Raw genomic sequence first — 137,473 nt, 5'->3', positions numbered from 1 at the left:
TATGAAGTTGCCTTCCCTTGTTTTGTGTGTTTTTTTAAATTTTGCTTTAGATTTCATGCTTTACGTTGTTACGATTTTTGGGGTGTGCGGCTTTACCGAGTGAAGGCTTTATAGATCTCTGCTGAATGTGTTTCCTCCTCTATTACAAAATCTTGAACTTCGAGCAGAACCACGAGTTATCTTTTGTACCTTTAGTAGCATTTTTAGCTACAAAGTACTTCTGAAGTCATTTTGAAGATAGTGTGTGTGGAATTTTGAGGGATATGCGCAGCAAACTTTCAAAAATAGTTGCCCAAAAACAGCAAAAGTTGGTGCATTTCAGCATTATTATTGATTCAAACAAATTTCTGTTATCACCACCATTGCTACCATTACGGCTCGTTCTCCATCGTGCAGATTGTTTACTATTGATGCTCAGCATTGAGCTCTTTGCCTTTTTTGTACACAATTAGCACGATGGGCTACAGTTGTCCGGCTATACTGCGAGCAAGCGAGTCCTTGTCTTTGAACGGTTGAAGGATGGAGGAGACATTCTGGGGCAAGTTGTTTTAGTGTAACGCTGAGACATCGATTTTGATCGGACAAAGCATGCGAGAGAAACTGACAGACGAATCCCCAGTAACTTGAGTGAAATAAAGATGCAGACGTTTTTGTGTCTGACGTCTGCGTGGTAAAACTCCACGTTATTGGATGTTGGGGGTTTTCCTTATTTAATTTTTTTCCTTTTCAGATTTTTCTCCCACACTTCAAGCCTGTGGCTGCTCCTCGCTGCATTTATTTGTTTAGGTACACAATTCACTTATACATATGAGTATGTATACATACATTAATATACTAAAGCACTATTAATGTGCCACCTTTTTATTTTACTCGTTCAGCATTTATATTAAATGATCTCTACTTAGAATCAGCAAATTTTTTGTTTTATTTTTTATTTGTTCTCTGTCCACTGGTTGCCAACACAGACTTTATCCTTTCCCAGACGAAGGACTTCTGTGTGCATTGACGCGTGTTCACTTAATCTTTTGTGTTCAAACAAAGATGTTCTTTATAGACTATGCTTCCGAAGAAGACAAAATTCTGTAACTTTGGGGAAATTTATGCTAGACTGTATTGTAGGAAATGTACCCTCATTTTTTTTCCTTCCTCAAAGTGTGCTGTACTGGGTGATAGTGTTGCAGTATTAGAAAGTGTTGGGGCCTTTTCTTGCCCCCCTCCCTACAAGAGGAGATTCAGGAGACCTCTGATAGGTTGGCTTTAAATCCTCCTCCAGAATCTTGGAAGTAAATATTGAATTGGCTTGAGTCAAAAACAAAAGGTGGATTCTGGAAGACCTCGCCATTTGAAAATGGCATAGAAAACAGAAAGAATGCTAATCTCAAGATCTTGACACAAAATGTAATTTTTCGGAAATGTATCAATCTAGCTTTTGATTTTTTTCCGCAATAGTTGAGTGAATTTACTGACCCCCAAAGTCTTAAACCAAAATTATACTTCCTGTGTCCGTGAGCGAACAAGGATCTGCGTAATATCATTTTTTTGTATTTTTTTAAACAAGCAGAGACTCTGAGCTTTTGGGTAAGTTTTGTCCCTAACCTTATAAATGAGCTACAGAATGAGCTGCGGACTCTGGAAAGGAATGGAAGTAATACGAATCCATTTGGGAATGTTTGAGTCAATCAACACACGTTTCAATTCCATCAGTCGGTCGCTTCCATTGCTGTTAATCTTCACTATAGTCTTTGCTCAAGCAAAAATGATCACACTGCGATTCTTCTACCTGATTGGTCCCTGCTGATCTGAATTGGCCTACAAAATGCCTCCAGCTTAGCAGACTGACATACAACGATGTGTGGGGTGGTTTACTGTATAGGAAGTAGCAACGATTGTCATTTCAATCTCCTGTGTGCGTATGTTTCTGAGTGGAACTGCTGCGTCTAGCCCTCATCTCCACCACCAGTTAACCCCTCCACTCCCCACCCTTGACCACTGAGCTCTGTTACTGCTGTTTGAGGCTCACATTTTATTCCCTGACTTTTTTGGGGGGGAACTTGCAAATGGATATTTTATATGATTACTCCCTTGTAAAATATCTCTTAAATTAAGGTACAGGTTTGATTTCAGAGAGAGAGAGAGAGAAAAAAACAAGTTTTTATATGTATATTATACTCCATTAAGGAATGTCTAGAATTATCTTCCTCCAATGTGGATGTAGCCATTATTACGCCATTTTATGACTTTGTAAGAGAATTCACTGTGTGAAAATTGGTTTGCATTTTTGTATAATACAATCTGCTTTTTTTTTCATTTGATATGAGAGGGAGCTCAAACTGGAAGTTTGAAGAGAAAAAAAAAATTACTTGTGAAATTGAGGAAACAAAGTTTAACTTAATGTACAACAGTGATTCAAAGCTGAGGGGGGGGGGGGTAAAGATTAAATGATATTGCTAACTCGGTATGTTTGTGTCTGTTTTTAATTAGAAGCCTCTGCTGTTGTAAACTATAAAGTGACTAAAGATTAACTTAAAATGTGATTTAATTCACTGGCTTGAAATTAATCCTATACTACACCAGGATGTAGGAACTAAAGGAAAAAATATTATTTTAGCAGATTCTTTAGTCCCACAGTTGGTTTTTCTAAGGTATGTTGCATCCAGCTAATGTAAATTTCACTGCTCTGAACAGTCACTGACATTAATATATATATATTATAAATATATCTTCATTCGGAGATGTTTATGAAGTAAATGTGGTTATAAGTATGTAGAAGTATAGTTAAAAAAAAAATTCCATAACTGGATTTATGATGGTGAACACATGAATTACGCACGATGCATGATTTTCCGCGGGTCATTAAAGTGCGTCCCTGCGGATTCATCATTTCTCTTCGTATCTACCTAATAATCATGATAAAAATGTAACTTTTTTTAAATATATATATTAAAGACATCACAGACGACAAGTGGAAAAAATTGAGAGCTCTCCTTGCGCCACAGACTTTCCGTGTTAATCTGCGCAACCGGCGTTTGCGCACTTTGCAGCGTTGTCTCGAGCGTATTTCACAAAGTCATGCCTCCGAAAAAAGGTAATGAAATTCGAGGTAGCGCATCAGGTAGATGTGAGCACGCTTCCATCTGTCGGACAATTTGAGGATTACCTACTCAACTGTGTCCCTTCTCAAACATTCTTCCTTATGCCATTCTTGTCAGGTGAGCTGGTGTTCATGATAGGCTCGCTGCCAACAACACATTGTTCATTCAATGTTTTATTTTCACTCAAATCTAAGGAATTATATGTGAATGAATTTATTCTCAGATGAAATGAGAGGGACCCAATCTCACACATCTTTGAAGCTCATTCCATTTTGTGTGCAACACAAATGAAAGTACTTCCACCAAGTTCAGTGTGAATAGATGTGACCCAAAAATAAAAATGAAGGCTGCTCAATATGAGTGGCAGACTAAATGACTCACCCACATTCTCGTTTAGACAATTTCACAATACACAGAACCGGAAAACCCAGTTGAGCAAAGAAACGGCCACAGTCTGTGTTATAATCTCCTTCGGGTTTTGTTTTGCCAGCACATTCAGAAAAAAACGGACTGTGCTAAAATCATTTCATAACCCAGGTTCAACCCTAAACAGGACTTCACGTCAGGAAAGTCAATGCAAACGATAACAAAAGCAAAATTACTGGACAAATGCAACATTTATTCATTTACAGTTTGAAATCAAAATCATTCAGTGAAAGTGAAGAAAATCACATTAAGATTCTATTTAATAAAGTAATCTTTGAAATGCTGTTTGTCAATCACATCATGATATATAATATTCATCTCAACTTGCACAATAAAAATGTTCTCATGTGTCCCATAGGGGATGAAGAGGACTGATAGATGCGATCTTGTCTTATCGCCTATGACAAAGGAAGAATGTTTTTGCCCTGAGCTACTGCAGAGTACAGAGTATCTGTTTAAAATAGCATGCAATGCACCGCAGCAAATGAGGTTGCACAATCATCATAACCAGATTCAGCTTCAGGGAGCAGCAGCGACAGCTTCCCTGGGCTCCAGCTTCAGCTTTATGGGATTCTTGGGTTTGGCGAAAGCATCTTTTGCCAGCTCCATTGGGACCTGGAAAGAAAACAATTCATCTCTGTTAATCCTTCAGACGCCCCAAGGAAGGATCTGTCACTAGTTTCCGTGTCTTCTCACGTCTGTCTCCTTGCAAGTGACAAAGCTGAAGCTCTGAAGGATCTCCACCATCGCCAGCTTCATCATCAAGATGGCAAATCGCATGCCGATGCAGTTCCTCGGCCCCGCTCCGAAGGGCAGGAAGGCATAAGGCTCTATGTTGCATCTGTTCTCCTTGCTGAACCTACGGGAAAAGATGCACATACATATTTTTACGCTGTTGATTAAATGTGGATTAAAATCTGAACATTAATCCACCGCAGTACCTCTCGGGTTGGAAGGCTTCGGGATCGGACCAAAGCAGAGGATCATGTTGGAGCGTGTAAACGGGCACCACGACCACAGTTCCTTTAGGGATGGTCACGCCGTGAATTTCCACAGCAGCGTTTGAAATTCTGTCTAACCGAGGAGCAAATGGGTACAGCCTCATCGTCTCACTGACCACCATGTCCAGGTATTCCATGCGCACAAGCGCGTCATAGCTCGGGTGACCCTGGAAGTGTTGTTCAGTATAAATAACTTCTCATGCACCCCAGTCGCTCATAAAAGGCTCAGTTAATTACAGTAACACAGAAATACCCATTTAACCTTTTGCGGGAAGGTTCTGTCAATCTCCTCTTGCAGGGTCTTTTGGATCTGAGGGTGGGTTGCCAGGTTGTATGCTAAAAATCCCAGTGAATTGGTCGTGGTCTCATAGCCAGCTAAGATGAAAACCAGGGCCTGAGCAAGGATCTCGTCATCGGTCAGCCCTGCGACACAAACGCACCACGGAACTGGGTCTTCTCTTGAAAAAGTAACTGATAGCAACAATTTAATTAAAGATATGTGTGACTTGTATGTGAACTAGAAAAGTTTATGCATGCATGCATGCAAAAAAAAAAAAAAAATGCATCCTGTCACAATTACCTTCCTTGTTTTGCTCTGAAATCTGAGCCTCCACCATCAACTGCATGAAGTCCACGCGGTTCTGCAAAGCAAAACAAAAAGAAAAGACATGATAAGAGTGACGACAGGAACTAATGCCAAATCTATTGTGGATAAACACTTAATACGCATCACTTTGCATTCAGTCTTATTCCGGTCCGATTTGATCGTCTTTAGAAAGTTGGAGAAAAAATCCGACAGTCGAGTTGGGAAAAGCGACACGTTCATCTTCTCCAAAACTGGCACCAAGAATGGAAAAATGACTGAAATCGATAAGATTAAAAAAAAAAAGATCCAGTTAATTCAGGGGCTCAGGATGACAACGCAGACATTCTTGGTTAGAGCCAAATGTGCGACGGACCCACGATGACGATCAAGGGATTCAGGAGGCTGAATTTAACCATTCTCTTAACGTTGGCAGCGAAAGGATCAGCGGGGCGGTTGATGGAATCCACGTCCACGCTGAAGGCAGAGCTCGTCACAATGTCAATGCTGTAAGGTCCGAATACTCTGTGAAAACAAAAAAAAAAGCAAGCGTGCCATTCCGGTCGACTGATTTCTGGATATAAGGAGAAGGAAACGGTTTAAACATCCAAACGTGTGAACAAATCATCTTGTTTAGCATTTAGTGAATTTTGCGATTGACTGAATGTTACTCACTCTTTAACCTCAATGACTTCATCCGCCTTCACTTTCTTGCAAATGATATTGATCAGGTTACCAGAGTGCTGCAACATTATTCCATACATCTGGCAAAAAAAAATTATATAAAAGAAAAAGAAAAATCAGCTCATCATCACTTGAAATTGAAATAATGTGTGAAATGAAAATGCCGGTTGTCAGCATACTTTTGAATAAAGTTGAATGAAGTTGAATAAAGAACTTTGTTTCAACCTCTTTCAGTCGTCCGCTGGTGAACGATGGAGAGAGCGTATTGCGAATCCTCCTCCAATGTTCGCCTCCTACTACTGATAGAGAATCGCGTAACGGTCCATTGAGGCCAAAGTCCTAAATCACACACATTGCGTTAATAACACATTGCGTTAATAACACATTGGGGAAAGTGTGGCTGCTCAGCGCGTATTTCCTTACCCGTCTGTTGATGAAGTTAGAATAACACTCCTTAATCAAGATGGTTTTGATCACCTCCGTGTCCATTACACACAGCAGCGGCTGCCTGCCATCATACAGCCTGCAATGCAGGAGCAGATGGCAGTTACAGCGAACGCATACGTGACACATTATTTCCTCATTAATTACTTACCCCCACACTTTTCCGTATTTCTTATAGCATTCCATGTCAAAATAGTGGACACCCTAAAAAAATATATCATCAGATATGCAACACGAAGAAACTCCAAACTGGTCCCTGCAAGCGCAGCAATTTATCTCACCTTCCTGTACTCCAAAAACGTCCCAACGAAGGGCCAAGGCTTGGGCCCCTGGATGCCTATTTTCTTGAAGAAGCCATAAGGGGCGTATCCATATCTGTGGATGAGACAGAATTACAAAAACCAGAATACTTTTGGCACCGTTTTAGATTTCCATAATTGTACAGCCTCCGGCTTGTTTCCCCATAAACACCCAGTCAGACTCTATAAAAGGAATTGTGAGCTGTTACAGGCCAGCATGCAGAAGTTGAGGGTGGCATACAATGACTGCATGCGGATAATTCTCAGGAAGCCAAGATGGACCAGTGCCAGTGAGATGTTCTGTGGTGTCAGGGGTTAACACACTTAATGCTCAGCTGAGACACCTGTCATACAGGTTTATATGTCGGCTGCATGACTCAGGGAATGACATCATCAGAACACTGACTCAGCCAAGCCTAAGTGCTGTGAAGTTTAACTCAGGTATTTGGTGTCATTGGTACCTGATGTTACTATATGATTACTGTGTTTACTGTGTAAACGTTGTAAATGTTATGTGTGCTTTTTAATTGGACCATTGTGTCTGCAATAAAGATTTGATTGATTGATTGATTGATTACAGTGAAATGTGACAGTTACAATCCACTTACACGAGGATGAGAGTGATGATCAGAGCTGTAAGTGTCCATGTCTCGATGGAAAAGTTTGGAAACAAGGCCATCTGTGCTGCAAAGGAACACCGCTGTCGCCCGACAAAAGTTCGGTTCAATACTGGTGACGGAGATATTGATTCGAGGAGACGGCGTTGGCATCAGGGAAGAGAAACAAAGAAGCGACGCGTGTTTGTTTTGCGAAGTCAGCTGCACGTCTTTCAGGCGGGAGGTACCACTATGAGAGGGTAGGGGGGGAAACCTGCCAAGGGCAGGTGGTTCGGGGTGGACCAAGTCCGTGGCGGCATTGTAAACATGCAACGTCAGCAAAAAAAAAAGGATACACATACACACATCAGAAAAAGAAAAAGTTGCATAAATATTTCAATACCAAATGTATTCGGACATCACGACATTTCCTTTGGCCTCTACAATTACAAGAGGCAGATCAGAACCAGACAAATGTGGGACAGCAGGTCTCTGGGACAAAGCATGATAAGGAGGGACACTTCGCTGATGCCAAACAATGATTATTATTTCCAGACACTTTGTGTAATTAAGTGTCCCTCAGTATAAATTAAGGTGTGCATTTAAAGAACTGCGTATTTGACTTGTTCCAAAGTCTTTTATTTTATACAACCTCTTGAAAAACGATAGAAATAAACATTCCACAAAACAGGGGTATCAATTGCTATTATTTTTTGTAATCTTGTGTTGTTTTGACCGGTAAAAATATACTCCCATCCCCAGTCAGAACTGCTGCCGCAGGATGATTCCAGAAACGTCCTGCACAGAAAGAAGAACGGACTGAGAATCCCCGTGAGCTGCTTCTACCAGGAATAAACTTGTTCCCAGTCACGGGTTTAGGAGCAGCTGCGTTCTTTAGCGGATTGTTCCATGTTTTTCTCCGATAAACGATCATTTCCTGCGGCGTTAGCGGCTTTGTTTGGAGGCGGGGCGCGCATGCAGTGAACGATCTGGCGCGGTAGTAATAAAAATGATTCATCAACACTGCATCCCGATCAGTTCTAATTGCATATTGCATTGACTTGGAAGTTTGGTAGTTGCATTTCAAACTCTTTTTTTTTGTGTGCGTAAAGTTCGTGGCAATTGCCTTGAAGGCTCTTTGTTCAACGCGTTCAAACGATCAGTACGATGGATTGCAGTCGTCTCCTCTTCAACCGCTTATCATAGTACGGGTCGTGGGTTTTGCTGATGTCTGTCCCCCCCAGATGGATGAGAGGCATGTTGATTGCATGTTTTTTTTGTTGGAAAGAAGCCGAAGAACCTGGAATGCCATCCCCAGGTGGAATCGAAACCAGTACCGTCTTGTTGTTAGGGGGCGCTTCTATGGAGTGCGCCACGCAGCCCCTTTACTGTGGTTTTTTTTTTAACCAAGAGAATCAATAGCGATGTTTTAGACCTCTAATCTTTGACTTGTCTTTTCAGAGACATGAGGTTCAGGTCTTGGCACTGTCTTTACGCGCACTCACCCAACCTGTCCTTTTTTCTCAACATCACCTGAAGGTTGTTTCTGTTAAACATTCCAGGAACAAGTCTATCAAGTTAATGGAGTTATCTCTCGAAGGAGGGAACAGCCTGAACTCGACAAGCCACAAAACAATGAAAGCTTGACCAACGCCCGACTGGATGCGTTTTATTCTGGGCGTGCACACGCGCATTACTTAATGTGAACGTTCTCGAAGTGGATCAAACTCATTTAGATCTGATGTTCTGGAACCGGATAACTGGCGTTTCCCATCTCGGAGTTGGTAAACTCGGAGTTTGGTGTTGAAATCGGAGTTCTTGAAGCTACTTTCTGGAATATAAGGAAACCCCTTCGCTTTCACCGTCTCCGTGCGCTCCACTGAGCCGAAGGTACCACTTACGCGAGGAGCGGGGGACAAGCAAAGCGCCACAGTAAGAGAGGGGTTTTAAACAAATTGTTAATTATAAAGCGTTCTAACGACAATTTAAATTATTTTATTTTATGCTCATAGTCGTCGGCTAAACTGCCTTTCGCTCCGACTCGTCAGCTAAAGTTAGAAAAGCATCGCCCTTTGTCTCCAGGCTCTTTGGTTCGTGCCAACATGGTCGCTGTGTAGGGGAACCAGTCTGGCGCCTATTCGAAATACCAACAAGATGAGGTGAGTCTGAATTTATATGCGCTTATATTTTACCATCGACTCAAATAAATGAATCGCCGCTGTCGTGACTGGCAGTGAGGAGAGGAGAGGAGGGGGGGGGACAGCCAGGTAAGAGCTGATCGGGTAAGAGCAGATCGGGTAAGAGCAGCCATCGCGTTCTGATGACGTAAATCAAAACATTGTTTTTTAGCACGGAAATGCCAAAACTGTCGCGTATCGAAGTATTATATATATATATGCCCTAAAACGAGCGTATAAATACGGTAATTACGCGCAGTGACTCGCGCTTTTGGCTCACAACAACAAGGTACCGGGCTCGAATCCTTTCTGTGCCATGTTCTCCCCGTGTCTGCGTGGGTTCTCTCCGGGTTCTCCAGGTTCCTCCCACAAAAGCATGCGTCTTTGTCTTTCATGTGGGACAGTTCCTTTCCGATAAAACATCTTGACTTGATGACGATCAGAAATCCTCACAAGGTTACTACTATCTGAATAAATCCCGTTTTTCGGAGGTTCTGTGAACATTAACGCGAATTGAATGATCTACTTATTTAAATGTTTATTGTTTAGTTCATGTCTGTTGTAATAGAATCGTATTGTAATTAGATTTTTCTCGTATCCACTCTTGGTGCAGGATCCCTTGCTGCTGCCTGGTGATCAGGCTGTCGCATTTGTTATGGCTGATGCTGCTGCTCGTCCTGCTGAGTGTGACCCTGACAGCGTTGTTGCCCGCGGTAGAGGAAGTTGAAAGCCATGTTGTCCTAAAACACCCAGAAGTGCTACGCGAGGTGGCACCCCAAAAGGAGAGTATTGCTTATGGGCACCATGGAGACGCCTCGGAGGAGGGGCAGAAGTTTACCATTATCATCCAAACGTACAACCGGACGGACATTTTGCTCCGAATTCTAAACCATTACCAGGCCGTGCCTCATCTTCAGAAGATTATTATTGTCTGGAATAATATTGGCGTGGCGACACCCGAAAAAATATGGAAGTCTTTCGGGCCTCATCCTGTCCCTGTGATCTTCAAGGAGCAGACCAGCAATCTAATGCGAAACAGACTTCAACCATTCCCTGAGCTCGAGACTGATGGTCAGTTAATTCTAAGCTTTTGTTCATATATATATATATAATATTTAGGTTCTTTACATTTGCATTTGTTAGATCTCTTTGTGCTAATCCACAGCTCTGCTGATGCTGGATGATGACACTATGATCAGTGGTCCTGATTCCAGTTTTGCGTTCTCTGTCTGGAAGGTAATACGTTCTACAACAATGTGCATAAGTGTCAAACATTCTTGTTTTTTTCCATTTATAAATACAGACGAATTGGCATTTTACGGCACATTTATCTCCACCATGAATAAATAATCGTGTTATTGTCTTCCCCCCCCCCCCCACCCACTCACAGCAATTTCCAGACCAGATTGTTGGGTTTGTCCCACGGAAACATGTCGTAGCATCAGGGGGCGTGTACACTTATGGTAGCTACGAACTTCGGGATCCAGAAACAAGTGGAGGTGACAAGTAAGTTATAAAATGCCTCGTCATATTTTAATGACAAAGCTACTTTTCATATAATTATTTTTTAAATATCTGACAACTTGATCCACCCGCTGCAGATATTCTATGGTTCTGATCGGTGCCGCCTTCTTCCACCGTCGCTACCTCGAGATCTTCTCCGACCAGCCCCCAGCAGTGCACGAGCTGGTGGATGAAACGCAGAATTGTGACGACATTGCCACCAACTTTCTCGTAGCGCTGTATTTGAGGAAGCAATCGAAATCCACAGACGGTTTTAACAAACCCTCGGGGGTGTTTGTCAAACCTACTGACTTACGCAACCTGGAAAACGCCGGCGTCAGTGGTTTCAAGGGAATGTGGCATCGCCCTGAACACTTTCTGCAAAGATCCTACTGTCTGAACAAGCTGACCGAGATATATGGCTTCATGCCGCTGTCCTTCTCTAACTTAGTGATCTCACAGTTTGGCTTTCCTAACTATTGAACCACCTGACTAAAGCGTGAGGACCTGCCAGATCACAGACTGGTTTTTTGATTGAATGAAGAATCGGGACTGTAATCAAACATTTTATAACTAAAGACATCTAAAAATGGTGCAGTCAGATGTGGTGGTAGTGGGGGAGGGGAGGGAAACAAGTGCTGAGCTTTTAGCAATATGGAAAGAACATAGTAAGATAAGAGTATTTGTCTGCCTACTATTCTTCTGCTCACAAATTGCCAAAGGGTTAGTCTTCTCAACATTATCTCTGCCTAGCACTGTCATAATGGACAATCCTTTTTTTCCCTGTCAAATATTTAATACTGTTACATGTACATCTGATTTCAAATCACGGATACATTAATAAATTTCAGAGTACATGTGCGAAAATGAGAAGGTCCTTGGCGATATGAATGGGGAGGTAGGCAGAATAAGCTTTGGTTTCAGCCTATTCCTTTTCATACTTCTTTTTTGTACATTTTTTGTTAATTCTTAAACATTGAATTTTGTAAATGTCAGTTGTCTGAATAAACGGTTGTCTGGTACCTTGAGTCAACAGTGCAGAGTGATGGAGATTGTGGAAAGGAAGTGAAGAATCGTGTGCAGGAGGGCTGGAACGGGTGCAAAGGACAGGGTGAAGTGGAGACCGTTGATTTGCTGTGGCGACGCCTCATGGGACAAGCCGAAAGCACTGAGTCGTTCCTAATTATATCAGTTATTAAATGTTAAGTGTTGATGTGCGAGAACAAAGGTCCTATACACTGAACAATTTAGGATGTAGTACTTTCTGTGCAATGATGAAATGTTTTTACATAAATATTATTTAAGCGTCTTATATGTGACATTAGAAACACTTCTCCCACTTTTGCAAGTTAGTGCCAGTGAATACTTCCCTGCAAGATTTGTGTCACCTTAATAAATATTTCCCCTAAAAATTATATCAATTTTTGTTTTCATTTATTGAATAAATGTGAATTTGTGTTACAGATTATCAAAACTCTAGAAGCAAATTCCCAAACATAACTACGGCCCCGTAGCTTGTTCCTAAGCTGTAAACTAAATGGCCACAAAGCACAGCATAATCTTATTTAAATACTTGCATGTTCTCTGAATTGTGGCTTTCTGAATGAAAAATGGCATTGATCATACATCTCTTGGCTTTCAGAACCTTGTAACAGATGGATGACAGGAAGCGGAAGTGATACACGATGTTTGGCACGAAACCGACAGCTGCTATCTCTATGCATGCATACTTGGGCACTCACTCATCACATGCAATTGACTGTCTGCTTTGTTCACGCAAAGAATCTGTTAAGAAAACAACACTGGAATGTTAACAACACCCTATTTAATGTGGGAACAACCAACCCTGAAGTCATGTCACCGACATGGGAAAACTTGTTATTTTAATTATATGTCTTGCACACCCAAGGTGGAAAATAGCAAAACAAACATGAACAAATACACACTTTATTTGCATGCACACACAGTGTACCACGTACACGTCCTGCTATGAACGAGATCATGAAAGAGTGGAATATTATGCCTAGTGTTAGAGTTTTCCTAACTCTCCCGGTTCTTTTGTCCCATTCAGTGGTGGGTAATCAATGAGGAGAATGTTTGTAATGTTTAGATATTTATATAAACAACAATTCAGGTAGATGTTGGTGAGGAAAATCAGCGCTGAGGTTCGGCCATGTTCTTTGTGTCTGTTCCAGGGCACGAACAAAGGACATTCTTCATGCATTCTCCTTTTAACAACTTAACAACTTCAGACCCTGTCTGAAACCTCTGTGGATCAGTTAGAATGCATAGTGTCTCTTATGTGACTTAACATGACCAGTATAATCAATATAAAACTAAATGGTGTGCAATCCTATTGTTCTGTCGGCATGCAATTATATTGTGAAATTCACAACTCTAGTTTGGCCGCTGGCACCTTTGAGCAGACTGCAGCCAGCACCGGATTAGAATAAGCATAAATATACAAGACTCATTGCATACAGTACTGTACATGGAAAAGTTCAAATAAATAAGGTTGAATTATAATAAAATTTAATTTAATGATTGCAGGTGACTTCAGAAGAAGATGAACAATGAAGAATTTACAGTGAGAAGGCTGCACTGCAGTATTTGCAGAGTATCTAGGGCTCACCTCCAATGCAGTATCTACACATTAACTAGCAGGACTACTTTAGCTATAGACAATGGTGCAAAAAGAAATGCAATAATAAGCAAGAAAATAATTGAAATATTTGAGGCGTAGCTAAACAATTAATCTTGCACTGGCAAAAATCCAACGCAGGCCGGAATTCACATAGTTCTACACAAAGGTGGTTGAGTAGAAGAACACTGTGTACACAGGCAGGAGAGCAATATGCCTTTGCTGCTGTATGGGTCCAAGGACACACTGCCGAGTTAGATGATATCCTATGGGTACAGGTCTGGGGCAGCGGAGGACAGGGTGATGTGGGAGAGGAGGAGGAGGAGGAGGAGCAGGAGTGAGAGAGCAGAGAAATAAGAGGACAGAGTATTTGAGGTGGAGAGGAAAAAGCAAGGAACAGATATTGAGAGTAGATGAGAATCTTTAATGTTAAAGAGAAGGCAGACAAAACGGTGTTTATTATTTGTATTTTAACCAAAGAGCCGTCAAACACCGTTATTCTGCTGTGCAACGACAAAGCCCTCCCACAAACGCACAGTCGTCCATCGCTGCATCTGTACAGGACTAGAGGTTCCTGTCTGATCAATGCTGAGCAGCTTACCCCCCCCAGCAGAGGTGTCTTCTTTCAGGTCCTCTCATCGATTTGCTGTGAACCGACGCCATGGCCAGGATCGGGTCTGTGCCGGTGGCAGCGCTGTGAGGCCTCGGCCATGCGACAGGAAACAAGATGTTCTGAATCAGAACAATTTGTCATTGGCGTAAGATGCTCAATCGTGCAGTGCAGATAGTGATGACATTTAGGTCTCGCTTTATAGTGATGTCAGCATGAAGCTGAATGTCGGCGTGCCTCGAGGCTTCTATTACAACCCAAGCATTTTATACCAATAGCACAATCTTTTTTATACCATCAGAGGAAACTCTAGCTGTCGTCATGACGCCCCATCAGAGTGCTGATGAAGATCTTTCTAAGATGCAGATCAATGGCTGATCAGACGCTTGAAGACTGAGATCATCACTATGGTAATTAGTAATTAAACAGATTGTCATTCAAATTCATTGAGTCATTGTGTTTACCCATTTAAAAATAAGCATACATTGAAAATGTGCTGCTATGTGGTGAAATTACAGATGAAGAGTGCTGTTCTGCAAGCCAAATTGGAGCATGAGGTAAAGAATTACACACATTTCCATGCATGAAAATGCTATTATCTATAGCCTAGCACGGAAGGATTGGCAATCTCATTTTAATTTCTCAACAGTATTCAGGTACAAATTTGTGTTGTGTCTTAAGAATGTATTTCAGAATGTAAGCACAACACTATATTGCCATTTGTTTATTCAAATATATTTGTGCGTGTGTTAGTTTGTTTTATGTTTGTAAGGAAAGGGGTGTAAAATGGAGAAAGAGAACAAACACATTTTTCAAATAAATAATACAAAATACAATATATAATATATACATAATAATAATAATACTGTACTATTGTATCTTTAAACTGTAGTCCTATAATAAACACACACACAGACAGTGTCGACCCTCCCCTTCTCTTTTCTGAGTGAGTCCTTTGTGCGCCTATAGCTGTCTCCGCATCGCGCGTCGCTCCCTCGTCTCTATCGATGCTTTCTATCACTTGAAACAACAACTGGCTCGTCGCTGCGCTCCAGCTCCGAACGCATCCTCTCGTCTTCCGTCGGCAGCATCTTCAACTTCTCCGCCGCAGGGGGGACGACGACATGGGCGATAAAAACGCCGGTAAGAAACTTCCACGTGCTCGCGTTTGAATAAACGACAAGCTGCTTTGCTTTTGGCCTTCAACTTAGTATAGTACTGTTTACTTTTTTGTTTTTACTTGTGAGTGTGCACAGACAGCGGGACGGACAGCATGTATAACTTTGTTCTTGGAATATACTCATCTCACATGACGGAACATTACGCGTATCACCATGGAGACGCACTTTGATACCGTTTTCTAGAAGTTTAAGATAATGATGCATGTGCGCGTTAATTAAACAACCACCGAGCAGGCACAGACGCTTCAGCGCTGCAGCACAAGCCTCTGCGTTATGCGCGATAAGCGGCTGCATGTATCCCCCCTCGCCGACGCCTTCTTCCCTTCACCTCTGTCGCTGCCGTCAGCTGATTTAAACAGAAACTGCTGGCAGGCGACTTTTGAATGCGCTGCTGATCCCCGCGTAAATGCGCAGCAGCGGCGCGGTGGCCTCGACCGTCAGAACGCGTGATCTTGGACGAAGCTGGTCGGCCGGCGTCGTGCGCTGTTAGTCCACGTGATGACGGAGCTGCCGGGCTGCTCTTAAAATAAATGTACGTTTGCGTGTTTTGAAGTACGCATGACCGCATGACGCAACGGGTGAGAGAGAAAAAAAAAGGCACATTCTTTTTCTTAAACTATATTTGGATGAGGGATACATTACCCTTGTTTAAGTATAGGGTGACCTGTTAATGGTCACCCTGATTTGTCCACAGTTTACAGGAACGCCCTCAGTTTGAGCTTCGGTCATCCTTAATTTGTGCATAGTATATAGTTATCATGACAGGAAGCAGATGATCTGACGAATCTAACAAGTGCAGTCTTGCACATGTCTTATTATTATTATAATTAATAATAAGACATGAGTTGCCCAAATATTCTTGACTTAAGGGTTTATTTCAAGACACCAGAGAGGAGGCTGAGGTCATTTTGGTCACCTCAATCTGTTTTAAACTAGGTTATAATTTTATGAAATTATTGAAAACAGTGTAATTTCCAATGGTGTCTTGTTGAGACACAGCACTCTGAGCATGTCAGTGGCCACTGACTATAATACTATAATAGGGTTATAGAGGCTGAAATTGCCTCTATGAGGATTACCTTGAAGCTACTGCATCCTGGATTATGTCTTGAAGTGTTTTATTTATTTACTCACCAGAATATTTTATCATAGGCCCCGTTTTTAACAAGATAGAAATTCAATTTAAGCAGCAACAAGGTTCCTTTAATGTAAAGTAGTGTAGTCACAACCTTCTGGTATCGTCATCATATAATAGTGCTGTTGAATGGTTGATTAAAAAGTTGATCACCTTCCACAGTTAATCCTCGACAATCTTGAAGATTTATATGAAATCAACTTTAAAATAAAAAAGTATTTTCAGCCCCTATTTCCTGCTGAGGTATATGATTGGCTGGTTTTGCCTTAGTTGTCGATGGACAGGAAAAACAAAGTCAGTCCTGTTTGTAGCAAGGATACAAATGAATTGCACCTCTCTAAAAAGAAACAAATGATTCGGGGTGGCTGTTTATATCAAGCTGGAAAAATGACTGTCATGTTTTTGTGGAATGATTAGTCAGATATTTGTGACCTACAGAGGACAGAGTTTTATTTGAGGAGCATAGTGCAGCCCGTATAGGTTCAGTTGGTTTGGCAATCCTCTACATTTAGTGAGTGCCATCATTAGCTGTACTTTAAATCATTCTTTTTTACATTTGTAATTGCATTTCTCTGTCTAAATCTACCTATATCAATACACAACATGCTGCATGTAAAAGGGTAGAAAGATAAATTATTTTGTGTTTTGGTTGAAATTGGTGAAATGGTGTTGTCCGGTGCCATATGATACTGTAGTTGATTATAATCATGCAAGTTTATTTGAGCACCAAACAAAAAACAATCCAGTGAGATGCTGTAAAAAAGGCTGTCCAGATCTTATTGGTCCAACACGCATGTTCACCAAACAGCGTCGTGGTATATCGCCCTCTAGAGGGGAAGGCTGCGCACAACGTGGCTTGGATCGCTGAGCGACAGCTGAGATTTACAGTTGTGGCGTTTAAACGACTCGTAAAATGACTCGAAAAACAACAACACATCTTTAAAATGTATTCATGTGTGTCATCAAGAGTCCTTATTTTATTCATTTGAAGTTATTTTAATCCTCTGATTCTGAACAGCTCCGGGTGCCATTGTTGATGCCATCATAAAAGTGTCACAAACTAATTTTTCAGAGCAGGTAATGTGGTGATCTTCCTTTTTTTTTGGTAAGAAATGACAACAAATGACCACTGATTTATTCTATCCAGGATGTAATGGATGGCCTTATCTTCCACATCTAATTGTGAACAGTCCATTCCAATAAAGTACAGTACAATCCGGTACTTTTACTGAAGTACATCGATCTGTCAGTGCAGTTTCTACAACTTGTTTCTAAAAGGCTCTGAATACTTCCCCATTATACTGAAAACCAGCTGTGACTGTCAACAAGTGACAGTGACTCAATAAACCTCATTCTATATTCTATTATTTGTCGCAGTGTGACTGAACCATACATTTTCTGGTTCAGAAACCAAATATAAAGTATAACACCTTGATCTTTTGGGCTGCAGCTAACGTTCTTCTTTCACTCATTCATCCCAGTGGAATGCGGAATGCATATATGAGTCTATCCCTGCAGGTTAACTTTGAGAGAGCGACAACATGCATCTCTCTCTCTCTCTCTCTCTCTCTCGTCCACTGCCGGCAAAGACGCGCAAGGAGGTGGGGGGGGGGGGTGAGTGTGTGCAATTAAGAGCACGTTGTAACGTCCTTGCGTTGCGTGTCGTGGCGGAAGAGGAGAGTGCCGTGAACGCGAATGACCGTCGGTGGACAATCAGAGGATAGACGGAGAGAGAGAGAGAGAGAGAGAGCGAGCGAGATAGAGAGAGAGAGTGTGGGGGAGAAATGTAGAGAGAAAGGGGGGATCTCTCAAGATGCCTCGTTTGAGAGTAATCTATCCCGCAGCCTGTGCCCTTCCAGCGTTTTGCGGGCTGCTGCGAGCCCATGGCGCGGCTTTGCCGGCTACGTTATGCTGCCTGACCCTGCTGTGTTGTGATCGCGTTGTTTGGATGGAGTGAGGCTCCCGTCAGCCCAAATCAATGAGGATTCTGAGGCCATTCCTTCAGAAAGGAGCGCATATGCTGCAGTGTTTCTGTGGACAACGATCGAAGTCGACCGCTATCACCGACGGTGAGAGATAGCAGCACATAGCTTCATGGCTACGCTTGCTTTGCATGCTTTCTCTCTTGAGTGTGATGGGGAGGAAGGAGGTGGGAGGGGCGGGGGCTGTGTGCTGGCAGTCATCATCCATCCAGCTGCACTACTACTTTACCAGCTGTCCGTGGTGCTGAAACGCACCGCTTTTGCTTTGTCGTGTGGGGGGAAGCGTTGTTTCAGGGGGCCCTCCAAAACAAAGCGGCGTGTTTCAGCACCACGGACAGCTCCACAGTAGGAGTACGCCAGGGTAATATATAGGGGATTGGTATCACTTTTTTTTTAAAAAAGGTTGTAACTTAATTTTTTTTTAGAGATAAAGCCATACTGTAAATGAGAAAAATCACAAGTATGAACCAAAGTTTATGATGGGAATAAATTAACAGATCTAATAATGTGGAAAAGTTGCATTCAAATCGATACAAAATCAAAGCAAAACCAAAAAGCCACCACCTTGTCTTGTCATGGACCTGCGCAAACAAACAAACAAACAAAAAAAAACAACCAAAGTGGGCAAGATAAAGAACATTCAAGTTTTTCATCAGGTTTCTTTTCAATAAGATGAAGATGAAGATTCATTTTATTGTCATTTTTATTTACATGCAGGGAAGATACACTCTATGTATTAACTTTTAATTCATATAAGTATGTTGTAGAACACAGAAAAGTCTGTTTATGTAAAATAGGTAAATATGTGGAATAATTTATCTAAGTAATTAAAATTTGTCTTTCTTTAATTATTAAAGAAGTGAACAACTTATAAATATATATTTTGCAATTTATTTTGTCTGTTAGCATGCAGGATTACTCCTAAGGTTCTGATCAGATTTCCATTAGTTTGTTTAAAGAGGTAAAGTAAGGTTTATTGAATAATACATAATATTTCATTGGGGACCTGAACCACATTTGAAATACAACTTCTCTTGAACACCTAGCAAACTAATCCAAAACTCTAGAGGTAGGATTTTACGGTTAAGATATCATGTTATGAAACACAGTAACCTGGGACTGCACGATGAAGGTTCATACTTTCTGAATTCTGCCTTTTTTTTTTTATACCTCTGGCTTTTTTATTAGTACACAATAGTATAATAGTACAAATATGAAACTGATGGGGTTGCTTATTAAAGTACTTTTTCAAAAAGATGTGGTACAAGGAGATATATCAGCAGGTTATTATTTTGTGTTTCTGACACTTTAATGCCTGACTTTCAAACACTTATGAATTTACTGATGTATTTATGTTGCCAGATTTGATGATACTTACTAAACTAAGCTGAATTTAGTAAGTATTATTTAGTAAGTTTTGGCAGTTTATACTGAAAAAACATTTTATTTTATTTTTTTAAACATCCATCTCGGAGGTAATATGTGTTATTTTGTCTGTTAGCTTACGCTAGATCTACTGGATGGATTTTCTTGAACGTAAAAAGGAAGAACACAATGAATTTCAAAGTGGATCTGGAAAAAGGATTGTATTTCAAATCTCGTAAAACCTTGTTGAGCAGTGTCATACTGTATGGACCATTTGTAGCTGCAGAGACAGTGGGTGTTGTGCATCTCTATTTCATGAACTGTTGAAGTTTGGTGTAGCTGTGAATGAAGAGATCAATTTTGGACTAATTATTAATTGCTGATGGGGTCCATATCTTGTCAGTTTGTATTCTGGATTTATTTGACAAAGGACTGCGGGATCCCAAAGTAGATAGGCGCTCTATTGAGTTCCCTTCTTGTTCAGCACTGGTTTTCATTTTAATGGTGAACCTCCTTCTTTTTTAAATCCATATAAATTTGGTTCTGCATAGGCAGACAGCTTTGATTTGTGTCGGTATAGTACAAATATGATCGTGAGTATTGCGAGCCTGAACATCACATTGTTCTCGGGCATCGCTCATCTTAGTCCACTTGAGTCTTTGTGAAATTGTTTAGTAGTTATTAAGAGTAAATAATGCGAGTCAAATGTGTGACGTAGCTCAAGGACACGAGTGTCAAGCATGAGAAAACGCAAAGGTATCTCTACGAACACATTATAATGTCATCACAAGGGGGCAGCAGATATCCAGACATTACTGTGGAGGTTTTTCCTGGTTGTTGCGTCTGACTGAGGGACAAAGGAACATTCCTTTCAGACATCTTTCCTTCTAATACTATATGCGCCTGTGCGTAATATGGATGCTAGTATTTCAAAATACTAGCATCACCATTTAAATTGATAATTCAAGCAAACATGCCTTTTGTCAGCAATCTATTTGGTGGCAGCAACTTTCCCCTATTTGTGAGAAAGCCCACAAAGCCCCAGATGATTATTATTTTGTCTCTCCAAGAAATGTAAAATGGGCCACACTCCTGCAAATCTGAAGGAAGAATGTTATATTGAAATTCTAACTGATGATTCTTTTTAAGGCATTATTTCTTCCACTTCTTCCATTTCTTCCGATTCACTGAAAACACAAAGCAAGGTTTAGGGATTTTGTTTCAACTCCAATCATTTGCTTCTAATTTTTATTTTCCATTCTGTCTCTGTTCGTCTATATGGGAAGATATTTCAGCTCTCTCTCTCTCTGTGTCTCTCTCTCTCTCTCTCTCTCCCTCCCTCTCTCTCTGCTGCTGCCCCTTAAGAGAAAGCTATATGAGGATAAGAATGCCGTATAGTATCAGCCAAAGCTGATTAAGATTTATCTTCTCCATTCACACTGTCTCGTATCACTTTACTTCGGCTTCCTTGCTTGCCAATTGTCCAATTTGAAAACTGGCTCGCAACTTGGACTCTTTATTGTAATTCAACGAGACACTTGTGAGATCATTCTTCTCGCCACGAGACGGGATGTCGCGCGCGCACACACACACTTTCCTTTGCGTCTTTTTTTTTTCTTTTCCTGAGATCATCTTATCTTTTAATACGAACCTCAATCACGAAAGATTGCGTTAAGAGTGGGTTAGAGAGAGAGAGAGGGAGAGAGAGAGAGAGAGAGTGAGAGTGAGAGAGAGAGAGAGAGAGGGCTATGGACCTCGACTGTCGGTCACCGACAGCGTCCATTCGGTGCGTAATGCTTGCAGGACGTTTCTCCATCGTTTGTGCGCTATACAACAAAAAGCATGATGGCGTGCGTTAGCGCCAACTAATTGTTGCGTTTAAGACGACAAATAGTCCCTGCAGGATTCCATTCCATCTCTGCAGCATCCTTGCAGAGTCGCCTCTGCGCTGCCGGCGCTGGAGGTACCGTCGACAGACCCGGAGACTGCGCTCCCGTCCCGTGCAGCCTCCCGACCCGGACCTGCAGCGGGCGGTCTCATTCGTTGACGTGCATGGAGCAAATCATTCTAAACGCCGGGGGGTGGGGGAAAAAAAAAAGTTCGGATGCTTTCCTCCAACTGCGTTTGTGCGTCTCGTGCGTGGATTTAGGTTGATGGGAGAGGATATAGGGCTGGTTGTGCGGATGAGGATTACCGGGCTGCGCTCGACCGACGCGCCACGTTCACCTGGGATACCTGAGAGCTCTCCCGCGACACGCAGCCGCATCGATTTATCCAGACTGTCGGCCCCCGTTGCCCAGACCATAGATTTATGTCATTAGATCGGGTGCTTTTGATTCGAAGCCCGAACCGCCACAAACACGCAGCAAGTCGAATTACACGCGAATATTCCCTCAAGAGGAAATATTCTGTCTGAAGTGCAAAGATGCACGCTGGACTCGGGACGTTTTTCTGATCAGGTTGAAACACCCGTGACCAAAAAAAAAAAAAAAAAAAACACAACTGGTGTCTGCCCTTTTTTTTTTTTTTTTTTGCGCCAAGAAGCTGCGCCAAAAGCTCCGACCTCCGCCGAACTAGACTCTCCGTTTTGACTCTCGGTTCGGGGAGATGGCAGCGATCGCCAGCTCCCTGATCCGGCAGAAACGCCAGGCGAGGGAGTCGAACAGCGACCGGGTCTCGACCTCCAAGCGCCGCCCCAGCCCCAGCAAGGACCCCCGCTCGATCTGCGAGAGGCATTTCTTAGGGGTCTTCAGCAAAGTCCGCTTCTGCAGCGGGAAGAAAAGACCCGCACGGCGGCGACCAGGTCAGTGCTGTATAGCCTAGATTATCCCCCGCTCTCACAATAGTGATGTGTACTGCGTGTGCGTATATGGAAGCGCGCACCCCCCCCCCCCCCCAACCTGCCCCCTTTGGAGCAGCAGTATAGGGATTATGCTGCAGTCAAAGTGTAACCGGATGGCTCCAATCTGAGCCGGCGGTGCGAAAAACAAAAATCCACCTGTTCCATTAGACCTCCTCCATCCACTGAGACCTATATGCTGTGACGTAACCGCTTTAGTTACTGTGATACGTCTCTGATCAGAATGATCAATGACCCCGGGACATAACTGATGCTACAGTGTCCCAGCCACAGCTCGAGTAGATTCTGTCCCAACCGTTGCTGTCTTTGCTTTTTTTTTTTTGCACACACAGCATCCTCTGCAATCAAGTCATTTCAAATCATTCAGACCACAAAAAAAAGAGGCTTCTTAAAATGACATAATTAAATATCATTGCAGTTCGAGGTTTAGGGGGAGGTAAAGTTGCACTGCAGTGCACCAAGGCTCTTTTTAAATTAAATGTTTTAATGGTCAGTTTTTTATTGCAGAGAGGCTGCAGCGAAGGGAGGTATACGGCTATAAAGAGATACTTTGGCTGTATTGATAGGCATCGGCTCAATGCCTACCCTCCATATAGCCCCCCCACCCCCCATTTTTTATTGTCCTTTGTCTATTCACGGTGCCTAGATATAGAGCGAGCGGTACAAATCGCCTTTTTGTCCAAATCCACATTGCTTTGTCGTCCGGTGGACGACAGGCTGGTCCTGCAAACAGACTGATGAAGACCGAGGCGGGAGGACAGCCAGACGTCAGTGTTTAAGGCAGAAAGGGAGGAGGGAGGGGGGAACAATGGAGAAAACCGGTCCCAGATCAGATGACCTCAGTGCTAAAACTGCCCCAAAACGCGTGACTGTTAAGGATACATGACCGCAGAGACAGACAGATAGATGCTGTATTTCCGTTTACTGACCATCATGATATTTCCTGCATTATATTTGCACATAAACAGCCCATTCACTGGAGAAATGGATTCATGCCTGTTTCAAAGACTGTTGTTTTTCCCTTCTATTTCCCACTTTCGTAAGATGCACCCTCGAAACCTCCACAGGTGTCCCATAAGGGCTGCAGGCTAGGTCAGTAGCTCAGCCTCCATCCGTGTGTGTGCTGTGTTTCTCCTCGTCTCCACCCCCATCTTGCGCCCATGTCGACGCCACCTCTACCAGGGAGGGTTACAGGGACGGGGGGGCTTCAACACCTGGTCTGACAGTCGACAACACTCCCTTGCTGATTTCTTTCCCCCCCCCCCATCCCTTCTTCAGTGTGGCTTTGGTGGATTTTTAAGCTTAATTTCATCCGTTTTTCTTCCTAACGAGTCGTTTGCTGCTCCTATTTATTTTATTTTTTTGTTTTTTTTACTTGCCTTTTGCGCTGCCTCTTCTCATTTTGCCTCTGCTTCATCCTATTTATCACTGTCGGATCAGTCTTTACCTTCACTCCTTATTCTATGTCTGTGAATATGTGTTCAGCACTTCTGTATATGTGAAGTAGCAGCGTTTCCTACCGTGCACCGGCGCCATGACGGGTTTCTCCCTCTCAAACATTATGTCAGAGCAGGTGACCATGCATTCACCATTTCATGAAGCCATTTGTCGACGTACCTAAATGTTGTTGTCCTTCTGTGTTGGTATGAAGTACATTGATTGATGTTTTAATGGTCCCTGCAGACGCTTGGGAGGATCTGCTGTATGTTACCATTTTTTTAAATTTCCCTTTTCCTGCACAAACACATGTTGTGAGCTCTGGAGTACCGCCTGTTCAGTGTGTACATCATTGGTCGATGAACGCACACAGTACACACTCTCTGCCAAAGGATAGGAGCTGATGAGCTGCTCTGGCCTGCGTTCAGGCTTTAATTTATGGTCGCTTAATTTTCATGTGATTTACCGATGTGTCCTGGCCAGTGTGCTTTCACACACACACATACATAAGCATGCACGTGGAGACGTACTCAAACACACGCACATATACCTCACCGTTTTGTGATGGATGATGATAGGGGTAGGTGAGCTGGGGACAAATGCTCAAGAGTATCTACATTTGAGGTGAACCCACTCCAACCATTGGTCACTCCTCTCACAGTTTTCTTCTGTGCAAAATTAATAGATCAGCTTTGGAGTAGAGAAACTTAACATTACTGCTGAGGATAAATGTGACTTTAGCAAGTTTGAAAAAGTCTCTTCCTGCCTAAATACTTTGAGGTTTTTACGCGCCGGAGCGAAGTGGACGCCCTTTGAATCTGGCCACGACCTTGGAGGATAGTCGGACTCATTCATATTTCTTTGCTCAAATCATGATGTGCATCAGATCGCGACGCGAGCATTTCCAATCATGTTCATGTTTGTCACGTGAAATAAAAGCGAGCAGCAGTTCAGTTTGATTCAATGCACATTTGTTTCTTTTGTGCAAATGCAGAAAGAAAGCGAGACGGAACAAAAAGGGGAATTACCAGCATCCGCCATTTGATTTGAACGGGTTTTGTCTCAAAATCTCATTACGAATCAGCGGCGTATGTTCCCAATGATTGTGTTAGTTCTAAATAGCTCTATTATGTGCACTGAGAACAAGTGTCAGAAGTCAGAATCCGTGGCTTATTTATGATAATGACTTTTACAAAAAATCAAAAGACCTGCCAGACAGTAGACAGACACTGAAGACCGCCTCTTACAGTTTTCCTCAGATAAAGGCAGCTTTCTATACAAATCCATTTTTCCCCTGACATAGCCCGGAGTCTTTCCTCGCCTGCCCCGAGCTAATCCTCATTTCCACATTCTCGCTGAAGGGTTTGGGCAGCTGCCAGAAGTCACAGCCTTAAAGTTGGAGGTTACATCAGGGTTACTGCATTGAATAAAAAGTCTGGAAACTTTAGGTCAATTTTCCTTTTTTGGTCAAGAAAAAAACCCACTGGGAGCATTTGAGGTAAAAGTCTTGCTTGTATTGATTGAATATCAAAGATACAAAATAAAAATAAAAAGGTGCTGCTGCTTCATACCAAATAAAGAAATCATTGGCATGTTGGTGAATTTCAGAAGCATTTTCAAAACTGTATAAAACCAGTAGCTGCTGTAAGATATTATGAGAACGTGGCAACATGCTCATTGATGTTCTGTCACGGCTGTCCAGTCAAACAGCCTGCTTTGGGATTATGTGCTAAACATTTCTATCTGTCCATCATAGTCATGTTGATATTTAACAGCTGGACTGAGCCAGTTCCAGTCCAGTAAATTCTGTGTTTTAATTTGTTCATTACTTTGTAATCAGGCCACATTGGGGAAATGTGCCACAAGAACAATAAGATACTTTTGAGTATTTATAATTTTCTATTTAAATTGGCTAATTGTAATAAATTTCATAATGTGATTCAAAATCTACCTGAAAAAAAGGGATGGCTGCGATTTGTATTTCAATTAATTTCAAAAGTGGGTTTTAAGGGCTTTAAAATCAGGATGACTCGCTCCTCAACAGTAACCGTTCTGCTGGTACATTCCTGCTTCCACAGTCAACCTCAGTGACGAAACACCCACATTATCTGTTTGTGACACATTCATTTGTTAAATCTCTTTGGTGTGTTTCCTGCAAGTATGTGAATGTACTTCTGACATAATCTTGTTGGGTGGGTGGGGTCGATGGCGATGGGGGCTGGCCAATTTGGTTTGTGGTTATGCACGTGTGTTGTGTGTGTGTGTGTGTGTTTCAGAGCCGCAGCTGAAAGGCATCGTGACCCGACTGTTCAGCCAGCAGGGCTTCTACCTGCAGATGCAGCCGGATGGAACCATCGACGGCAGCAAGGACGAGAACAGCGACAACAGTGAGTGGAGCCCCGCGGAAGCTGCAGCTTCTGACACGAAACATGACGTGGCAATCAATCACATGGGTTACGTAATGCATTCACACATCTTAGATGCTGTGCCGATTAATTTAGAATTCTTTTATAACTGATGTAGAATTAGTTTAAGATTGGATTATGACTAAACTTACTTACCGTTATGCCTCAGATGGTTTATGGCTATGCATGCAGCCCTCTAAAAAAAAATTAAAATACCCCTTTCATCGTAAGTAAATACAATATTTATGGTGCCCTGGTTTCTCTGTTAACCACAGCATGGTAATATACGCCACAGTGTTTTCAGTGATTCAGCCCTGGAACATGTTTATAGACGTTTAAACCACTTCCTGATACTATACTGCAGCCACACAGCTTCAAGAAGATCCCTCCTCGAGCCACTTCTTTGCAATATTTCACCGCCTATCGATTTTCCATAGTGGACAATCAGTGGATAAATAGTCTCCAGGGGAATATACGCCATAAATGCCAACCTTAAATGTGTCATCCTCCTCTACTCTCGCAGGAAGAGAAAGGAGGGATAACCAGTCGTTTGCGGGTAGATTTCTACACGAAAAAAATATTTACTTAAGAGAGTTTCCTATCGGAATTGAAATATCAAGGAAGTGATATGTCGGGGGAAGAACAGTCGCCAAAGCGATAATGACAAGTCCCAGTCTGGACTGAAGCCAGACAGGAAACCAATCTCGACCTTTCTCCCCTAAAACATCCTGATAATCTTTGAAGGAATCAGGAGCCAAAGTTCCCAGAGCAGTCATGCCGAGAAAAGAACAGCCTTCCCCTGTTACTCGTCATTTTATGTTTAATGAGGGGATAGATATTCAGTGTAAGTACAGGACAAGTCTTCAGGACAAAAAGAATTACTGCACAAGAGGATGAGAGATGAAAAATAAAATAAAATGAACATTTACTGTCTTTTGGCCTCTGCTATATTTAGGGGTTAGCGAGGTCCTTTTGTTCGTAGGTAATCCTCTTGTAAAGTCGTCCCGCTTGTCCCAGGGATGGAGGAATGTAGTGAATAATTCAGCCACTGGAAACTAAAAATACCAACATCTCTGCTTGTATGCAATAAATAATTCTCTATATGAGAAATCTCCAGCTCGGAGAATGTCTGAAGGACGACACAGAACGAGAAGAGAGCGAGTCAGGGGTGGGGGGGCGGCAAGCAAAGAGTGTTTGGAGAGATATTAATGACACGCTATACGTTTGGAATGCAGGTCTTGCACTGAGCTATTGATTGCCCCGCTGGATTATTACAATACTAGATCACACACACACACACACACACACACACCCTGCTGTATCCTCAGCAGTGGTAGACGGATTGCAGCAATTCATTTCCAGGGAGAGGTTTAGCATCCTGATGCTGCGTCCTCCATACCGCTTTGTGCGCGACATGAACCCAGAGTGCTTTTATATGTGTATTTTATTTCTATGACGAACCGAAGGAACGGCAACGAAGACGAGGAACACAACTGAGCAGTGGAACACTTTGTAGACAGGGACATCCTTGCTCGCCTGACCGTGAACCCACTTTACAGCAATTCATTAACAGCAATGTTCAAGTTTGAGCAGCTATTAGCTTGACTGTCATCAGTTGATTGCATGTACTAAATATCACATACACACACACTGAAGCGCAGAAAGATAATTTCTGGCGAAGAGACGCCTGCAAAGTGTTACTTGTTCACGCTCCATTGCTCTCGGTATTACTGGTTGATGCATCCGTCTGTGAAGCAAGACTTTTTTATGACCTGCAGATCAAGTCACTCATGTCAAGTGCTTTTTCATCGCTGGTGTGGGTAAGCACTGTCAGCAAAAATAAATTAAATACATTTTCAAGAACGCATTTGATACTGAAGCAAGAGTGTGGCAGCTCCTATATCTTTGGGTTTGCATTTCTCTCCACCGCGCCCTTGGCTGTTGTCTTTTGGCAATTGGCGTTTTTCCAAACATTTTTTGGCCTGCAAATGCCTCTTCCTCAACATACCTGCAGGATTGTCTTGGTAGCGGATTCCTGCTCAGCTAGGAAGACTAGCAGTTTCAAGGATTTTGCTTTACTGTCTTGTATGAACCCATTTTGTCTGGCCGTTTGGGGAGATTCCCCAGTAATCGTTTCACTCTGTGCCCTTATCAGGCGCCCTTACAGCAGTCACTGTAGATGTATTTAAGGCGTCCATTGATTGCGTGAGGAGGAAGTAGAAAAGTCAGACAGACAATATTTTGGCAGGCAAATGAGAGCAGGGACAACAAAATGTACTCTGAGAAAAATAGAGTAGTTGAAAGACAGATTTATTTGTCTCTTGCTCTCCTGAGTTTGAAGTTAATGTTAATAGACTTTCAGGACTTCCTATTGCACGTGCGTTGGACTCGGATTTCAGTGACAGGCATGTGCCAGAACTATGGACACTGCGTCTGAGAGGCACTGCAGTCGTCGGGGCGTCAAAACCAGTGGACATGAAAGGCAAGCTGAAAGAGGAGTGAGGGAACAGATAGAGGAGAAGAGGAGGGAGTTATGGCAGACAGGCAGAAACTGCTAAGCAATGGAAAAAATGAGATGCATGAGAAAACAAAATTCCATGTGCTAATGGCCTCATAGTCTGCCTGTTTATTCCCAAACATGCAGCCCGGAAGGGTATTTGCAATTGCGAGACCTGCCAGCGAGTATCGCCTGCACTCGAGGCCCGAGGGCAGAGTTGAACCATTGGCAGGTGAAAGCAGCGCATCGATATTCATTGAGTGAAATTGAATCTGCTCAGAGGACAGACCTGTGTTAGCGCGTCTGCTCTTATCTGATAGTCCCCCATTGCCGCTTGCCCGACAGTCAGTCATTCCAACAATAGAGTTTGCCCGCAGTATACTTCCAACCTTTAAACCTTAGTCTGCAAAAGACATTCAAGCTCATTCATCGGATGCAACAAAACAGATAGAAATACGATGCACGTGTGACGTCAAATAAAATGAAACATGGCGTTTACAGAATATAATAAATCAGTTTGGGACATCTTCTTATTCTCACATCTGTGTCATCCTGATGGGAGCTGTTGAGCATTTATAAGTATCAAACCTTTAATTAGGGATGTACAAAAGTGTTTTTTTTTTTTTTAACTTTATTTATTATTTATTTATCTCCACAATCAAATTTTCCAAAGAAAAAGCATTCTCCTGATCTTATTCATAAAAACAGATACGTGCAAATCTGAAAATCAACAACAACATGAAGGTACAAATAACTAAATTATATAGTTTAAAAAGAAATGTTAGCACATTCCCTTAATTTGGTAACATTCTGTACAAAGTGTATGGTAATTTAATCTACTGAGTAAATAAATGATCAAATACAGCTGACTGTGTGGTTGAAGACATTGTTATTGAGCTAGCCGGGTAAACCGCTTGTTGGATCCACTACAGTCCTTCTTATATCATTTCATTTATCAGTCACCTGAAAGTTTTTTTTTTATCTTTCCTCGAAGGTCAATGCTTTTCTGTCACACTGTTTGCATTCCAGCAGTCTGCATCCTGTACGCTTCGCTTTGCTGCTGACAGCCAGCCAAAGAAGAGATCAGAGGCTGTCGCGTTTACAAGTGTCATAAGTGAAAACTCAATTGTCCTTTTGTGTTTCTTATCTAATATCTGTTTTGTCTCAGTGTCTTTGAATCCATGTCACCCTGTCTGATCTGCAGCCCTGTTTAATCTAATACCTGTGGGCCTGAGAGTGGTTGCTATCCAGGGAGTGAAGAGCGGCTTCTACATCGCCATGAACGGCGAGGGCATGCTCTACGGCTCGGTAAGACGCACCCTTTTGCCTCAGTTTTCTTGTTACCAGCATGTGTATTTGTTGTGGTGGTCAGTATCTTTTTTTTTAATGCTAAGCCTAAACCCATGCGATAACTTTCATCTCTATTGCATCTGAAAGCTCCTCGGATGTGTGTTTGTGTTGCTGTGCACCCTTTTGTTATTGTAGCAGCACTGAATATGTTTTACATTTAATTTGACACCAAGTTCAGTGCTCAGTCCTTTTCTTTTATGGGCTTCTGGAGACTCATTATGCAGCAGTTGTAAACAGAAAAATCCATTGAAATCCACTGCCTATTGAGGTGGATAATTCTTGCATTCATTAGGGGATACCACACGGCCAGAATGCAAATTTTAGTTAGTAATGTAAGCTGTTTTACTTGTTTTTGATGTATTGTTTTAGTAGTTTCAGCAAATTCTAATTTTTCACATTAGTTAAATACACTGTCTGACCCTAAAAGGCCGATTCACGCCTTCAAGTTAGTGGAATTCATTTCTTCATATTAGCAAAGGTACTCTCTTGGGTTTTAAGAAAATCTCAAGCGTCAGTGTGCGAGTGAATATTGTGAAGATGGGTATTTTATTTGTAGTGTGACATAGGAGAATCATACAGACTCGTGCTGGTGGCAGTTGCACGGGTCAGGGTGGGCAGGGTCGTACATGTAAGTTGGAGAAAGCAAGTCATAGCTGTTACAATGAGGATGAAAATGTGAATCTGGAGAATGAGTGGCAGAGACAGAGAGAGAGAGACAGGGGTATGGTTGATCCTCATCCACACCGCATTGTCACCCTTCCTTTGTTGGGACCCGAAAGTTCTGGATTTAAGAATTGGTGTTTTAGTTTTGCTCTTAATTTTGCATTTTCAGGTGCTTTCCATGACATCCTTTGCCGTGGTCTATGCACTTCCCTTTTTGAAAATGTTTGCTAAATAGTATAATGCGTGTAATAATAGAACACAATTTGAGTTTTTGGGTACATCCCTGTCCTTGGATGTAAAAAAGCTGATCCATGCCAGACTAACACAGCTCCAGCTTCATTTAATTTTAATCACCATTTTTATAGTCAGCGGAATCCGTTTTCACGTTTACATCACAAGGAGCGGCGGCACTTGTCAAATGGGAAGTTATGTTTGAAGGAAAACTTGAAAAGCCATTATGGTCAAAGCCATAAAATCAATCCAGTTGCTCTTAGGCGAAACAGGAGATGTAAGGATACGTCGGCGAGCAGAATGCTGTGATCAGCTGGTTTGCAGGGAGGCTTAGGAGCCTTGGAGAGCCACAGAGCACACATAAAAAGGTCAAATTAAACCTGCAAAACTGCTGGGTCAAAGCCCACCCCCACATCCCCTCGCTTTAATCTTATTTTACTAGTTTAATTTAGCAATGCAGATGTATGAGGACTGCTAAGTGGGACGCTCACGCCATTATCAACAGCCTCCATCACTTTCGTTTCTCATATCCACATTTACTTTAATTACTATTTGTCCTCTGCATCTCTCTCCTGCCTCCCTCTGTTATTTGTCCCTGCTCCCGTCTCTCTCTCTTCCTCAAGGTCTCATTGTACTCTTCTTCTTCTCCAGGCCGTAGAAGTTTGTCACTGCTGGGTTTGTTAGTCTTCCTAACATTTGAAAGCAGAGATGCACAGTCCAGATTCCTGGGAGCTGATGACTGGGGGACGTTCTGCTACGTCTCTAATATGTTCTCTCATTTTTCCTCTCCCTGCTTCTTTGTGCTGGTCTTGTTAGAGAACAAATGCAACGCACTTCTGTAGGTTGGTGATGATTTGCAGAAGTTCTGTTGCAGCACAGAGGCCTCGCTCTGTTTTATGAGCTAGACATCATGCATGTCGGCGTTTATAGCTGTCAGTTTGCAGCTGCTGTTGATCATTTCAGTGGTGCCGGTGTAGCCTTGGGTGAGCACGATGATAACGCTTGTGTGGAGCGTTTAACGATGAAGTGCGTGGGGGCTGAGTTGCTACAGCGAAGAGCTTTGTTCCATTATTTATAACGGTTCTTCGTATGACCTATTTTACTGCACGGTGCAGTAACTACCGTTATCTATCTATCTATCGCTTTATTCTACTGTCCTCATACCTACTTTGTGTTTATCTATCTATTTCATCTCTCTATTCTGTCTATCTTCTCTATGTAGTATATTTAGCTGTCTATTTTGTCTATCCACTCCACAGTATCTGTCTATCTACTTTATCTATATTACAGTAAAGAAACACTTACACAGTGCCCCCTGTTGTTTACTGTTAATTTCTTTTTCATGCAAAACAAGCAAACTTTAAAAATGTCTTTAGAAACCACAACCACAGAGATCTGGATTATGATTCAACAAACTTGATTCTTGGTATTTACAATGAGGATCTTTCATACTTTTTTGGAAAATCCTGGCCTCTATCTCACAAAGTTGAAGGAAGTGTTCCAGAAATTGCATTCTTTCCATCCACTCTCCCTTGGCCCATTATTCGTTGCGGCAAAACCTTCAGAGCCCGAGGGATGTCTAACAGAGTTGCTGTGGAAGGTCAGGCCGAGCCTCAGATTTGTTCGGTTGATTCATGACACTCTTTCAAAAAAATCTTCTTGTGTCTCTGGAGTAAATGTTTTTAGTTTATTTTGTTGAATGGAAAACTATTGTGAAGTATTTGCAGGTCTTTGAAGGCCTATCTTCAGTTTATTCTTTAAGTGTTTAGTATATAAAATGTTTTATCCAAATCCCAAAAGGACATTTTCAGGTTGACTTTCAGAAAACTTCCAACAGACAATCAATTTTTTGTATTTATTTTTTTGCTAGATGGATGATGTCACCAACAAATCCATCATCAAAATTGTTTGGTACTACAATACAGCCAAAATTGCATTTGTGTGTTGATGATGCGCTCTCAATAATAAATTATAGAGAGACGCACGGTGCTTGTTTTCTCCTCCAGGACAAACATAGCCTGTTTGTGATTTGATTTTTAGTAATTTTCCATCAATGTCCTCTCTGGAGAAAGTTAAGGAAGGGCAGAGACTTCTTTGAAAGTAAACATCCTGGCAGGGTCAAACAAGTGAGAAAGACTATTGTTTAATGTAAGTGATGTCTAGACAATCCCGACCTGAATCTCTCCCGGAATAATAATTAGCTCCCAGGGAGTGCCGAGGTCTCAGATTCTCATGGGGGCTGAATCTCTTGGATGCAGCAATAGTTGGAGCCAATATTTAAATGGCCATCCCCCTCCTCCTCATACCCTCTGCATATCTGAAGGTCAATGGAGCGCTTCTTAATGCAGAGCTTAATTGCTCAGATGAGCCAAAGTCTGATTTGGATTCAGGACTCGTTCAACCCAGTCTTCTGTCAGTTCCACCCGGTTGCCTTTGCCTTGCTTCCTGATGGGATTTCGTGTTCTTGCAAACAAAGATTTACTGGTTCTCATCAAGACTGTATTGTGACGAATGCCTTTTGTGCAGCCATAATCTGCACCATTTTCATCCTCAATTCTTGTGCTCCAGCTTTTGTTATGACTTGCTTTGTTTACTGCACATGTGTCAAACCTGTCCAGTGGAGGGCCGAGACACTCCAGGTTTTCTTTCCAACCATCTCTCCAGCAGCTGATCTCACTAATGATCTCCTTCTCTCAAATCAGAGATGTTGATAATTACAATCACCTGCTTTATTGGCCGGCTGGAAGGAAAACCTGGAGTGTCTCGGCCCTCCACCGGACGGGTTTGACACCCCTGGTTTACTGGATGTTACACCGCAATTAGTCTTCGGTGGAACACCATGAGACCATCATGCAACCAACATTCTGACTGGCATTGGCCATTTGTTGAAATAACTACCCGTCAACCATTGCATGAGTTGATTTTGCATGCAGATCACATTACAAGCCAATTTCATATAATTACTTTAGTGATTGGCCACATGTTTGTTGCATTTAGTTTGTGTCCATCCATCAAGGTGCATTTCTGTGCCCTTTTTTCCCACTGTATAATCACCATATGGCCATTAATAAAATCTCATTAATCACAAGAGACTCCTGCCCTGGCTCTCCACTTTATATTTCAACGTAGTCTTTCACAAACAAGGCATTCTGTCAAAGCTGCCAAAGCCACTTACTTTCACACATGCCATTCCCGAGCCACAGCGAGGGCGCGTTCTAATCTGCCACAAGCCTTTTTGTAGACTTAAACAGACTGCTGTCCTTGTGGACCTACTCAGAAGGGATTCTTTCATGCATCGCAAAGCAAAGCGACTCATGTATAAAAGTTAGGATGGTAAGCAACACCAAAGTGTTTGTGTGTGTTTCTAACATGTGACTATCTACCCCCCCACACACACACACATGAACAAAGAGAGAGATGTCTGCAGTTTGGCAGTGATAAAGGTGCCTCTCCACAGGGCTTGTCCTCCACTCCCGCTGAACAAGGAGACATTTTTACACCACCGACCACAAGACCTCACCTTGCCCAAGTCCTTCACACAGCTTGCTATGCACTGCTGCGTCTTGAAATGGGCAGACAAATGATTTGCCTCAAGGAAAGTCAGTATATTACGCTGCGTCATGATATGTAAAATATTGGAGTAGAAAGAGACAATTTCCTCTCAGTAGGCATCAAGTGTGCGACACAGTTTGTGCCACACGCTCGCGAGGGCGGTCGTAAAGTCGAACAGTCGCATAGGTTGTGATTCGACGACCCCCCGTCAATCTTACGGCCGTGGAAGAGAAGGAAAAAAACAACGTTCCCTCTAAGGTGCTGATAAGATCTTCGCGCATCGAAAATCTACGTTGCGCACAAAAAAAAAAAATCCAACCTAAATTGAAAATAACATAAACATGTAAAAATTCATTCTGTGCTATTTTTCACTTAGTCAGTGAGTGGCCGGTGACTGGCTGCCCCGGCTAATGATGAGATTCACATGTTTTTACGCATCTAATAGACACCATTGTAATCGGAGTTCCAGGACTCTCGCGGGACCACAGAACACACGTCCTTTGCTTTGAGATTTGCTTTCAAATGTAAAGTGTGTTTGAAATAAAATGTATTGTCATGATGTTGCTCAAAGTTGTCCAAGGGACTGTTTAGGGAGCTTGTGTGTTTGCGCAGACGCATGAAAATTTAGAGGGAACATTGCTGGAGAGAGTTGACAATGAGACGAAGATGACGGATGAATGAATGGTGCCGGAGTCTCAGCAGGGCAGGGTCTATATACCAAACAATGCTAAGTGGCAAACGCATGGCAGGTGTGTCTCCAGGTGTTCTGCGGCCACGCCCACACTGCAAGACATAGAAAAATAGAGTTTAAGAGAGGCAATTGACGCGGGAGACAGATCCATCCGTATCGAATGTTCTGGCACTAATTTGTCATCACTAATATTTAGTTACTGACATGGGCAAAGTGGAAAAACACCAACCAACCAAACAATGTTCTATTTCCCCCCCCCTGAACCTTAAACACTTTAAACGACCCCACATCCACTGTATCCATATCTTTCTCTTTCTGTCTTTTGCAGGAGATGTTCACGCCCGAGTGCAAGTTCAAGGAGTCAGTATTTGAGAACTACTACGTGATCTACTCATCCACGGTGTACCGGCAGCAGGAGTCAGGCCGGGCCTGGTTCCTCGGCCTCACCAAGGAGGGACAGGTTATGAAGGGGAACCGGGTGAAGAAGACAAAGCCTTCGTCACACTTTGTGCCGAGGCCCATTGAAGGTATGTGAAAAGGGATCTTTTGAATGTTATTTATTCTTTATGATGATCGCATTTAACATGAAGTTCACATATCTAAGGCTTATTATAATCACTTAGCCAGAACAACTACACAATAAGGTACAGGATATTTCAGAGTTAGCCAACGTAAAGCAGTCCATTCCCCAGCATTCATCAATCCAAGCCCAGAACACCATCAAGAAGGAAACTGAGCTGTTAAATTATTGCTGATTATCAAAAATGTTTTGGCAGATCCAGTCATTCCATTGTCCCTCAGTGTGCCTTACTGTGCATTTACTGTGATGGATTATGCGTCCGAAGCGAGCCTTAATGTTCCTCTGTGTAACATGGTGGCTGTACCTATTTGTGCATTTTATGTCAAAAGACTTAAAATGTATAAAAAACAGTGTATCATCTTCTAAAATAATGACGTTAATATTTAGAGAAACATCTAGAAATGACAAAATATATCTATTCATAGGAGAGATATGGTGCTTTGTGAGGCGGAGCCGACCTTCTTGCTAAGCTATCTGATGATAGATTTAGCATAGACGGAATGTCTTAAAATAAAATGCTGATGTGGCCCCAATTCCCAATTTTATCCCTCCTAGCTTGGTATAATTGTCCCTCGACCCTCACACCTGACCTTGTTCCTGTCTTCACATTCGTCTTTTCAATTGACTGTCATTGTCTGAGCCCGCTCTCTTTTTCCTCTCCTCCTCCCGTCTCCTTTACAGTTTGCATGTACAGGGAGCCTTCGCTGCACGAGATAGAGGACAAACACCGCTCGAGGAAGAGCTCAGGGACGCCCACCATGAACGGAGGGAAAGCGGTCAATCAGGACTTCACATAGCAGCGGGGGGAGGGGCTTCCAGCAGTGGGGGTGGCCTCATCCTGGCTTAGTGGGAGGGGCCTTAGCAAAACTCACCTCCGTCCGAAATAACGCACTAACACCCCCTCTGAAAAGAGAGGGTGCTGCGACAGGGAGCTATTACTGTACACCCAACAAAAACTGAACTGTTGCCTGTGAAATTCTTTCAGATGAGTTGAGAGAGAGGGAGAGTAAGAGAGAGAGAGAGAGAGAGAGAGGACAAGACTATTTCCAATCAGGACTTGACCAATATTTTATGCAAAAAAAGAGAGAAAAAGCTGTGATAAATAAAAGGAATGGTGGATTCTATTCACTCAAATACAAATAATATCTATCATGTCCAATTTATGCTGTGATAAAGGAGCTTTACTAATTTTATAGCATTCATTTCTTTTGTAAATGCTGTTGCATTGTTATTTTTGTCAGTAATTAATGTCAAATCATCACTAATTTGTTCACTATTATCCCAGATAATATCATTTTGTTTGATTTTGTGATGTAAGAAAACGATTTGTTATTATTTCTACCCTTTTTAAAAAAGAATAATAATTTGATCTTGTCACACCGACTGCTCTGGTGTGAAGCTAAGACTGAATGTATTTGGTAGTCCTCCGTGTTGGACTTCAATGAAAACCCAAGGTAGGAGGTACTGTAATTTACTCAGGTGTGTACTGTAAGTGTAACTAATGGGACTAATGGGACAGATAAGGCTGTTTCAAATAACCCAATATGAGTATGTTTTTCTGCTAGGACAGGACAGGTCTGAAACAAGCGATACGACAGAGAGCAGTCTAGGATGCCCTTTAATCGTAATATCAAGTCGAAGCAACATCTGTGTACTTGGTGCATTTACCATTAGAGAAGACAGATCAAGAAAGTAATTAAAGTTAAATGTATGTCTGAGGCAAAGAACAAAGAGTTTTGTTAAAGTGTAAATACAATCTGAACCTTTGCGGTGATTTTTAGGTTCCAAATAGAGAGATGTCAGAAAAATGACCAGATGTAATATTCTCTCCAATAGCTGCGAGGAAGATGACGACCAGCATCAGCACTTTGAGCCAAGGCAAAAAAAATAAAAAAAGGCCATTTCACATTAGCACCTCAAAATACACAGACCCACTTTCCGATGTTGGCTGTAGGCTAAAACAACAACTGTCTGAACATTACATTATTATTTTGTGAAAGAGTAAGAATGAAAGTTACGTTGGCAGTGAAGATGTTGTGTGTTGACCGGTTCTATTACTGTTACTTTAATTTTTGAAAGCATTAGAGATTACTCAACACTGGTGGACTGGGTGGGGGGGGGGGGGGGGGCATGGCTGTTTAATAATCACATGCCTGGCTATCCAAGGTTGCACTCATTACGGCTTTCTCATCATAACGGAAGCAGAACGTCTCATTCTCCACCCCGCCAGGTTTGTTACCCATGAAGTAAATTATTTGTTGCAATGAGAGCATGGCTTCTTTTGAATAGATCAACATGCTGACAGGGCTGACTGTACAACCAAGGTGATCCGACCGGTACAGGATGTACGCCGCGTAGCTCATTCCTAATCCCCGATTAAGTGTTTCTAACTCAGGAAGTTCTACACTTGTTTCATGAACGGTGCCGTGCAGGCATAAAGGCTGGCTGCTCATTGTCCAACACCTGTTGCACAATGGTGTGTGGTTAAAGGTGCACAGAATATGATCAGCGGTGTTTTCAAAAATTCAAGGCGATGCACAGCTAAACCTAGCTATGTTTGAAATTAAATTATAGCTGAGACATAGCATGAATATAGCATGACTGTAAGATTTGTTCGATTCCTGGGTGAGAACTTTTTTAAATGCAACATTTCGATCAGTTTACTTTCCTGCATTTGGTTGGAAGTCATAAATCGGTGGTGTGTACAGTAAATAGCACACGTTCAATTGCACAGAGCAAACTGCTGTGATCTATAATATAATCTATACTGTGTCATCTGGGAGTTACCTGTTAACACTAGATTAGTTCAGCTTCCACATCACCTGCACCATAACACAGATACATTACATAAGACATGACACTAGAAGTTAGCAGGCAAGACCAGCATATATAGTAGATATATAGTCTTTTTTATAGAGGTTTATATTGGTGCAAAAAGAGATCTATATGGACTTAATGCAATGCATGACATCGGATGTACTTGATGCCGGACTGTTGAAGATATATAGTATTTGAGGAAGGGACACAGTAAAGCGAGCACTTCCCTGGAGGTTTATTAGATGTATGAGAGCGTGAGCAACGTTTTTTTGGTTGTGCGTGATATTAAGATATGATTGACTAATTTCATGTTTGCAAACGATTTCACTACATCGGAAAGACGCTCATTTATGCATCATGAATTGTAATAAAATATGCATTGATAATAACATTCAGAATGAAGTTAGTGATTGTTTAAGAATAAAGACTATATGTTATCAAAAACGTTTCCCTTCGCAATGATTGATTAATGTGCTGTTGATCATGATGGGCAGCTGTTGTGTATCTTTTTTCTTCCTTTCTCTCTGCACAACGAGAGGAGAGCGATGGGAAAAGCAGGCAAACTAAATCCATCAATGTGTATTTTGTTAGCGGTTCACATTCCGAAAAGCCAATCTACTGTATTTCCCCCCTATAAAGTCACCCCGGCGTGATTTATCTTCTCACAAAGCCCTAAATCCGATGTGTCGTTCGGGACGGCCATCCTTCTCCCTTAATTCTCCAGTTGTCATGGAAACAGACCTACCCATGCCATCCACAAGGGGATAAATGACTGGAGGATGCTCCCCTCACTTTCAGGATGTGGCAGGTCTTCTCCTCTGTGACAACAGCAGGTTTCGAGGATGAGACGGAGGGTGTGTTAGCGCTGCTATTTCAGGGTTTTCTTTGCAGTAAGCAGATGAGAAGTGTGTAGCCCTATATAGGTCCTCCCAATTAGCCAAATAAAGAAGTGAGGTGCAAAGAATGTTAAAAACAAATAAAAACATCATATTCTGCATTGCCTTCACTGCACATTAATGTCAGGAGGCAAGTCTGGAACAATTCAGGGCAACTATCCATATTTATTTCTTTATTACTTTATTTATTTTTTTTGCAACATTTCACCTGCAAAGCACAAAGAGGAAAATTGTTGGGATTCCCCACAAAGGTTTATGGGCAGGCATCCAGTAGTCTAGTTCATTTGTGACACCAATTTGATTGGCTGAGAGCCAATTGGTCTTCATTTTGGATGCTCCATGATCTTAGATCGGCCCAACCATCCGGCCAGAATGTCAGTTGTTTTTCCGGGATCTCTTGCATCTCATTGCGATAAAGGAGCTGTGAAAACGAAACATGGCCACAGCTTGTTGGTGAATACTTTCAACACACTGGGCACCTGATGTAAACACTTCAATCTGATCATTTAACAGACGCAGCAGATGGAGGCTTGAAAGCGCCACTTAATTGGTTTTGACTTCTGAAATACACCGCTGTCTGATTTGCTAAACGCTCATCCCGCAGTATTTTAGGAGATTACCATCTGCTCCTTTTTCTCACACCTATCTTGTTAGAATATGGCAGACCTTTGCTGTGGTGCTGAACGACTTTCATCAGAATTGATCAATCGGAGCCAATGCAGTCAACAAGCTCCCTGTGATCCAAATACCTTTGCCAGGTTTTTGTCAAATGCATCTCTGTGAGTGTCAAACGTTTTACATGATGAATATTAAATGCGCTGCGAGTATCTACTCTCTTATCATAAATACTCTTTTGGCTGCATGCCTATACCACCATAATGCCTGCAAGTATTTGGCTATAATAAAGATATCGCTATAGGAAAACCTTTTGGCTGTTAGCTCTGGCCACCAAAGCCAACACCTTTTTATGGCCGCTGCGGATGTCTTTTGCCGCCTAATTAGCAGGCAGAAAAAAAACAACATGGTCAATCCAGGAATCTCTCTTCCCCTCTGTCTCCTCTCTTTCTTGTTTTAACACGGGCCTGCCCTACTGGAACTTCTCTTGTTTCTCTTTTCCTGTCTTTCACAAGTTAACGCAGTTCCCAGACACATATTTGAATTATGTGTGACAGTGTTTGGTCAAAATAGCAAACAGATGCTTGCAGGACAGCGTCCGTCATTTCAAACAGCTCTGTCAGAGAAGCCTCTGAAAACGAAAATGAAAACTAAATTCAATGAATGTGCATGCATGTGTACACGCATCTTGTGCACGTTCGAACATAAATGAGGATTTCTGCCAGATGCGTTTCAGGAGGTGATTACAGACCTAGGCAGAATTGACTGGATGGTTTATTTAGCTGTTTTTTGGGTTGATAAGGACCCAAACCAGCATAATTGTGTGGAAACATGGGAAAAGTGAGTTTTTTATAATATGGGGCCTTTAAGGGAACACCTCCTCAGAAGTGGGGTGTTCTTTTCTACTCGTTAAAATTAATTGGTCTCTGTTCAATTAGAGCAGAGCGATGCTGCTTTGATCTGGCTGGCTCAGTATTCCTTTCTGCACTGCGCAGTGTGTAAGCGTTGCATAATTGGTTCTAATGCACTTACTCCAAGAGGATGGCGTGGAACTGCTCGGATAGTGACGACAGATGCTGAAATGATTGAATGAGTGGGTTTCTGTGGTACCTTGACAGAAAATCCACTGTCCCAAGACAAAACACACAGTTCCCTTTACCGTCTCTCTGCCTCTCTTTCTCTGCTTTTGGCTTCCCCTTTCAAAAAAGTTCACGCAAAGTACACACACACACACACACACACACACACACTGAGCACTCGGTGAAGAAGCGCTGCAGTATGAGCATGTTAATGCACTGGCAGTGGTTCCCGCTACAGAGTGAAGATGTTCTGTTCAATCCAAATAGCCCAGGGACAGGATTCCAAGCCAAGGTTTGACTGCAGTGCTGCTCCACTGCTGCTGCTTTAACACAGTTATGTCTCAGCTCCTTCATCATCCTCCCTTCTTCCTCGGCTTTCTCACTTCCTAAAACTCTACTCTTTCCCTTCATTTCTCATTAAAATAGCATTCTTTGTTTCTGATCCTCATCACCTGTAGAAACCAGGAAAGGTCCACATAGATATTTTGATCCAGTTTTAACGCAAATTATGCTCTTTTAAAGACCTAAACAAATAGATTTGTCACTGTGAACACAGCCAGAACTACAGCTGCAAATGTAAAAAACAAACCAAACAAACTGCAACTTCCTATGACTTTCTCTCGCTTTATAAAGCCATTATGGAACCAAACTTTCAGCAAAAAAATGTATGTCTTATTAAGCTCAGAGACAACGTAATATGATGCACTTATTTCTTTATAAGGATTTATCAAAGAAGAGAACAGCCATCATTACAGGGTGAAAATAATGTGGACACACAAAGAACTACTTTTTGCTTTATGCACGATTCAGGGATAATGCCTGATTTAAATGTAACAGATGCACAAAGAAATACAATGAAGCACTCATTTTAGCTGGAGGAAGTTTTTTAGATCAAAGGAGGATTTTTCAGCAGTGTTTTGAATCAAACTATAAACTGTTTAAAAGTTTTGAAAAGCTGTGCACGTCCTGGTGAAACAATATTGTTTCTTTAAATGATGGAACTACGCAATTAACATATTTTATGTGTAGAGCACGAAGCACCAAAAGAACTTTTGAAATTGACTGCGGTGAAGTGAAAATTAGCAATAAATCACAAAGCTATGCTGAGATCAAACTACATCTTCATCATCTACGTCATTAAACAGAAGGCAGCCCAGCTCTTGGGTGAGAACACAGTTAGCAGGCAGTCCTGGTTTTCCAGTAGACCACTTTGCAGCCTTCTCTGCGAGGGTGTGCCGTCACGGCTTTCAGGCCACGCCGATTCTTCTCCTGTTCCTCCGAGTCTGTAGGTTCTTGAAGGATTATTTCATTATCGGATTTGATGATTTGCTTCTTTGTCCACTCCTGTGAAGAAAATATTATCGTAAGTGAATTATGGCCTTCATGGCCAGAAAGGGAAATGCAATGTTAACGCTCTAATCTTTGATGGGCAATTATAAAGTGGTATAAAGTTATGAGGATAATCAAATGACAGATATCAGGCAGGTACTTCTGACAGCACGCAGACCATTTCTCTGGGTATAAAAAATACACTTATGTGTGGACAGATGGAAGAATCTGCCCCTGTGACAGACTGTCAGCTTCAGCCATAGGTTTTGAACCTGGCATTATGTTTTGGAAACACACACAAACACACACACACACACACCTACACGCACACACACCCCACACACACACACACAAAACAATGGAGCACTGAACCAAGAAGACTAAAACACATTACCTGCATCTCCTGTAATTTGTCGAGCCATGGCATTAAATGTTGCTGCAGCTGGAGGTCTTCAAATTCCTGTTCAGTGTCTGTGTTTTTTGCAACACATGATGCAAAACACAAAAGTGCCAAAATGCACAGAATATGGACCATCTTTGCTCTCTAAATATTTTTTGTACGCTTCTTTCTAAGATAATTTCCTTTCTGTGAAGACACCAGGACACCCAATGCCGATGTGCACCGTAAATGTTGAGCACAGTGCTGCTCCTGTTTTTAAAGTGATACTTGGGCCCAAACAGGGAGGAGGAGTGTGCAATTTGCGGAAAAACCATCCCCAAATTATTGTGGGCCTCCATTAATGCTCTGAAGCATGTGTTATTTAATTTATGGCAGCAATTAGTAAGACAAAAGTTCTCAAGAAGGACATTCTCACCATCCAGGTCCTTCCTGTGTATTCTCGTGGTCTAAGTGAAGGTGAGCCTGATGTCGTCACTGGCTTAACTTGTAAAACTGAAAGACTCAAAGTAGATTGATGGAAGTCAGGAGAGTGCCCATTCATGTAAAGTAAAACATTAATGACAGTGACAGAAGGCAAACAATGATTGCATTAGCTGAAGCAGGATCATTGGCCAGTGCAGAGATACCGGGATATTCAGATGCCATAAAGGTCATCTTATCATTTGTTACACCCTTGTGAGTTTGTTCTCTTAAATGAGGTTTCCACTCTGTTTAACTTAACAGCTCTTCTGTATCTGAATTAAGGCATTATTCTCTAGAGGCTACAATAATACATGCTGTAAATATGCAACCACGTCGCATGGACAGAGCTTATTAGAATATGTTTTAAAGGTCCAACGTGCACCATGTAGGAGCAGACATTTAATCCAATATTCATAATTATTTTTAACTAGAATAAGTGTCATGTGTGGAGTCTACCACCGCCATGTTTCTACTGTAGCCCAGAACAGTCAGAACAAATGCAAAGTCGCAATCTGCAACCAACACCACAAGATGCCACCAAATCCCACAGACTGGAATTTGAATGATAAAGTGTCATGAGGTTGTTTTTTTTGTTTCTTTTTTTAACCTCTGATAAGAAGATATTTCTTTGATATTTGTTAGTTAATCTGTTTGCAGTCAGTATCATGAAAAATAATGCTTTTAGATTTTTAATAATTCAATTCTCTCACCAAAAATCACAGTCATTAAGGTGTCTGACATGAACTATCATGTAAAATGTCTTCTGGATCTGATCCAGAATGAGGTCAGGAAAATGTATTTAATTTTAACATTGAAAACCCCATTTATGCTTTTCTAGTATGCATTCCAACTGAAAGAATTATAATGATAAAAAAAAAACTTATGCCGTACCCTCTAAAGATCTGGATGTACTGTGTCTGGTTTCATCCAGAATGTTCATTTGGGAAGGCATTGTGAAAATTTCCATGCAGGAATTACGTGATCGTTTCCATGCATTATGTAACGTGCTTCAATTCAAACTGCTTTTAGAGTGGTGACACAATTGACAACACAGCGATAAAAAAAAAAAAAAAACTCAGGAAAAGCATCACCTTTATGACATGCTTCCAGTCTACGTATGTGCCTCTTATTATGACCTCCTACTTTTCCATGACTCGCTGGTCTTTTCAGGACACTGGAAGAAAGCAGTGGACTCATTTCAATGACATCAGCACATTATAGACAGGCTAATGATTTTCCAGCCATCTGGCAGTTGCTAGGACAGTTGGTGCATGTTTTAATGACGGACAGCTTGAGTCATCGGGAAATGACAACACAGTTGCTATCACACCCTGGGATTGTCTGGATTGTTCTCAATGTCAGTTTGTTATTCATGTTCTAAACGCAATTAAAATGTATGAAAATGAGAAAATGAAAATGAATGAATAATTATCCTATTTTTTTGTGTAATGTACTCAAACGAAACTTTACTTGAAGCAAGTGAGGTATGAAAATGATCACAGCATTTGTTATGTCATAGATGCTTATTATGGATTAAACTGCTATCTCAATAAAAGAGATAGATGCATACTTCTGTTCCAGGATCACCGACCTCCGCGTCGAGACCTGGGAACCCTGTAAAAATATTCCCAGGCTCTCCGGGATTCCCTTTGGGCCAAGGAAATTATAGGGAAAATGTCCTTTGAAAGCATTTTTAATCAGGATTTTATGGACTATAGAGGTGACCATCCTGTATGACAACGGCTCTGGTCCACTCCCTTAATTCCTGATAATAGCCACTTCTTATCGCTTCACCATTGGAATGGCCACATTCAAATTCTTCTGGGTCTTTTGTGTGTCACACAAACTATTAAGCATTTGACACGTTATAAGAAGGTGACTTCACCTTCTCAAGGGTTTCATCAAGACTCTGGGCCAAGTGAATTAATAGTATCCACAGTGACCAAACAGACAATAGTGATGTTTAAATTAATTTTTGTGCACTCGGTGTCACCCTAGTAGTCAAGGTACTGCGTTTTCTTGTGATGCAATAAGTCAAATAAAAGTGTTTCTCTTCCAGTCCATAATAAAACAGTTATTTCTGACACCAAATCAAGCAGCTGATCTGAACCTTAAAGAGATGGCGTTCTTTTCAAAGCAGAGTTATTCTTCCACCGTGGTGAAATGTAGCGTTGTCACCACTACTGGGAGAATTCCAGAAAAAGAAAGCACTGCATTCAAAATTAGATCTGAGAGGATGGGGAAGAGACACAGGTAATGCAGCGTCGCATTCAAAAATTCTTGTGCACCAAGATCTCACTAATAAATGTCTTAATATGCAGCAAGTGCTGAGCCATTCTGCAGTCTCGCCCATCCTAAATACAAAATGCACTTAAGAGCTGGCCCACCCTGCCAAAATGTTTTATTACCTTTGGCCCAGGCAGCCCAGGTGGACCCAATGAAGCAAAAACAAAGCTGAAGACATTTCAAACTAATACTACTGTACTCTCGGCTTGTCCAGTGAGAGACAAGCCACATCAAATCAACATTCTCCACTTCACCCTGTCCTTTGCATCGTCCTCCCCAACACCAGCCACTCTCATGTCCTCCCTCACTACGTCCATGTATCTTCTCCTGGGTCGACCTCTAGCTTTGTTCCCTGGCAGTTCCATCCTCAGCATCACTTCGACCCATATAGTCCCTGTCTCTCCTCTGGACATGTCCAAACCATCAAAGACATTTCAAACATAATCCTCAAACGCATCAAATGACTGAATAAAACACCTTTGTAGTTAACAGCATTTATCATCTCATGTATTCCAGGTTTAAATGGTATTCATGACATGATAAAGTCAGGGACTCCGGGAATCCCAGTAGATCCGTCTTCTCCCTAAATGGATGTCGTGCATTGAAAACATGCAGAAAATGTTTTGACTTTAAGCACAAGAGATCTCTTGTCAAACCTCTACTCTACTATTTCGTATTGTACTGTATTCAGTTTGAGACAACGAAGGAAAGTGCATTGAAAGAAGCATGTATCTGGCCTGCCCTCCAGTGGAAGCATTGTGGCATAACAAAGAAGAGTGCTGCAACACTCCTGTTGGAATACGCCTGCTCTGTTTGACAGTGCAAACATTGCATCTTTTTGTGTGGTTAGTCCAAACTTTGGACAGTTTTTGTCATTTTTGTTGGACTCCGTCCTTCTTTTCTATTTCAGTGTCGTTCTTTTCTCCATCTTTATCCACACTGGACTGTGCGTTCACTCTGCTTGCTCTGCTCTGGCTTTCCCATGGATGGCTTGATTGCACCCATCAAACAAAAATAAAAAATAGACCCTGTTTACATCTTCTCTTTAGCACTCAGGGGCTGGTGATGAGGGTGGTGGCCAGTCTCTGACTTCATCTGGTGACTGTCTTAAGGATCCCATCATAGAGTGCCAGGGAGCATGTGGTTCCTGTCACTGTGTTGCCGATCTCTAAAGTTTTTGGCTAACTGCCATCTGCCCCCACCGAGCAGTTTATCACCCTAAGAACTGGCACCAACAAGGCAGCAAGGCCAATCAGTGCCATGTCTGCCTCCAAGAAAGATAAAACCTTGAAGCCATTCTAGCAACTCAATTCTCCTTCCTTGTATTTGTTGATTAAATATATGTAGCTTTGTATTTTATTCACCCCTTACCTTTTTCAATCGATGTTCCTGATTTCATTGATCAAATCCAATTTCTGAAGTATTTGGTATTCCGGTAATCTTTGCAGACGATTGTTGAAATCAGAATTAATTCATTCTCAAGAGCAACCGCTTCTCACCTTGTTCACCTCCATTAGAAAAATATTAAACCTCTTACCACCACACGCCATTCTGTGTTCAATAGCAACCGCATTCGGAAAAAATATATATATAAAATCCTACATTAAAAAATCGGAAAACATGAATAATTTCACTGTTATACAGGTTTCCAGAGTGGGTTTCAAGTTCATATTTATTTCTCTCAACAGAACCCAATTGACAATCAGAATACAGTACTTTTTTTTCCTCGAATATATTTTTTGCTTTTCTTTTTTTAGTACGCAAAACAAGAGAACACTCAGTGCAATAAGACGGAGGACTCTAACGGTGCGGTGCTCTCTCTACCGTTTCACAGTGCACGTTTAAACACACAAAAAGATTGTACATCATCAATAGTACATTTCCAACCTCCACCCACCAATGTTATGGACGGGGCAAAGTGAATGTCTTAAAACAATCGTTTTTATAGATTCAGCTTGCATACAATATGAACACTTGGCACACACAAATGCACACAACTCTCTCATTCACACACACACACACACACACACACACACACACACACACACACGTCCAGGTATGACACAGTGTGACCCTTGTAGCATTGACTCTCACCATAGAGGGGGTACTGCACTTCCACTCCAGTCTCAGGACTAACTCTTTTGGCAATGCCAACGTTGCATTTTATTGTGCTAGAGACCCAATTGAGATAATGTAAGTAGCGGGCTGAGGTAGCGGGAGAGACACGGGGATATTTAATCAGCCTGATTGATTGGAATGGAATATGATGGCTAGTACAGATTTTTTTTTCTTCTTCTTTTCACAAAAGCCTCAAAGATCTGGAGGCCCTTGTGCAACCCCTGTCTGCTCAACTGGGTAAGAGCGGTTGCCACGTTCTAGGTCCTTAATGGCTTCAAATTTCCAGAATGGTTGCCAGAAAATTTAATTGGGGGGGATATTGTCAGCGACAACCAATCATAGTTGACTGCATGTCACACAAAGCCAGCCTCATGAGGCTTGCCTGCCGCACCTGTAAATTTAAACTTGCATGGCACAGCTAATTTTTCAATGTTTTCAAAAATATATATGTATATATATATTTAAATATAAGCATAATCTTGAAAGTTATTTCTTAAGCAAGTGCATATGGCTATTACAATCTGCAGTAAAATGAAGAAATGCTCTAAAAGCTCAGGTATTGATTGTACGGGCTGGTTGTTGGTCATCAGGTATTTGCACTGTGTCGCGGCGCTACCAGTGTACATGGCTACGCAAGTGTGCTGCCACTTTCCAGTTCTTGCCTCCAACACCATTTCTAATAACCAACCGTTCCAAAAGTGCAACCGCACTCGTATCTAATTTTTTACAGGCTTTGGCTGGTTTTTTGGAAATTATAATGCTTATAAGGTATGCTCTAATTTACTACCTCTCCATCCCACCCTCATAGCATGGCTGAAATGTAGGAGAATCTTTTCACACATCCTCAAACAATCTATCAGCCAACAATTTCTTTTTTTAACTTTAAAACGATGAAACTGCTTCCAAAGGCTTTGATTTAGTGACCAAACTGTTTCTTGCCGTAATATACAAACAGTACACTCCCGTTTTTGTTCTAGGACCGACTGTTGTACATTCTAGAACATACCGGTACTCTACCAGGCATGGACAGCGCTGGCATCTAAAGCACATCAACGTTAACGCCTCGATTTACGATACAACAGTGAAAATGGAAAGTATATATAGACTGAACAGAATCGTTCATTCATTTGAGTGCTTTTGGGCAGAAAAAAAAGATAACATTAATGCTACTACAGTATACACGTATTGATAGATTATGCTTTCAAATGTCAAAGAACCAAAAGCGAAATGACAAAAAAAAAAGAAACATTAGATTGCATCTACAGCTACTATACATAATTTGCTTTTTCAATCCTCATTTCATTTAGAAAATATCTATTCATCAAATATCTACTCTACGAATTATATTACAATGAAATCACAGGAAATAGAAAAATATCAAATATCACCAGTGATGATAAGAAACATGACAACCTGAACAAGCAGAAATATTGCTATGGTAACCACCATTATCCTTTTGACATCAGCAAGTTATCCTCCCCTTGGCTGTCCTGACACCTCTGATGTTGTAGGGAAGAATCAGCAGAAGAATGAGGGAGGGGGGTAACACAGGGTCGTGTGATGGGGAGGAGTAAATGTGCCATTGCTGTCAGATGGCAGTGTCCCAGAATACAGTTGTCTGAGCGGGGTAAGGGGGAGGACCGATTTTTTTGGGCCCACTGCTTTTCCCCCAGCCTGACAGGACTGGTGCGGTTTCCAGCTTGCATTGACTCTGCTCCTGGTGCCTGTCCTCGTTCCTCTCCGGAGGAGGGGGCCTCTCAAGAGATCTCTGTAGGTATGAATGTTGTCTGGAGCGGATCTCCATGCAGAGGGTCCGTTTCCTCTCTATCTGTTCCAGCATGGTGTTGTCTCCACAGATCCATGGCATCTGGGGCATCTGGAGGGCCGGAAATTTGCGTTAAGTAAAGAGAACACAGCTTGACTTCAAAGTTAATTTGCACAATTTACGGCCCCTGAGAGCCGTCTTGAAATCATTTCTCAAGATCATCAACTAATTTTTAATGATTAAATAAAGTCCAATCAGTGTCGAGGTATGATTTTGTGAGAGTTTAAGTTCCAAACTCATCTAATGTGCTTCATCTCGACATGTGCAGGTATAGTTTAATCATATTTCACTGACTACAACTATCATAAGATTTAGAGTTTAGGGTTAGGGTTTCTGTCTCTCTCTCTCTCAAAATTCCAACAACTGAGAAAGCCTCAGAAGAAAAATGGATTGCAGACATGTGTCTGGTGAGATAACATTACAATATAAATTTTAAAAATAGGTCTTCCGAAACTCAAGCTAATCCACACACCTGACTTTGTTGTGCCTCTGCTGTTCTCCTCTGTGGAGTTCCCATTGGTGAAGGCATAGAAGGTGAGCGGCCACACTTAGCTGCTGCTTTCACATCTGCAACAGCAGAGGGGGGGTAATCACACATTTTGGAAAATGATTTATGGAATGTACCTTTTCTTAACAGCCAAATGCTCTATTATAAATCCTAATAGTATCCTACCATTTCCTGGTCCCATGCTCGTCGGTGAGCTACCAGACGATCTTCTGTTGTGAGTAGGTGTCGTCGTCGTGGACGATTGGAGCCCTGATGCTGTGCTGCTATTCCTCTCTTGTGCTTTTGATTGGTCTATGCTGAAATTGGCTCTCTTGTTTTGCCTGGGTGTGCCGTCGGATCGGTAGCACCTTTCTTTATTATCGCACCTGTGATCCACTGTAGAAGGGCTCTTTGTGCTCTTGGTGTCATAATGGTGCTGCTCTGAACTCCTGTCTTTGCTGTCTCGTCTCACTTCAAGCCCAGTTCTGCAAATATCTTTACTGTCCTGTCTGGGCAGAAGAGGAGGAGGAAAATCTCCTCCGTTATGGCAACTCCGATCTCTCCCCTCAAGCTTGGATTCAAAGCTGTAGCCAACCCGGTCTTTGCCATTGCTATTTCTTGATGTCTCTTGTTGGGGTAGGATCTCAGGCGGTTGATCTATTCTACCTTCATGTTTATGCTCTAGTTCATTCCTAACTCTCTCCTTGCTATCCTGTCGTGGTAACAGATCAGGACGATGCTCTTTGCTCTCGTGCCTGTGTTCAGCTCCAGTTTTAGCCCTGTCTTTGCCCTCCTGTCGGGGTAAAATCTCAGGTGGCATATCCCTGCTTTCATTCTTTGAGTCCATACCATTCCGAACTCTCTCCTTACTATCCTGTCGCGGTAGGAGCTCAGGTGGCTGATCCAGTAGCCTCTCTCGGCTATCGTTCCTACAGTCTATACCATTTCTTGCCCTTTCCTTGCTGTCTTGTCTTGGCAACAGCTCTGGTGGCTGATCCAACAGCCTATCTCTGTCCTTGGTATCCTGTCTTAGCAAAGACTCCATTCCATGTCCCCCAGTCCGATCTTTGCTGTCTCTCCTTGGTTTCAGATCACCGTTGCTGATTCCTCTGTCCTTGGAGTCTCTTCTCATCAATGGTGTCGGGTCCACACTGCTGCAGCCCTGGTCCCTACTATCCCTGCGAATAGGAGGCGCATCTAGACCAGTGCATGTGCGGTCTTTGCTGTTGCGTCTGTGGGAGAATGATTCTGCATTGTTGTTCCCTCTTTCTTTGTCTTTATCTTTGCCTTTGTCCCTGTCCCTGCGGTGAGAAGAATCTTTGTTGTGCCGATCCTTGGACTCTCGCTTGGATTCCTTGCTGTGACTATGGCGTTCCTTGCCTTCGCGTTTGGACTCACTGTGAGACTTGCTTTTGGACTCAGCTGTAAAAGCGCAGAGAAAAATCATCAAACTGAAATTATTTTATAATCAAAACTTCTTTAGCTTTACAGTGGGGGAAAAAATCAGCTAGGATTAGAACCCCCCCCCCCAATGAATAATAGTTTTTCTGCTCCAAGTTTCTGCACTACTATAATTTGTCCTGTAGGTGTCACCCACTGATGCTGCTGGAGTAAATGACCAGTGTAGAATGTGGATGTTGATGTGAGTGAAAATTACATTTGTGTTGTACTTCATCATGGTGATGCACAATCATTAGCTGTCCAGTTATTTTTTATTAAACCAATACAAATTACACATTTAATATACAGTGCCATGCACAAACGCTCCTTATCATATAATGTCATACATTACTTTATAGTGTGTTGGCGGGCATGCATATGTGCGTATATAAGGGGGCGTGTGCTGATTAATCGGTGAGTAAGTGGGTCAGTGCGTAGTCGTTTCCTCAGAAAAGGATAGAAAGACAGTAATAACCAAAGATATATTTTAGACAATACATAGAAAGTATAGAGTTTAACAGAGAAATGTGGAATAAATAGTCATTTATAGGAATATATGTATAATTTTGGTAAAAAGTATTTTCAATCCACATTCTATAATCTCCTCAGCTTCCACCATCTCCATCCACAGCCTGCACAGCTACCAGATTGGCTCAATCATGAGTCGAGTATGTGCTGATTGGACAGAACAGAGACTCCAAGAATCTTCTGATCAGTTGTAGATTTGAATTCAGAGCTACAGCTCAGGAGCTCATTGTACCGTTGTACACACCAGCATGCCCTAAGCCGTGATTGGCTGCATTACCCATGGGGAAGGAATCTGCAAATAAGAAACGGGGATTTCTCCTCCTTCCACTGTTGCTATGTTGTAGTTGCTAAGAGCACTGAGTAAGGATGGATGTGTTGATTTTTTTACTCTTTGTAATTTATAGACTCATTTAGGACCATTTGAGAGCTTTGTATCAACTTCCAAAATACTTTTGTAATAGTAGAAGGGCAACATGGACATTTTCAATACTGAAAAGGAAGTAACAACATTTTACCATGACCTGGATAACTGAGAACCTGCATTATACTCTCATTTTCTTGTTTAGTTTAATGTTTGCAGTCATGTTTATATGCATCAATAGAAAATGTCAGCATAAGTGATCGAGAGTTTCAGTGTCTTCTTTGCAGACTTGCATCATTGCATGCAAATTGTGTTTTCCTTCCCAGGTTAATTCATTTTGGCAGAACCTAGAGTGAGCATAGCGAACTGTATTTAAACATTGATGTAATGCTGCCGGATGGCCTAATGCCATGAGTAGGTTTGAGGGACATGCTGTCTGCTTTAGTCTCTAATCCCTTCATCTTAAATCATATGATCTGTATCAGTCTTGGCTCATCTGAACCGAAGGTTGGAGAGAGTATCACAAACAACAGCATTGCACATAAAAGTGACACTTTCTCTGCACATCCTCCTAACTTAGCAAGGTTTAACGTGGTAACCGAAAACAGGAATAAATGACACTGACTGGAAACTAATTGTGTTCCTGCAGAGAAACATTTTAGACACCACGTCATCCTTAAAAAGTCAAAGATTTAACTCCTGCTCGCTCTCAATTATGAAACTCGGTCTCGTATAATATTAAAATACATATAGCTAATTATTGTTCCAAGTGGGAGGTGACTCACTCTCTCCGGGCTCTTTGGACTTCCTGCCACTGGAATTCTTCTTCAGCATGTTCCTTCCTGTGGTGAACAGGTTGGTCAGCTCATCCAGCGGGCTGGTTGGTGTCCGTGAGCGGCCTGTTGACACATTCTGCATAGAGCCGTGAAGTCGAGTTGCACTATCTTGAGGCGGTGAGCCTTTGCCATGAGGGGTGGCAGAGGCGCTCCGTGGCAGACCCCCGGGGAACGGCATTGGCGTGTCGAATGGAGGAGTACGCATGAGGCTGAGAGGGGTGAGACAGCGGCCCATGCTGACCGGCGATGGGCAAGCAGAGTGGCTGCGCTGGTAGGAGGATGAGGAGGAGGAGGATTTGTAAAGGGCACAGGGTAAAGGAGGAGCAGAGGAGCGGCCAGATACGGTTAGGGTTGGGGTCGCCGTGAGTTCCCTGCGGATGTGTGCAGAGGAGGGCGACTCGTTGGAGGAAGTTGGGGATTTGCTGTAGGATTGGTTCTCCAGCATGGGCAATTTTGTTACATCCAGAGGGGTGAGAGGAGACTCATCTGAGTTGGGTGAGCATTGGGCTGGTGCTGGTGGGAAAACCAGCAGAGGAGGCCGATGGGTGAGTAAATTTGGAAAGGGTGCAGGAATGTCACAAAGGGGAATGTTGCGAGGTGTGGAGCAGCGACTGAGAGGTTCAGGGTCATAGGGTGCCGGAGTTGGGCAGGCAGAGCGACATCCCACAGGGTCAGTGCGGTACTCCATGTCATCCAGAATTGGGTACTTCATCTCCTCATACACGGACTCTCCTGGCTCTTCATCCTCACTCTTTAAGGGTTCACGTGCGCCGACATCAATGCCTCCCATCTCTATGTAGACAGGTTCATCTTCACAGTCTTCTGTAGGGCTCTCGTCACTCTGCGGAGGCGAGGGCTTGCACTTGCAGGGAGATGGGATGTGGTGGAGGGGTTTGGAGAGGCCAATCCCACTTACCCCGTGGCTCTTAATGTAGGACTCATCAAAGGACACACTCAGCTGCGTGTTGGGGTTCCTCTTGGGTTTGGGTGGGGGCACTCTCTTGCAGTCTTCACTGCAGCCTTGAGCTGCTAAAGGAAAGTCCGAAAGAAAGTGTAAGCATGAAACTTCATTGTAGAGAACCACAATCGCAAACACAACTTGACAACTCAAAAGGAGTATTCATGTACATTTACCATATTGAACAGTGTTTTATTTTGTGGTATGAATTCACTATTCCAATTATGCTTCTGTTATTATTTGTTGCCATCATACACAATTTTCAATTCTAAAATAAGGCATTATCATTACTGCAATCCCTACAATCAGATGTGGGCCAACATGTACAGTTGTGAGCGATGTCTTGAGTCATTTGTGTGGCATATACATGTTTCTAGGTCACATATACAGCAGTGGAATGCAAGTATAGTATCTGGGTCACACACACTGTGGAGCTTTTTCCATATCGTGATGACATAACATTGCAGTGTGAATCTCTTTAGATGTGGTGCAGCGAGGCTATAGTACAGTTCTCACGTTGACGAGCTACTACGTTCAGTACACAATAGACAGACATACTATGGAGCGGTACACTCTGTGATTCAAGGTCAGACAGCAAGATGTTTTAGGACTGCCCCTTGCCAAGATCGGCAGGAAATGCGTGTATTTTAAAATCGGAACATGTCTGGAATCTTCAAATTGCAGATTTTACACCTTTAATAATTCAGATGCCAGATGGCCCAGACTCACACATACTTCATATAACCACATGACTCACCACGAGCCACTATGTGCATGCAGGCAGACATGCATGTATACAACCAGTCTTTCATTAGCAGACATAAAATTGAGAAAAAACACCTTTAAGCGTTTAAAAAAAAGCCTTACAATCAAAACAGGAAAGTCATTTGTGTTGATGTTTTGCACACCGTACATTTATCCAGGATGAAGATGATCATTTTAACTGATGATGAAACAAGAATTTGTTCCACATTTTCTCCTCATTACCACTTATTATTAAGGTGCTAATAGAAAATGTGATTAAACCCAGATGTGATCTGGTATGTGTTGACTGTGCTGATATTATTGTACACAACAATGTGTGCTTGCTCTCATTCATCTGTATGAGTCTATGCACAGTAGAGTGACGTGTTCCTGTTTCCAACAATCGCAACGTGCATGATTAAATGAACAGCTTTGCATTGGACAATCTTGAGATTGGTTTCAGCACCCTCCAAACATCTCTACTTCCCTATCCCTTCTCTTCCTGCCTCAAATGCTGCCTTTCTACCCCCCGAAGCGGATGTGTTTATCTGCAACACCCTACCCCCTCCCTCTCCTCCTGGGGAAAATAAATCTGGGTCAATCGCTCCTCCTTAATGAATGAATTCTACTCTGACAAGCTCCTCCTCTTCCAGCTACAGAGCGCGCAGCCCTCCCCTTAGCCCGGGACACCCCCCCCACATGCTCACTCTGATTTGTTGAGCTGCCTCAGACTTCTGCCTCTCTAGAGCCCCATTGGCTAGAGCCACTCAGTCATTCTGTGATTGGCTGAGCTGCAGGGGGTCTCGTTTCTGTGGGATGGTTGCCGTGGTGCCCAGGAAGATCTGTGTGCACATAGAGAGATCCCCACCAATCTGAGCCAGGCTGGGCGACTCCCTAAACATAACAGCGAAGCATCCGAGCTGAAATGGAGTCAAAGATTTCTGCAGCTGGGAAATATTTTCGCTCTCAGACACCTGCTTCCGAGATATTATACTCCAAATATCAGTTTAATTCAGCAATGCTTATTATTTTTGTCATTGTCCTGACAACACATACTGTGGTGGATTCATTTTTTTTGCACTAACACTGTTGAATTCCAGGCCGTATTCATTTGCTCCAGCAGCGATTCTCTTTGTGTCTTCGATCCTTGGGCTCAATTGCTTCCTGTCCTATTCAATAAAGCTTTTTCTGACAGTGAGCTGATGCACAGTCGAACCTAATTTGGCCTTGGTCTCGTAGAGGTTTTTCCACAAGACAGTATTAAATAAGGTTATTGAACTTGTCAAGGTACTTACACCTTCTTCTTTATGAGCACTCGGCACAGCTGTGTAAACTTACAGAGACCATTAACCTTCAAGAACCAGAACTCTGCTCTGGGCCATGACTGCATGAAGGTGCCAGAGCTTCATCGGCGTGCTCAGCCCTTATCGCTACATCAATTACATCATTACATTACGCTTAGCAGTACGCACTGCTAAGCGTAATGTAACGATGGGTTGCAAAAACGTGAATATCTATTCTATATAGCATCCTACGATAGCATTCACAAGGTGAGAAATTCATTTACGCTCAAATATTCCAAAAATAGATTCGACATTTTGCAGTAGTGATTACGATATGCAATCTAATACAGAATGACATATACATTTCTTCATCTGACAGTAATGCAAAGGAAAGTGTCCATTTAAAAAAAATATGAAGTTATAATTATCTTTAAATTTTGCAACCTTTGTTCAGATATTTTAGCTCTAAACTGTGGACTTAATTGTTCTGGTTTGCGTGCAGACTAGTCCAGTGTCACTTAAGCACTCTTCCTACCACCCTTTAAACATCTCCATGTAATAAACCTTGTTTAAATAATGTTGTATAACCACATGGTGCTGTTGTTTTCCATCAGCATCTTGCTCAGGCACTCAGTTAGAAGGCTGCAGTGAACAGTCAGGTGTCACATCACTGTAGGAGGTTACTGCGGAGAACGTCTATAGATAGCGCGTCAGTTTGGTGTGAGGTGCCACCACCACTCACCATCGCATCTATCCCCACGGCAGGTGGACATGAGACTGTGGTCCACTGCCTCGGATGACATACTCAGCTTGGTGGCCGGGTCCCTCCTGGGCTTGGGTGGAGGCTGCTTCCTAGAGGTCGGGCTCCCCACTTCCTCCTCCCCTCCACCCCCGCCGTTCCCACCGCCTACAGAGTGGAGGGACTGGGAGCGCACGGAGAAGCCCTGCCCACAGGCGAGAGCATGTGGGTGGTGCATGCGTTCCTGAGGGTCCAGCACGGTAATGGAGCCCATGCGTAATTGCTTGCCTTCGGTTGCTATATCTTCACCCGTTCTAAAATAGAAGCAGAGGCGGCGGGACACACGGGTGAGAGAGGTCAAGACAACGGACATATCCATGCGAGTATCGCTAATAAATGAAGCAACATAGACATCATATGACAAATATTTCCCATCCCACGTGCCACACAATCTCCTGGAAGTTTCTAGTTTCTCTCAGAAAGACATTTTGATGCGTCTCCAGACATGCTGATGCCACATAAAATAGGGCACAACATTGATTTGAGTTTAGCCCTCCCTGCGACTAGAGATAGGGCCACAGCCACACATGATGATACCATGGAAAACCCCCAGCCTGCACACAATCAATCACTATAAATGGACTATTAGCCCCACTGGAGCATCAATGATGTGTCTGAGTGCTGTGTGGCATTGGGGGAAAGAAGGGTTCTCTTTCTATTGTGCTCTCTCCATCTTTCTCTCGCTGTTTGGCAGGATAAATAAGCTCCACATGTGACTGTATTTCAAGAAAATTGTTTGCAAAAAAATCTGATGCGTTTGCAGTATAAAGTACGCACAGTCGATCTCTGCAGTATTTATTTGTTCTTATATGAGCGTCACAACTGAGGCCAATGATGAACATTTGTTTAACAAATGACACAAAGCAAGATGAACTAGCTTCTCTTCTTTTACACACACACACACACGTGTGCGTGTGTGTGTCCCCGATGTATCCGATGTATACGTGCACATGTGTGTGAGCTCAGCGTGAGACTTTGCTGACTCTGACTCCCTCCAGGCTAGTTGCTGAACAGAAGGTGCTTGGTGGGGTGGTTTCAATGGTTAAGGGCTTAACTTTGCCTAGCAACAGGGTGCCCATAAAAACCAGATATAAAACCAGCTGCCAGCACATAACAATAATAAAGTGCACGTGTGCATCGTGTGCAGATCTTATGCATTTTGTTATATAACGTCAGCAGCGATACAAGCAAAAGGTCTCTGCAGCAACAATTGGACATTGTTATTTTAAAGAAAGCTCTATTGAATGTTAGCATCAGGATTTTGTTGATGCAGACTCTACGTAAAAAATATTTGTCATCAATGCTTTGGCAAAAAAAACAACATCCCTAAATGAAAGCTGGGAATCGTCTATGGCATTCAGCCACAGGTGTCAGCGGCAGTGCCCTCCCTTCCATGGGTTTTTGGAGTGCATATGCTGGGACTGTGTGTAGGCGCAGGCATATACATGGGTGGGTTGGTGGGTGTGACGGGAGTAGCGGTGACAGGATTATTTATAGGACATTTGCCCAGTGATTGGCTGGCTGACAGATCACAGGTGCACTCGGAGCAGTTGGAGTTGACTTGTCGTCAGGCAGCTCTGGTTCCCTCGCTGTGACACAATGGGACGCGTAAAACAACATCACAGAAACAATCAAAATGCAGAAGCAGAGAGGCCGGCCTCCGTATGCAAAAAAAGATGCCTGCCTCTGCGTGCATGCGTGTGCGTGCGTGCGAAAAGGTAAAAGAAAGGACGGCAGCCGTTTTGAATTTGCAAGCATATGTAAATATAAGTTAATGTAAGTGTGTGGTATTTGTGTGTATGTGTGTGTGTATGTACCTGTGTGTATGTCTGTACGTGTGTATGTGTGGGTCTACACACATATATAACTTCTGATGAAATACAATAAAAGAAATCCAGAGCCAGCAGCCAGGCCCGCCTCACTCAAACCTAATGTGCCGATCTGATTGGCCTATGACTGTTCCAGCTGTCACCAGGCAGAACACATCTCCTGCAACTGAGCGCACGCTTAATCTCTAACAGTTTTTTTCTTCTTCTCTCCCCCACCACTCTTAAACACATTTGCTCTAACAAGCTATTTCACACTCAGACAATCGTACAGGCCATTTGGGTTTTTTTTCCCAAACAATAACAGAATTGACATTGTTTATGCCCATGGATGTAATTGTGAATAAAAGCATGCACATAGATGGTCACACGTCAATGCAAAGCAGGCACCCGAGCCCTCTCAACCTCCCACAGTATTAGTCAGTTACTGTAAAAAAAAAAAAAAGGCTTGTCTCGCTGACCTACTTGTAGACTTCATAAAAAAATCCAGTTATTTTTTAGACTTCTCCCCCCCAGTGACTGTGTATTAATATTTTACCTACATTAACAGCTACTTTCCTCAGACGTCACCCCCCAAGTAACCGTGCAGGGAATATTGTGTCATATCGCTGATGAGAATAGAGGCTGGGAAGATTTTATTGGCAAATGAGAAATGAGAGCCCAGAGTAGATCAGTAAATCAGCTTTGAAAAGGCAATACATTTGCCATGTGTATACAGTATAATGTGCTGAAAAGGGCTGCGGCAGTGGCAAAACGTCACTTTTTGAAAAGCTTGACCATTTGACAGAATCGCGTCGGGGGTTCAAAGTGTCCCAGAACAAATCAGTTAAGACGAGCCACATCTGGCCGCGTCCGGACGCTCAGCTTCCAGTGCTACGCCAATGTAATCATCTAAAATGCTCAACAGCTGCTTAAATATGCCACGCTTTGTCAGGCAGACGGACTGAGCACAAATGAATTTTAGATTGTATGACAGCGTTTGACAATTTTCCTAAGCCTTCCCATTATTAAGTGATGTTTGCGGAGCTTTCTGCATCATTAGGGCTAATTGTCAGGCAATCAAAGTGTTTCACTTCTTTATGGATGTTCTTTTGAGACTGTGAGAAACTGTGTGTTTCCTTCTCACCGTCGTATGGCTTCCTCCTGCTTTCTCTTCTTGTCGTTTTTCTCCTGCAGGAACGTCATATTCCTCTCATTCCTGGCGTGGTCCAAGTTCTGAGCTACGAGGCCATTGTATGCTCGCAGCCCGTTCTCTTCAACATACTGGAAAAAACGAAGCGCTTCCTCCTCTTTGGAGCTCATCATTCTTCAAGTGTTTCCACAGCATTCTGATAGAAACCAAGGGAATGTTAGTGGCATGCTAAAGCTAAGGATCCAAGGCATCTTATATATGGTCTGAGTGCAAAACATGCACGCTATTTAGCCATTGCATCAGCACCACGAGTTCCCCACTAAAGTGAATATGTGGGAGGTTACTCTTTTGTAATTGCTCTGATTGCTGCTGTGAGTTCACGGCCTGTGAAGGATTCGTAGATTTGCATCGTACCTTTTCTCCACAAGAGTAACTGTTTTGCCCAGAGGATTGCAACATCTTTCGCTATTTACTGCACTCATACGAACACATGTACACGCAAGCAGTCAACAGCTTAACTCTATTGCTACTGCTTACACACAACCTCAATTTCACTGCGACGGTCTTCTCACTGGCTCAGTAGCGGCTGCTCATTTTTCTCAGTTGTGTTTGCACATTTTCTGGCTGAAATCATTGGTTGTAACCAAGTGGGTGTCTGAATTAGACCGAAAAAAAGCCCCTTTCATCTTTCGCAGTCGCAATATGTGTTGGGCTCAGATGTGAAGATATTGCACTCCTGGGACCAACGGCGAAGATTAAACGGAGCAATCTTTCTAGACTGTGAGGCATGGAGTTTTTGCACATGCAGACAGCAGCATCAATCGTATGCTTAAGATCTAAAAATAATCTCCTCCAGAGTTGCTCTTTGGTGTGTTTTGAGTCTGCTAAAAGATTGTTAATGACAGCACCGTTGTCACAAGATTGCGGATGCGAGAGCAAAGCCTCTTCGATGACACATCCAAGACGATGCACTCTTTAATTCGCTGCTTCGGAATGGGCATCTTTTGAAAACAGCAGTATTTGCATCCAGTTGAAGTGACGTGATTCTGTGTGGACGCCTCTGCTTCATGCCTTTGCCATAAAACATGCAACTGCATGCAACAAGCATGCACTATGTGCAACAGCAGAATGTGATTTTTGGAAAGGCCAGTGGTGGAAGAGAGGAAGACAGTGCCTGCTGCTTTATGTAGGTCAACGTTTTCAGATCAGCCTAAGACTCATGCTTGTTTACGTGTGAAAGAAGCACTGAGTGTGTGTGTGTGTGTGTGTGTGAGATGAGGGGGAGGGGCATCGTGATGACTGCATGCATGTTTCTGTGTGTAGATGGGCAAGGGCAGCGGAGGGGGGCAGGGGGGACTTGGCAGATGGAGATAGCAAGGCCAACTGAGCGACTGGCCATTGTCTGGCCATCGTCAGCATGCCTGTAACATGTGTCTGCCTATCATAAAGTCCAGCATGGGGCCGAGATCAGACTGTCCATGTGCCGTTTCCACTCCATTTGAAGTCTTCTCCCACTAGGCATAGGTTTTTTACAGGGAAAAGGAGAGGAGCAATAGCCAACAGAACAGAATCGCTATATCGAAGCGCATTTCTAGGGCACAGAATCCTGCTGTCAAAAGGTGTAGATTTTTTTCCTCCACAAATGTCTGTTTTTTTGGCATGACCAGAGAGCTGAAGCTGTGCAATGGAAATAATACATGGCTTCTGAGTGCACCAGTTAGATGTGTTAATGGTGCAGGGATGTGAAGTCACAGTTCAAATGCTGTTTGAGCTGAATTAAGCCTGCCTGCATAATCCCTGTAAGCCTGCAGCAGCACTGTGCACTAGAATCAGCTTGTTTATCACACTGTTTTTACCAGCCAAGCCTTTCACACGGACTCATCCTCCGATACCTCGATGATGTTAAATGCAACTCTTACTTGGTATTCTCAATGAAACTTCAATATTGCGAATATTTTTTATTTTCATCTTAATTTTGGTCTTTGCATGATATTTTTTGTCCTGCAATTTTTTTCATTATATCCTCTCTTCTCTCACTTTTTTTTTTTTTATTTTCCCCAGATGACATGAGCTGTGACAGCTGGAACACAGAGGTGCACTTTGCTGTAAAATTAAAAGAAAGTGGCACACCGATTCTGTTTCCAGGCAACCATGTCACATGAGAAGGGCAGCGTGGACATTCAGGAGACATGATGTCAGAAAGATTGCAAGGCCAATTGTCAAATTGTCAGCCAACCAACCCCCACCAATCCACACACACACACACACCTCATTGACATAATCTATTCACTGACCGCTTACCTATGAACTAATGCCTAGCCCTGAACCCAAAGTTAAGCCTAACTAAGGCTTTGAAGTTCTAAAATGCTGTCACTTTCCAAAATGGGTGCTTCCTTTACTGGTTTAAAATCTCCAGTCCTCACTTTGTAGCAAAAATAAACATGCATTATGACATGCATGCAGGAGCATTTGCTTGTATGTGTCCGGGTGGGTTTGTAGATCACTGTTGTGTTTAAGCAGGTGCTATTATGCATACTTACAATGGCGCTGTGTCCCTGCTGGTTTTTGGACAAATGTGTCCTTGGTCTTCCCCTGATGAGTCCAGTGCATGTAAGTGAACTCTAACTTAAGCAGGAGCACCGGTGCGCCATTCTCCTCTTAAATCCACATAGACTTGCATCCATCGTATGGTCACACTTGTCTGTGACCCAGGATAAGGCTGGTGCAAGAGGGGAGGTAGGCCATTGGGTGCCCAGCCCAATGCTCCCTCCCCGGCACTAATATGAGATGCGATCCCTCCAGTCCAGATGGCGCCAAACTCCAAGCCAATTGCCAGCTTTTGCTACTCCACACATCTGCACATGCTAATGACAGAAGGAACTCACAGAGTGTCACCAGAACGCAGCTTCACGCATGACGTAAATGCACGCCAGCACATCTTCACATCAAACTCTCTCTTGCTGTCACGGAGCAGGCTCTCGCAGTCAGTGCAGGAATGTCTCCCCTCCGATGTCTCAAAGTGCTGCACAGGTGAAAGGAATCCTCATCCAAAGTGTCCTGAAGGTTCACAGCGGTCCGAGTTTACGCTCCTTACATTTCTGCTGGCTTCCGCTGTCCCGCTTGTCCACACAGGTCTGTGCATTCAGGCTGTGCTTAAGCAGATGACACCGGGCTTCCCAGCTAGAGATCACAACAAGAACACGCCCACTGCCGGCCGTGGCCACCTTTTAGGAGAGCGTCATCCGCTCTCCCTCTCCCATTGCCTTCCCTGCACTCCTATCTCTCCCTTTTCAACTCCTCCTCATGAGCACTCACGCTCCACTCTCTCTCTGTGGTCGTTTAAGGTTTTTGTGTCATATGACTCTCCTCTCGTCTGCCTTTTCTTTCGCAACCGAACAGTAATGCAAGCCTGGATGTGTTTTTCTGCCTTCAGCACCACGGAGAGCTCTGATGGGAAGAGCAGGCGGGGGAGTGGGAGCGGGGTGGGCATAGTCAGTGGGGGCGAAGCGGAAAGAGGAGCAGGGAAGCAGTGGGTGGAGGGGTGAGGGGGAGCTGAGTAGGAGGAGTCAATGGGTTGCCAGGGTGCGACCTCATTAGACAAAACCTCATCTTCCCCCGGCAACCACTGTTCCCCCCTCATCGACGCCCCCCCCCCACACACACACTCTTACAGCTTGTAAACAAAACCAAGACACGCACACACTGCATCTCTCTCAGGTGCTTTCATTACATGCACGGCAACCAAAACAAAGATGTAAACAACACGCTGCTGTTTTCAACACACTGACATTCTGATGCAAGATTGAAATATGTTGACTATGTATTTAAAAACAACAACAGGGATCCAAAATAGAGATTAATTCTCAGCGGCTTCAAAGATGAACAGGAGGACAGCGGGGACAGAGTTGAGCCTGAGTTGTGTTTTTGTCAGGGGGCTACTGCTGCCTCCGGTTGACTGTCTGTGGGGGGGGGGGGGCGCTGATCGTTGTTTATGGGATGGGAATGCCTGGTGCAGAATCAGGGGTCGAGGGAGGGTGAGAGGAGACGGTGGGGTGAGTGGGGTTGTCTGAAGGGATTAACACCAACAGGCACAAATGGATTGGGAGGAAGAGGCGTGTTGTTTTCATCAATCCTGATTCTCTTCGCCCCCCCCACCCCACCTCCAAAACATCGCCTCCTTTTTCTTGGTTTTGTCTCGGGGGGTGTCTGGAGAAGGAAATCAGAGGTACTAAAGTCAGTTTCACAAACAGAGGGTGGTTGAGGGGGCAAAAAAAGAGCAACAATGCACTGGTGATGGATGAATCAAAGCGCTGGCTGTGATTATCATGTGGCTATCAAATAAGCACCTGAAAAGCAAAAGGTGAAATCTGATTGAATTAAACTCTCCACCTATTTCAAACACCTGTATCCTAGCAACATGCCACATGGCCTAAAGAGCCAATCGCCATGATCTCACTTCAATAAAACGCCATGTCAAAAAGGCACTCGTCCCTATTTTAAGCCTATTGTGAGGGATGTGGTTGACCAGTCACGCTCAAAGCAAGTCACTCTATCCAAATCAACTCGCCCCACAAACACACACACACACACCCACACACACACACAGAGGCTTTGTTATGACCTCAGCGTGCCGCCAATGTGTACCATCTCAAAGGAAGTGTTTAGATCCCATCAGAGCTCAATGAACACAGACAGTGGGGAAGTCCCAGGGGCGAATGGGTTAAACAAATGGTGAGTGGGTTGTTTTGTGAACAGTGGGTGACACTCCCCCGGGGAGAGAATGGACGGTGAAAGAAGATATCATGCGTTTAACTTTCCAGCTCACACACATGCTTTCAGGCACACAAAGACTTACTGTACACAATGAAGGAAAGCTATGAAAGGGCTTGAACGCATTTCATTCGTTGCTGGATTTCAGTGATGAATTGTAATGTTTGTGTTTCTTGTAGCTGAATAAATATATTATTGAAAGATATCAGTTATTTAAATTCTATAAGTGTGATTATGCTCGCTTCCAATGACTAGCTATAGATTTGAACAAGTCATGTCAGAACTTCAGACATTTTATTACGCCACCTAAGGCCAATAGCCTGAAGTTGATCACAATATATTTGATCAATTTTGACATTACACAATATCTTCCTAATTCATATATTACGATGTAGCCAGCCAATCAGTCTGAAAAAGAAACAACATCAACAGTTTATGTGTGCTAGTGGAACATGACAATATTAACGATTTACAAGTACAAACCAGTACGCCCCAGAGCAGCCGCCAGGGGCTCGGTCCAATCACGCGTGTGATGATTCTGTATTGATCCACTGCTCTAATAGGCTAATGAAGAGTCCATAAAAAAACCCATTATACCAATCAATTGCATGCCGCTGAAGAAACCGAATTGTGACAAGTAGAGCAGGGATTCTGCTTCGAATGTTTTTTTTAATCAATCTTTTGAATTTATGCTATGAAATGATATGCAAGTCTAAATTTGAATATTTGTGCCTTGTTCATGCACCTTTTAATCTCATATTGTAGAATGTATAGATTTAGCGCCTCTCACTATAGTTTCATCATCAACACAAAAAGTATACCCATTATGGTGCTGCTCTGAACGGGATCTGCTCCCAAAGACGCCGTGGGATCTTATTGGACACCCTTGAAAGCCCCTGTGAGGCCGTGCGGCTCTGCTTTCTGCCACGAAGGTGATGATGAAGACGGGACTGGCAGGACAGATAGTGAGACATCGGTGCTGAGTATGTTAGACTGCATGCCATCAAAGATGCATCACGCCTTACTTCCACTCCTCAAATCTGCACCCAGGAGAAATGGCGCATGACGTTCCTCCTCTGACCAGTACGAACCCTCTATATTTCATACATGGATGCACATTCTGTAAATAGACAGTTTTCTTTTAACTCTACTTCTATTTTTAATTTCTGAATCAAAGATGTTCTATTTTTTCTGGCTATTTACAAGAATCAGATCCACATGCCCCTGACAGTTAAGCTCGACAGGATGGTGATGTTCTACATGGATCAAGCTCCTCGGCACGACTTTATCACCACTTCCTCCCTCCAGAGATTTCAAGCTGTGGCATGTCTCCAACGACCACCCTCCACACTTTCCTGTGAGACAGAGAGGTGAAAATCAGAGACTGAATAGCGTAATCTCTCAAACGGGCTGTTGAGGGTTCCAATCTTGTGGGTTAAACCCCCCCTGTAAACCCCTTAAATCCCCAGTTGAGAGGGCCAAAACGGATGGGCTAATGTCTCCGGTGATTGTCTAGTAACCGTTTGACACAAACACAACATGAAAACATGGAATAAAGGACACCCTACCGACCATGACTGCTGCAGTCACTTCCATATCGCTAGCAAATAATTGCTGGGTTTAACTGGCTAATAAAACACAAAGACACAAATATGTGCATGTTGTGGAGTAAATTCTGAGAGCTGTTATTGTTGAGGCTCTCTGAATGTTATAGTTCGATATAGGATGCTGCTGGTGAGAGATACAGAAGACATTATCAAAATAAGTTCTGACTGTGAAATAAGGCCTTACTGGCTGGAGAAGATATAAAGATTTCCTGTCACACTGCAGAGATCTGTCACCTCCTGGTGAAATGATTTTTCATCTGTCGCAGAGGTGCAAATCACAGACAGGAGCCTGAGAACGCGACTTAGTGGCGCCATCTGCTGACAGAAAAAAAATAGAATATATCCGAGTCCATGAAAACGTAAACAAGAAAAGCGCTCAGGGAGCGCAGACCTCCTCCACATGCATGATTTGCAGACAGATGATGTGTGCGCAGAGCTCACAAATGGCTTTTGATATATGTTTTGAACGCCGCTCTGATCTGATACCAGGATTCTTAAATTCAGAAGGTTGAACACCAGTACTGTAATTACAGAGACAGGCCTCAGACACAATCAAGGATTTGTACCTTTATAAGATACTTTCTAATGGCTGACATTCATAGCGAAAATAAAAAAAAGCAACATGAAACATGATGGCTGCATTCCACGAGGCCAGCATATTGAATGCGCTGTTCCCTACACAAACTGCAAGGAGTTGAGCCTTTTAAACGTATCAATTCCACCAGTGCTTTTTCATGACAACCAAATATGTCCACTGTGTATAAAAACATGGTAAAAAGAAAAAGTATTTCTTTAACAGTAAACATACAGAACACAGAAGAAAGATTGTGTTATTTAGGAAAAGTGACCTCAGTTTAATCCAACAGCAGAGGCCCCAATGAAAAAGCCATAAATTTAGTCATTTCAAGATTTTTGTTGACATAGTTTTAGAGATAACTGGCGATAGAATTTCTGCAGCCAAAGCCTTTCTTTTCAGGGGTTACGGGCAAATTTCCAGATGCCGCATTAGGGCCAGAGCATATGATCTACTGCCAGACTTATTCACATTAAAAAACAATATTTTAAGTGTGACATTTTTAGATGTACACCACATCTTGTTGAAGGAGGAAAAAAGACTGACTTGTGTCATATGATAACCTTTTTTGTGCAGCACCAATTAAGAGTTTATTAAACACCAGTGACTTTGCTGTGCCAGAATATTGGTCTTCTACGTTATATGTAGATTTGGTTCTTTTATGGCGTCCCTGTTCTTCTCCGGGTGCTTCATTGTTCCGGGCCCTTCAGTCTGAATGATGCACAACATTGCTCTTTAATCTGGCAGCAACTTCGGTTACATAGAAGATATTTTTAGTCGGGATATGTCCCTTAAAACAAATTAGCCAACTGTCCCGTCGGACTGACCCCGTGCGCTGCCAGCATACGAGTGCCGTCTTGTTGTGGCAGATCATTCATCAGAAGTTGGAGCTCTTACCAAGCAGATGCCTTTAGATCCGAAAGCAGAAATACATCCTTCTACAGGAAAAAAAAAAACTTGTGCTTGCATAGATTGATTCATGTACTGTATGCTGTTAAGGATGAATTATAACAGATACGGAATAACGTTACGGCCAGACACCTCAGTGACTGTTAAAAGCACTTAAGCCCGGCTCCCTTCGCCTCCAGACCGCTGGAAGAAGAGCTGACCTGTGTGGCCCTTTTAGAGTTCTTAAAGTGTACATTGGAGCGGCAGCTGTTTGGTTGTCATGGAGACCGCAAGATGGGTGGTTTCTCCTGCAAGTCGAGGCTTTACTTGGGTTGCAGTGGCTCACACGTTCAAGAGTTCACAAGTACAACAGCTGTCATTTGATCAGTACACAGAAAGTTTGGTCTGCTGTTGAAGGTGCTTCAGTAGACGGACGGGTGGGCTTCTATACCCTGCCTTAGATATCACATGGAAATACTGTACGTCAGCACTGATGCTCATGCGTCTACTTTTCTTACACAGAAGGAGACACCTTAAGATTACATTTATGTGTATTTCTCACATAAATGAATACTATGTTATAATCAGGCAACTTTGTATAAACTTTCTAAATATTTTGGTGTAGTATCATGTCTGCCCAGCAGAAGGAGATATAAATAAACTGTGCACATTTTGTTTTTTTACTTTTGCATTGTGGACACAAACCTTCTCTAAATGAATAGGATACAAATCGAATGTAGCCCTGCCAAGCTGACTGGGACAACATCTCTGGGGAAGTAGAAATATTGCCACAATTATTACATTTATATTATGAGTTACTTAGTAATAAATCTGATAAATCTCATAATCTGCAAGTGTCCTCACTCTGGTTTCAACGTGAAGTGAATTTTTAATTTGTTCAAAATCTCTTTGACACACCAAAAATAACTTATTTATCAAGCGTGACCTAAGGCTACAAATCACATGAGGGGTATAATATTGTAACAGGCATATCTGTTTAGGAGCGGATCTGTGTGGATGCCAGCAGATGGCAGCGATGTAAATCTAATACAAGTATTATAGAGACTTCTCCAACATTAAGCTCATGATTCCCCTTTTTTGTGGAGGGAGGCAGTTGCAACTCAAGAGTCAACATATTCTGAAAACCACATGAAAGGCCCTTTCCTGTTTAACGCCCATCCGACACCAAAACATATTTATTTGTCTGTCTTTGATGTGAAGCATTAAATGTAAAAAAAAAAAAAAGAACCTTTCTTTTTTCTCCCCCCCAACTATAATGGCTTTACTTTTGGTATGACCAGCATCTAGTTATTGTTCCATTTCAAATTGGTACAATATTTATTTTTTCAACAAGCAAACAGAAACAACGTCACGAGTAACATGATTTTTTTTAATATAAAGAAATTCCTAATTAGATTCCAAAAACGCCTATAGATTTGAAATAATTTGCAAATATTGTGGACAATTTTGCCAATTGATGAAAAAAAAAGCTGAAGCATGTTTAAAGGGACGCAAACCATCACGTTCCCGTCCAAACAAAGCGTAAAGTAGACTGAACATGCCGGTCTTTGCGCATTAACGTTACGATAATGTCCAGTTAAGGGCGTTTAAATGCCTATAAATGGGGGGGGGGGGGGGGGGGGGGGGGGGCATTGCGGTGACTTTTAGTCGCGGCACATCGCTGGAGTAAATAGAGAGGGAAGGGAGTGTGCGTAAAGCTTGGGAAACAGGCACGCAGACAGACGACCACTGCAAAGTGTTGCGCGCGGAACAAACTGGCTTCAGCCCACACCGAGAGAAGACCCCAAACCTCTCCCGTGAGGCGCGCATGCACGCTCAGCCCAAACAATAATGTGAAAGCAGGACGACAACGCGTGTCAGATGTTTAATCGCATCGTCGCTTCGCTGAACTTGAGTGCTGTTTATTCCCAACACTGCCACACAGTTCGCCGTCAGACCAGCGCAGTCCATCCGGATACCTGGCGTGAGATGCGGCAATGTCCCGAGGAACATGCCCTCGCGTAAACTCCTACGGATGCTTTTTGATTTTTTCAGCCGTCCTTTTTGCGGCGATCGTGGCCGACGTGGGCGCGTACAGCTGTCATGAGGTGAGGACCGCTTTCCAGCTGCGGCAGGTGGGGCCGCTGCACCGCGTACCGGAGACACCTGGCACAGGTGAGTCGGTGGCTTTTGAACGACCAGCTCTCCCGGTAGATGCGCGCATTGCGCACGTCAGGGGATTCCGCGGGATCCGTTAATTACGCGTGAAATGACGATTTATTTCCACGATCGCTGTGTGCAAATGTGTCCTTTCAAAAATAAAGTTTTGTCGTCCGGTGCTTGGAGCTGTTCCGTGATTCTGTCAAACGTGCACGTGGGTAGCGGACACAGCGCCTTTTGCTCATTCTTTCTGTTCACTTTTCTGTTCTCTGCTCACATGAGCTCACAGCTGCAGAGACTTTTAAATCGGATTGACCACCACATTATAATATATACATAACTACAAATACAAGTGTTATTTTATTAGATTAACGCAGCTGCAAAATGTGAAATCATGTTTGTCAGACTATTCCAGGTGTCATAAATGTCCATTCTTTACACCCTGGTTACTTTTTTAGTTTGCAGTTATGCACTCATTATTCCATGGCCCCGTCTTGATTTGTTTAATGCACTAAATTCTCTTGATTTTCAGTTTTCAGTTTCATAAATCACAGAGCTTCTTACCATGGGCAGGCTGTTTGACGAGATTAAACAATTGAGCAAATTTCCTTTGGCAGAAAGCCCCGGAGCACATCTATAGACAAGCTGCTGAGACATGGTTTTTTGTTTTGTGGCTATAGATGAAACGACCACCACTTTAAAGTGACATGCACATGAGTTTAAGAGACGCAGTTCAGGATGGATTTTGCTGACTCCTACAAGAAACCCATTGAGTTTGGGACCTTTGCTGACATGGTTTTATTTCCTGTCTTCTGTCATATTTTTTGTCAGTGTGATGCATGAAAGCAGCTTTGAAATGCCCTGAAGGTTTTGTGGCATGTGCATTCCTTCTGCACTCAGAGGAAAAGCTATTTCATGGGGATGAACATTGGTTCCAAATGTGTTTTGAATGCAAAACACATCTTGAGCCAGTCCAGGCTTTGGTTCAACGACACTTGTTTTCCTTGGACGTACTGCAGGCTTAGTCAAAGACATCATCAACTTCTCACGTTTTACACCAGGTTTGTCTTTTGCGCAGTCACCATATAAGTTTAAACATCGGGCTAGTCAGAAGGCGTAAACATCATATTTTCATTTTAATATCTCCTGCTTTCATTTTCATTCATTCGCCATGGGGCCAAGTCTGTGTCTACAGACCATGCAGACTTGCAGCAATAGAGTCACATGCATGTTAGTGGCAGCTTAAGTATCACCTAGTCTGGGTCTGCAAGATGGTAAGAGGGAGATGAGACTGGATAGCTGCTCATCTCAAGCATCTAAAACTTGAGATGCTTGTTTAGTAGGGTATCACCGCTAGCAACAGTCCATGTCAAAATCATTACAGGCAACAGTTTATGGTTAGTTCTTAGAGACATAAAATGACCTTGGTGCATCCTGCAGCATCCATGTGAATATCTGTGGAAGCAAACGCAGCTGTTGACGAGCAGTTTACTGCTCGGTTAGTAAATATGCCGCTCAGCCATTAGATTAGGACCAGTGACAGGTGAAGACAGTAACATTATCTCGTTACAATGGCTGCACCTGTCATTGGGTGGGATACATTAGGCATCTAGAAAGAGGCAATTATGAAAGCTAGACAACTGTGTTAGAGCAACTTCAGGTTCCCAGTGCGCAGAAGGTGGTACGTGCAAAATGTTGTCAATGGAAGGACAACCGATGAACCGGTGGAAGAGCCATATGGGTGCCCTCAAGGGTCATTTGATGCACATGAGGAGCAAAAGGCTGGCAGGTCCCACAGGAGGACATTGCTAAACTTTGTTGCAGAACAATTCAATCCCATCATGTAAATGGTATTCCCTAGTGGCTTTCAGCAGGATGATGAGCTCTGCCACGCGGCAAAAAAATGGTTCAGAAATGGTTTGCTAACGTCTCAGTGCCAGATGTCACAGCACACCTTCAGCGGTCTAGCGGAGTCCATTACTCAACAGGTCATTCCTGTTTTAAGTCGCTTTCACACCAGAGCTGTTTGGTCCACTTTAAACGGACCAGAGTTCGTTTCCTCGGATAGTCCGCTTCATTTGGGCAGGTGTGATAGCTCATTCGAAGTCTGGTGCAGCCCAAACAAGCGAACTCTGGTCCGGCTCATACGCAGTGTGAAAGCTCAAACACAGGACCAAATGTACTTAGTAACGCTATACGTAGTGCACGTAGGGTGAAGGAAGTACAGCGCACACTGCAAACCAAAACAAACATGGGCGAGGGAGGGATTCCCCCTCCTGCTTCTTCCAATCGACGCGCGGGAGACCTACGCACCAGGTCGTTATAATGTTATGGCCGATTAAACACTCACACAGTACGAAGTGTTTGCTCTGGACTTTCACGTTAATTATTTTACTCTTTCGGCGTCTCACCCCCTCAAAGACGTTTGATCTGTCGGACACATCCTCCGTGTCTATTTGTTCTCACAAATTTGGAAAATGGGCCTGATCCAGATACAAACTGTGGCTCCTTAGTCTAGACTATTAATTGATATAAATATTTATGTTTGTTTTGCGAGGTGTGGCGAGCTGCGTTTCTCTGCATTGACACTCGACGTCTTTGCTGTAGCTTGGCCTCACAGCTAATCAAACATCGCTGCAGCTTCACAGGAGTGTTTTGGGCATCCACCTTATTTTGTTTTTTGTGTACTTGTCCTACAGAGGTTGCATTGGGTCAGGCGCAATCTGGTCTTCAAAGAGCTGACCAATGGAAGGGGTGCTGGAGTGGGAGATTCTGTGTATATATTTATATATATATAAATAAGTGTAGGTGTGTGTGTGTGTGTGCACAATTATGCTACTCTGCTTCTGTTCTCAGATCGAATGCCAACAAAAGCAACTCTTGAAATTTGAAGTGGGAGAACTTCCAGCCCTTTTCACAATCTGATGTTTGCTTTGCAACACAGTGCTGCATTTCATTCATGTAAGGTGAACAGATTTCTCACCAAGCTCCAGGAGTGAGGCAGCAGGGATCTTTAGAGTTGGCTGGATATGATCTTATGCAAAATGATTGCACACTAACAGACAGAATATTTTATCCAGTTCATGAAGACTCTTTCCCTAGAATGTCTTTTAGTCTCTGAGATAGTGTCACACCGTGCAAATATCTATTCCATAAACTCTTCAAATGATCGAGTGCCTATTCCTGGCTATGTGTCAACTTCCTACTTTAGTCGTAATTTGAAAATCACACAGGAAAAATCTCCAATTTGGATGGCTTCGAGAAAAGTAAACCCTTCAAAAGAAAAGACATTGGCACATAAAATAATAACGTCTGACAGAGTCCTTCGGTGAAAAGCCGCAATTGGGATAATTGCAGTGACGAGCATGTGAAATTCTCCTTCTCCAGTGCATCCAGAAAATTCCACCTCGACCAGCGTTACCCCAGCCTGAAGCTGATTATTCCATCGTAGTCCATCTCCACACAACTTTGTCAGCGGCTTGTGTTACTTTGCTTTACTTGCTTTCCACTGTGGTCGAGGTGGAGGCAATATTTTCAGGTTTAAAATGCGGAGCATCTAGAAAAGTTTAAACTTCCTCACACTCTAGGAATAAAAAAGTCTGCCATGACAGGTGATGGGTCTCTGAGAAGGAGCATTCATCAGATTATATTAAATGTTCAAATAAGATGATAATCCCCCCCGATATTTTGCTGCTTCACCAAGTCGGTGTCCCTCACAACCACAAGCCTTCCGTCTAACGTCTGGACTCCGTGCCAATCACTTGGAGGCAGTGCCAGGTTGGGGTCTGGGAAATCTAAACATCCCAATTAAGGTTCAAAGTTGTCCAAAAATTCCAGTCCATGGCACCAACCCTTTGAGATGTGTTTTTTTTTTCAACGTCGACCACTGAAAACAGTAAATCTGCTTTGAGTAAATATGCTGTGGTACTAAGTCAGTCCTCAAACTTGAAAAGAAACCAGTTCCTGAGTATCCACACATTCCAAATCAAAGTCTATAGTACTACAGTATATTGAGCAGATGGAGGTGGCAAATAAATAATATTACGAGAGTAGGAGTTTTATTAATGTGTACTTAAAACGGCTGGTAATAACAATCCAATTCTTAATGGTATGATTATTTTCGGCTAATGTAGCGAAAGACATTGAGAATGGCATTTGAACTATCAGGACTATTACACAGCATTCAGAGTTTCTTCAGCCAGGGGTTTCAACTTTTTTTTTAAAAAGTACTGAAGTGTCACTGAAAGGATTTGCGACTAAGAACTCGAGACTGCTGAGCCACGGCTTTAATACATCAAATTACTCCAGAGGTATTTGTCACCGGAAGACGATTAAGCAAATTAGGATTTAGAGTTGACACCCAGTCTAAAGAGCTCAGAATGACAAGATTCGGTCAGGCAGAATGAGTAGCAGGCAGCTAACACAAGGCGTCATTAAACAAGTCACATTAAACTATTTGAAATGAGATGCACAACAGCAATTCTTAGATTGCTATAAATGACAAGTTAATTAAAATCAATGCCACAATAGTCGTTGACTAGCGACCGCAACTATATTTCACAAAGCTCAACTCTCAACTCGCCCTGCGATGAGCTGGCGGCTTGTCCAGGGAGTACCCCGCCTCTCACCGCAGGGATAGGCTCCTGCGACCTGCGGTTCAGTAAATGAATGAATAAATGAATAAATGAACCATCAAGAAGGATCAGAATTTATTGTTAAAATCAAGGTGTTTATTCATACAGCAATTGTCGCCCAGGCATCCCGGCTTTATGGCTGAGCTGAGAAGGTCATACGGAGGCAAATTGAAATGTAATCCGAAATAATAAATCCAGACCTATGAATCGATGCCTTCAAAGCAAGAATGTTGATGGCCTGTTTAAGGGATGTCAGCCATAATGCTCCCGTCCCCCCCAATTAAACATTTGAAGTCGGACTTGAAAATTGCTGCAGAGTCATGAGCCCTAATTAATTTGTGAGAGGGAAAGACAGAACCCAACTTGTCCCAAAAGAGCAAGCACTTTTGCAATGGAGGCAAGGAAAAACGTCCCTTTAACAGGCAGAAACCTTGGACAGAACCCAATGCTCATAGTGGGCAGTCATCGGTCTTGATTGGTTGGGTTGAGAGAGAGAAAGAGAGAGCGACAAGGACAGTCAAAAACAAAGAGAGGGGGAGAGAGTGATAGAGAGACAGAGAGAACAGGAGTAGACGCAAGCATAATGTATTTACAATACATCCAATGGTTCACTGCTGAGCAAACAACTGAAGGTCTTCGCTGAATCCTTGATGTTTATTTAATACTTTAGACATGAGTGATTAAAGTGAAATCAATTAAATGAAATTATAAAAGAACACACTCAGCAATATGTATATAAGGAGTGACACAGGTTACAATGATTCCAGAAAGGGGGGGGGGGGGGGGGGGTGTCTAGTATATTTGTGACACGCCTGTCCTGACTGCTGTGGTGGCTTTAACAGCCGAAGTCTCCCTGCGTATCATTTACTCCACGCATCTACTCGCACAGGGACGGGGAGGCCAGGCCGGATTCCACCGCGAGTCCCTGGATATTAGTTTCATATCATAGATAACACGCAAACACAAAGGAGAGAAGAAGCCAGACAGCGAGGAGGGCAGGCTCGAGAGAGAGGACAGACGCCACAGTCGGCGAAATGAGACTTTGAAACAGAATCAAAATCAATCGTGTGTGTGTGTGTGTGGGGGGGGGATTATGGTGTATTTTAACTGAGCTGGCCTCAGTCTCTACATTGATGACGTCCGATCGGTTTACTTTAATTAGTGGAATTTCGGGGGGAACAAATCAAAACGGCTGCAGGAACAAATAGTGCAAATGGGTTCCTTTTTAAAGGCTGGTGTCTTCACTATTTGATGGTCGAATTTTTGAAGTTAAAATTAACATAGCCTGCCTACGATGTTTAAAAGACTGAAAACATAAAAAAAAAGTATATTGGAGGCGCAGAAGATGCAAGCAACAAATAATAGTATCCTAATAGTAAGCCTTGAATTTGTTAGAATAGGTCATGCAAATAGTGTCGACAGAGAAAACATATTATGCCAATATAAGGAGAGTGGGCTGCTATGCAGATGGAGATAATGAGCTGGAGGGGGGGGCAGCATGACTTCACTCCTCTGGCTCTGGGATGGGAACAAATGGAGCCTCACTGGGTAATTAAGAGACACCCAGGCCTCACTAGGATATGCCAGGCAAATGGGAGAGAGGGAGGAGAAAGGGAAAGAGGGATTGAGAATGCAACCCTATTGTGTTTCATGGAGGGATTTGGACAGTGAGGCACTAGTCTTGCGGTCTGTCCTAAGGCCATGCTTTAGGCTCTGGTTACAACACCTGCCTCCAGCCACCCCCCCATCTGACTGTCCCAACAGCCCCCCTACCTCTGACCCACTACCACTGAAATATGTTATCGTTTGAGTCCCCGTGCAAGGAAATGTGTGTGAAAGGCCATTTTCTCCAGCCCATGCTAATTGTGTAATTGTGCCCAGTGACAACATGACGCCGTATACTGTGTGTCGCCGAGGACCAGATGACACTGGCATGGCAGCGAGGGTTCTGTTCCAGCTGATGTAATAGCGCCTGATTGAGCTGCTGGTTGGATCACAGTATTTACGCTGAGGTCATTGCCTTATGAGCTGTAAAATTAAGACTCTGATTTCCAACAGAATACTTATGTGTCTGCGCGTGTCGGACGGTATATTTTGCATGTTTGCACGTGTGCATTTTGGGTTCTCACGAGACATCGGTTATACATGCGTGCAAAAATGTACATCTTAACAATGTGTGTGCACTCATAGGAGTCAAAAATATTTATGTATTTAGCAGAGGCAGTATTTATAGCAGGAAATGTAGATGGATTCTTGGTCTACTTTCTCACCCTCCCGCGGAGCCTCCTGTCTCCCAGTGGAGTTATGGTCTGTCTATCTATGCGGATACTCAGGACACTAACGCATATTTGCACAGCACACAGAATTCACATATATATTCTGTATTTGACCACTTCAAATAAATGGCAAACTTTTTTCTTTGTGTTCATTTCCTTTAATAAGGTCTGTCTGTTGACACCTTAATTCTGCACGTCCATTGTTGCCTGATATGCTCCAACGACGTGGCACCATATCCGTGAATTTAGATAAATAACTGTTGACGAACAATAAAAATAACACACGTCCATCCTCACTTTATTCTCCTAGATGTGGATCTGTTAGTCTGCAAGCACCAGGGTCCGTCCTGCTGCACCCGGAAGACGGAAGAGAGCTACCAGTTTGCTGTAAAGAGGGAAACCCTCCATGACATTCACTCCTACAGCTATGAGCTGGAGCACCTTCTCTCTGGCCACTCAGACGCCTTCCATGGTAAGTACCGGGGCAAAAAACAAACAAACAAATGGGGATGAGATGTTTCAGTTCAGCGAGTCTGGTATGGCTGCAGCAGACTTTACACCCCTCAATATTTAATTAAAGGTTTGACATGAGCTTGAAACTCAAATCCAGATTCAGTAATATGAAATAAATAAAATAATATTGTGTCGGTGTGCTGGCTGGGCAAAAATATTTATTTTGTCCAGTGTTTGGGGTAAAAAAAAAAGTTTGTACTTCTGGATAGCTTACACACAGCGATGTGTGCAGCTCAGAAAAACGGGCAAGGCTTCAATCCCCCCCTCCCCTCCTCTTCCCTTCTTCTGTGGGTTTGGCAGCAAAAGAGACTGCAGAGAAAGATCAGTCGGGGTAAACTGGAAGTCGAGGGTACAGAGGCCCTTTTCTTCAACTGGTGAAAGTTGTCTGCTTCGTTGTTATCTCATCTTCCTCACGGGACGAGGAGTTACTGAAAGCCGTGGCGAAATTAGTTGCAAACAACCTGCGCATGGCAATTGTTTTTTTTTAATGTTTTGTTTTCGTGTTGTTTGTTTAGGTGGTTACTTTTTAATTCCGTTGCATTGCTTCTTCGGTAGCCTGGTCAGTTCAGATGTTTGAATTCCGGATAAACAAGACTCTGCTGTAGATACAAAGACTGATTCAGAGAGTGTTTGCCTGCCAAAGGGTTTTGTACTTCACCCAAGTAAATCTTGCAGTGCACCACTTGCCCAATCTTGCCCTTCTTTTTCTGGAAATTGCAAAGTCTTTTCAATGTCAGTTTCAGAAACTGATTAAAAAAATATAAAATCCGTCCTGAAAACCTCAAAAACAGTGCAACAATGTGGGAGACATGCGTTGGATGTTGTCTTATACGCTTTTGGTTCCATACAATTACATTGTGTAAGACAAGGAGTGTGCTGAGACGCCATGTTGGCCAGGTCCCGTATAATGATGGATGCACTGGTCTCGCAGTCCAATATGGAAAACCACATCATATGCAAAAGAAGAGAGAGAGAGCATAAATGTATTTAGAGAACTCTCGTGGAGAAATTTCTCATTTTCAGACACGGATTTGGAAGCGATTCCTGTAATGTTAAGTTGTAAATGTCATCTGAACAGAATATATTACTGTCACGGTGCTCAGTGTCCTACATCACCACACCACCGTGTTCTCTTCAAGCGTATTTCTGCAGGGGTAAAGACAGAACGCTGGAGATAAGCCCGTGCAGTTGTTTTATACATGACTGGAAGTTACTGTGTTTCAGCAGCGTTCCTGGGAATCGTCAGTCTCATCATCATTAAGATTGTTCCCTTCTTACCTAATGCATCTCATGTCTGGAGGACGAAGGTCAGGTGTTCCACATGTCCAGAAAAGGCCGAGACGGAGAGCAACAATGCAATAACAATGGAAAGTGGAATATGGTGGCGCTGAAAATCATGATGTCACTTGCCCTCGATTTGCAAGGCCTTCTAAGGACAGTCTCTGTGCTGTCTGAATGCCTCAAGCGGAATGTGAAGTAGCAAGAGGCTCATATACCGCATGAAGTAATTAGAATATGAGTTTGGCTGACGCTGCCGGTGCTGTTATTCACACACACAGGGCGGCGGGGAATTGTTTTGCGGGCGGTTTTCTTCTTTTCTGCCGTTTCGTTTGCGGCGTGTCTGATGCATCGCATGCAGCTGGCGACACAGCCAGTTGCATTCTGGTTCAAGACTCATCTGCTGCTAATCGGTGTTTGTTCCTTAATTGTTTCATGATGATCCGGCACTGTTTCCATCAGCCTGTCATTTAAGTCTTTACTGTTAACCCCGAGAACGACAAGCCTGGTGTGTGTTTTCCTTATTCACTGTCACGTTATGGCTTTAAATCATGATCCCTTCTGCTTGTTGCAAAAGGGTTGAACAAAATGACATTACAAAGAAAAGTGTGTACTTGTTTCCAGTATGTTTAAGGCGTGTGTTTGCATGTGTGTGTGTGTGTGTGTCCCTGTGTTTTCTTTGGCCTGCCATTGTTTGCACAGCCCTGAATGCCCTACTGTGCTTTGCAACGTGTAGGAGTTGTCATGTCATGAGCATGACCCCGTAAATACAGACCACATGTCTGGATGCTGAGAAGTTCCTACCTCAAGCCATTCTGATATTCTCTTTATTTTTTAATGCATTTTGCTGTTTGCTTAATAAATGAAAATGAAAGTAAGTGAAATCATATTTCCCCAGAGTTGATTTGTAATGGGTGTTTGGGCTTGATGGTTGTGTTGTCAACCATTCTATACGCTTAAATGTCTCCGTCAACATTTACATAATGCTGTACTTCCTGTATGTCGACGTCGATGCTACCACAGGAACGCAGTGAGGTGTGAAAAGCTTTTGACAGCGACAAATATTGTACCGACCAGGGGAGGTTGTTTTAATGTACCTGGTAAGTACAAATCAACAAAAGTGGAGGTAATGATGTCATTGGCGGTGTTCTATGAGACGTTAAGGCCTAATGAGACTTGCGGAATTTGCCCCACACTTTCTTTTACTTTTTTTCCTTGGATATGTATATATGTATTCTTATATATGTATACTTGCGTACTACATAACCTTAACTCTGCCAGCTCCAATAAGACTTCATCTAAATACCATGCCGAGTTCATGCACTCGTGCAATCCAATTTGCGTGTATGTACATGTGTATGACAGGAGGAGATGATGAGCAAAGAGAATAAGTATCTGGGTCTACTTTAAACTCACACTGCTGGTGAGCAGATGTCAAGAAAGAGCTGACACTTTCAATCACTGGTGTCATCGATACGCGGCTGACGTGGCTGACAGTTTAAGACCATGACATCTGTGTTTATATGTGTGTGCGCGTGCGTGGGTGTGTGTGTCTGATATTTTAACATTTTCTACACACACATCTTGATGACTAAGTGTGTGTGTGTTTGTATGCCAAAGACGTGAGCATGCACAATATTTATTACCCCCGTGCAAGTGAGCATAACCATCTCAGAGCTCGAGTTCTCCTTGCAGGAGCCGAGACATTCTCTTCAGCGAAATGAAGATTCTCCTGGCCCAGATGGCTCGCTGTCATCATCGACTATGCATCACACTATAAACTTAAGGTGCCCTTCAAAGGAGATGCAGATGGAACAGCAAGAAGAGAGAGAGAGAGAGAAGTCTCATCCTCAGAGAACTCCATCGATCTCCTTGTTCCTGGAGTCTGAATGCTCATGAGAGTTTGTGTGGCAATCAAAATTACGACGATGTCAGAAGAAGAATCAGAGAATTGAGGGCTGTTTGTTTGTTGTCCTGTCACAGCTTGTGTCTGTTTGTCCCCCCCCCCCCCCCCCCAAGATTTCACAGGTTGTTGAATTCAACCAACTGTGACCATCTCTGTAGCCCGCGGGATGTCCCTTCGCGCCATAATTGCTTACTCAGAGACAGAAGAGAGTATTTTTTATTTATTTTTACTATATCTGTTGATTTTTGCATCCTTATACCCGAAACAGACAGATGAGGATATCTAACCCACAACCTTGTTATTTGGTAAATAACCCCTGAGGAAAATTTCCACTTTGACTGTCAGAATTATCTTGGTTGGCAAAACAACACAGCTTAGGCAAAATCAACTTTCATTTTTTTTTATTAGACAGCGATGAATAATGTGTTATGAGTGTGTGCATGTGTGTGTGTGTAAGCAATAGCATTGATGAATCGCTTGACTCTTGCGTCGCTCTATTTCCCTGTGATCTTTGCAGCCCGTCCTCGCTCACATCATCTTGTTCCCCCCTCCCTCCTAATGACTGCATGTATTTTTCTCTGCAGATGTTTTGACCGACAGCATTATTACTCTAGAGGCTGATGCTTGGACACAGGAAGACATTGCGCCGCGCAATGAGCTCATGTTCAAATTAGAGAGGATATCCGGAATCCATCTCTACATGTCTCGTTTAATCTTACAGGGTGGAGGGGAAATGTGTTTATGAAACTCATAGAGGAGGGAATACATAAAGTTTTCTAGCTGAGCGTGAGTGTGTGTGTGTGTGTGCAATGCATGTATTTGTATTTTAACTGTACCTTCAAGACTGGAGAGTCTGCATGACATAAGGGCAGGATGCGTTTCCCTCACGGTGCACACGACTCCGGCAAGTATAGAAAAAAGGGGGAAAGAACAAAGGGAAGGAAGGAAAGGTGGCTGGGGGGGGCTCAAAGCTTCTCACTGTAATAAAATCACACCCAAAGCTTCCCTAATGAACTCTGCTTTTCATTTGCCCTTCTCACCTCAGCACGCATGTGTGAGATAGCAGAGGGAGTGGGGAGTTGGCTTTAGAGAGTTGAAAACGAGGTAAAGGGCATAGCCGATTGTTAGTCTCTGTGAAAGCGTGCTCGGGTGTGAGTACATGTGGTTCAGGTGTTTGTGTTGCGGTCGACACTTAAAGACCGTTCAGGCCATTGCCCCGTGCGATTCACTGCATTCTGCGGCTCTCTTATACTTTCCACTCTGTCCTCTTGGGGTGTCTCTCCGTCTGTGGGTCCTATACTTTGTCAGCAGCGGTTGCTTTGACGAGAGCATGCTGGGTCTATAGGTGGGCAGCGGTCCAGCTTCTTGCCTGATGTGCATGTGCATTTGCAGGGAACCCTGGTGTCTCACTGATACCCCAGCTGCCAATAATGCGCACCACATAATGAAATCATAAACGCAAGCTTTTTTTCCTCTCCACCCGAGTCTTGTTCACCAGCCATCCATGCTCCCTAATATCACATCCGATGCCTAAACAAACATGAGGTCAGTGTGGATTAGCTTCCCGCCAGCCGCCTCAGTCAAATATGCCTTGATTTCTCGCCCAAACAGTCTCTTCACTTATTTTTCTGATGACTTTATATGTGTTATTTCTGACGCTGTCTTTTAGGAAGACTTAAACAACACCCTTGGTGTAGACTATAAGCTTCATCAGTCTCACTATGATCGTGCGAGCACACTAAGCTTGATGTCCAGGAAATGTCAGACAAAGTCCTGCCTCACGAGGTTCTCCTCTGTCCAAGAGAATTTGGATTTTTTGGAAAACAATCTGTCTCATGGGCTGATGGGATTTGTGCTCTACTGCTGCTGATTGGTCCAGCCTGGCCTTTTCCTGTGTCCTGTCTGACTCCGCTGCGCCCGTCATTCCCAGACTTATCCCCACAAGTCATAAAATATATGAATGTGTGTCTTTTGTGTGTGCCTGTCTCTGCGTATACGTTTGAGATATTGTGTGCGTACATGTCCATGGAGAGCAGTCAAAATCACTTTACAAAAAAAAAATCTCAAAATTGGAAGACTGGTTCCTTTTACGAGAAGCCTTTCACATTTTTTGCATTAATGAAAAGAGATTTTGAGAACAGGAAAGAGTTAATGGTAGATTTTGGTCAAAGTCCACCATAAATCATGGAGTAAGATATTGTGCAGAGGAATAAAGGGGTTGCAAATTGTACATTTACCAGACTTGTATGTCAGTAAGGGAGCGCCGCTTCCATCGCACACCTATGGGAGATCAGGGCGTGTGCTTAATATGTGTTTTCGATGTAATTGCATGAGCATTGACATGTTCTTGTCCCTGTGTTGTGACTCACACTGTTGCTTAAGCCCAAAGTAGTTTGGAATTGGCTGTCGCTCACATACACACACATTGGGAGTCAACTCCCTGTGTTGGACACTCCTCTGCTTCCTGTGCAGCTCAACGGCTCCTAACGTGCCATTAACGAGTCCCCACAGTGGAATTCAAACACTGATCCTCCAATCATTCATCCTTTTTAGTGCAGAAGAGAAACTACAAAAAAAAAACAAACAAGAGTACTGGATATGCAAACTAAATGTCGTTCAGAGTTTGATCCGTGATGGATTATGATACCTGCCGTACTGTCCACCAGAATAAAAGTGGGTTTATATTGTTCCTGCTCCTAAATCAGCCACCAGCCCACTCTGGAGACTGCCAGCAAACTCTTAATACTTCATCTGTTTTCAGAAATATGATGTAATTTGTCCTTTACAAATATATTTGCACATTCATCTTGAATATTTAGTCCTTTCCTTTTGTTCCTTTAAATCTTTTGTTTTATTTTGTAATGGCATGAAGCTCCTGGGCTTAGAATTCATCAAACAGTATAGCTTTGTCCTATAATTGAAAAGAAAAGAAATCAAGTGACCCTCTGTACTTGTTAATGAAGCTGAAAAATCAAAACACCTGCTTAGAGAAGTGGAACATTCTGAATTGGACTCCCTTTCATCTTGGATTCCTTTCACACCTCAGTCCGAGCGTCTGTTTCATGTTAATCCCTTTTTAGCCTCTGTGTTTTCTTTGTTTTCATCAAAACATGGAATCTCGTTCTCTTTTTATGTCTGGTTCTAATCAGTTTTGACTGCTTAATATTGAACTTTTAAATGGGAAAAACACAGATTTTTCATTATTTATGTTCAGATTTTTGGACGCTAAGCCTCGGTTCAAATTAGATTCGGTTCGTAATGTTTCAATCTGCAGTCATATATAAACTACTAGCAGCGGATTTCCTTTGCATGGGAAGTACATCTTTCTTATGCAGCTGTCTTTCCTGCTTGAGTTCTTTTTTTTGCGGGGGGGGGGGGGGGGGGGGGGGGGGTATTTATTTACTACCTTTCTTCAAACTGCAGATCAAAACAGTGTCTCACATGCAGCTGAATCTCTGTGGCAAAATGTGTGTATAACAGTCCCTATAAAAAAAGCAGAAAGAGTCAGGAGTCATACCTGCTTGTGTAAAATGCAGAAGTCATTAATACTGAGTGCAAATGTTTGTTTTTGTTCCTGCTCTTGTAAACCAAAAGGGATGCAGTGATTTATATACTGGCAAACAAATAGTCTCTATAGACTGTGCCCCTCTTAACGCTTAGGACCAGAGGTGCTGTCCATCAGTCTGTCAGCAGTCTGCCCTCAGGCTGCCCGTCCGTCTCTGCCCTTTATGGCAAAAGCCATTTGAACAACCCTTCCCTCAGCCCCCTCACGCACTGCCCCCGTACCCAGTCTCCTCTGTCCCTGTCCTTCTCTCATCTGCTCATTCCCCAGCCTTCGATCATGTTTCCCTACTTTGGCCTAAGCAGAGAACCCCCCCCCCCCCCCCACCCCACCCCTCAATCACATTACAGAACACCACACCAAAAGCCACTGGCATCTGTGGAATTGTTTGTGTTTCAGGGTTTTGATAAAAGCTTGGCTGTCTTTTGCAATTAGCAGAAAGCTGATGGAGAGATGGGAAACTTGCCTCCTCATTCACCACATCCTCCTTAAGCATGTTATCCCACCTGTTACCCAAGCAAATGAAGATTTGGGTCAAGGTTTTTTTTTTACGAAAAAGATTTAAAGTGTGGTTCTAAGGAGCATGTGGAGTCACGCAGATGTTGGAAAAAAAAGTGCAGTTTTGTAATCTGTGCAGGTTGAATTGCGCAAACAGGAAGTCTGCACTTCTTGTCCAGCTTTCTGTTGATGTGATTTTTTTGTGGCACATATAGGTATCATGAATCAACAGATTGCGTCATCGATTTATTAATAGTTTATTGCCATTAAATGGTTTGCTGAAAGGTTAGAGGCTGGGAGATTGTATGACATCGCAGCTCTCCCATGTAACCTAAGATGAGCGGTGCAGAGTGGGAGATGGCCCTGTGTACAGTATTGCTACTAATTAAAACAAGGATATGTAATCTACACGTGTCACTATGTCATATATCCGTGTGGTGACCTGTCTGAAACCCAAGCGTCTGGTGGGATTAAAATGCTTTGCCTGTGAAGACGGTTGGTCAGGTCCATTTGGGACTGAGTGCCAAGATAGGACAGGGCCATGTGCTATGAGAACAGTGTCCCCTCCTTCATTATTACAATATTGCTGCGTTTTACCAGAGCATACATGAGCACACACAATCATAAACCCACCGACATACACACATACGGAAGAAATCATGTAGACAGACTTCCATCAATTTCAGTTATGACATAAACCCTAATAGCAGTGGCGAATCAGCAGGGCCAAAAATAGGGAGAAAGGTGTGACATTTTGACCAAATATGGGCGTGGCCTTCAATCTGATTGGATTGTTGCTGTTAAGGTTGACAATTTTACTCTAGTTGCAACTCAGTTGCATCAAGTGGACCCGCCAAATCTTAAAACTGTTTCTTCTGCAAATCCCGAGTGAACTTCAGTCCGATGTTGACGCTCCCGCAGAAAGTAAAGGGGGAATAACTCCTTATGATTAAACCCAGTGATCTCAGACTGTTGTCCTTCCCACAGCATTGAGGGAAGGATATGGCCTCGTTTCCCAGATACATATATCTGGAGTTTAGGTCACTGTAGGACAAAGGCCTCCTCTGCTGCTTCTGTATCGGTCCCAAGACATTGTTTATTTCAAGCAGAGTCCAGGTCTGATTGCCTGCCCCCCCCCCACAGAGCCACAAACAAAGCAGGCCTGTTCATTTTCTCCTGTATATAGTTAGCCGGGCAATTATGTGTTTTGAATTTTATCTTCAGTGGAAGTTAAAGATAATTGCTTCATGCAAAATAACCTCAATCCAACCAGACATAATTTCACAAGAAACTTGCTGAGGGTAGCGTGGTAATGATAGCCACCCATCATTCTACGACTGAATGGAGTGTGGTCGAAGTCAGATTCAGCCACAGCGGTCACACAGAGCAACCAAACCCAATTGACTATTATACTAGTGTAATTAGGACTTGAAAACGTCTGGTTTCTTGTTTTCTCTTATCACCCGACTTCCCGGCGTTGGGAAGTGCAGAATAAACCACAGCAATTGCTTTTGATTTATCACAGAAAGGCAACCAGGATACATTTGATTTTGGGAGGGAACACGATGGAGAAGAGAGAGTAACTGATGCTGAATGAATGGAAACATGGAGAATTAAGTAAAGTCAACCCCCCCCCCCCCCACACACACACTTTTCTACTCTCAGAGAAAGACATGTTTGAAGTAACAACCACGAAGAGTCCTGGTAGTGCTCCGGACCACGGGGCCAACTGGATCCAGATGTCAGGAGTCCAGTTGTACAGTAGTTTGTTTTCCTTGCTCAAACGTTCAATTGCTTCTTTCCATTTCCTCCAACGTTCTCTCACAGGCATTGCAAGTAAAACACTAAATGGAACTTTGGACCATTTCTATCATCTTCTTTCTTGGCTTTTTTTGTTGACTAGTAAAATTTTGGTTTGCCCCCACCATGTCCGACAGAGAGTAATATTAAACCATGGTATTTTTGAAGATAGTAATTTTATAATAACATTATGTAATGTCATGTAACCTTAGCCTGTGGGCACATCATCTTGCGGTATACATTTCTCACGGCTGTTGAGTTGAGCCTTGTGGCCTGACTTGCAAGCACAGAAGAAGACCTCACACTGGCACCGACTCTGCAGCGCCACAGGCTTAAAAGACACTGACGCGGCCAATCCAATGCCTCTCAGTCTGTTTCTGGCTGAACATCTCTGAATGTCTGACTTCGTTCAACCAACAGTCAAACTCAATCACCTCGACATCGCATTTCCGTAAGATTGTTTTCTGAAATGTCAGTTATCGAGAACTGACAAAAATGCAATTTTGATCTCATCACATTTGGTTGCAGGATTCCTCAAATCACCCCTCAAAAACAAACTCCAGGTTTAGTTTGACGAATAGCTTTTGTCTTTTTTTATTTTAAAATCACAGCATTCGGCTGCAGTATTCCGTTATATCGGCTGCCTTGGCACACGCCGCTTTTGCTTCAAACTCTACTTTGCAGCATGGCTTGCCATCACTTGGCAGGCAGGCTTCTGCTTCCCTCTCTGTCCTGGGATTCGGCGTAATCAAATCAGCAGACTGCACCCGGTGCTGCAAGGTATGATTGGTCAGGTCAGCTGCAGATGGTTCCATCAGCAGAGCCAGTTCTGGTCCTGTCCGTTGATCTGTTTTACAATCAAGTGCAGGAACGGCTCTGATAATGACGGTGGTGTTTTCTCTTGCGTTACAAATGAGTTTTGCCTTTAATAGCCGGCGGGGAGTCCCCGCGTGTCACCAACAGCGTTCATATTAGTGCAGCTGTTGAGGAGGACATGGCTGTTGTTATCCTTCTGTCTGTGAGCTGGGAGGGGCTGGACACACACACAGGCAGACACACTCATTTGGAAGCAATCGCTATTGTGAGAAAGATTATAGCCAGGTTCTTTTATGAATGAATTGATAATCGTCAGGCAACCAGATTTTGAAAGCCTTTACGCACAGAGCTTGATTCAATAGGTGTTTTGTATAAGCAGGCTTGATCGTCACTGTGAACTTACATGTATTTTTTTCCAAGTGTGTGTGTGTGTGTGTGTACGTTTGGTCTGGTGGGGGTGTGTTGGCACCCTCGTTCTCCTGTCTCAATTTCTGTACAGTTGCTACTCCTCCTTCATGTCCTGGCATGTTTTAAAGCTGACATCACACCCCAGAGGAGAGCGTGGTGTCCAGGACACGCATATACAAACACACACACATACAAGCAGCACATACACATGCGTGCATGCAGTGGAGAATGCGCGGAGAGTCGATGGTTACAAGATTAAGTGGACGAGTGGTGAAGGACATAGGAGGGATAAGCGAGGCCGTATGATGGACGTGACCTGGTGCGTTTCCATGTGGAAGATGATCCGTTTTCCCATTTCGTTTTTTGATCAAATCTTCGTTTGCATACATTTCTAGACGTTACTGCACAGCAACAGTGTAGTTGTGGCTCAACAACAAACTACGTCAGCGAGCAGTGAAATATGGATAGGCAAAGTGGTAAATCGTTGCAAAAGGAAAAAAATAATAAAAAAATGAACTGAGAAAACAGCGGAAGCGTTTTTCAAATGCCCTTTTCCCTCTTCCCTGCTCGACTCTAAGAGCACAGAGCTCTAACACTTTGCTTCTTGCAAGACGTGGCATTTCACGTCTTGCATTATGTCATTAGGAAAATGACATAATGACTTAAGAATTGGACGACACATCTGTTGTCTCCCTCTGTGTGTGTGTGTGTGTGTGTGTATCTGGAATAAACACTTCCACCAAAGAAAATACATTCTGTCTGCTGCTGTTGATCATATCGGGCCGACTCTCAAGGCTTTCTCTCTCTCTCTCGTTTATGTTCCGTCTCTCTGTCTCTCCCCATGCAGACAAAGTGAGAACGGGATAGAGACATTCTGTCCACGTAAGAAACAAGCTGTGTGGTCATTATTTCAAACACAATGGTATCCAACCACATTATGAGGAAATGTAAAACTTGTTGTTTCACAGCCCACTGTGGCGCTACACACAAACCGGACTTCGCTGGTTAGGCGTTGGGGTTTGGACGTGTTTGCAGCTTGTAGATCATGTCATCACAATTTTTCTGTTCATCTCATATTAACTGTAATCTGCCCGTAGCTTTCTTTCCAACTCTTACCGCTGTTTTTTTTTGTTTGTTGTTGCTCTCCTTACAGACATGTTCCAGTATCTCCTATCCTTCTCTCAGGGTCACCTGAGTTCTCTGATGGAGGGAACCTACTCGTCCCTGTCCCGCCAGGCCCTGCCCCATGTTAATCAGCTGTTCTCCTCACTCTCCCTCTACCTACGGGGGGCCAACATCTCTGTGGAGGCGTCGGTGCACAAATTCTTCAACAACCTATTCCCGCTCGTCTACACTCGGCTCATCAATCCAGGGATTGAGGGCAACATAAGGATCGGTAGCGACATGGGTGACTGTCTTCGCATGATCCGACAGGACGTCAACTCTTTTGGGCCTCATCCAGCCACCATGGCCCAAGAGCTGGCCGAGGCGTTGGGAGCTGGGCGACAACTCGGCCTGGCCTTGGAGCAGGGCCTGGAGGTGATGAATGCCACCGAACATGTCAGTCTGAGCAAGGAGTGTGCGAAGGGCCTGACGAAGATGGTGTACTGCTCCCACTGCAGAGGCTTGACGCTGATCAAGCCTTGCGTGGGCTACTGCCTGAACGTGATGCGAGGCTGCTTGGCCAGCTTGTCGGAGCTGGATCAGCCTTGGAGGAAGTACACCAGCTTGGTAGAGCAGCTGACCCACGCAATGGCTGGGCACCACAGCATGGAGCTTGCCTTGCTGGGGGTCAGGGGGTACGTTAACGAGGCCTTGCTGTATGCACAACTTCACGGCCCACTCATCACTGTCACGGTGAGTATGCGCTACATCAACATCTTTAATGGTGGGTGAATAAAGCGTCCAAGCCGTTTTTGTGTTTTCATACCTTGGCAACGCCTCGTGTATTGATTGGAAAGCTCTTGCAGGCTGCTTATGGGTCATGAGATATGTTTTTCCATCGAAGGTCCTGCACCATGCTGAAATGTTGACATAGCAGTGAAACTATTTTGAGAAAATAATATTTATTCAAAATAACCCCCCCAAAAGAGGTACGTTACAATTTCCTCAATGACTATAATGACTATATATAACTATTGAAAAAAGTTTATGAAATGGGGATTTTGGTGCACTTGCACTCTGTGAGTTAATACTACCACATGCCCAACACTAAAATATATTGGATATTCACTGATTTAAAAGCACAGTTAATAATTAAATGTTTATAATTCTGCTTTTAAGTTGTCTTCGGCTTGCATTCCTTTTCCTAGACCACATTGAATACAACCAAAAAATAAATTGTCTAAATGCAGTTGACTAATCTTTACCTTCACATTTTAAAGGATTTTTTTACCGGTCAAAATGAAAAGATAAGGCGAAAATGAGAATGTCAAATGTGCTTATACAGTATGTGATTCCCCATCAAATCTCTCTCCTCATCCCTCATTTCTCAACATCCATTACCTTTGCTTTCCTCGAGTAGGTGTCTGCACTTGACCTCCTGTGCTATTCATTTTCTTCCTTCCTTCATTTTCTTATACCCTCCCCCCTCTCCACTTCATTGACTTTTTTCATGATTCATATCCCTCCTAGATCACGCACTCATCAGTTGGACAGTCACTTTCTGTTACATGGATTTGTTGGATGCGGTACCCCCCAGGAGGGAAGAACAATGGTTCAAATGTTGACAGGGTTAGGGTGCAGTTGTTCCCTAATGTCTTTAATGGGACCACTTGCAGACAAGGCCACAGTGGAACGGATGCCAGACCTGGATTGTGACTGTAAGACAACACTGCAACGTGCAAGCTGTTAGTGGATTAAACTTAGACTTGGCATTTTGTTTGTCTAAATGGACAGTAGCAGTCGTCCATAGTACTACTGTAAATTACTGTACTGTAAATTCTCACCACAGACCAGCTATTGCTGTGGTGACTTGGTGAAGAGGCAGTGCTGGCTAGGTAGAACATGCCAGCCCATTTTAGCCCTGTCAAAATTTATTGAGTAACCAGAAGCTTTATTTTTGTTCTATTGGCAAAAGGCCAGTCGCGTATTTCCACCTAAACTCCCGCACTGAGCTACCCTTTCCAGGTCGGCAAAACTGAACTCTTCCCCCGCTTTCAGCTTTCAAAATGACAAAGTACATGTACATCACAGGGATTACTTGCTACAATTTAATTGCTAGCATTAAATTTCAAAGTCGTGGTCCCTGACATTACGGGAAAAGGTGACCACAGTCTCGCACTACACAATGCGTTATACTCCCATCTCCCTCTTATCACTTCACTTCACTTCACTTTTATTGTTTTGTCCCTCGGAGGGCAATTTGGTTTACAGCAGTTCCACACACTTTCTACAACGTTTAAGGGACATGTTGTAAGACAAGAGACAAGAGGGACATGCGAGACAAGATTTCTAAAATTTTAAGAGCAGCATCGTTGTAAAGGTGCATAGTATCCATGATAAAAATAGTGCAAACATGCAAACAGGTTACATCCATACATAAACACAGGCAGGGTCACCTCCTTTCTGTGTCATTCAGGGCCCTGATGCAGAGTGGGACAAAAGAGAACTTGCATCTGTGTGAAATCATTTGTTTGTTTTGAAGCACTTTGTGATCATGAGAATTTCAAGTTTAATTTAGTTTTTTTTAAAAGTTTTTTTATTTGATAATTTCTACCTTCTCTTGATCATCCCACCCCAAATAAGTAAACCACATATAATATGTTTTGCAATTCCATTGGAAAAATGTATGGCAGCAGTAGCAATGGGGATTTCGTGCTATTAAAGAACACCACAGATTGTAAATTAACCCTCACATTAAACACATGGCTGTACATCCAAATGCGTTAATTACATTTCAGCACATGGACAAGCATATGCAGACAGCGAAGGATCGGTTCCCAGGCTTAAAGACAGACCCTAATGCAGCTATGTAGAGAGAGATCCAGCTTGAATTTCGCGTGTGTATGGAACTATGTGCGTGTGTATATGCCTGCGCTTGGTATTCATGGGGTGGCAGGCGATGCTGGAGCAGGGAGTTTGACATGTGGACAAGCGGCACAGAATTAAAAGGAGTCCAGCTAGGCCATACAAACTAGATCCAGCCAGTCGGAAAGAAAACGGCTGGGAGAATAGATTCTGATAAAAGAGCTCGACCCAGCCCGAAGCTGGTGGCTTCCGCTCTCAATCTCATTGCTCCACATGGGCTAGAGTACAAACACGATCATGAAAGTTTACTTACTTACATGCCAGTAAGAATCATAATATGTTTTCATGAAGCCACAATGGTCTGTCGAGGAAAATTGAAGTCGCCAATGCACGAGAACTATACCGCCATAAACCCGCTCCCAGACGTACACCCGGTTTTAAAGGCCCATTATCCTGACTGTGTTTCTGAAAGACTAACAAAGTGCAAATACCTCGCTGAACCGACTGGTTTTTTTTATCATTCATGCTGCATGTGTGAAGTCAAGCACAAAGAAGCAACTCTGCTTTCTTGCAGAGTCAGAATATTACAGAGTTGTTATTAAAGAAATTATTGTGACTGTGTGGTTTTACACTGGGATGTTATCCCAAAACCGTTTTGCGGTCGCTCCCTCGCTGCGTTACGGAGCAACAGACTACACAGAGTCTGCACTATATGTTGTAAATACGTCATATAGGGCAGTGCTGGGGGTCCCGTCACGCGTACGCCACATAAGCAGACACATCGCTTCGTATAGTGGGCAGGTATCAGGTTTGTAGAAGTCCTGGAAGGAGCCTAAATGTGCAGCCCACCCTATGACATTACTGCCAGAATCAGCGCAGCTGAAAGGCAGCCATTGACCGTGGGGCAGCGTGGATAGATTCTGCTTTGGCGTATTCTGGCTCTCATTGAAGTGGCGTGTGAACGAGGGTCAAAGGGAAGTGGTTATGGTTAGGGATATCGGGAAACTCTGGGGCTGGATTAATTCAAATAGACACGAACTGGATTGGATTGGAAAGTATACAGTAAAAGTGGCTGCTCTTATTGGATCCTTGTAAAAGTGCTAGCTTTGCTGTTTTCCCTCTGAATGCAGCTCTAATGTGTCCATCTTAGTGTTTCTCCCGCTAGACCGGACAGCTTCACAGGCCGCAGACTACTGGCTATTGACACGGTCATAAAAATGAGCTAGAGGGGAACTTTATATCTTCTACTTGTTAAAGGAGAGTCTGATGCATGGTAGATATCAAAAGTGTCGGATGTATTGACTTATACCTTCATCCGCTCATTTAGTCACTCAGTCAGTTTCTCACTTAGGCCTGTATAATCTTCTGAGAAAGCAATGACAGTGGTGCAGATTAGTGCAGTTGATTTGTAGATCTACCTTATCCTCTTGTCGGTTTTAGCCCCGCTTCTCATTAGAGTCTTATGGAGGAATGATAATAGCAGCCTGGGCTGTTAGATAATGGAAACAAGGGCCAGCGGGATGACTGGAAGCTTTCCAGTCACCACGGCGGCACCTCACTGCAGTGCCTCACATCGTAAACGCTTTCTTTTTGTTTCTTCTTTTTTTTTTTACTCTATCCCGCAATAAAATAAAGGAATATCAATGGTGTGAATAAAATATCTTTTAGTCACAGCTTTCTATTTTTTGTTCCCTACCCCATTCTCTGCAACCAATTATTTTTATGGTTTCAGAATAGGACTGGGCAATATATTAAAGTGCTCTCTGCACCATGTTGCCATACTGTGGTGCAGAACGTATCAGGCCACTGGGCAATTAAGGGAAACATTGAGCAGAGATCCTGCTAATATAAAGAAAGAAAAGGACTAAATCTGGAGATAGAAAAATTAATTATTGCTTCTGTATGTGTAAATAAGGGATAAACCACGCCACCATTTCTGAGTCCTTAGAAAAATATTTTAGAGCTTGGCCGGAATCTATTTAGCGCTGAAGGATGAATGTTGCTCCACACCATAAAACATGCTCAGTAAGTATGTTGGATTTTTCTAATAACTAAAGCTGTGGATGGATGGATGGATGTCGAACATCCCAGCTGACGTGATGCATGGTCTAAAAAGGGGTAATTTGCTACCTACATCCTTTTATTTCACATCTATGCAAATATCTTCTCACGTTCCTGGATTGACATTAAAAGGCTACAAATTATTGTAAAAATCCGTGAAAAGGGTCTGAAAGGTCAAGTAGACATATATGTGAAGGTCACCAGAAGTTAAAAGCTGTACAATAAGAAATGTGGCGATGGTGCAGCAGACTCGACCAGCCAAGGACCGCATACTCGTCACTCAACAAAGCGCCGCTGTTGAAATAGCAGTGCCCCACATGCATGTGCACCTGGCCTTCCTCGCAGATCGGAGACAGCACAATTGTTCTCACTGAACCTTTTGCTTGGTGTTTACAATTTTATGAAATAACTTGCCTAAAGGGGGTGGGAAATACAATATAGATTCCAAAAATTCATATACATCCCTGCTTCTTCACTAAACCACCTTACTAGATATCTTAGTTTCATATAAGGTATCATAAAAGGTCTTCATCTCATGCATAGTATCGGTCTCAGACTTGAGACTGCCTCGAAAGTTGCTCATCTCTAAGCTGACTGTTCTGTCTCGGCCGTGCGTGTCTTTGGCACTCGCTCTAACCTTCACGTTGACTGACCGACTCACTGAGCAGTCCATTAGCTAATGATGGCGGATGCTGCCTCTCTTCTCCTCATCCTCTATATGGAACAGATTTTCCTCCTCCCCTCCCTTTACACACCTCCTTCAGTCCTTGCCTTATTCCGCTGATAAAACACAGCAGCTCTCCACCTCAACAAAGTATTCCACCGCTTCTCCTCCTCCTCCTTGACTGCTCACCTGATGCCTGGGTGCCGACGGCCCGGTGTTCGAGTACCTTTTATTTTGAGCTAGCTGGCATGATATTGTGCAGCTGCTGCCGTGAGGTTAATGCCCACTGCATCTGTGTTATGATTTTAGTGGCAATTGCCGGTTCATTGGAGGGCTTCAAAAAGGGATCTGTCGAAGTTTCTGTCCGCAAGCTTATTTTCCTACCTTGTGCTCAGATGTTCCACCGTATTGCAGACGCAGACAACATAAACTCACTTGACCTTCCTCTGTCTCTTTTCCCTGTAACACAACTCGAATCCTCAGACACAACCGTGTCTCCACAAAGAAAAATAAAATAAAAGAGTGATTTCATCAGGATAAACAAGCTTTATTATGGCAAGAGACAGAGGGAGAGACGCCCAATGTTCCCTTTACTGATTAAAGTCTCACCTTGATATACAAGGGCCCAAGCATTCATTAGAGATAGAGAGAGAGAGAGAAAATGGGGTGCGATAGAGATGGCAGGGAGAAAGATGGGGACAGTGTGATTTACAGAGGATGAAGAGAGATGGTGATGATGAATCGGTGGTGAGAGAAAAAAAAAAACCCAGACAAGACATGGAGAGAGGAGCAACGTTGTAAATCATTTTTACGCGTTCACTCAAGGCTTTCTGGGAGAGGCCATTTGGAGAGCTCTTACAATTAGCCCAGGAGTGGTTCAATATTTTTACACTGAAACAGACTGAAGACTATATTTCTGCATCTGGCTTAAAGCCGCAGATCTAAGATCTGTAGAAACATGTGTTGAAAATCACAATTGCATTGTCTTCCTCTGAAACTCCCTGCAAACAGTGACAGCATGTTTGGTTCTCTTGTCTGCGCTGTGTGGCTCTACCCAGATGGACACACAATATACAGCCCCATATAAACCTCTTTTACAATGGCTGGGTCCGTCTCTATTTTTGTTCTTCGTGTGGTCGCTGCAAAGAACAATCTTTGCCCGTAAATCACATCATAAATGTAATGAGTTAACGGCATCCTATCCCGAGCCACGTAGCTATGAATAAGAAAGTCGTTTCTCATCTAGCGCTAAAAACAGCAATCTTCCTCATTTACTGTGAAACCCTCTCATTGTAGATAATCAGTGTCTGATATAATCTCGGCCCTTCTCCACCCACAGCCACTTAACAAACCCAGACATGCTTATTTTGTTGTGTGCTCTACAGTTACGGTACGCTGTTGCACGTTCCATTGATGGAAAATGAAAGTATGCTGAAATGCGCTGTCCTATTTCTGGGGCTGAATGGGAGGCCTCTGTTTGAGGCGCTAAAACTCCGATCAAACTCAACAGTGTTGATCGTACATCTGTCTCTTTGTGTGGTTCAACCTAGGCTGGCAGTGTTGTTGAGGGAGGAGAGAGAGACATCCTTATTCCCTGAACCCACCCAGATTTTCCCAGATGGTCCCGAGTTTGAACTGGCAACTTTCCAGTCCCGAGCCTGCTTCCTTAACCTCAAGGCCTCACCCCCACTACACTGCTAGTCCTGCAAAACCCAAGTAGTCACCTTCATGCATTAATATAGCGGAAACATTTACATTTGGCTACATCCTTGCCTTATCCACTTTTCTTTTATTATTATTATCCTAAACAGTCATGGATGGGACAAAATCTGATAAACCCAAACAAACAAACAAACAAAACTTTCCGCTTTACCAGAAATGGCCGGCTTAAGGTTGATAGCCACTGACATGTCTGGTTTGTCATTTTGACATGATGAAAAATGCATTCAGTTAAAATAGAAATGGACACCCCGCGGAGGCTGCTGGCTCCACCTTTTCTATTTTCATAAGTGTTGCAATTACAGATGAAAATTGTTACTTATTTAAACACAATTATCCTGACGCTTGACAGCGAAAAAACTACAGTAATTTGAAATTCAAATTACTTTGGGTTTTCTCGGGCAAAACCATCAGACAACATCAACAAGGATCCTCCTGTGTCTTCGAGAGCTCCGACCACCAACATGTGAACCATCGGCCTGGGTTTTTTCTACTCATCCCCCTGCTTGGGTGCTTTTTGCATATTTGTACCTTCGTTAGGGACTGTGGTGGACTAAATTGTGTTTGCTCTTGCTCTCATTTGCTTGGCTTTTTCCTTCTTGGCAGTTGGTTACCATGCATACCTTTTATTGAAACATTCATATTGAGTAAAATATCCATTTCAAAGGTTGTCTGGTCTTTTCTCTGGTGAAGATTCAAACCATTCTCTCCGTTTTTTAGAGCAGTAGATTTTTCTGCCACAGCATTTTTTCTTTTTTTTTCCATTTAATGGGTATTTCACAATGAGTAAAAGTGGTTTAAGAGTCCACAACCTCTTCAGGTGGCAGCGACTGCGGTTTGGATAACGGTTGTAAGCAGCCAACCCAAGAGCCGTTGATACAAATGAAAACTGACAATTTGCAGCTCCAAGCGTTCAGAGGAGTCATAAAAAGGTGCGCGTTCGCCACTTCACTTCTACTGTGAAAAACCTATGAGGGAATTCCTGAGATTTATTTCAAAAAGTGCCACAATGACACAGAAATAGCAGTTTGCAGTTGCATGAGCTGTGGTTATTCAGGCTATAATACATAACGGTGAATGAATACAATCCCCGAGGCTTGGCCTGAAACTGGATCTTGTTTTAGCTAAGGTTGGGAACGGTTAATATAACACAATCTCAGTGTGTGACTGTTTTTGTAAAAAAAAAAAAATATCAATTCAGTTGGCCAACTGCTGTGGTGGAAAGATGTTTCCACTTTGGCTCCAAATGATGAGCTCCGCTGAGCCCTACTAGGAATTGCATTTAGCTATTGTTCACTTTGGCAGAGCAGAATAATAAGGTACTATTCCTAGGGTTTTATTGTCTATACTAATTAGAGGTCTGCATATTTTGTGTGTATGTGTGCATATATATATTGTCCAATCCAATGCGCTTGGCATGCAAAGGGGCTGAGAAAGTTGCCTTGGCTTTGCTGGGTAATCCCCTGATAAATAAACTGGAAAGAGAAGACCACCGCTGCTATCTGTAAACCAATACTCCCCCAGAGGAGGGAAGGCCCTGGGCTTGGCTAGCTTGAAGTCGCTCCTCTTCTTACACTCCTCTTATATTAAACGATGATGATGATGATGATGTTTGCATATGGCATGAGTACACACACATGTACTCACCTGAATCTGGAGCTTTATGCATTAAAAAAGTGATTCTGGGACATAACGTTTTATTTTTAGTGGTGACTCAGCTTAAATGTGTTGCAGTACGGTAAATCTGAGCCACAAATACATAGCTGTAGGACTTCAACCAGCAGAAATCAAATTTGACTGGCTATCTCAGCTGCACATTGGGTACATGCCTTGTATTTCCCTAAATTCTTGCCATCTAAACCACGTGCACGCCACCAATTTGCCCCCTTCCATCAGTCACTGTCCTCAGGCAATCATATAAGGAATGCGCCACAAAATAGCTGAAATTGTGAAGGTTTAACAAGGAGAAACAGGTGTTCACCCAATTATACACACGCATAAACATGTACTTGTGTTGTTCCCAAGTCGGATTTTCAGTCTCACGCCATCTTCAGGTCGGGAGATAATTGATTTACATTAATAAGCTGCATGAACCTCATAATGATGTGGTCAGCAGCGAGATCCGAGCACTAAGAGCGTGCCTCTATTTCCCAAGAAGATCCACAATGAGGTTGTTGTTTATTTTCCCTTCCATGACTTTGTGTTCTGTTGACCCTGTCCTGTGCTCACTTGGGCCTGAGAATTTTGAAACAATTAGCTTTTTTATTATTATTTTTTTAAAGCGGTGCATTTTTTGCACCCCGTCTTTGTGGTTTGGTTGGAAAACTAATGGGGTAATGCAAACAGAACTGCAAGTGACCCCCTGCTCAACTTCATATTTTACTCAGATGTTTACATTTTTGTCTATGAGGAAAGCAGATTGTCACACAAAGTCAAGTGAGAAATGACACCGGCTATTAAGACTTAAGTCTGGTTCTTTTTCACTTTGAAATCTCAGTAATAGATCTTTTATAAATCCCGACTTATGATTGCAGTGGATTGAAGCAGGTAGCTCCGACCACTTCGGGCTGATTTTCAGGTTAAATTTACTACCGTCCTTTCATTTTATAGTTTAAGTATTTTATAGCCCCTCACTTGCTTTCCTGCTTCTGTGGCATCAAACTCTATTAACCCATGTGATTTTTGATTAACTTGAAATACAGTATCTATATATACTGTATATATATTGATTGAGTATGTATGATGTATTAATATTTAATGGAAGTACAAATACAGTAGCAGGACAAATATATATATTTTTATCCTCATTATGATTGATCTATTTGAGCATGATTTTACTGGGAAATCTTTGCCCAAATGCCTTAATGAAATGTAAGAAAAAAACAATGTAGAAATTGTAGAGTGTCTATTTTTTTTAGTACCTATTATTACTGACCATTCTCAGTTATGCTCAGCACTTTGCACACCTCCCCTTTGAACGGTTTGCCAGCTTCACCCCTTTAGCACAAACACTCTCACTCCCTCTGTCACATTCACCGGAGCTGTTGGCCTTCAAAACACTTCAGTCTGGACATGATGTCATTGTGTCCCTGAAATATGTGTTTTAAATCTCTGGAGTTTATTTAATCAAAGTGGTTTTTTTTTTTTTATAAACAAGGAAGGAGCACGCGGTTCCCGTCAACCACATCTGTCATATTGGCTAAGTACTTGAACTATTATTACTTGCAGTTTAAAAACAGGTTTAAGCACATTTGCATTGTAAAATGAGTCACCCATGACAATTATAACTTTACTGTTTCCTGGAATAAATCGTGTTTTACTGAGTCTACGGCTGGGAAATTTGTGCCTTTGTCTGCCCTTGATAGATGGACATGATTGGTTACGTGATAGTTCACCATGTTTGTAGACATCATGCCATTTTCCACCATTATGTAGAATTACTGTCCCTGCATGATATCCCTACGGCCTTTCCATGCTAACACTTATATACTACTTTTATTTTTTGGAGATCTCTTGACTCTGCAAGGCTGCAGTGCATTTCTGCTTGGGCAACACTGAGGTTTTAAAATGGCATCACACCATTGATTTGAGTTCATATCCCATAGGAGACTATGATTTACCTGCAGACTATTGCAACACTAGCTCTTCTTAACTACAAGGTGAAGCACGTCCTGTTGTGTTTCATAAAACAGTGCCAGCGGCGATTATTATCCACTGTCTCAAAGTAGACGGGGGGGGGGTTTGAACTGAACAACATTTCTCAAAGGTTTCATGTATCATGCGTTTTACTGCCTGAACCTTTAACTTTTCTTTTTTATTTATTGAATTTTTTAGAAATGTACAGGTGATTCCACCTATAGATTTGACCCAATCGACTTGCTCAATACAATCTGAACACCATGATGATGAACAATTTATCAATTGAAAGGTGTAAGATTGAAGTCCAGGTCTGAAGACGTCCACCTGTCAGCTTGCAGTTTCAGCGCCACCTGCTAGCAACATGCAAGACAAACACAATTTAATTTGATTAGTTTCACAATGGGGTGCGACCTGCAACATTTACTTCAAAAGAACCCATGTTGTTGGTGCTTGTTTAGTCTTCTTGTTCCAAATAAAGTTCTGTTAAACACAAAAAAAGAAACATTTTAGAATAGCATCAGTTACCTGCAAATACGGAAATTTGTTTCGGTGAGAAATCTAATTTACCGTGATTAAATTCTACCAATAGCTCAATGACTCCTTGAACACATCATGTCGTATACCCACAGAAAGCAACACGAAGTGAACATAAATAGGCCGTAAAAGAATCAAAGCGCATGCATTTGACTCAATGTATTGATAGGCTGCACGGCCAAAACAGTTGCCGTGTTCTGTCTTCTCTCACAGCCACGGTGTAATGTGTGAATGTAGCATGTTTGCATGTGAATGTGTGTGTGTGTGGCTCTGTGCCTGTGTGGCTTTGAGCTGCCCGACCACATGTGAGTGCGTTTTATTGGTCCAGAGGGAGTTAAGGTTAATGCAATAAAACAGCCATCCCCGTGCCTAGTGTCTGCCTCCGCAGAGGATTTAAGAGCCGAATGCATTTGAGCTAAAGAAGGAGAGAAAGGCAGAGGTGCCGAGTGAAGTGCAACGATCAGGTAGTTACGCTCCTGGATTCCTGAGCCAGTGGCAAACCCCCCCCCCCCAAAAAAACGTCTTTTGAACTCTATTTCTCTGAAACTAGAGAAAGCAGAGAAGATGGATTTGTCTCACATTAGAGGGAAAGTATATTTTTAGCATTCTGGCAAGACACATTTAGTGACTATTAGCACATATTTCAGCTGCTTCCAGAGTCAGATTTACTATCCTTATGTGGACATGCTTGAGCACATACCCATTCACCTCACAATTTCAGCTGGTTTGCTTGCCAGTTCCTTCCCAAATTACATTTTTCAATGCTGGGTGCGTATACTCTGTTGCTTTTGGCGTCTCAAAGGACGTCCTAAACACCTGTGTTTCAGAGGCAGTGTCTCTGAGGAAATTTGTACAAGGACTTTTATGTTTTTTTATAAGCAATAAATTCAGTTGTAGATCCACCAGATTCCAGTCAGAGTTTATCGCTGTGATTTCAAGTAGAGGCCAGTTTCTGAAATAGATTTGGCTTCACTTTAAATAGAGCAAGTGTCATCTTTAACTTTTGCATTATTTGTCATTTGCATTTTCAAAAATGAACATTACCCGACCCTAATGAAGCAATGAAGAGATAATAATAATTAAAAGAAAAATCAACTCCTTCAGTGAAGTCATTTCTTTTGCTGCTTTTTTCTGTTAGGCTCCTTCCCCCGCCCCTAAATCCACTCAATCACGTTGCTCAATATTACGACGTCCTGCTGGATGCCCTTACATGGCGGAATGACTCATCTCACTACACAAAGCGGTTCATGCATCGATCACAAGAGCTTCCCAGTCCAGCAATGCAGGAGCCTTTGCACTCTGTTTCTCTCTGTAATTGAGGACCACTTAATAAAACCGGCCAGAGGCTTTTAAGCAAATGAGTTGTCATTGATTTTTCTTGCCTCTTGGTTTGAAGCCGACGCCCCTCCATTCTCGTGGACCCGCCCTCCGTCTACTCCTCGACTTTGCTTTAATAGCCCACCAGAGAGTTTTGCGATCATTGCCAACTGTGCGCATGTGCGCTCACCTCCATGAGGTGGTAGAATGTTCCACCTTTACTGTCAGCCCTTCTGGCAGGAGCTCACTCACTTACCACATCGCCTTTCATCACACGCCTCGCTTCACTCCTTCCATTTTCCATTTTGTCAGTCGTTCATAGGATCCTCTGCTCCACGACTGAAATATGGGCATTCAAATTGATCATGTGTGCTCGCTGTGAACGACGTTTATATGCTCTCAGCTCCACAGGTGCCACATGGTGTTTTATGGAAGTAGCCCCCCCACCGCCTGTGCCGGTATGTGTTTTCCAAGTCTAACAGGTGTGTGTCTGTGTGTTTGCTCTATCTCTGCCCACAGGTGGACAAGGTGTGTGGCCTGTCTACCGGGAAGCCTACAAGCATGCAGCCCACTAGCCCAGAGGTCACAACCTCTACGGTGGCCTCATTCTCTCCTCTCCCATCTGCTGCTCCCTCCAAACCGCTCCCAGAGCGGTGGCTGGGGAAGTTTGCCCACTTGAGGAGGTAAGACAGAACAATAAACCGCACTGCGAATTGCAAAGTTTACCGCCGCTCTGTGCAAATCACTTCTGCCTTCTGTGGCAAAATATTCAGCTCCAGCTTGCTTTTGCCCATTAGTGAGTTAAATGACATATGATCGGCCAAATGGAAATTTAAATTAAGAAGGAAAACTGGCCTGTATGACAAAATCTCAGGGTTTGGCCAGCGTCTATTCGCAGCTGCCTCCACTTCACCTTACCTTCGGTTGGTTAGTCGGACACAAGCTCGCCCACGGAAGCCCAGAGGAAACGTCTGATGCTTAAGTCCATGTCCTCCATCTGGCCTTTGAGGCATCCATCCTGTGCCCACTGCAGTTGGCAGCGCTGAGCCAGGAGGGGGGTTTGCGGGTGAGATTAATCTTAATGGACCAACAATTTCCTGTTTACCCAGACAGCCATATACCACCAGCTCTCTGCACAGCAGCCGGCTTCAGCTTAAATAGCATTACACACAGAAACATGCACACGGAACACAGTTGCAGCTCTGCCGCCCTGACCTTGTCCCAAAACATGAATCACCTCGCTGATGCCAGCCTAGCTGACAGCTCTGGCCTGGCACCGCCGCCGTCATTCATGGCAACACAATCCAGCACCCCGCCCGCTGCCGCCCCTGCCCAAAGCACATGTGAGCCCTCGAACCACTTCAGAGGCAGGGCAAGCGCTAACTGCAGCGAAGAAAGAGCAGCCTACCGCTGAAAAATATGGAACTTGATCGAGTAAGGCAACATTTATGTATTTGGTTTTAACAGGAAAAGAGAATCTCAGCAGAACTTGCTTTGGCTTTCCTGCGACTATATAACGTTTTGCACATGTGGAGATATTTGCCTGTGCGTTGGATTTCTTAACAAACACACTGAATGCCAGTACTTATTGTAATTATCGGTGCGACGTGAGGAGAAACAGTCACTGATGCGTTTGTGGTGTGTCCACCCCTTTGCATGTGCACGAATAACTACTTTCTTCCAGGGTCAACTGATTGTCTTGTCATGTCATCCTTTTTGTTTCTTTTTCCTTTCTCTTTACCCAACATTCACATCCCTGCATCCTCATTGCTTGCAACAATCTCCCCTGGACTCCAACTCCCATCATTCCCAGCTCATTCCCCCTGAAACCCTCCAAGAACAATAAACATAACTTGAGAACACTCTCTAGGTAAGCATGAACGTGCGCATCTCATTCCTCTCAACGTTTCACACGCTGGAACAATGACAGCTCGTGTTTTGGACATTTAATTTACCCGATTGCGTTTCTTTTGTGCATTTCTTTTCTCATTCCTCTCAAAATCATCTGCATCCGTCTCATCTGTTGCTCTCATCTCCTGAGAGAGTTTCCTGACCGTGTCTGTTCCCACACGTCACCTCTGTGAAGCCCAGGCAGTTTTAGCCCTGCCTAATGGATGGCAACAGTATGGATCTGGTCAAAACATGCCATTGTTTAGCTTGAGATGACACAGAAGAAGAAAGAAGTTTGTGTTAGAAGCAAGCAATTTATCACACGGCGCTATTTAGAAAATCTGCCGACCTCTCGCAGAAGGATCTGCAGATTTATCACACGCGTCGCTGAAAGGAATGCAAATATTGTTTGTCATCTGCGGTACAGTCAATGTGGTCATAATCACAGAAGGCATTCTTCAATCGTGTGTTTTCTATCATTGCTGTTGATTTAGAACGGTCTGTGGTATGAATTAAAATCACTCCGTGGCAACCCCCCCGCCTCCTCACAGGTCTGATTTTATTTTTCCTTAGGGAGTTCTTGATGTACCTGCATCGCTACAAGTCTTTCTTCGCAGCTCTGCCAGAGATGCTCTGCGAGGGGGAGAACGTGGTGGACGATACCACGTGCTGGAGCGGAGACGACGTGGTGGAGAGGTAAGAGGAAACCTGCCGATAACTCTGTTGACGCTATCTGAATTCAAGCCTGGGTAAATCGGATTTCTTTTCATATCTTGATGGATCTTCGTCACAGATTCTCATTCAGACATCTTTATTAATCCCAGAAGGTCAATCCCCTCCCGATGTATGTTGTTCTTTGAGCAAAGCACAAAGCGCAGTGAACAGAGTTTGTCATGATGAAGCAACCTCTTTTAACTTGTTGCACATTTTTTGAGGCCAGTTGACTTTTGTTGTTGTTGTTGTTGTTGTGTTTGTCGTGCATCATGGGGGCTTTTCCGATTGAAGTTGCATCGCATGCCACTTTGTCATAGGTAGGTTCGATAGGTTTTGCCTTGAAGAGAATGATTTTTGAATTTGTCCAGGTTTTAGCAGCAGTGACAAACCCACTGCAGTAGTACTGCAGTCCCTGCGAGAGAGTCAGTGTGGTTATTGTTAATGAATGTGGAAATAGGGAAATGATTACATGCGTCTCCGCAAGGCAGGCTAAATGGGAATAGATAGTCACGAGGCACTCGTCTGTTCTGCATAAGAGTTGCTTAATGTATCGTTATCTGTTCCCTTTCTCTTGTTTGTTTCTCATACATTTTATTTTGTGCTGATTTATAGGTGTGTCTCTGGAACCCTTGTGGGTGCATCACTCTTTAGAGTGATCTGTATTTGTGTGTGTTTTTTCAAAATCACCATGTGAAGAACAAAGAATCGATGTAGCCAGCTGCAACTGATTTGCTGGATCTGTTTGTTAAGCACTTTCAAAACTCCACAGTTGTCCACAATTATGACAAGGTTATGTTCTCCTTCTGTGGTGGCCCAAAACTCGCTTCCAGTACGATTGCAATTTAAGCTCATGTCTCTGCTAGTATTGGCTTCATCAGAGGAAAACGGAGCTCCAGGAATGACCCCACCTGTGATTAGCCTCTCAATTGTTTGTCAGATCCTTGGGCACTTCAAAGTTTTGCTTGGATAATAGGCCATAAATAATGCTTTAGATAAGTGGGTAGGAGGAATTAGGCGAAGGAACAGATGTTTCAGATTCTCAAAATACCATTTTATTATCCTCATTTCTGGCTTAAAATTGATTTGTCTGAGAGAGTTTGGCTTTAGTTAGTGTATAAGAATTTCATACCTCTCCCTCTCCCTCTCCTCTCCCCTACTCTCGTCTTGCCTGCAGAAAATCTGCCAGTAACTGAGATATTGAACAGGCCACTCATTTGTCATCACTAGCGATAGCGTTTCAGCAGTAGAAGCCCAGTAGATAGCCAGGGTGAACACTGAGTGAGGCATGCGCCACTTAAAATTCAAGAAATAATCTAATCTTCCAGAGCCTGTCTAAGATATTGTATCTCTGTCTGTGTTTAATGCCAGTTATTGTCACTTTAACCGCCATAGGCACTGGTTTCTGTGCTACTTGGTTTTAATGGGCTGTTATTATCACACACTCCCTGCTGAAATCCAGGTCATTACTTGTGGTGTCAAATGTTCTTAGGTTGAATGAGAAAACAGTGCCCTACTGAAACATTTGGCACCACTCATAAACTGCCCAGACCAGCCTGCGCCTATTCAGCAAACTGCTCCCACTGCATCGGACTCAATTGGAGTGTCTCGGGGAGAGGAAGACAGACGGGACAGGGCATGAAAAGGCTTGGCGTTTTGGTGCCATGGTGCCCCCCTGTGCCCCTGAGGAGGGACGCATAATGCCATGATGTAAAAGGGGGTGGGGAGGGCCTTGGCAGCATAAAGACTCATTGTGGAGTCAGTAAAGTGGGGCACAGCCCTGCAGTGGGGTCCCCCCCAAAAGCCGAGAGGGGGAAACAAAGACCCTCCTATGAGGCTGCATGGGAAAGACTTGGACACCATTGCCACTACTGCTGCCACTTTCCACACCATGCCTGGGAAAGGTGCCTGGAATCAGCAACGTGGACGAAAGGAGGGCAAAAATTAGTAAATGTGAGAAGCTGCGAGAAGAAGTGTGACATGACCTCATGGAGAACATGTTCGAAAAATGGGCACGTCAAGCTGCTGGGGTGGTGCCACAGTGGGACTTTCTGTGACACACGACGCTTCCGTTGGCTTGGTGGGCTTTCACGCACACACACACACACACACACACAGAAAGTCATGTGTTGCCATGCTTCAGAAGCACATCAAACACATTGGGAGCTGAAATTCCCTTCCCCTCTTTATTCGGCATCTGATGACAGAGGGCCGAGCGGCGGCCGAGCAGTTGTACTTTTACATCCAAGAGTGAATGCTGGCATCGACTCAAACATCTTTGAACATTTCCAGCTCCACATGTGTGAATAGTTTGCGCCATCTTTTCCGGAAAGATAAGATCAGTCAAAATTACAACATTCTTTATTTAGATTATTATAGCAGTCTCACCACAGGCTGCAATAATTCGCTGTCATCACTCTTCACTTCCATTACGATAATAATAAACTTGTACCTGTATGTCTTTTTTCAGGAATGTGTTTGACTCATCTGTATTTTTGTAGAGTGCCGTGGGCCGTTTAAGCATTGTAAAAGATCTTGATTACCACCGAGGCTATAATTACTGCGAATGAAGATGTAACCTCATTGACAGTTACATTGACATCAGGTTCTTGTGTAAATTCCTTTGGGCATTGCCTAATATTTGGGTATGGTGGCAAAACAAGGAGAGAGAAAAATGATCAGTGTGTTTCTGATCCTAATCCTGTTGACAATCCAACAAACAAAAATAGGGACGGGCTTCGAGGTAAACATAGCCTTCTCACCGCTGGTAAAAGTAAGCAAATGCAGCCACCTCCATCCATTTATTCAATGTTCTTTTCATCTGAAGGAGAAAATCAGGTGCACAAGAGCTGAAAAAGGATCAGAGGCCACATTCAAAACGAGTAAAATGTGACATGGAAAGAGTTAAAATTAATGGCGTGTTAACCAGGCACAGGCGTTGGTTGTGCTTTTAATTTGCGTGAAGATAAAAACCATGTCACTTTATTGCTGAGAGCAGACTTGAGCTCATGCAGGGATCTGTTTCACTTCAAAAAGCTTAGAAGTGAACCCACAAACGAAAGAATTTGTATTAAAAAATATTTCTACCCACAAGCATGTGTCGGCAGCGCGAGCAAGTCTGGCACCGTTCGTCCTCCTTTTTAATCTTGATTATACGATATTAATTAAGATCGGAAGGTGGGCAGCACAGTGGATAGCGTTGTTGCCTCACAACAATAAGGTCCTTGGTTCGAATCCACCTGAGGCCTTTCGTGTCCGTGTGGGTCCTCTCCCGGATCTTCCTCCCAGCGCCAAAAAACATGCAACTGAGATGAATTGGTCACTCCAAATTAACCATGTGTGCATGAATGGGTGTGGCCCTGTGATAAACTGCCGACTTATCCAGGGTGCACCAGCCGACCTCCTCCCGTGGGCCAGCTGGGATAGGCTCTATAGCGCGTAAACCCATGACTCGGATCCGGATAAGCGTTTGAAGACGAGACGATTACAGTCTTCAAGGAAATGAATTAATGCACCAGGAAGGTGTTTCCACTTCGCATTCTGATGGAATAATAGAAGCAAGTAAAACTAATAGGTCAGAGGGAATGGAGACGTCTTCCTGTTTAAACATAAGCCTAACTCCACGTTGCCTGCATGTGCTAAAATATGATTTAGTTGGACTCTGGCTCTTCAACAGCAATTCATGATTTGCAAGCTCTTCAGGGATTCGCTTCGCATTGGGCTGATTTATTCTCTGTATACAGCGCAGAGTGTATATTCTGCAGGGAGGAAAAGGAAGGGATGAGATCTTTGCTTGTGTGTGTGTGTGTGTGTATAAATGCGTGGGTGTGCCGTGTATGTGTGTGTGGGTGTTCTTTAATAAGAGTGGAAAACTAATAACTCATTCTAAAATTTTGGATTAGCGCTTCGGGGACGGCCCGCAGACAATACAGCAGTGTGAGAGCTTCTGAACGCCTCGCTGTTTTTTTTTTTTTTGACAATCCATTTGTTTATCATTTTGACATCTGGAATCCATTGTGTTATTGCAGGGAGAAGCAGGGAGAGCTCTGCAACGGGCAAAGCCCTCACCCCTCACATTCACTTTCTCTCCTTCTTCCAGCCCCATCAGCTTGTATTCCCCCCGCCTCTTTCCCCTGCCGTCTCCGTGTCGGTCTCTTGGGTCAGAGGAGCTCATTTCAAAAAATGCAAGGGGAATTGGATGATGACATTCTACCAGAGGGGAAAATTAATTAATTACTAGATGCAGGGGAAAGGCCATTCCGCTGTGTGGGCCTCTATGTGTGGGGAAGGGGTTTTTGTTACAGCAGCAAACACTTCAGACGCTGCCTGTAAGTGTATTCTATAAAATGTAGACACGGCGACAGACATGATGCAATGATGGTACGGCAGGAGAACAGTCTGTCTCTTCTACTTCTCCTTATCACCGATTCCTTTGGCCCATCCCATTCCCACAACCATGGGCTGCTTCCTGGGACCTCAGCATGACCCGTTCTGCATTGCTCGATTTCTTCTGTCTTTGTGTCTGCATCTATGATTTGTGTGTGTGTGCGTGCATGTAAGGAAATGCAAAAATTACTGTTCTTGGCTTACATAAGAGTTATTTACTTTCTCCGTTTATGAGCTTGTGTTCTGTTTGGTGTTTCCACATCTGCAGTGCACATATGAAAATAGTGGGAAAAGGCTCTGATAAATAGTTGTGTGCAAGCAAATGCAATTTCACAGTCCTCCCCATGCAATTATTTGCCAATTTGAGCCTTAACATGTCTCTCATTGAGGAGTGTTCATGAGTTTCAGCCCCCTCAAATTCAAGTTTTATTGTCCGCCTTCCAACTCATTTCAGCCTTATTCTCTTCACTTTCATAGGACGGACGCAGCCTTTTACGGCCCCGATGCTTCTGTTGTGCATCCAGCCGGCGGAGCGGTTAGAGCTCATATAAAGCATCGCGATAGAAAGGCAGATTTTACAAGAGCTGTTCCTATGAGGAGAATTCGACCTGCAAAAAAAACCTGCCCTCGCAAGATACTGAGGCAAAAGCTCCAAGAAGGAGACGAGGACGATAAATGGATCCTGGACATGCTGGGGATGGATGGATGTGATGGATGTGCTTTAATTACTTCTATGAGACATTGAGTGCCGGCCAGCAGTGTGTGTGTTTGTGTGTGTGTGTGTGTGAGAAAGAGAGAGAGAGTTGTGTTTGCGTTTTTGTAACTCTATTGGCAAGGTTAAAAATATATTAAAAAAACTGTCAAGAAACATATTTTTCGTGACTTCAGTCACACAAACAGGAAACATTGCACACAAAACAAAAAGCTTCAGGACGAGTCCACCATTAGTTTCATCCTCTGTGCTAAAACGGCCTTCTAGTGAGACACTGGCCGCTTGGCTCTGCGATGCTTATCTTTGTGATGCAATGCTAAAAACCACCTCTGCCTAAGTCAACATCTACTTCTGAATGGATTTTCTACAGGAATTCCACTTTTTATTTTATTTTTTATAAAAAAATGGAATAAAAAAAATTGAGGATGTAATCATCACCACATTTCACTTGTTTAAACAAAGAAAAGTGAGTTCTCGTGATAAAGGCGTCGTGCATTTTGAGTCCTTCCCTCTCTGTAACACACACTTGTACTGACTCCGTCAGATCGGTGTGCATTTTAACACTCTTCAAAGGCAGAGAAATCCACTTTTGAACCTCTACTTTGATCCAAAAACTAAGCCTGGACTGTTAGCTGTGCAGACGCGGGATTAAAGCCTAGAGATCATCACACCATGTCTGTGTGATACAGGCCACTTTCAACACAGCACACTCACACGGACGACACGCATTGGAGCTCACGTATAGCTTGATCACATCTGAGTCGCTCCACGTGACTATTTTTGGGATGCGGTCGAGCAAGAGGTCTCACTGGAATCCAGGTGGATTCCCGTCAGTCTCCCACTCTAAGGATGAGTAGGTGAGTTCCAACATGAGAGGAGGGAGGAAAAGCCAACAAAACCAGCTCTGTACCAACATCAAAAGTATAGTACACTACTGTGGAGTGTGTGTGTGTGTGGGGGGGGGGGGGGTAACCTGAAACCACAGGGAAAACGTTCCTAAAATTCCGGGTGGGCTTGGTGTGTCGTGGCTCGCTTACTGGAGCCCCCCCGAGTGGTGCTGGGAATGCGGCCTCAACACGGAACAGTTATTGAATTGAATTGAATTGAAGGGAAAGTCCCCCCCCCCCCCCCCTGCCTGCTCCATCCCACATCCACACATTATTATTATACACATCACCCTGCTGCCAAATGCACAACGACACATTCCTGACCAGCAAATCAATATAGTATGACACATGATACATTCAGGACAAGGTTTAGTTGATGTGTCACATGACATAAAACAGATTCATCTTTTTATTTTTTCTGCTTCTGTAAGCGCTCATGGTAATCATTCGCACATAGCGGTTGCTGTTTCGTCAGGTGACAGACCTCCCACAGCCTTTGAGACACTGCGGATCTAATGTGACTTTTGAAATAGTTCCGGTTTGCAAAATGTCCAGATTATCCAAATTGGGAACATCCCACAGGATTACAGGAGTTAATGTGCCATAACAGGATTACGTTCAATAATTTGATTGTTATTTGTGATATTGTTGCAGCCAGCTGGCAAACCAGCAGAAGGTGTTAATAAGTTATAAACGGTGAGCTTTGCTACTATCTGCTGGTCAAATATATAAGGATTTATTTGATTACCTTGTAACATGATATATATCATGATATATATTAAATCTTCATGCGGGACAAGGGTCGTTTTGGCTTGTGTTTTGCATTCTGCATGTGTTTACGTGAGAGGAAAGAAGAAAGCAAACATTATTTTAAATGAATAACTGGTGCCTTTTAACCAGTTGAACGCAACATCTACCCACGGGCGTAGTAATAACAGTAAAAAGCGTTGACAACTTGTTGTTAATTAAACGTTTACAATTCATGTGAAAAGACCAACCTGCTGGGGAATGCCGCAAAATGCCACTAAATGACTAATGAAGTGTTTTCCCAATTAGATTTATTGCTGTTTGTACATGAAAGGCAACACTGAGTGGAGCGCTGGTGAGTGCTTGTGACTTAAGGCAATGCAGCGTCAGATTTAAAACCACAACAGTGATGGATGTGGGGCAAAGGACAGCGGCGGAAAATTGTCTGGTATTTTCCCCTCAAGTTTTTTGATGCGAGCATCTGCCTGATTTCATTTGGTTCCCTCCCTGACCTTTGCCCCCCTTTCTTTTTTCTGCTTGCGACGTACACGCTTTCTCATACTCCCTGAACCGAGCAGAAATTAGCTGCAGTATAATCCTATATCGGCTATATTGGTGTCTCGATCTCCTACGTGCCCATCTATAAGTGTGTATGTCTGTATGTCGTGCGTGTGTGCTCACACATGCCCTCTGCAGCAGCAGATAGCCTGACCCCCTTCACTCAACACCCCGGGCCAGCCCTCTCCGCTGTCTGTGTGGGTACGTTGTAGCATGTTTGTTGGCTCGAGTTAAATTTACTGTACCTTTGAGCTGAGACCGGACAGCTTGCTTACACAGGCAGCACACACGGCGCGGTCTGGATGGACATTACGCCACCATCTGTATGTGTTTAACCATGTTAATGACACCTTTTTTTAAACTCAGAGATAAAGAGATTTACTATGAGTAGAGGGATTCATGTCCTCTAGGCCATTCAGTTTCCTCCATGTGAAATCCTTTGACTGTTTTTCTTTTGTTTACACTGGAGCCGCCAACCTTAAACCCAAGTTCACGCCACCGTGGCCCGGATCAGACAGACGGATAAACAGGTGGCCGTACCACCCCAGAGGATCACGGTCCACTCCCCGCCCATCTGTGTTCTGGCAAATTGTTTACTTTCCTGGTTTTACCCCTGCCTGCCCTTGTCTGCCCTTCCATGCACCACCTGCCCCCCAGCTTCCACCCCCCCACCAGACCTCTCACCTCAGTTATCCATGCCCTCCTCAGCATGTTAGCATGTGACTGGCAGATGAGAGCCCCATAGCCCTATGTATTTTCTTTCTTTCACCTTTAATCTCCTGCATCATTCCACTATGTTTGTAAATGTGACTTTATGGTTACGTGTTCTCTGTGACTTTCTTTTAACTAAATTCTATATTTCTTCCTGACTCAGTCATAATAACCTTAAACCCCATGAGTTATTTGGGGGGGGGGGGCATTTAAACTGGCTAGGGCTGCCCCCTACTGGACAATTAATGTTATTGACACATTTGTGCTTCATTTCACACAGGCACGATGAGATGCATAGTGACTAATTAGTGCAACCAATCTTTGCATAGAGCATACTAGATTATACTTTACTATACTCTGCATTACATTACATCTTTAGCCTCGCAGCCCATTTGACCTGTTTAGGTTTGTCAAGAACACTGAACAGGATGGTATGGATTAAAAATGCGGAAGCACAGACTGACGGAAGAGAAACAGAAGTGTTTAATCCCAAAAAGGGTTTGGTGCACAAAGAACAGTCCACACTGGCGAAGGTAGCCACATTTTTAGACAAAAGGCAAAGGTTCAGAAACGAGACTATGCCTATGGCTTGAGAAAAAAGGATGGAACGCGACTGTGAGGTTCAACGAAGGAGGCATGGTGACGAAGGGAATGAGGAGCAGGTGTGACAAACAGAGCAGGTGTGACAACGAGAGGGGAAGAGGTCAGCCACAGAACACAGGGAATGGTGCAATACATAAAGGCAGGTCCAGGTACTTTTATAAAAGAGTACTAGTACTAGTTTTAAATTACAGCTTTGATTCCAAACAATGATGAAGAAAAAAAAAACATATTGAAATGATTTGCATATGAACTGTAATATATTTTAACCAATCATGTTTCACTGTCACAGTGACATTGGTAAAAGAAAAAATCAAATATATTTCTTGCTCTTGCAGGGTGTAATGAAAAAAAAGTCAAATTTCCCTTCTGACTTCTAAGAGTTTGATCTGCAGCAATTCAAAGACGCATCTGTGTAGGTTACGCCAAACACGGAAGAAGCTGCAGCGTGACTGCGACGGATTTGAACAGGCGTGTGGATGAGAACTTGTGACCCTGTATGCAGGGTAAACATTTTGCCTTTCACAGAAGATGATGCTCATGCATGCAATTTACGTGCGTGGGTGAGACTGACATGATTTATTTGCCAATCTAATGGAGCTGCATGGTCTTTTTTTTTCCCAGAAGTCTGTGTGGTCTGTTGACTCAGCCTGTCGTCTGCCTGCTGCTACACTGGCAGCGCTGACACACGGCGGTGGGGAGCAGTTACACCCAGTGACAGACAGGGTTGGGACAGTCTGGCATGGAGATGCGAGCGAAGCAAGCCACGTTCCAATTACAGTCGTAATCTCTATGACTGCCATCAGCGATGATTTAAGTTTTAAACACCCGTTCTTTAGGTTTCCATTTGTCTCTGGCACTCCAGACAGACAGACTAAAGGCAGCTTCTCGTTATGCAATCTGTTTAATTTTCATGCAATCAAAAGCACTCAAATTGATTTGTAGTGGAGGAATGGGAGCGCAGATGGGAACTCTCTTTCACCTCCTACGAGGGAAGTGCATTTAACTACGTGGAAGTAAAAAAAATAATATAAAATCTTCTCGTCTTGACACACGCTGAAGGCAAAAGTTAGACATCCTGTTTGAAACTACTGTACAGCAGACGGCTGTCACTAGGCCTAGCATAAAATAATTATTATGTGATCTGATTAGATTTGTCCGCTAGCAAGATAACTCAAAACTTAAAGGCACCAACAACAATTTAGAAACTTTTGAGGATGGTAAAGGCATGCAGTACACAGCCTTATCCATGTGGGTGCAGTGTGGAAGCACATTTCGCTCCCCTGTTACAGCTATCGCTGACGGTTGTCTCTGTAGCGTGTTGAAATGAGGCCCAAGATCAGGAACTTGTGCTTTCACTATTCATGCATGAGCACTGTACCAGATCCAGTAATGTAATGAGAGTATGTGTCGGCTCAGTGACTTCCTAAGGCGTGGACGAGTGTGTGCTCAAGCCAGGATTTGCCTTCACAACCAGATGGATAAGTGAAATAAAGTGAAAGCGAGACAGAATGTGAAGAAAAGCCGGGGGCAGCAATTACAGATAAATCAATATCTAATCATTAGCCTGCAGCAACATTGAAAGGAAACATAGAAGTGTAAAATAGCCCAAATGGTCGGTAGCAAACGCCTCCAAGGTACAAGGTAATCACAGTTTGTGATTATGTGCAAGTGTATCTAAACCACTGTGCGGAGTCATACAGCGTTTTCACATCTCTGCTTTCCTCCCTTTAAACTCATTGACCCGCCCTCTTGCTCAGTGTTTGCTCTCCGAGTCTTCCCAGGCTTGGCCCGGGTCACAGTGACCTGGAGAGCATACCAAGGTAGTTTGGGCTGAACCCAGGGGAGCGCCCACGTTGCCTGCTGAGGCAGCCTGCTCCCAAATGGTGCGTTTTAAAGGTGTGGTCCATCCGGGAAGTGTGACCAGGAATTTCTGTACTCACCACCTGGCTGGGTTCACCCCAGCACCCTCCCAAAAACACAGTCTACGGGTGAACAGGTGAAACTAAACTGTACGTAGATGTGAATGTGAATGGTTGTTTGTCTTTGTGTTGCTGGCGCCGTGAGGAAGTGGTGACTTTATCCTGCCTGCCGTCCAAAAGGCTCTACTTCCCTCTGAACCTGCACAGGATAAGTGGTTCGAGAAACTAGAAGAGTAAACGCTTCCTTCTGGAAACACAGCAGTTATACTTTTAATATACTGTATATGCAACTTGCAATAATTTGGCACCAAACATTTTTGAGAACTCTAAAGAGAGTCTTGGCGTGCTATTATCAGTGGACCGAATCGCTGCACCGCTGCGGTCTGCTTTCTATGAGCGACTCCTTCTTAATCCAAATCCAATAAGACACGTCGAGTCGACGATCACAGCGCTAGTACGGCGAGCGCACAAACAAACATTGTGACAGGCTGCTTTGCTTCACCATATGGTGCTCTGGACTTTGTAAAAGACAGAAATGAAAGGAAATCTTGAATTTAATGAGCATTGATGAAAGCAAGATCCCTCCTGAGGAGCGCTCAGTTAAAGAGATAAGTGTTGGCAGTGATGGGCAAACTGAAACAGGATGCAGGAGTATATTGGTATAGATACAAAAAAAAAGAAAAGAAGCATCCTGAATGAAGAGAGCTATTCATAAGTGCAGGAGCAACTTTTATTGCTCTGCAGAGGACAGGCTTTCAGTATGTAATAGCCATGAGTAATTGGAGCACTGGACCTTCAACCATATAGCTTTTACAGTGCGACTGCTCAGTAAACCAGACGGCTCTCGGTAAAAATCACCTCGGGACCTCTTAAGAAGTGGCAAAACAGTGCAGGCCAACATCGTGGTGTGTAATTCCAGCCCAGCCACACAGCCATAAACAGCCGTATTTCATCGGCTCACGCACCACAAAGGCCGTTTTCTGCCAAGTTCAGCACAGGTGTAATGCCTCAGGTGAAGTCCATGACAAAAAAAAAAAGAAGTGTCAAGAATCTTAAATGTGAACGCCCTGGATGAAATGTTTCATCTCCGCTGACGCGACACAAGTAGTCATCTTCAGTTAAAACAGCCCGTGATTATTATTATTTTAAATGTAATCATTGCTGTACGCTCAGATCCGGTGATATCAGGGGCAAATAACCGCTAGATCTGCTGGACACCCACCTGCTGCCTTGGTATACAACATTTCCATTTTTGGGGGGGATCGCTGTGTTTCAGCAAAGAAAAAGAAAAAAAGGTTGTTGTGTAACTGGGGGAACTATGTTCAAGCAATCCTTTCACATTTATTTGTGATTTTAATTGAGGAAAAACAACACTGGTTGAGCTGGTTATGCTTGATAGATGAATGCATCGTGTGGGAAGCCTCTGGTAGGAAACAGGGACATTGTTTTAGACAAGGGTGGAGGAGGTTGGCGAAAGAAAGACGGGTGATCCTATAGGTAAAATAAGTTTAAAGACTTACGCGGCATGTTGTGATTAGTCATGCAAATGTTTCCCAAACGCACAAGTATAACAGCTGGTTTGTGTAAAGATGTCAACACAATTCCAGACTGACTCCCAAACACAAGAGATGACATTGGCGGATCCAGCAGTCGACTGCACTTCTGATCTTGCAAGGAGTTGTCAGCGTGACTCCTCTGCCTGTGCTGTGATTTATAATTCCTGGACCCTGACTCTGCCTACAGTTCTGACTCATCACTCAACCCGCAAGCTTGCCAAGCTGCAAAGAGGCATGACAGAGCGTCCACCAGGCTACCAGATCTACAAAATCAGCTTCTTCTTTGTTTAAGATTAAATGGTAGCTTTGCAGAATTCCGACCAACTATTTTCAAGTCAGCAGTGGAAACCAGAAATAAAACCCTAAATGAAACGGAACAGCTGCGGTGCATTTAACCAGTTGCCTTATTTGCAGGGTTCTAGCGGTTTTAACTTTTCTCAAAGTCAGCCTCATCATGTATTATGAGTTCCTGAACAACCATCAGGTGAACGTCTCGCTGGGACAAGACAAGCCGTGGAACGGTTGCCTTTCCAAATCCTCAAGCTGCTAAACTCAAGCAAAAAAAGGAGGTTAGGTCAAAAGACAAGAGGGGACAGATAAAGGGGGGAGGGGGTACAAACTTCACTGCTGGCAGCTAAACAAGAGTAACATTAAACCAAAACTAAATGCTCCAGGTTTTCCAAGGCCTCCATGTAACAGCAGTGACTGGTGGCATTCAGCTTTTTCACGTGAACAAAGAGCGACAACGCAGGATTTAGTGACCTTTGCGGAAGCGGGGAAAGAAATCAAGAGGAAAAAGAAAGATCACTTGGACTGAAGGTATGGCCTCTTGATGGACTACAGCATTCAATAGAGGGGGGGGGGTGAAGATGGAGAATGGAGCTTGGAAAGAAAAGTACACTGTTTGAGCTTGCCTGCCCTGCAGATGAACTCTCCCAATTTGCTTTGCTATTTCTCCTTGAACATTTTGCGATCCGGTTATTTCTTCTCAAATAAGGTTGTCTGTGAAGATCAGAAAACTGAAGCACGTACTGCCGGGAGTCTGGACGCCTTCTTTAAGAAAAGCCAAAAACATGTCCAGTACTTTAATTTTTTATATATTTTCTTCCCCCCCCCGTATAGTCTCATGGCTTGAAATGCTTATTTTCACTTCATGCAGACTTACCGCTAGATTCCATAAGGGCATGCATGTTCGCATTGGATTACAGGGTGCAAGCTTGCAAAGCATTCGTGTGAATTTGCTCTCCGCGGGGCGGCGTGTGCACATATATTATGTTGATTAAATGTTAGCAAAGAGGTTTTTGACCAGTCGCCTTTTCATGCGCTTGTGTTGCGGCGAATGGCTGCTAAGCTCACAATGTGTGTGAGAACAACTTGGCCTTTCAGAACAAAACCTGCTTCACAATGTTTGAACATGTCCCAGCATCTGCTCGTAAAGTTAGCGAGCGACAAAACATCTAGTCAAGCCCGCCTTGCCTCACTCCCCTTGTTGCATCAAGAGGACATTTTTATGCAATATTTTATAACCTAATGACTTTAATGTTTTCATCTTATGTAGATTTATGCCATGTAATAAAACCCAGAACCAGACAATGAAAATATCATGGTCTTCGTTTTAGAATTATATGCCTGACAAATATAAAATTCTATACCAATGTAGTGAAGTTTGTGATATTAGCATTTGCTAGAGAAAATATATTTGTGCATCTCCACATTTTTCTGGTGCTGAATTATTTAATTTCATACATATATTTGTATGCATGCTTGGTAAGTTTTACAGCTTATGCTATAGCTGCACAGTCCATTTATATATGGACGCTCTTTTGAAAAAAAACGTACACACCGTCTGGATGTGGTATCTTGCGTGGAAATGCGGGGTTTTCACTCGATTGCAGACTCAAATGGAAAGCCTGTGTAATATGGGAGAGGTAAAAAATTAAATACAGCTGTTGTTCTGTTGTCTCTTACATCAAAATGACAGATGTTTCCTTTAAATATTAATATAAATAAATAAATAATATTTTCTGTGTCTGATGAATGTGCACTTCAGCACAGGTTTAGAAATAAAAACGTCTTTTCATCCGGCACAGTTTGAGTTATATGTTTCCATAAACTTCCACTGAAGAAAGACGGGAAATTATATATATTTATTAAAATAGATCATATGTATTAATTATGTCTGTCAGAAAGTTTCTGGCTTTTAGAAGCTTCACAGAAGAATGCACAAGCGGTAGCAAGATAAATTCCCCCTCTGGTGGCGGCGGCTGATGACTCCGCTTAGACTGATGAGGCTTATTCATTGATTAAGTTGAGGGTTTTTTGATGAATGCTATGTGATAGTGAGGTGATAACAGCAGCATAGATGGAGGTACAGCGATGGCTATATTGAAAAAGACAGGTGCAAGATGATATGCAAATAATGTAGGTGTGTCGCTGCACGACAGGCTTATCAGCTAAAAACAAAAGCTGATATTGCATTTGCGAGCCCCAGACAGTGACAGCAGGAAATCAAGTCTGAATAACAGGATGGAACTGAGTAATAAACTACAGACTTAATTGTCCAAATGAAAATTTGGCCAATCACAAAGTTTTATTTTATGCTTGCTCAAAGTTGGGACAACAAGTTTGAACAGGAAACAACACAACATCCCAAAGTCTGTTCACAATAATTTAATATCCATCAACCCCTTAGCAGGATTGTACTATCGGGCGACGGAGGAAATAGAATGCTGCCACTACTTAGAACAAAGAAAAAAGCTAATATGTCACAAGGAACAGGACTCAAGGGTGACATATAAACTACCTTGGCATGACCAAAGCTGTATTAGTCAAAGGGTTCAACACATGTTCAAACGTGTATACCCAGAACAGCCTGCAGGGTAGAGAGCGAGCGAGAGAGAGAGAGAGAGGCTTCATTAATCATGATGAACCAATAATGTGCCTTTTTACCCTGGCAGCTCTAAAACCACCACCTCCAGTCCAATGCCCTCCTTCGTATGAAAACACCACCACCCACAGCTACGACCCCCCCCCCCCCCCGCTCTTTATCATTGCTTTTTGCCACTTGCCACATTCATCCAAGTCAATTTGTATCCTGAAATGAGAAACACGTCATTTAGCAGTACAGAGTCTTTAATCCAATCAGTGAAACGAATATGAATCATTCCACAGCACCTTGTATTTCATTGTGAGAGTTAAGCATTTTTTCCAAAGAGTGTGTACTGTGGAAGATAAAAACAGAAAGTTCACCTTGACTGATCTCTGTACTTTCAGTCAGCCCTTTGATGCTGATGACCTTTGATGCTACTTAAATGTCATGCTTCTCTATTGTAATAACACCTCGCTGACAGACACACACATGTCCAACATTCTAGTTTTCATCACCTTTAGTGCTGCCAGAGGCTTTGCGTCAAGTTGAGTCTTGCTTGGCCTCAAGGACTCATTTGCACCTATCGGTCTTTACTTCCCTCCAGTGAGAACTAATATCGACGTCAGCAAAGTGTGATTTTGATAGATTGCGTTTATACTCAACAATACTGTTTATTCTATTTTATTTTTTCTCCTCCATGCCAAACTGGTTAAACTTCAGCTTCTACACAACGATTATTCATTACGCAGATAACATTGAGAAAACATAGCGATCCTTCCACAAAATGCGGAGCATGGCAATGCGATTTCAGAGTACATGTTAATCCTTCTGTTGATTTCGAAAGTACATCAAAAGTATGAAAATAACTGCCTGAAATCCCCTCTCTCCAGAGATGATAATGTGGAACCATGTCTCTCCCTTGCAGATACGACTGGATAATCTCTTTAATTATCAGGATCCTGGCAAAGATCTCAGCAGACAACGGGTGCCATGAATGCAATTAATCCATTTCTTTAGATGAATTGCAGTGAAATACTTGCATCTATTTTTTATGTCTCTTGTAAGTCTGTTAAAAACATTGGGTAGAAGAGAAAACACTAGTTTCTACCTAATTGAATCCCAGGTGACTGCTGGTTGTTTAAAGTTGAATATCAATTACAGCTTTCTGCCATGTCAGATTCAGATTCAGATTCAGACAACTTTATTTATCCCAAGGGGCAATTCAGTTTGTGACCCAAGAGCATTCCTTCAGACCCTCTAAAGTTCAAGATGGTTCCGTTCCCAGTCACCATCAGCGAGCGGACGGTGCTGCTATTCTGTGCTCCAGGCAGAGGGAAAGACGAGCGCAGACAAAGCCGCCTTTAGGAAAGAGCATCAATTTGGGCATTCACGAGGGAATTCCTCAGTTCCATTAAGGGATAAAAAAAACAAACCAGGCAGTCGTTTTTTATTTTTGTAGTGGTGAAATATTTGAAGCCACCAGTAGAGGAAATGGACTGTTGACTGCAGAGAAGTGTTGTCAATTCAGTCAGTCTTTCATTGTTCTTTTGCTGTGCGTTCACATTCGCACTTTTAATTCATTGTGGCTGCATAAGGAACTATTTCATTGCCTTCATCGGCATGAAATCGCATCACATCGGATGTCTGCTCCAAATCCTTCCAGTGTTGGGACATCCAGCTGTGCCGATTGTCATACCCTCTGAAATATATCAAGCATATCCTGCAACGAAATGTTCCAGGCCTCGCTTGTTGCCAAGCTCACCCCGACACTTGCCTTTCATTAGCATCCCATCTGATTTTCCCTTGTTTCCGGGCCAACACTGTTTTCCCCAAGCCAAAACTTCCCATAATACACTGCAGGCATCCACTTTCAACCACTGCTTAGGGAGCCGTTTGATTCTTCAATTTATCATTTATGTCAGGGGGAGTTGAAAGGCCAACGGATATTGTTCACATTGTGACAAAGGAAGATTCATAGTCTCTGGCAATTATGAGCTTCAATTGCTGACAGTGGCGTGTGTATGCGCGTGTGTGTGTGTGTGCAAATACACCACAGTGAAACAAGCGGTTGGAGGAGGAAGGGGAAATAAACAAGATGGGGATGTGAAGTAACGTGTCATGGACAGGTCTAAGTGAGATGTTTGGTTTTTTTTTGCATTTTTATGAGCCCCATCCACAAAGCGCTGTTTCAGCAAGCCAGAAAAGCGCAGACCTTATCAGGACGCAGCTCAGATCACGGGCCCGAGATTCGGAAGTTCAGCACTTTTATGATTGCCTCCCCTCATATTTACATGGTCACACGGGCGTGCGTGCGGGCGTACACAGCCACACACGCATAAACACATCCTCGTAATAAACACTTTCATTCACACGGCTCATAATGATTTTTATCAGCCTTGCGCTGAGTGGAAGTATCGATTGACTTCATGCCAGAACAGGTAGTTCCAATCCAAATGCTGTTAAAATCCCCTGTGCGCGGAACATTTCACCAACATTTATTTCTCAAATTAATTTGATTGAGAGTATGATGGCAGTAAAGCTTTATTTCTATAGCATCTTTTCTAAATACTGTTCAGCGTTTTATATTAAACAAAAATCATAATGCAGCACATAATTATATACAAAACTTTCAGTACACTAATTAATCATCTATCTAATACAATTATTTGACTTCACAGTGTCAACAATGACAAAGCAATTTGACAAAAAAAAGAAAAATCCAAAATCTGTAGTAAACATGTAGTAATCATAAGGAAGTCCTAAGTTTTCCCGCTCGGCTGTCGGTGTAGCTGGAAGTGGAAACATTTGGGATGAGTTTGGGTGCGAGAGGGTTGAGTTTATGTGTTTGTCGTAGAGATTCAAGTCTTGGCGGTTTGGGTTGTGTGTGTGTCATGATGCTTGTTTATCCGTTGTTTTTATGATCCACCTTTCAGAAACACACTCCCCCCCCCTCCCCTCCTGATCAGGGAGTTGCTGGAAATATTAGCCTCCCTGACACCAGCTCTACAGCAGCCTCAACAAAACCATCAGCTATAATCCCCACCGAGATCCAAGCCCGTGTAGTTTGCGAGGGATTAAAGGGTCCAGCTCGCCATGTCTCTAAATGTCATATTTTTTTTTAAATAATGTGCTTCGGATATTTAGAATGTTTGTCTTGTCCCATCACAAACACAAAAGCAGGTTTAAGTGATTTTTGATCACATTTGATTCAGTGCCGGTGCTGAGATATTTGCATAATGGTGTTTTTAACTTTCCATTAAAAATGTTGATTTTCTTATTTTTATTTTTTTGTGGGGGGGGGGGGTTTGAATGTTCTTTTTAGCACATTGGTTTACTTGAGAGATTTTTATGCAAACGATGGTTGAATATATTCCCATGGTGGTACTTGAAATAGCATAATTAGGAACGATCAATGATAAAGAACCCCACAATAACAATTACACATCGGTGTATTTGTTGGTGACCGATATGTTGTAGAGCATCCGTGTCTTAATCTTACCCCTTTGATCTACATAGCTGACCTCTTGTTTCTTTTTCTTTCAGCTATTCTGGGAGAGTTGTGGGAAATGGTCTACATGCCCAAAGGCAGAACCCAGAGGTCAGGGTTCGTGTCCCGAATCCTGCGCTGGCTGACGTCAAGGAGAGGTTGGAAAACTTTAACCAGGTGGGATGTACCGCCGTGCACTTCAACATAAACTCCCGTCTTGAAGTAAGTGTGCAGAAAATACTGCAATCTTCTCAAGGTTAGACTCAATCAGTTGAGTCTTCATCCATATGTCACGAATAGCATACGAGACGAGGTTCGCTAAAACTCTACAAACACAGAGAGAATGTCGGTTCCTCTCTCTAATTAACACTTTTTTAGAGGATTAATTATGCAGTGCCGCCAAACGGTCCTTTCTCTCAGATTCAATGAGTTGTTTTGGGCATAAATTCAAAGATGAATGGAGAGCATAGCGATTGAAAGGGAGGCAGAAAATAAATAAAAAGGGAGCTGCTTTGGAGAGGAAAGAACAAGAGAGATGAGAGGCGGTAACATAAGGTCAGAAATGAGTGACAGATGGGCAGCAATGACACAAGCGTCCTCAGAGATTGTTCGTCGTGTGTCTGGGCTTTAGTGTTGAAAAGGACCGAGAAGAAAAGGACTATTTCACAAAAGTCCCCAGAGGCCATTTGAGGAGAAAAACGGACCAGGATTCAGTTCCGTTCTGCCTGCCTGCCCTTTTATTTCCATAAAAATTCAGCCCACATGTAGCAAACCAGCCACCTCTCACATTTTCTATCGCTTTATCGCTCTGTCTGTCCCGTCTGTACTTGTTTCACTGCTGCAGATTCTCTCTCATGCGCCTAAAAACTTCACTGATCTGTCCTTGTGATTTGGTTTGTCTTTATTTCACTGTATATTATGATGGCGCATCATTCCGCTCACATCCTCTTCCTCTGATCGCTCCTCTCCCTCCCGTTCATTTGTGTTTTAAATCTCGCCGAGCCATTGGGTCCATCTGTCCGCCGCTGTCAGCTCAAGATAATGTTTGTCAGATTGAAACATCCCACGGTACGCAGTGGCTGTAAAGTGTCCTGTCGCCATGGTAACCATGCCGAAATGAACGGATGTCCTGTTGACATTTACGGGACTCAAAAGGCCCACCTTGAGTCTAGACCAGGCGGCAGAGCTCGGCTGAGCTTTTATGTTTGCACTAGATAAGAGCAAAAGATCACGGGTGTTAAACTGTATTACGTGTTATGGTTTGAATATCCAGTTTAATTTCGGGAAGCCCGTCTGGATCCATGACTTGCAATAGCAAACTTTACAGGACGACCATGGTGCGTATTCGGCCGTGAATGCAATTGCAAGGAGGGGAATTAACTGATATAAAGCCCATTGACACAGTTAAGACATGTTCCATACTCAGATCAGCTCCACTTTCAGTCAGTTTTATAACATGATAATCATAACTCATGTTGCTTAGTGCAGGTTGGTTTACAGTTGCAGAATAACAGAAAAAAGGCAAGAAAGTTTGGAGGCATTTAAGTTTTTTTTTCTTTTTTAATCCCTGAAATCCTTCCTCGTTATGCTTTTACTGCTGCACTCTCCGACTTTGAGAAATGAAACCACAGTGGACCGTGCACAGCAGGTAGTCGAGGGGAGCCACGAGCACGGAGCGTTCCAGAAAATACACAAAGCCGATTCGCTTCAGTCTATTTGGAAGGATTAAAAGCAGCTACTGAGGTAAAACAGCTCTTATTGATCAGCTACACCTGAGAGCCCCTGCTGATATTTTATCCTTAGCTAGTGGAGAGAGACGGTTAAATCGGATGTCATGGTAGGATTCTCAACATATGGCAACCCTGTTGTAAATGATGCATGAAAAATCTGACAGGGAGGAAAAGCTCAGAAAGAAGAGGTGCATTTTCCGAGATGTTCCTCATGGACTCGATGTCATCAAGCCGTTGTTTCTGCTGCTGCTTTTTTGCTGTTCTCTTATATATTTGTATTAGCAAGAAACACTGTGAGACATATATGAAGTTATGTATCATTGAAGATTGGGTTGATATCTTCATGGGAAAAGATGAAGGAAAATAAGGAACCTGTTCTAAATTTTAGTTTAGTTTTTTCTTTATTTTCCTATTTAAGAGACATTGAAGGTATTTCATTGAATCACTAATCTGAGCTTCTCCAAATTTGAATAACCTCCATTTCTGAGATTAGTGGAGTTAAGAAGTGTATATTTCCACCTATCAGACAGTGCTTACACCCAGAGCACACACCCACACACACACACACACATAAACTGTAATAGTTAGATTTGCAGGGTAGGATAGGACAGAGGAATCATTACTAGCAAACATTTCCATTTAACGAAACTGTGAATAAGTCAAGCACACACATGAAAAAAAGCCTAAATCTCCTGACTCTTCCATTCAGTGAGTTGGCTAAATTACAGTGCCCCCCCCCCCCATGTTTTTCTTGCTCTCCTTCTCCCTGCCTGTAAATGCTACTCATGTAGACAATAAATGTGCGATGGACTTTTCAGTCCCATCCATCGGTCCAGCTGTTTTTGGGTGGGGAACCTTTTTTTTTTCTTCTTACAATGGTCTGTCTGTTTCCATATGAGTATTAAGGCTTGGTAATTTGTCAGTTTGTCAATTTGTACTGTTGGTAAAAGTCAGTGGCAACACACAGCGTTGGGGGGGGGGGGGGCAGATGTTCATTTTCTGTGAGACTGTAAATCAGATGGAAACATGAAGTCCAAAAACAAAGACAAAGACAGACAACATCTTTAAAAGCAGTCCAAAGTCTGCTGGACCGAGAGTTGAAAACACAGAGGAGAGTTGTGTTTGTAATTGACGAGAGTGATGAAAGGCTTTGCTTCCTGGCTTGACCAGTAAACCGGCCACATTAGATCAAACATATTGAACACACAGTCCACACATCCAGTTCTTGGCTCCGTTTGCTCCTGCTGGGACTTAGCATGTGCAAGTCCGTGCACGTGTTTTATATTCCTTAAAAATGTATGAAATTAACTATACTAAAAAAAGCATAGAGATTCGCTTTAAAATTGTAGCATTGCCATGTAGCAGTCAGAAAGTGTCTGAGACTCAAAGTTAAGTGGAGTCCAGAGACGAATAAAGAGTTGGGTCTGGAGTCTGGACTGGAAATGTTGGAAATGTGTCACAGGGAGGGGACAAATTCTTTCCACTTGAAGAAGATGATGAGGCCGGCTTACACGGGAGCGCTGCTGTTCCTCGCTGCTGCTGTGGCAACAGCACAGCAACAAGCCTCGCTGGCCAGGGCTGTTGTTAGTTTGGCAACCAAACATCATGAAAACAGACTCTAACTTAAGCATGACATTTTTTTTACCATCATAATTAGATGCAAAAATCTCGTAAACACCCGTCCCAACTCTGAATGCTCTTTCATTTAAGGTCTCTCTCTCTTCTGGTGGATATTCAGTTGCATGAAGACCGATTTGTGTCCTGTGACCTTTTTAATAATGAGCTAGAGATGAATGTCCTCATTTAGAGCTGGACGTTGGCAGGGATTCCTTGATTTTAATTTAACCAGAATTCATGGACGGAAAGGGATGGGTAGATGGATGTGCTGAATGAATAGACAGATAGGGTTGTAGGTAGGTAGATAAATTCCCTGACAGAAGCAGATGTTTACTCTCTCTCTCTCTCTCAAATACTTTACTCCTGATCCATCTCAGGGTGTGACAGGAGCAGGGTGTGACAGCTAACAGCACAGAATGTGTGTGATTGACTAGCGAGAGTTAAACAAGGTCGTGGCCGATGATGCGTCACTAAAGGAGAACAACAAAACCAGCTTGTGCGTGCGAGTGTGCCCCAGCAGTTGTTTAAAAAAAAAAAGTATTACACAGACTTCTTGAGAAATCTAGTTGTTTATTTTCAAAAGTACAAGCAGCTTCAGTTTTAGATTTAAGACAGATTGAGTGAAATTTGGTGCAGCTGATCCATTTCTTTTCAGAAATGTGATTCTATGAAACAAATTGTTTTGGCTCCTCACTCCTGGGACATAGAAGCAATACATTTCTGCATTCCTGAGTTAAAGATGAATATTTTTTGTCTGCTCCAGGAACATTTCTTCCAAAATAAGCCGGTCAATTTAAATGCTCTTCTATGCATACCTATAATTTCATATTGTTCAGCATGTTATTGATCTCTATGATGTAATGTTATGTGTTGGGAAATATACTCTCTCTCTCATTCAGCTGTATTTATTTATTTATTTTTTGTACTTTTTTTGGATGTTAAATGTAGGGGAAATTGCAGCTATTTCCTCTTAAATAGAGAGTGGAGAATGGAGAGACTTTCAATTTAAAAGTTGGAAGGCCTTTGGTAGACTTTTAGCAATTACCACCATGACTTGTTCTTCTCGTTTTGCCCACATTTCCCTTTTCTTTTTTCTTCTTCTTTTCTTTGCCCACATATTCAGATTTACTAAGACTACCCTCAATGAGGTGACAAATGTTTCAGGCTGGCAGGGGAGCAGAAGAGTCTACGTCTTAATGTGGCGAATGCAGTTTGACAGCAGTATCCCACATGAGACACATGCACAGACATGCAGAAAAACACCCACTTACACAACGACAGTGGCAGTCGCCCATAACCAGCGGCTGCATTTCACATTTGTGCTTTTCAAAAAAGATTTCTGTCTCTGACTGAACAATGCACTGTACTAGAGGAAATGATAAATTGATTTAAAGGTCATCCATCCATTCATATATTAGGTCTTCTGTGTCTCTTTTCATTATTGGTTCAAATCCTGTACAACTTTTACGAAACAACAAAATTCTGTCATATCCACATACACAGTGACATTCAGAATTATTTTAGATGTGTTAGAGAGAAGGCCAAGTCATGTCAGAATCCCTGTAGGTTTAAATGGCGGCTCTGTATGTCACACAAATGCTGCCGCCTTTGATTCTATTCTGCCCACGTGCTGACATTTATCTTCCAGTGTGAAAATTGCTGGGTTTGATGCTATGGCCAGGTCACACTTTGGTTTAAGTGCGTAGTTCCTTTGTAGGGTTTAGATATTAATACAATTTTTATTTGTATTAGAAATTGACTCACATTAACAAATGAGTAACGACTGTGTCTACGCTGAAGAAGAAAAAAAGGCAATTTGAGAAATGGCTTATTAAGACACTCATTGAAACCCAGAGCTGCTCTTGTGAACGGCGACGGGATTGTTTGGAAATCGGATAGGGAGACAGACTTTACCCTGCATGCTGTGTATTCAAAAATCATTAAGGACTCATTGGAATTTGTATGTCCCTCCTTCTGTAGCTGAAAGTAAAACTTCTCCTTCAATTCGTTCTCGGCATGCTACGTATGAAATTATGAGACCGAAATAATGTGCAACAGTCAAAACAAGCCAACAAACTGCATTGGACAGCAGCCAACCAAAAATTGGCCTGTCTGTAGTTTCCACAGCAACGGTGTCTTAATTGATTCTTTCCTTCAATAGCATGCTTTCAGGACAAGCGGGGCCAAGCAGCATTGTGTTAAACCTCCCATGAATGGCACAGTCATACTCAAATGGTTATTTGGATGGTGTTGCTACAGAACACTCCAATGTTCAGCAGAACGCTTCCTTGTTAACTCCTGAAATGTGCAGTAGACTTATTCAGCTGCTTTGCATAAAAGAAATACGAATTGGTTTATGACGGATGCTGTCCAGGGCCAAAGAAGTTTTCTCTCTCTCTCTCTCATGCGCTCTCGTTCGGCCTGTCTTCCATAATCCGACCCTTGCGTAATATGTAAACCGAGGAAGAGGAATGATGGCAAATTCTAGGTAACTTTATTGCACACAAATATGTGTGCTTCATTCCATATACTCACGGGGAGAGGAGAATATCATGGCTGCAGATATTGTTGTTCCCAAACAACAAAGACACTTACCCACAGTTCCATGAAAGGGAAATATATTTACACGGATTCGAATAAAAAGTACACAATCCAGCTTGGTGCAGTGCGTGGTGCTGTTGTTAACCCAATTCCAGCATCTCTCTGTTTGACAGAGTGACGGCATTGGACGGGAAAGACTGTTTGAAAAGTTCCGTTTTACATCGGCCCTGTAAGAGTCTCTTGGAGAAGGAGCGCCGCTGTCTGTCCAGTGTGTTGTGGAGAGGTTGATCCGAGTTGCCTGTGATGGACGACAGTTGTTGTTTTATTCCCCAGTGGCCTCCTCTTCGCCACTGCCTCGGGAGTCTCCCGCTTGCAGCCAATGGCAACGACCAGATTCCCTTCCCTTTATTGATCAGGACAGGAAACATTTGGACCGGAATGTTTCTTTCGCCGGTGACTTTGAAAACAGTTGCTTAAAGGTCACCTTTACTGTCAGGCATGTTGAATGACAGAGAGTCAGGTGTGGATGGCAAGGAGATCAGCGATCCCTCAACACCCAGAACGCCGCCTCCAGTCCTACCAACCATCCCTCAAAAGTGTTTAGTGACTATTCTTTCTGTGCGAAGGTCATCTGTGTGTCAGGACTGATCCTGTCAGCTTTCCCATGAATGCTAAAGTGTCTCCTGGTGTGTGTTTATGTGTGTTGGACAATGATTAAAATATGTAAACTGTGTGTTGCGTGTGGCGCAACGTGGCGTGGCGTGATGGAACAAAGAGCACCTTCATGATTGTAGGCACATTAACAGGTTTTTTCCATGTTTGGTATGTTCATTGTTGCACAAATAATGCATTTGCCTAAAAAATGAATTGTGTTAAAGTATTAGATGAATTTGAAATAGCACAATTGCAACAACAGCAAGTGCAACAATGTACCACTTCCTGGTTGTAATATCTCGAACATGTCATGTAAATGTGTTCCCTTTTTATCATTAATGCCTTGATTGATGCTTTACACCAAGATCAATGGGTATTGAGATATAACTGTAGTTGATGATGTCATTGTAATATCTAAATTACACTTACAAACCAGTGTGCTCACAAAAACCTGGTCTCAATGTGTTTGTGGCTCAGGAGACCCAGCAGAGGTTTCCAAAACTGGACCAGATGGAGGTCTGGGAGGAGCTGGGCAGCGGGGAAACGGTTGAGGGCAGCAGCACAGACTGTGACGATGAAGATGGATGCCAAGCATCAGGTGACGGTCAAAGCGAGTCCTGTGAGTAATTTAAATCCATCTCCGCACTCACGATCACGAACGTATAGGCACACATTTCCCCTCTGATATTTATTTGTCCTTTATCTAACTGAGCAAGTTTCCCCTGGAATACCAACCGATTTACCGTCCTATACATTTACATAAGTCTCCTGAACAAGACGCCCGCTCATCCAACATGACTGCAACTAACCCCCCTTGCAGCCAATCAAAGGCTATGCAGCTACTTGAGCAGCATCATGTGCCGTGCATCACACCAGCACTACAAGGGACATGCCTTGAAGTTGAAAGAGGACCACAAGTTTCTTCAAAGCGCTGCAACTACTGGCTGGAGAAGAAACAAATGCAGCAAGGTGTAAACAAGTGGTGCGAGAGCGTGCCCATTTCGCACTGTGGCCGGGGACAGATGAAGTAAACAAAGGCTGTTTGTGAAGGTGAACAAACAAGTGGGGCAAGCAGGGTAAAGATAATCTGTCCATCATGTTGCATGCAAACATGGCAGCAGGAAAGGAGGAGATAACGATCACTGGCATGATGGCCCAATGTCTTATGAACATGAACGTCTCATCATTTCCACTTATGAGACGTTATTCAGAGTTAGGTTTGACAGGTCTGGTGGTCATCTGTGAGACGACCACCAGTCCAATGTGCACTTTTATTCTGAGATAGGTTTGACTGTATTTGCACACGCACATTTAATGTAGCCTGCAGCGCGGATAAGCGGCTGTAGGCGAGACGATTGCGATCTTCAGAGGACATACTCTATTATTCCTCTCCTTTCTCCTGCTCAGTGAGCATTGAACAGTTTTCTGAGAATTACCACAATGTCACTCTTTTATTCATCTCCTGTGTGGCAATAGAAATTCTCGTTAACACAATTTTTCACACTCTGCCATCTTTGCCAACTGTGTCTCCTTGAGGCTACTGCGAAGGTAGCAGCACACAAGGTTCTTCACACACACACGCACACACACCGGCAGTAGAAAGAATAAATGCTCTGATCCATATGCTCTTAATAATAGCAGGATCCAGCTTTTGAAGGTGAAGATTATTGGGCTGGTTAAAGAGGCCATGAGGTGATGCTGTACCGGGAGATGTCCACACTATGTAGACAGGCAGACACGAAGAAGACGGGCTTGTTCATAATGTCTTCGATCGAGTCAGCCCAGTTTGTTTGGCTTTCACGAAACTTCTGCAAGACTGCAGAAATGCCATTTGCTGATTCAGCAGCCTCTGCACCGTGTTTACAAATACACACAGACACAGTTTGCTCACAGAGATAACCACATACATTAAAAATTGTTATGTAGAATATTTTCAGCCATCATATAGCACAAAGCATCTATTTGCAATGTAAAGATAATCATGCAGGACTGTTCATAGTTGAGCCAGGTTAGCTGTGCGCTTACTTAAGTTTGCATGTGAGATTGTACGTTAGTGCAAGAGAGTCAAACCATACATGTCCTCCTGAGAAACTTTCTGACATTGTAAAGCACCAAATAAGTATGGAGTTTTATAGTTTAATGAGCCGTGTTTCGTTCCTTTCTTCGTTCAAGCCAGCACTTGTCCGTTCTGGGCTACTGTAAACACAAGGCTTTGAAGCTCTTTCCATCTCTAGATATTATTCCAAGGTAATGAAGACACAGCAAAGAAAAACAGCAAATCTTTCAGAGGATTACAAAGCAGCAAAAAAATAAATACAATTTAAATATTAAATTCCATATCTGACTATGGAACAACGGAAATGGCTCTAAAATAGCTCTGGCGGGGGGGGGGGGGGGGGGGGGTACATTTCTGGCCATGGTCATTGTGGATACGTTTACAGCCTTTCCCAGAGCAGTGACAGCAGGTGCAGTATCCGAATAGCTAGGGATAATAAATCAAACCACTGTGAGGGGTTTAGGAATCAAACCCATCAATCTGTCCACGAAACATAAAAACCATATCCTGTTGCCTGTGCAACTGTCCTTTTGAGTTCTAAAGAGCAATTTGCCCGAAGGAACCCACGCAGACACGGAGAGAAGATGACAACGCCACAAAGGAAAGTCCCAGGTCTTCCGATTGAATCCAGGGACTTCTTACTGTGTGATCATTATGCCACCCTATTATTATTATTATCATTATCATTGATCATCATGCATTTGTACAAATTTAGTTTTTCCAGAAGTGGGGGACATCATGGACTTCACTGAGCCTCGAGTTATATCTTAAACACACTCAACTTTTGGGATTTACACATTCCTCTTTCTCAAAGCCTGAACTTTGGAAACAATAAAAAAAAAATACATCTTTAGCTGGGTGAGGATGTAACGCATCACAGAGGCAATTGTTTACCTCTATGTAGCTGTTGCGCAACTCCCAAGGCCCATGTTAAAATAGGGCACGATCTCCCACCGTCCCATTAATAGAAGTTTCAGCTCCAACCCAAGGAACAGCACTAATTTAAAGAGATCATGCATTTTGCATCATCACTCACATGTAGGGGAACTGATGCTGATACAGAACCCCCCCTGCATACTGAAGCTTCCTTTATGAATGCAGATGCTTCATACATGAGTAAGATCAGTGGCCAAGTGATGGTCGGCAACCTTATGAAATGCTAGCTGTGAATGTGTAGCTCAGTGTTAACATTTCACAGTGTCCGGGCTAAATAAAAGATGACAAAACACTTCAGACAAGAGTTCAATATGCCACATTCTTTTCAAATAGTCCAATTAGGCATCCACCACTACAAGAAAGTGCAGTCTGATGGCATGATGTCATTCCTGTTTGATGTTCAGCTCCTCCTCCTTTGCCCAGAGACATTGCCAGTGTGCATTGTGTGCCGACGAAACAAGGACCGGTCGTGTAAGAGCCGCCGAGATTCACAGCCATGGAAAGGAGAATAAATCAGAGAGCCTTTAATGTACCATTTCATCCTTTTGCCCCGCAGCAACGACAGCCTCCTCTGTGGTACATTGTGTGGCACGACTGCGGCTTATTAACTGAATTAGCCCTGGGGGCACCTGTTGGCGCTCGATCCAAAGGAGATATTCATTTGTGGATAGTTCATTAAAGTGTTATTCTCTAAAATATCCACGTTGGGACATTAGTCCGCTAATCCCTGCTTTCGGAAGAGAGAGGAGACGCCGAATGTCCGTGCATTGAAAGATCGAGCAGCACTTTATTTGTCTGAGCACAGCGAGTTTGTCTTGGTGTCTGTGCGGAGAAGGGCTCGTCTCGTCTGGATATTTGGGAAGATCCGGAACAGCCAGCAAATTCACAGAGACAATTGAGGTTGTTTTTTTTCTGATACTGGAAGTGCAAGAAAAGGCTTTTGGTTTTCTGAAGACCTAAAGGAAGAAACATGGTAGATCAATGAAATCTCAAAAACATTCCCACTGCTACGCTTCTTTTTGATTTGATCTCAAGTATGGCGGTTGTGTTGCTCTTTAGGAGGTCTCCCTGCCAAAGGGGCTGGCACGTATTGAAAACAAGAGGAGAAAGTGAGTTATCTATCTAAGAGTAGGAGAAGTAAATCCACGAATAAACACTTACGAAGATTTAGCCGGAGGGATGTGCACAGTGTGAATGATGCAGCTGTGGTATGTGGTTAACAAGTACAGATCTCTTTTGGTAACAGCCGCCATCTGTGTGGAATGCTGGTGAGGTCACTGAGACAGTGAACACACCTACAGCACTATAACCACAGTCTGCACACCAGTGGCTAAAGCACTTCGTTAGCCTGAAGCCACGGGCACTAATTGTTTTGCGTCACTAGCAAAGAACAAATCTTTCCATCTTGGAATGCTTCGATGATTCTAAGAGTACTTCAATGTGTGCCTGTTATTCTCAAACAGAATGCAGAATGTATTGGCCTTTTGTGTGTGTGTGTGTAGGTGTCTGTAATCCTCACTCGAAGGGATGACACTATTTCAACTCCATAGCTGCTGATATGGAGTATTAAGTTGGGATTTTTATTTATTTATTGCATTTATACACTCTCACATTCATACGAGCACACACAGACACACACACACACACACACACACACACACACATAGTCACCAATAGGTGGGCCTACATGGCATAAGAAAGCTCCAACTAGCACATTTTGAATTTAAAGCTGAATGGTTCCAGCACAAAAGCTGCACTCTCCATCTATCAATGTCCGGCACAATGTGTGCTTTTGTTTCTGCTAAGTTTAGCCGTGTAAATCTCCTCTGTTCAAAAGACTGCATTGTATTGCATGGCTATAATGACCTTGAACCTCGCCTTGGCGCAGTCATTTAGATTTGTCGCATCAGCCTTAAAAGATCCGCTGGTTGCCAATGTGTGTGTGTACCTGAATGTCAAAGGCGCCGGGAGAAAAGCCTGTAAGGCCATAAAGGTGTGTGGCAGCTGTTCGCTTTGGCAGGAAAAGCACATTCCTGAAACGAATGGTTGCTCAGGCAGGACATGGCCGACTTACAACGGTGTTAGCAGGATCAGGCCGGATTGACCCGAAGCCTGCTACGGCCAGCCAATGCCCCAGCCTGGATCACACCTGCCTTTCATGTTAGCAAACGTGCAAATGAAGAAAAGACTTGTGACTAAAGAAGACATGAGGTCGGAGGTTTCTATTTGAGATGTGGAGAGGTAATACCATAAACTTATATGGAGTGATGTTATGGAACAAATGGCACCATGATGCATGGATGGACACTAACCTGAGCATAAAAGGTTCTGGGCCGTAACTCATGGATGCAACATGCACATTTATGGGGCAATCTACCACGAGAGAGCGGAGTTAGAAGGGTGGGTGAGGGATTCCGTGCCTGTACCAGACAAGGTAAAACCGACTCACCCCCCTTGAGCTATCCGTCCCTGGGACTGGCGTGCATAGAGGCTGACTGGCCAGCAGATGTAGTGGCTGCGTCCCAGCATGGATATCAACAGTAGGAGTGCCATTTCCTTTAGCCTTTTATCCGGGAACCGAGGGGCCCAGGAGAGAGCTCGGCGTGGCAAAGCAGGGTAGGAGGAGAAGGAACACGAGGATTAGAGACGGCTTTAGCTAGTCAGGAACAAAGTTTGCTGAGCGTGGATGGATCTGGGAGGACGAGCACTCCTTCACAGAGTCATGCTATCCGTCTGTCTGACTAATGTGAAATGTTTCATAATTTTCTCTATATTTTTTTTTTTTTGCAAATCTATGGATTATTGAGAACGTAGACTTTTAGACTTTTTTATTCATTTATTTCTTATATGTACCCTCTGTTCTGTAGACAAAAGTACTTGAGATCAACTGTCCCCCATTTCCTGCTGCCTCCGTCCTTACTTCTTTTTTAATACCATTCCACCTTTCCTTTCAGCAGCCTCTGTTCTTTCCAAGCTGTGCGTATTGGTGTGCCCTGCGGTTTTTATGGCACTGAGCTTAAAGGGCTCCCTAGGCGTGCACTCATCAGAGGAGAATGGTTCTCATTAGCCGGCATCATCATTTCCTTTCTAAGCACAATCAGCGAAGCCTTAATGATTGAGCTTCTCCAGCACACCTTTGGGATTCTGGTTGGGAAGCACCAAGAATCTCTACTGTAGTAAACAGGTCTAACTAAAACGCAAGGACGTGGTTGGGAAATCACCACCTCAGAGGTGAGGGAAATATAAACATGCAATTTAGCATTTTGTTTTGTTGCTATGAAGTTTATAGCAGACTAATAACGAATGCCAGTGCTCTGATACCATGGCCACATAAAAATCTTAACTACAGTACCAAGGAAGGAACTGCTACTCACTACTATAACAAGGATTCCTGACTGCAAGTGCAGGTTTCCAGGCAGTTAATGCCATTTTAAAGACGTTTCCAGACTCATAAAGTCTCCTTTATTGAGCGCTGCAAATGCAATGGATACAACTTGAATTTTATTGTGTGCAAAAACACCCTCGCACACGACTCCTCTACTTGTGCCCTCAGTCAGGCTTGGATTAGACTTTTAGCTCGTCACTGAGACCTGATTTAATCACTATTTAATGAATTTTTTTGTTGCTGGTTACACAAAATAACAGACAGACCTACAGCTGAGGTGATTTAGTGATGGCTCTAGTTATTTGGGATATTACTGCTAATATCAATGCTTCTCTGCTGGGGGGGCTGGGACAGGGATTTGATGAAGCGGGGGGGGGGCATGTGCTTGTTGATTGGGTGACCCCCAGCCCCGGCTACGAACACAGAATACTGGGCTTTCTTGCTGTGACACAGCGCTGAACAAATAACTGAAGACATTCCACTGATATTGAAAAATACAGTTGAAGGATAAGCAGGAAAGAGTCTGATCCTCTTTGTCTCTGCTCCGTCTGGTATGCAGAGGGAAACGTAGACTCAGTGAGGAGAGAAGGGCGGAAGGCACGCAAGGATTTAGGGTGAATTTTGCAATTACTTCTTCTCTCTCTGTCTCAAAATGATAATAATAAAAAAAATCTTTTGGTTTAAAACTTAAAGCAAAAGTGCACCAATGATATCTACTTTCAACAGCAGAGGTGTTTCGTCATTGCACGAGCGGTGAGACAATGGATGTTGGTAGCACGTTTGGCCTTGACTATCTGCAGTGTGAGTGTGTGCAGGTGTGTGTACATGCATTACATTTAAAGGCCTATATCCTGTTGACCAGTATTGAGTGTGACAAAGCCCCTCCATCCATAAATAATTTGCCAATTAGCTCTGACCCTGGAACAGATTGTGAAGCCTGAGGGCTGGGAGTGGGCTGACCTTTGACTATTAGGGCTGATCATAGACCTGCCACTGACAGTGTACTCAATGCACCTTAGTAATGTGATTCTAAAACTGCAGCCAGTTATACAACCAAGAGTTCACATCAAAGCGTTTGACTCACCCCACAAAATCAAACATTTACAACATCACAGGAGAACAGTTTCTTTTTCCGCGAGCCCACACATATTTCTGAAAATACTTTGAAGTTTTAAAGGCAAGCATTCACTTAGTTTAATCAGTTCAATTCATTGGAGGCTGTTCATTTGGTGCAACACAAGACTGCATCTTGTTCCGTTTCACTTTGTTGTCTCCGTACTGCCACAGCTATACCTGAGCAGGTAGCACCAAATGCCAGCCTAACACTCAAGCCTCTTTTTTTTTTTAACTTCACCCCGTCAGTGTCACTTGAATATCAAAAGTGAACTCTGGAGGGTTTTATGTGCGATTGGATTCTCGACGCTCGAGGCAAGACGAGGCACCAAATCCCAGCGAGGGAGACAGCGGCGAGACACTCGGCGGAGTATGAGACTTCTGCTCTCCTCAGCTGATTCCAGTCGGCAGGAAGATGGACCCATGTGTGAAATGCTATATATCAGAAGACGCTCGCACACACACACACTGACAGTTTTCTCCCGAGTGCTACGCGGTGTGCGTTTTCACTTGACTGCAATGGATGGCGGTGGAATGTGTGCCTGCAGAAGTGTGAGGGAGATAGAATATGAATGATAAATTGTCCGTGCCTTTCCATGCTTTTTT

General features: G+C 43.1%; 5 protein-coding genes across 7 annotated transcripts; 3 read left to right on the top strand and 2 right to left on the bottom strand.

Annotated features, from left to right (window-relative positions):
- Positions 1-3,701: 3,701 nt before the first annotated feature.
- LOC137904840 (cytochrome P450 3A27-like) lies at positions 3,702-7,208 on the bottom strand. Of its 3 annotated transcripts, none has more exons than XM_068749046.1 (13): positions 7,138-7,208; positions 6,512-6,605; positions 6,382-6,434; positions 6,210-6,309; positions 6,012-6,125; positions 5,778-5,866; positions 5,479-5,627; positions 5,253-5,380; positions 5,100-5,160; positions 4,782-4,990; positions 4,460-4,686; positions 4,215-4,377; positions 3,702-4,133 (listed from the first exon to the last, which is right to left on the bottom strand). In XM_068749046.1, exons 1-13 carry the CDS (start codon positions 7,206-7,208, stop codon positions 4,038-4,040), a joined length of 1,554 nt encoding a protein of 517 aa, XP_068605147.1. In that variant the 3' UTR covers positions 3,702-4,037. The 3 variants fall into 3 exon arrangements, with proteins under 3 accessions (XP_068605147.1, XP_068605148.1, XP_068605149.1); XM_068749047.1 differs by having other exon boundaries at positions 4,782-4,972; XM_068749048.1 differs by having other exon boundaries at positions 4,782-4,942.
- A 1,677-nt stretch (positions 7,209-8,885) lies between these two features.
- extl2 (exostosin-like glycosyltransferase 2) lies at positions 8,886-12,214 on the top strand. The gene is made up of 6 exons (XM_068749049.1): positions 8,886-9,057; positions 9,208-9,284; positions 9,916-10,373; positions 10,468-10,538; positions 10,693-10,808; positions 10,904-12,214. Exons 2-6 carry the CDS (start codon positions 9,280-9,282, stop codon positions 11,286-11,288), a joined length of 1,035 nt encoding a protein of 344 aa, XP_068605150.1. The 5' UTR covers positions 8,886-9,057; positions 9,208-9,279; the 3' UTR covers positions 11,289-12,214.
- A 14,071-nt stretch (positions 12,215-26,285) lies between these two features.
- On the top strand, positions 26,286-36,782 carry fgf12a (fibroblast growth factor 12a). Its single transcript, XM_068748344.1, has 4 exons — positions 26,286-26,403; positions 30,123-30,226; positions 35,734-35,932; positions 36,667-36,782. Exons 1-4 carry the CDS (start codon positions 26,352-26,354, stop codon positions 36,780-36,782), a joined length of 471 nt encoding a protein of 156 aa, XP_068604445.1. The 5' UTR covers positions 26,286-26,351.
- Positions 36,783-49,575: 12,793 nt separating this feature from the next.
- On the bottom strand, positions 49,576-60,379 carry nyap2b (neuronal tyrosine-phosphorylated phosphoinositide-3-kinase adaptor 2b). Its single transcript, XM_068749196.1, has 8 exons — positions 60,201-60,379; positions 57,192-57,502; positions 53,414-54,493; positions 51,304-51,721; positions 51,035-51,246; positions 50,486-50,899; positions 50,285-50,379; positions 49,576-49,854 (listed from the first exon to the last, which is right to left on the bottom strand). The coding sequence occupies exons 1-8, from the start codon at positions 60,377-60,379 to the stop codon at positions 49,576-49,578; spliced, it is 2,988 nt and encodes a 995-aa protein (XP_068605297.1).
- A 9,663-nt stretch (positions 60,380-70,042) lies between these two features.
- On the top strand, positions 70,043-130,004 carry gpc5c (glypican 5c). The gene is made up of 8 exons (XM_068748898.1): positions 70,043-70,220; positions 77,426-77,587; positions 89,050-89,753; positions 102,319-102,482; positions 103,613-103,669; positions 104,263-104,385; positions 122,892-123,012; positions 129,855-130,004. Exons 1-8 carry the CDS (start codon positions 70,043-70,045, stop codon positions 130,002-130,004), a joined length of 1,659 nt encoding a protein of 552 aa, XP_068604999.1.
- The last annotated feature ends 7,469 nt before the right edge of the window (positions 130,005-137,473 follow it).

The sequence above is a fragment of the Brachionichthys hirsutus genome, chromosome 15, assembly GCF_040956055.1.
Source record: "Brachionichthys hirsutus isolate HB-005 chromosome 15, CSIRO-AGI_Bhir_v1, whole genome shotgun sequence".
In the NCBI taxonomy this organism is placed as follows: domain Eukaryota; kingdom Metazoa; phylum Chordata; class Actinopteri; order Lophiiformes; family Brachionichthyidae; genus Brachionichthys; species Brachionichthys hirsutus.
This window is presented reverse-complemented; position numbering and strand designations above follow the sequence as displayed.

What these genes read in the sequence shown, in the direction of transcription:
- fgf12a (XM_068748344.1), top strand. Translation starts at nt 26,352, where the DNA reads ATGCAGCCGGATGGAACCATCGACGGCAGCAAGGACGAGAACAGCGAC. An exon ending in GGACGAGAACAGCGACAACA is followed by an intron (nt 26,404 to 30,122) that starts GTGAGTGGAGCC and finishes TCTGATCTGCAG; the next exon opens with CCCTGTTTAATCTAATACCT. An exon ending in AGGGCATGCTCTACGGCTCG is followed by an intron (nt 30,227 to 35,733) that starts GTAAGACGCACC and finishes TGTCTTTTGCAG; the next exon opens with GAGATGTTCACGCCCGAGTG.
- gpc5c (XM_068748898.1), top strand. Translation starts at nt 70,043, where the DNA reads ATGTCCCGAGGAACATGCCCTCGCGTAAACTCCTACGGATGCTTTTTG. An exon ending in AACTTGAGAACACTCTCTAG is followed by an intron (nt 103,670 to 104,262) that starts GTAAGCATGAAC and finishes ATTTTTCCTTAG; the next exon opens with GGAGTTCTTGATGTACCTGC. An exon ending in GGTTGGAAAACTTTAACCAG is followed by an intron (nt 123,013 to 129,854) that starts GTGGGATGTACC and finishes TTTGTGGCTCAG; the next exon opens with GAGACCCAGCAGAGGTTTCC.
- nyap2b (XM_068749196.1), bottom strand. Translation starts at nt 60,379, where the DNA reads ATGATGAGCTCCAAAGAGGAGGAAGCGCTTCGTTTTTTCCAGTATGTT. An exon ending in CAGGAGGAAGCCATACGACG is followed by an intron (nt 57,503 to 60,200) that starts GTGAGAAGGAAA and finishes CTTCTATTTTAG; the next exon opens with AACGGGTGAAGATATAGCAA. An exon ending in GAGCATGGGACCAGGAAATG is followed by an intron (nt 50,380 to 50,485) that starts GTAGGATACTAT and finishes CTGCTGTTGCAG; the next exon opens with ATGTGAAAGCAGCAGCTAAG.
- extl2 (XM_068749049.1), top strand. An exon ending in TTGCGTTCTCTGTCTGGAAG is followed by an intron (nt 10,539 to 10,692) that starts GTAATACGTTCT and finishes ACCCACTCACAG; the next exon opens with CAATTTCCAGACCAGATTGT. An exon ending in GAAACAAGTGGAGGTGACAA is followed by an intron (nt 10,809 to 10,903) that starts GTAAGTTATAAA and finishes CACCCGCTGCAG; the next exon opens with ATATTCTATGGTTCTGATCG.
- LOC137904840 (XM_068749046.1), bottom strand. Translation starts at nt 7,208, where the DNA reads ATGGCCTTGTTTCCAAACTTTTCCATCGAGACATGGACACTTACAGCT. An exon ending in ATCATCACTCTCATCCTCGT is followed by an intron (nt 6,606 to 7,137) that starts GTAAGTGGATTG and finishes TCTCATCCACAG; the next exon opens with ATATGGATACGCCCCTTATG. An exon ending in CGTTTTTGGAGTACAGGAAG is followed by an intron (nt 6,435 to 6,511) that starts GTGAGATAAATT and finishes ATATTTTTTTAG; the next exon opens with GGTGTCCACTATTTTGACAT.